The sequence below is a fragment of the Lepisosteus platostomus genome, chromosome 3 (assembly GCF_059453375.1).
Source record: "Lepisosteus platostomus isolate fLepPlt1 chromosome 3, fLepPlt1.hap1, whole genome shotgun sequence".
Taxonomy (NCBI): domain Eukaryota; kingdom Metazoa; phylum Chordata; class Actinopteri; order Semionotiformes; family Lepisosteidae; genus Lepisosteus; species Lepisosteus platostomus.
Window position 1 is genome coordinate 69,981,691 of NC_142613.1, and position 144,179 is coordinate 70,125,869.

Sequence of the window (144,179 nt, forward strand, 5' to 3'; positions counted from 1 at the left end):
GTTTATTTCGTATTTCTGCATATGCCAGTTTCAATTAATTAGGGGGATAATACTACTTTTGCTCCGTCTGACGTGCATGTCTTACGGTTTTGATTTGAGGCACGCAACACTAATTGTGCTTTCATTAGGATAGATCAATGTTTTCGAATGTATTAATATAAGGAAAAAGGGAACGCTACACGTAGACTATGTCGTATCCCATGTATGTGTGCTTATGTGCGTATGTGCGATTGCAAGAAAATTCTGTGCGTGCATAAACAAGTAAACCATATCGAAATACGGCTCTTCTGAGCTCAACTGCTGTCGGTACCAATAAGGATTTTCATGTGAATGGAAAGAACAGTCGGCTTCACGCACAATTGAAATCTCCTTCAGCCCATTCCATTTTCGATTTATTTTCAAATTATTCAAACACACACATTATAAATATCTCTCTTTCTCTATATATATATCAATTTCCAGCCAATAAACCTAATTTTAAAAAGAGGAGAGGGATATCAGTGGTCTCATGGCTCTCATCCAGTAAACCCTGGGCAACGATACCATTATGAGAGGCGCCGAGAACTGTAAGGCATCATTAACTGGGGAAGGCTTGGGTAGACTGCATTAAAAAGAATAGAACACCGTCACCCACAAAAGAAGGAAACCGATTCCACCATTTTTATTTCTGTTTTATAAATCGTTTTTTTTTTTGGTACCGTTTCCACTTGGTTTTCTTTAAAAAGCGTGTTACCATCCTCACAGTCATCAAATAACACTACAACTTATCATATTTACAATACATATGCTAGAAACGTGCCATTGTATGTAACAAATAATACACTGTATGTATGTATTATGGTTAAGACATTCTATATTCTTCGAATCTCTTATGTTCGTTTTCCCTTAAATCAAAGACCGCTTAACCCTCAGTAAATCAAAGACATATTTGCGCATGCTTTGAGGTGGAGGTCAGCGGGTTATTGGTTAATAAAGGAACATATTTTGCTTTGTTACGCTTTTATTTAGCATATTTACACATGGTTTTATAAAAAATATATAATTCAAGCTTTCGCAAATCATCTTACATTTACAATCCGATATACAACATTTAATGATCTTGTTCACATCCTTTGAAACTTGTATTTGTTTTTTTGGCTTTGCAAAAGCCAGATTTTAACGATTACAGATGGTCTTAAAAATCGACAAATACCGACACGGTTTTCTGTCCCAAAAACATAAAAGGTAGGGCGTGCGCAAATTTAAAAGGGTTCGTCAATTTTTTTATTTATTTAAATAAGATAATATATCAGATAACGGGATGTCATAGTCTGTAATGTTATTTTTTTGCAGACGTGAAAAAAAGGATAAAACTCCCAAGCACCAACACCGTTTGAAAAAGGCACGGTAAACTTAAATTTACGTTTCATTTTATCATTTTACATTCTTCTGCTTTTCTGAGAAACAATTTCTAAGAAGGCTACTTTGGAATCATATTTGCACGCCCTATCTTGAGTTAACACTTTGACTGGCAATTTATAAATATAGTACTTTTTTACTTACTGTTTGAATTCTTGAAATGCGCTTTAAATATATATGCTTCAGTTGCATATGCGCTACATTTTGGGTCCTTGATTTGTGTGGACTTTGTTTTTCAAAGTTAAGGAGATGAGGTAGGAAGACTGAGTCCATGTACGCCGTTCAAGGCTTCATGCTGTTGCTTGATTAAAGAACTGGGGGGTTTTCTATCACCTGTGGAATAAAAACAAAATCAGTATTTTAATAACAAACCATTAAGCTCTTCTGTAGAAAAACTCAATGATCCAAAAACCATTGAATATCTCTAAAATGCTTGATTCAGTTCCGCCCCTAAGACATGGCTTATTCACTCAGGACACCGATAAAGCAACAACAATTTGAGTTCTATGTTCATATTTCTACATGATGCGCACATACACCCTGCGCACTTCACTTCAAAACCTTATTTTCTACAAAAATGTATATAGAAAATTCTTTCTAGATTCGCAGTTTTTTTTTCACATGACGTAAATAGCCTTTTTTTCAACAATCATATATTATCTTGTTTAGTAAAGGGTAGAAAATGTGGTGTAACTGAGGAAATTAAGAATTGTATAAAACACAAACAATTGTATTTTCAGATGAGGTAATATATGTAAATATTAAAGTTTAAGTTATTTTTATATCAGGCCTGTATGTATTTCACCATTGAAGTAATTTTCTTTTTCATGCTCAACAAAATCGAGTTGATTCCAACTTGGTTTACCAAGGATTTCACGTTTGAGATGTATTTTTCATTTCTTCCTGTCCTTTTGCATTTGTTTTAAAAAGATCGTGTTTAACTTTTGAAATAAAAATTCCTCTAAGTTATAAGAACAGGAATCTCTTCATTTTACCTTTGACCAAACCGCGGCTTGGGGTTCTCCTTATTTTAATTCAACTGAAAACATTCGTTAATTCTTACTTTATCCTTGATAATCATAGAATTGTTTTCATGGAAGATAGGTTCTTCACTTAGCCTTAGGGTTTCATATTTCTCCATTGTGCTTTCGCGGGTCTTTTCGTTTTCGATATTTATTTTTGTCTTTGCGGCTAGGTACACGTATTAAAAACATGAGTCATGCAATCTACATTCCTACTGTAGATATAGCAAGGGACAAAATGGCCTGAAGTACTGTATAATGTGAATCCGTACGTTTCAGAGTTAAACATAGATCTTGTACAACAACTTGTATCATTATGTTACTGGAACCTTGGATGTGAGTAAAGTTTATTTATATTAATTTTAAAGGAACAATGAACATATTTATTTTGGAATATCTGACTTTAAATTACATTCAGTTAATGACTTTACGGTGTAGTTTTGCCACATATATTGGTTGTTTGTGATAACACCTCAGCTGGAAGACGTTTTATATTATTCTCTGTGTGTTGCTACACTTTGGGAGGTGCTGCCCTTATTCGCGCTATGGGGAGACGTCAATTGAACTTGACTCCAGTTAATATCTATCATAAAATTATTTTATTTATTTTATTTTTCTTCGATGGTTAACGGGAAATGTAATCTTTTTTACACTCTTCTGTAGAAAAGTATATACCGCATTTAGCTTGTAATAACAGACAATGCTATTAAAAAATCTCTGTCAGGGAATATACAGTAGGGAAACTATAATGAAAATCTCAGGCGTTAATTAAAAGTTTTCCTTTAATTGGAATTCAGTCATCCATAATACATTTGGTTGAATGCTTTTATACAAATAGATTGTATGCCCAGTTATACAGCACAGCATTTTACTGATGCACTTTAAGTGAAGTACCTTGCCCTTGAGTTTTATTTTTTGGTTAAAGTTTAACGGGAAGCAGTGAAGTGAAAAAATAAAAATCGAAAATCGGATGTAGTAGCACACTTAAACGGGCCCTTCTTGCATTTCACATTTTTTTAGAAGCAGATAAAGTCCTCGCGCTTCATCGGCTACGACCTGTCACGCTGACAATCGCGGAAATGCTTGCGGTTCGAACATTTCGCTGTATTTGTCATCTGGAAGAATAAGGCTCATTAAAAAATCACCAGTGCTTGCTTCGCGCCGCCTTCGTAGGCGGGTCCTTTCATCACTGAACACAGAGCCGACAACCACACAGTTCAGCCTTTCTGCACTGAAATGGCAGACCTCGTTTCATTATCCAGTGTTTTTACCGAATTAGTCTTAACATCTCCAAACAGCGCAGACACCCTTGGGTTTTATACAGATTCTCTGTCACACGGAGCCACGCTAGAGCAATAGATGTTTATCCCCGCCATTTTAAATTGGGGTATAGGGTTATATGTTAAGTCCTAGAGTTACATGACAGTTGGAATTGATTTGCATTTGTGTTTCACGTCTAATGAATCTATTGCGAGTTAGTAAACTGGACCCACAAATACAGTTATGTAAAACACAGAGGACATAAACTACAGATTTAAATAACATCGTATTAATTATTAATATAATTTGCAGCAGTGCGCAGAAATTGTACAATTCACTTAGTGCTCTGTGTACTTCTACAACCATATTGACTTGCTACATGGCACATTTTGAAAATAATTATGCGGGAACATTGCAGGAAAACTGTTCGGTTCAGAGCAGCTAAGCACATGACATTACACTGTGTGGCGAAGGTGTGTGGTACTGTTGACTGTTCCTGGCACAGAACCAGTATCAGGTTATCCGGATCTATGGTTTCACTAGATACTTAGAAAGGTAGAGAGGTAATAAATACCATATCTTCAACTTCTGTCTTTGCAAAGTCGCAAAGGCTAATTCCAGGACACCTGAATCGCACCGAGACACTCCAGAGATGTATTTAATTGTAAATGTTTTAGCATGATGTCCAAGTTTTATTTAGATCTCACATAAGCAGCTTCCTCGTTTGCATTAAAAATTGTTTAGAATCTGGAACAGTAGATATTTACACAGAATGTTTACTTACTGTAAATTGACAAAATGACGATTACATTGAGAACACAAAAAACAATTATTTTTAAAATTTGGCTTGGCCGTATCAAATAGAGCCCAAATCTACCACTGGTCCAGTATTACAACAGAACTTCTGTTCCTTAGCAACTCATTGATTTCATCTAGTTGAAAGCAAGGTGAAGCACTGAAACATTTGATCACTTTTTTTTAATTTAAAGAACTTTTGCATTACACCAAAGTGAAATGATTACTGATTTCCAGAACCACCAAAGAGATTATTTCATTTGCAATGTGTTAGCTTCAATTTGAGCCATAAACCAGCCTTCTACTGTAAAAGCTTTCAGATATTACAAATTGTTTGAGGGAACATCATAACAGGCCAAAATTGACTTTTTCCCAGTGGCAACAAACATAAATGGGGAAAATAGCCGGATTTACATCACAGAAATGTATTCTATTGAGGAGTTACATAAACCTATGGTAGGCCAATAATACAGCCATTTTAACATGAATTGCATATTACAAATACTAGTCCAAGAAAATGTAATGCAGACGTGAATCATCTGAGAAATTAAGTACTTCTGAAAGTACTTAATATAATTTTTGAATAAACTTTAGTGTAGGCCTCTTATTGAGAAATAGTAGTGTCCAATTTTCAATTGATATAATGTATAATGGTTCTTATAAATTACAGTAAACCCTCAATTTAACGGACTTAAAGGGGAGAAGGACTTAAAGGGGGGTCTCCATTATTACCAAATGTCCGTTAAATCACAAATTATGTTTTTTTTAGCCCCAAACCCACCATGACTGTAAAGTATATGAGAATAAAATGTATATACTGTACATGCTTCCTGGATCTTTGACTTCTTTTTTAAACAATTACATTCAACACAAAAATTGTTCCTGCGCCTTTTTATCATAAATATACAAGCTCTCTATTTAACGTGTCCTAAATATATTGTATAACATTCGCTAAGGCAAATGAAACGCACCCATCATAAACCATTGCATTATCCCTATATAAACAACCACTGATACTCCTGAGTTTTCGAACCTGTGCCGTATTTAGGGGACGTACTACTTGAAAGCAGAAAATAGATCGTTAGATTTTATTATTAGTGCATTCCCCTGTTATTGAGGGGAAGGTCAGGTATTTGGGATTTCACGTAATCCCCCTTTACAGATTCCATCCGTTAAATCCGAAACCCGTCAGAGCGAGATCCGTTAAACCGGGTTTTTACTGTATTTAAATAAGCCAATGTGTTTTTCTACCGCAATATCATAATGATGGAAGGACCGTTGGGTGTATTCCTGTAGCTGTAAAACAGTATGCGGCCTACCGTCTCTTGATGGATGTTTGAAGGACAGTGGGGGGTGGATTTCTCCTCCGTGCATCGTCATCCCGCTCGCTGGGTGGGACAGAGCCGTGCCCTGGGACTGCCAGTGGTGACCCGGGGTCACGTAACTACCTGCAGGCCCGCTGTAGACCCCGTACTGATTGGATGGGGAATAGGCACAAGCTGGAACATAACTGGACAGCGTGGAAGAAGGCTGCAAAACATGATTATTATGTATTTATTTATTTTTACATTTTAGCAAACACGAACAGGCGAAATAATACAATCGCTCTAGTTTTAATTTCATTCGCGTCCGCCGCATTAATATTTCAAGTAAACCGATCGTTATGTATACATCTGGAAGAATATAGCGAGAACAGAGAGAGACAGGTGATACCGAGAAAAGCAGTTATCTGACTTATCTTTGATTTTATTTATTCATAACTAAGTTCACGATATAGGATCGACATACGTTGCATAAGAATATTTAGAAATAAGGAGAATCCGTACGGGGGTTAAAATCGAACATACAGAAAATCCTCTTTCTGTCAGATATTGCAAAATATCTGTAATAACCTATTCGTTCCAGGATAGATATACATATTCTACAGAATATCTCTTTGTAGGCTCCTTGTGAAGTTGTTTCAAGAAAAATCTCTACAATCTCTCCCTTTACGCACATGACTTGACTTTCGAGATCCATTTTGAACGTTTAGTTTATGAAAACATTTTATCACTATCTGATTTCAAACAGCACCTGACAACATGTTGTAAAGCTCCGAAAGACATGTTTCGGAGAATTTTGTATTATTATTATTCTAGGGTATTTCATGCGTTATTCGTCTGTTGTGCTTACCTGTGGATATTTAATGTCATTGTCTATGGCTGATTTGTCAAGGCCATTGACGCCGTGAGCTGTAGGAAAAGTAGTTCTGTTAACACTACCCCAGTCCTCCATTTTCGGTGGGTATCCCTCGGTACCAGCGATGGCTGCTGAAACAACCATGAAGTGTTAATTATCCAATACTACTAATACTACGACAAACGATCTCGAGTACTCCAACAGTATTTAGTGTCACCCAGATTCATATCCATTCCAAATTCAAGGCTTTGTTTTAGAACAAATTCTGTGAAGGCCTTAATGTTTTGTACGGGTTTATGGGATTTATAGTAAACTTTAAAAAAAATAGGAATATGTTCAATCATATCTAAATATGGTAATTCGTCGGATGCATTTTGTAGAAGTAGTCATTGGAAATGCTTGAGTTGCATTTAAACATTTCCTTCATCTGGATATATTGTTAAGGCAGTTTAAATAATATTTCTGAAATTGGATTTTGGAACGTCTATTAACAAAGGGAAAGATAATTTTAAAAAGCAGGTTGTGACCGTTGAATGTACTGTTTAGATTTTTAGATAACGGCTCCATGTTCAAATTCATCTAAGGTCATTTACTTCAAGCATACGTTTGAAAACTGCAAGCAAGTTGTAAAAATCTTGAGATCAATATTATTTTATATTGTTTATTTAATAAATTATGGCTTTTAACATAAAATCATTGGAATAATCAATATACTTTTCCAAACAATATACGATTACACGTCTAACAAATGCCTGACATCCAAGCTTTTTTATTGCATTCTGGGTCTAGACTGGTGACGTTATAATCACAATGTTGTGTAAAAGGCCTTTAAAATCCCTTTTCAACTGTAACCCGTGTAAAAGTTCACGTTAAAGCAGATATGACGATTTTTATCTGTTTATGGAACACGAGTGTTTGCTTTTCAGTGGATCAAGATGATTTTTTTTTTATTTTTCTATCGCAATACACCCACTTCTTAAATAGAAACAAACAAACCAGCAACAAATCTAGGATAAAACACCCGTATGAAGCAGATGCAGCCTTATAATTATTTGCAGAAGGAGTTAATAGTTCGTAGTTGTAACCTTGGTTTTGGAAAAATTAAAGTTGTTTACCTGGGACTCTGAGTTCAAGTTTTTAAAAAAAAAAAAGATTTACAAGTCACCCTGTGCTATTGCATTACTGTAACCCGATGTGCTAAGTGAAAAGATACAACGAAAACAAGAACGTATGCAGGTTGATTGAGGTACCAACCTGCTGGATCCATGAACGCTCGAATCCCCAAGATGTTGGTGACAGTGTGAGCAGAAGGCCAGGCCCTCGGAATACTCATATGGCCCGCGGTGACAGGCACGCCGGGAGCATTACTCATTTTGGTCCCGGTGGGCGACATGGCGTTCGGGTAAGAATATGGATAAATGTGGTTGTAAGAAAGCGCCGACTGGGGAGGGGGTTGCTTGCTGTTTTCATACTGGTTAGGCTGGGAGAGGTTTCCGATCTTGTTCCTTAAAATCCTGCTGATCGAGCTCACCGAGGGCACATTGTATTTATCGCACACTCCATCTGCGAGCAGCCTGTCGCGAATCTCCCAGGCGAAGATGCCGGGGTCACCTTGTTTGTATTCCCTTATGTTTTTCACTACATTGGGGGTCGTAACCCTGGGTTTACTGCCTCCGATGGCACCGGGTAAGATGGACCCGGTCTCGTTGTACCTGGCTAGGATTTTGCTCACACAGCCGTGGGAGACGCGCAGTTGCCTGCTGATGTCGCAAGGTCTGATTCCAAGTTGGGCCAGCTCCACGATTCTCAGTCGGATAGCGTTAGGTAAAGGTCTTCCATTGACAAATACGCCGCCCAACTGATTTACCTCTCCATAGGTTTGCTCTGCAAGAAGGAAAGAAATAATTATGATAAATGTCAACATTTAAGAAAATAAGAAATGAATAAAAACAGCTGTCAAAACACTAACGCTTCCCATGAGTGCCCTAACTTATATCATGGAAAAACGGCGTTCCAAAATAAATAGCTTGTGCATAATAATAGATGTATTACAATATTAATATTTCACTTTTGCACGTTGTTTATTCGTCTTCCTTCATGCCATTGCTTTTTAGGGCGCAAAACACGAATAATACCCCCGATATCGCTTTTTTAATAAATAATAATTATGCATTTGAGAAACCTGTAAGTTAGAAATATATTAACGTTGCTATTAACTTCTATCGAAAGCTAGTAAATTAAAGCCATACATTACAATATATGTTTAAACCGGGAGAAGAGATACTGCACCAAATCTTTTTAACTACAGCCGAAGTTCAACTTTATGCTTAGCTCTCACGTTATGCAGGCGTGCAAAACAAGTTCTGCTTCTATCATCTTTCTGCCACTGAACCATGCAGAACCATGCAGAACTGAGCGAAGGCTTACCCATTTGCCCGGCTGCTCAAGATGCTTTCTTTTGAATTATTTGCCCTTCGATGGCTGAAAAAGCGCAGCTTCTCCGGTTTGCTGAAGGAAGCGAAGGACGGGAGACGAAGCCTGGAGGAGAAGTACTTCTTCCGATGCTTTACTCCCACTTTTAAAGAACTACTTTAAAAGGTATGGCTCTGGACAAAAGCACCAAGGTGATCTTCATCCGATAAAGGCTAATTTGTCTATCCTGCAGGCTGAAGTTTGCTCCGATTAATTTGACGCGTCTTCCACGTCAATCCAGCTGGTTACGCTGGAAGCTGGTGTTTGATTTCATTGGTCCGCTGCACTCTCAAAAGGCTGCTCCTCACAAGCACGGTCTATTCCGGTATGTACAGTTTAACCTTATTGAGCAGTTCTCACTGGGGAAGTGACATAAACTCACCAAAATTAACTCTTACAAACCGTTTAGGTGTCATGTCTTGATTCTAGTACCCTAGAACTTGTTTACCCATCTAGAGCCAATTTAATTTATTAGAAGCCAAGGCATTTGTTGCCTCGTTAGTTGTTTTTTTTGGTATTGCGCTTGTTAATACAAGTTTAGAACGAGCTGTGAAAAGCAGATTGAAGAGTTTTTAAGTGTGCACCACATTGTAAAAAATACAACATTTGGTTAAAAAAATATTTACAATATTCAGGTACATTCGAATTATTTCTGAAGTTAAATCACCTTTATCTCAGACGCAACTATCATTACAAAATACTTTGAAGACATTTTAACTATTGCGATACCCAGCAAACATGATAATCAAGAAGAAGATCAGGAACAAGAATAATAACTAATGTAATGGGAACCTCCTTAAACAGTCTCACATTCGATATCTCGAATCAGAAAGGGCAGCAGTAACACGAGAGGTATAGGTGTACCAAACTGTAGAGCTAATAAACATTTAGGGAAAATCGGTCCATTTCGTTAGCAGCAGCAGGTCTGAAAATAAAGATCTAAATAGAAATATTAAAATCATTTATGATTTGGAAAACATTTTTACGTTTTTTCCCCCTAAGTCAAACAATAGACAATAACAATAACAATTTCCTCTGAAGAACTGTTTCCCGTTGAAGAGTTTGTGTCGAGAGCAGTTCAAGACGCGTATTCTTAAAACAGAAACGCACTACAGCTGATTGAAGATTGGTGATCCTCAGCATTAAAACACAAAAATGCTTCACAATATTACTATTTCACATTTGCTAATCATCTATATCATTAATTGGAATAGCAATGTCTGAGTAACATGAACTGAAAAATGTTTCTTGGCGCATCGCGACGGTGCCTTGAACAAACAAAAATAAAGCTAAACGCAAAAGCCACATACACAACGGGACTGTAAAACTTAGAAATAGGCCGTAATTGTTTAAGGTTCATTGATTAGTACAACAGTAGACGAAGTGTATGACTAGAGAAAAAGCCTTTTGTTGATCTGTTTATTTTTTTAATACTGATTTAATTGCGACAGAGTTCAAACAGATATTCTTAATCGATACCCTTGTTAATTTGTATACACGTGGGCTATATACGTGTTGTATACATTCCAAAGCAGGGAATTATCACAGCATGTAATCGGTGCTTCCTGTGTATTTAAAGAAGGTATCATTTATTAGCCTGCAAAATGTCACTTGTAAAATTTAACAGCAGACCCAACGGTAACAAGATGCAGTGTCACTATCATTTCTGGTGTAACTAGTTCGCACCAAATCTTGTGAAACACACATGGAAAACATCAGCTCGGGTCAAGACAGTAACCTTTTCTGGAAAGAAAAAGGAATGTGGTGGGTAACAGAAATAGATGAGCACGTTTACACGTACGTTCAAACAAGCGATTTTGGAAAAGCCAACTTTCCGGTGAAAAAGGGATGCTTTGTTTCAGGCCGTTTCAGGCCACATCAATTTAAACAGGCCTTGCTCAACCTCCCCCCGCAAAACTATTAAACGGACTACATCTACAAGAAGCTGTTTTTTCCACTACGAGAATGGAAATACTGACAAGGCAGTTGAGCGCTTGCTTGAGTGTTGTTTCAGATACACACATTCTGTTTGTAGTGTGCAGCCGCCTTCTCTGAACTGGGTGAACTTCATAACTTGGGCGAAAGTTTTCTTAAGAGCTGCTGGGAAAGCCCAGATGTCTGCACCTCAAGCTGAAAGGTAGAACACCAACGATTTCGCAGCAATACTGGAGGTCAACCAACAACCAGCAACAGGGTCTCCCCCTACTGGATGTTCGGCAAATAACAAGGAATAGCTCAGTCTTCTGAAAACAAGGCAAAGGCGCAACATGTCGCGTCCTAGAACTTTGAATGATAAAGGTTACAAACCTCAGAAAATACTTGTAAATTTAACGAGACAGGGACACCATTACGCGTTCTTCGCTGTGTTACGACCCTATTCTCTACAAAAGCGGATGCGCTCACAGACTTCGTAATTCAGGCAAGTACAACGGACTGCAATGACAAATATATTTTATTTTAAAATTCAATTCGTTCCTTCTAACAGTTGAAAGGAGTAGCATCTTTTATATCGCAGGCGCTTTTCTTCGGAAAGAGAGTCGGAGGTACAGTACATGTCAGATTTCATAGACGAAGACTGCAAAGCGCGATTGCAAAAATAGAAAAGATCAGATGAGATTGTCTGAAGTCGGGACAGTCAAGAAGAGTATTCACAAGAAAGCTGGGATTTCTTTGTAAAAGAATAGTCTGATTACTACAGTGTTCTATTTTTATAAAGCGAATACTGGTTGTCGTGATTTAAATTAATTCATCTGTAAACGGAGTAACTAATTTGACAAATTGATTCCGGATTGCAGATAAAAAATAATAGACTAAACACAGCATACGTGGGCGCAAAGTTTATATTATAATATATCAAACGTTTATGTTTAAGAAAAATAGATGGAGTGCAATTCATAAATTTTTATGCAAATAATTTCTATTCATAAACACATTTAGAATTATTAGCTTACTACTTGTTCTTCCAGACTACTAATGTAATATATTGATTTTTCTTATGATTTATATTGAAATGTAGAGAAAAACATTCATTTTTATCTAAGAAAGCTATATGTAAGCTTATTTAGCTCAGCGTATAGAAAAGCTATACTGTATATTCTAAAAATCAAGTCGTGTATATAGTTACAAGAAAATAAACCATCTGCGATATACAGTATATTGTTAAAAAATTGCATCTTAAGAGGAAGAACTCTCGTACGCTCCAGAAAAAATATTTTAAAATCACTAGTTCATTTGCTATTAACTGCTAAAATACTTGACCATGTTTTCGGTAAGGTCGTTTTATTATTTTCGAGAACGTCAGAGTTAATGTCTCTCTCAGAATACGGATGTGGTTTTGGTGATTCGTGTTTAAACGTCTTTAAATTTCATTTTCATAAGGTTTAAGATAAAGTCCCAAATTAAGGATGGATATTCATCCACGTTAATTTTCAGTTGCAGAGGTCTGGTTGATCGAGAGAGTTTTTCTTTTTAACACTTGAACATCAAGTGATAATTCATGGTAATATTCTTTTTGTGTGGCTTGATGGTAAAATAAACATAAATCTAATCGTCAGTTTTTAGCTTTCTTCCTCTCATAAAGTAGATCTATCTGGGATTTATGTTCACACATTTTTCGAATATATTTATATTTTTAATTATTCAGCAACCCAATTATAATCATTTTAAAGTATTTGGTATTACAGTAATGTAATATTTATGCACATTATTTAGGAATTGGTTGGTGACGTAAATTCGATTTAGATCTGATATTTATGTATGCATTTGCATTTTATTGTCAATATGATAGGAATTAGGGGCAAATATTTTTGTCAATTGGTTGATTGAGAAGAAAATGCATTTTTTTATTTTTTCATGTGTAGGAGCTATAAGAAATTTCCGTTTTTAGCGCACGTGTAATTTATCTGGTATAATGTATTACCAGTCTAAGGATTTTTTTATGACGTCTGATTTTTTTTTCCGTCTCTTAAAACGCGGTATTTTCACCACCTAAGATTTGTAAGAACTTTATCTCCACTTTCATTTTGTACTGAAGATAGTAAACATGAAGAACAACAACAATAATGATATTAACAAGAATATCAGTGAAATAAATAGTTAATAATTTCTTTAATAAACCCTTTATTTATACTTTATCATTAGCAACTGTGTATGTCAGGTACTTATGACGTATTACTATTATTACTAGAAAATGAAGAACAAATCGCCTAGTTGCTTAGTTCCCTGTCCAGACCGAGTTTTGTTTAATTTGTTTTCTAAGTCTTTGCAAACACTGTTTCAATAACAATGCTTCAGAACAATGTATGCAAATATGTCTGGACTCCTTAAAATGGTGCTTAGTAATACTTTCTTATTTTGAGAAAAGTCATTTAAGGATGAGAAGGGAATTAATATTTTGTCAGTACTCAGATATACAGTACAACTCATTTGCTTATATCTTCATATGAAAAACAGAAAATAATTAGATTAAAACCTTATCATCCTTATCATTGTAATGTAAATAATAATTGTGAGCAGTTTGAACATCATGCCTAGGATTTTGCAAGGTTAATACAACATAAATTGTTTTACTCTGCACCTGCAAATGTATTTCTGCTGTATTCTTGGTACACATTATGCGTTGGAAAAATATGACTAAACATTTGGATAAACTCTGAAATGTCCGTACTGTTGTACATTCTAGTTCTGTTCTTTAGTGCATGCATCTCTCAAATGTTCAGTAGCAGCAAAGGTAACAGGTTAGGATTTACTAACTGTAGGTGACAATGACCAGCAACAAGGGAAGCAAATTGAATTCAAACTTTCCCATTTTGAACACTATTAACAGAACTGTTCCTGAGCTTACAATACAGTTCACATGTCTGTGCAGTGTCATTGAAAGTTCTTATTTTGTTCTTCTTTGTTGATAACATGAACAGGTTACTTCAGTACAGTATGTCACAACAGTGACACAAGATGACTTTTTTCAGTTTTGTGTGTGTCTTTTTCTGAATATAATGTCGTGTTGTACAGTGTACAGCTGGAAACATATGTCCTGTAAACCTTTCAGTTTTCAGTTTGTTAGACTTTGTTTTAATTTCTGATTTAATGTAGTTTCACATGACTCCAATCAGACAGTGATAGGAACACAATGGCTTTTAGAATGCAATGCTTCCACATTGCTTTTCAATAACCCTTTCAGATACATTTGCCTGATATATGAAAATGCCCTCCTGGAGTTACAGTACAGTATATCAAGGATAAATGCAAATGCAAAAGTACTTTTAAAATGGACCAAATCAATTTAAACCATATGATTACATTACAAATGTATCAAAATTACCAACTCAATTACCAAACCAAATTATTAGAAGCACTGCTTGTAGTTTCTACCCGGTTGTTAGCCTACAATAATAATAATAAGAAGAAGAAGAATATAATTGAAAGGAGTGTAATAAACTAAGGTTAAAATACATCCTGAGCTAAAGTATAATAAACAGACCATTGCTCATCCTTATTTATATAATAAGATCAAGGCTAGATTCTAAAAAAGTAAACTAGTGACATTCAAAAGTGATATTACATAGGACGATCTGCAAGCAAGTCACTGTAGAAGCTTTAAATTAAATTGAAAGAAAAAGATTAACATAGAACTCAAGACTGGGCAAACACCTGGAAGATGGCATTGAATATTGACAACTGCTTAGTTTTGCATGCAGGTAGCAAAAACACAAACTATGAACACAAGATATAAATGTGAAATACTGAGATTAAAGAAGGTATGTTGGAAAAAGACTTAGATGTTTTTATTTCTGGATACATTATTTTCAACCTACAGACAATGTATAAAAGGAAAAAGCAAAAAAAAGTTAGTATATAGTTAAAAGAGCAGAATTAAATAACATGGTTATATTGAAGTTACACAATGCACTACTTAGATCTTATTTAGAATTTTGGGATTAATTATAGTCACAGTGAAAAATGCAGATATAGCTGCTCTTTAATCAGTTCAGAAAAAAGTGGCCAGATATATTCCTGGACACAAAGGAATGGCCTACTCTGTCCAAATAAAATAATGTAATCTTAAAATGAGAAGACTGTATGGTAACCTGATTGATAAAGGTAATCCTAAGGACTTCTTCTGACTGACACAAACCAAAGTTCAAAAATAGAAGTTAAGGATTAAAAAAAAATTAGAACAACAAACACTCATTTACACAAAGGGTTGTGGGAGTCTGGAACAAACCATCCGGTAGTGTTGTCGATACCTTGGCTTCTTTCAAGAAAAACTTTGCTGGGATCTCTGGATCACTTAGCTATTAAACTAAACAAGCTGCTGTAAAAGGGCTGAAGCTAAATGAACCTCTTCTTCTTCGGAAACATTCTTCATTTCTTAATCCAAACTCTGACTTGGAGTAGCCAAAATTGGTGATTTGAATTAGCTTTTCAAAATACTGAAACACCAAATGGATATGACGGTAATTAACATGATAGTTTACAGTACCTGGACAACAGCTGTTTTCACGACTTGACTGTGTTACTAACACATTAGTAAAGATGAAGAACTCAGAAAAGGTCCTCAGAGTGTGAGGATTTAAACTGACATGTTTTTAAATTAAAAAATCTCCATATATATATAGATCTCCAAAATAAAAATAAATTGAAGTGCAAACCAAGAATCCATTTGATTAAATTCTCAAAGAGTGTCCATGTGTCTTGTTGATGGTCGGTTGAACACAAGTAAAGGGATTTAACTGACACAAAGCTATGACCATAAAAAGTGTCTTGGTTATGAAAGAGCACAGTTTGTAAGGCACAGTTTGAAAGGGTTAGGGTGGTTCGACTAGCCTCATTCTCCTGGCTAGATTCTGTTCTGCTTATCTCTGAAACAGAATTTCTGATCCAATACCCCAGGGACACAGTTTCTGTGCTTTAGATAGGTTGTTGAACACTCCTCTCATGAGACTACCTGGTTATTAAAAATCCCTTGGATTTATTTGTAAGAGTAGGGTTTTGTTAACCCCATATCCTGGTTTAATTCTAACACCCCCCTTAATTCTTTGCCGAAGCAATTTAACACGTCTTCCTGTGATCTGCTCTGGAGCTGCTGATATAAAATAAATGTTACATGTCACCCAGGTGGGGGCTTCATTTCAGTTGTGGGTGAAGTGGGTCCTCTCCTATACGGAAATCTGGGATCCTTGGAGTTGAAAAGCACGATATAATGGTATTTGCTTTCCGAAACTGGATTTGGTTTTCTGTCAGGATTGCCAGTGGTGTAGAGGCAGTATTGTCTCTTCTGCTTATTAAGGGCTTTAACTCCAGACCAACATTTGGAGGTTTGGTCAGCTATTGTTTTAGCAAAGGTCATCTAAATATCACAATATCTGCTCGGATATAGTAACATCAGATCTGACACAGCAGTTATGCCTGATTTTTAATTTCATATCAAAATAATTACAAAATGTGAGCACCAGAGGATGCACTATGTTTGTGCCAAATAGTGTGCAATTTGCAGTTCCATAAAATTCTTAAAATGCCGATGACAACGTACTGTTTTTAACATTTTTACATTGTGAATTGAGTTGGTAGGTTCCTACCGAGTTTTATCTCCAGCTGTGTTACTAAAAGCTTAATTGATATATATCTTTACTCTTTCGGTACAGTTTCACTGTTACCTCCTTTGAACAATGACAATTTACAGTCTTTACAGTGTTTAATATTTCCGATATTATAAATTAGGACCAATATTAAAATAAATATTCTAAAAAACAGCCTACATGTGCGGAGAATCTAATTATATAGCGCGATAGTAATGACAAATACTGCAGGTGTTTTCGACCGCTTGTCTTTTTCACGATTTTGATCACGCCTCACAATAAAGTCGTAGTTGAATGTTTTCAGCAATCATGCTTGCTATGCTAAACAATGTGCAAGAGAAAGAAACTACAATATGAAAGTACCTAAAATATGTTTCGGTTCTTTATACTTAATTGTATGTTATTCTATTCGATTTTGGAACACGATAATCACTGCGCTTTTCACGTTTATGATATGATACGAATCTAGAGTAGATTTAGCTTTAGATTTAGGTTTAGGTTAGTTTTAGGTTATTTACATTTAATTATGACACATTTTACTGTTTCTTTCATGATTTAATTATCGAAAGTGCTAATTTTTATCAACTTAAATATTACTTCCATAACAAAGATAGCCTTTACATACGTACATGAATTTACAACAGAACATATTGAGAGACGTGTAATTATTCTACTGTTGTCTTGCTCCCATATAATCAAATCTTAAACGCTTTTCTTTCAGGCACTATAACGCAATTCTCCTAAATCATTACGGACATACACATTACGGACCCCTTAGTGTATCGCACTGTGATCAGCCGGATCAGCTTCTCCGTTTTGATCATCGATACAGGCCTGTACTGTGGTTCTGCTTGGTGATGTGATGAGTAGTCCTACAAATAGTACCTTCACTGCACTTTTCGTGGATATTCAAGAGCACCGACAGATGTGCAGTCCATGAAACTATAGTTCAATGTGCAGTCCATGTATCCTACACCTTCATGTATCCTATGCACTGAGGTACTGTCCCTGGGTGCGATTCTCATGTGGTAACTTTTATATTTTTTATTACTCTAGCTCCCGGTGTCGGTATCCCGGTTGGCGCTGGGAGATATGCAGAACATACTGTCGGTATACAGTATCTGCTCTTTTCAACCGCCCGCAGTTCCCCCTTTCCAGTGTTATTTCTATGTCATTGGGCGACTGTCAACAATTATTAAGAAGTACCCATGTACTGTACGCTTGGCATTTTACAGAAACAACCTGACTGAAACCTTCTTCGGGTTGACAGAGGAATGCCTCATGCACTCTCCACAGAGATGTCGCCGACAGCCTTAGCATCACCTCATTACCTTGAAACATGCAATTTCTCTCTCATCCGGTGTTACACACAACGAAAAACATTGGGTACAAGTCAATGTACAGTAGCTCACATACAACTTCCGGTTAGAGTTCTGTGTATCATGTTTAACACAGCCGGTACATTTTAAACAAACATTTTTTATCGATTACCTATGCTTTTTTCATTGTACGCTTGAATACATTTTAAAACGAGTCCAATACCTACTCGCATTTAACCTCAAATTAATCATGTGGATTGGGCGTGATGTCTGGTAGCTTGTTCGTGAACTTGAAAGTTGTTGGATCTCGGCCCTGATTAAGAGGTATTTCAGGTTTTTCAGTCACAAAAGGTTAAATGAAAACTGCTGCGCACACTACTGAAATTTCCACTTGTGTAAGTTGTAATTACGTATGCACAAGCCTACTTGTGTATTGCTGTCAGTAAAGACTTCAGCCACTGTGTTAGCACTCTGAAAAATCTGGAGTCGATAACACGGGTAACGTGTGTTTGCTAAATGTTACAGAAAAAAACGTAACATATCTTAGAATCAGCTATGGAAGTACAGTAGTTTTGTACGTGTCTTATAATTGATTATTCTAAACTAGCATTGGCACTTTTGAGTATCTTAGTACAGATTGCTGCGGGACATGAGACTTGTAGGCTATAATTTATCGCATGCATCATCTGGTTTATTTTAAACGAGCAATTACAAACTTAATTGGAAATATATTTACAAGAGTTTTACATATTTGAAAGCCAGCTCCAGAGCGTAGGTAATTAAATAATATTTTATGGATATTTCAAGCAAAACATTTTTTTCTTATTTTAGCAGTATTGTAGGAGTTTGTTTCTGGTTATTCTCGTGTTGAATTCCAATTTAATACTTTTTTTGTGAGATATCGATGATAAGTTGTTTAACATTCCTTGAATTTAAACATAATGGTTAATTTCAGACCTGAGTCTAAAATATATTTTGTAAATTCATTATTTTTTAAAGAAATTAATCTTACCTTCTCATCAATTTATCTATTGTACAGTATGTACACCTTGAAATATTTAACATCAGACCACATTTTTATTCAAAAGCATAGTCATAATTAAATTTAAGTACTTAAATTGGGCATTTGGTTGACTAATTGTTAATGAACGTCAGATATTAGCACTAATGAGGAAGCAGTTGGATGTTTTGTACTTGTTAAAATTAGCCTGTTTTGTATTACTTCTAGTATAACTACAAACTCTTATCCATATTCCAATTATGAAAAATATGTTTCTTGCAACATCTCAGGAGAGACTGCCACTATTGGTGTTTCAGGTCACGATTTGGTATTAGCCAAAATATTGTGTATGGGACAACAGCCATCAATGAGCTTGCTTGAACTGGAGGGATAATTTAAGGATGCTTCGCCTTTGTTTTCACTTGAGCTCATCAGGTAGACAGGTTATGTTCCCCGTGTTTGGGCATAACATCTTCAAGCCTTTCAAAATCCCTTGATCCTCACAGCAAAACATACAGTTAATATTTCTTTATCAAATGGTCACCGGCAGGACTTGTTTTGCATGAATTTCATTGGGAAAAAAGCTCCCTCCTTGAATTGTGTCTCCCTAACAGTACTTTGAATTTACAGGCATAGTATTAAGCTGCTTGTATCTTTCTGAGTGGTTGTCTTCTCTCAGTGATGGAAACCTGAGCTGTGGGGATTCGGCAGGCTGTTATATGATGTCATGTGGACGTTTTCTTGCTGTCACCTTGCAGAACGTCGGTACGGTGCTTGTTTGTATTTATCATTTGAGATTGGTCTGATAATGACACACAATGAGAATACTTTCAGTCCAAACAACACGAAATCCCTGCTCAACATGTCTGTTTCTCAAAGAATAAATCCCTCCTGTACCATGGTATTTGAAAGTTTTAATAGTAGATGCCTATAAGATATTTTCTATCAGATATGGTTTCAATTTTCTTTTTTTCTTCTGAATGGGCCGTGGTGCTTTATTGAAGACCCGTTGTGCCTCCGGTTTTGATTTAGTGTTTGTGAGTTTTGTGATCTCATTGCCCAGTATGGAAAATATTAGACAAGGTCCAGATTGCGTGCATTTAGCAGGCTAGGATCAACATGGGGTGAGGAATATAAAACTGAGTGTACAGAAGTAAAGCTAAAATGTCATAATTTAACCGTCTGAGTTCCTGCCTGTCTTCTAACCTTGCTTAGCCTTAAAAAAAAAACTTCACATAAGCTAGCAAGAACATCCAGGTTATATTTATACGTCTGAATACCATCAACGAATTATAGCCAATTATTTGCACGTGTATATATCGTTGTAGATCATTTAATAAAACAACAATAATGAACCATTTTAAAAAGTAATATTTAGATGAAGAAAATTATAATAACTAAAAGGAGGGGGTCCATTCTTTGAATCTGATTCAAACATTATGAGGGAATGAAAAAGCTAAAATATTTTTTAACTCTGACTCAATTTAAAAATAGATATACATATCAAATATAATCTGGATAACAAATTATCCAGGTTTTATTGTTTTTTTTTTCTTAAAGTTGAATAAGTAATACCCTATGTCATTGCACCTGACATACGTAGTACATAATTTTATAAACATAAAAAATGAGTATACTGTATATAAGTTTCTGTGGTATAAAGTATTCATGCTAAAAACATACACAGAAATCTGGCAATCACAGAAAAATGGAAATATAAACGTCCTGTTATGATGTGGTCTGCACATTTACTCTGAGATGAATGCCTTGTATCCTAAACTTTGCTTAAATTCTGAAAATATTAATAAGAGCATTTTATGCTGGCATAAAAATGTTTCTTGAGGCAGCCTACTTCTGTAAACACATTATCACATTTGTTCCTAACTGAATAAGAAAGTTATCTTACATTTATTTATGGTTACATTTGTGCAGGACTGCAGAAGTGTTCATATGTCGGCAAAAATTAATCATTTTAACACAGTCTGGTCCATTCCTGGTTTCTCTTTGAGGTTAATGATTCCACATAGTTTGATTGGAGTTACTCCACATTTTATCAGCCTTGCTGGTAACCTTAATAAATCTGTCCTGTGTGTTGGTATGGTCATTGTTAGGCTGAGCCTTGTTTACCACATACAAAATATGCAGCAATTGTAATACCATTATGTGTTTGCAACTATCCGAGAAATATTTAATTATTGCTATTACTTCAGTTTAAAACATGTTTTATAAGGGACTAAACCAGAGTTTGGACAGGCAGTTTTCTTTTTCACAATAAACAGCTGCAAAATGAGCTAAGCTGATTGAGTAGCTTTATAGAAAAAAACAGACTGTTAAACTTACCCTAAACACTGAAACCTTAGTAGTCAAAACAACAAATTATTTTGACTTACATCATGCAGAACTGAATTTACCAGATATGTCACATTCTTTGCCATATACAAGATGACAGGGTGATTAATGTGCTCTTTATCAATGACATGTCTTTTTCAACATACAAAGATAACACAAACATTGGAGGTCAAAGTTGCAGGGATACCAAGGAGATTGTTTTGAAGTACAAATAAAAATGAACTAGCACATCCTGCTAATTTTTGTGGAAATGATCAATCTTCTCAGATATAAATGCATCACAGAATTTGTGTTTTGCTGCTATTTTAAAGCAAGTTCATTTAATCCTTAATATCCTCTTTTGGAAAAAAATATGCATGGTTTGGTGATGACTTACTTATCTCCGTTAATCTTTTCAAGATGTAACTCTCCTCACCATACTGGCTTCTAAAAAAAAACGTCTTTGCAGTTTAATAAACATAGTGAGATTCAATGTGGGTTTGAAATCAATAGTAAGTTGCATGCAAAGGAGAAAATTATTAGCCTTAAGGTTATAACAAACGTTTGATTTCTTGTCTCCTAATAGGTATATTTTTGCTAGCATTTGTGTAATTTATTATGAATCATTTTATTGTAGTTTGCCTTCATTTATGGTTTGATATCATTTTTTTCCTCACATTCTCCCTAAAGAATAAGACTAGACACAAGACTAGAGGATCAAGATCATGTTTCATCTTGGTCCTCAAAGCAATAGCAATTTATATATACTGTGTATGAATATTATAATGTGAGGGTCTGGGGTATATCACAAGGTAAATTTGTAAATATAACCTATTGGTTCTTTCTGGGTGAAAAAAAAAACAATTATTTTTCCATGATAATCCTAAACAGAAAGTAAGATTCAAACTAAATTACTTTAAAGTAGAAAGAACAACAAAAAAAGTTTTGTAATTGGTGCATTGCTCACACCTGTTACCTGACTCAATTAGCCTCGCTGAAATGTTCATGGTCAACTTGAACAGTGACAGAAAATGTGAACTGTAACTGTTGTAAATATGTTCTCTTAAATCATTAACCCAGACTGTAACATAACAGGTGGTGATATACAGGGATGTCATTTAGACATTAAACACAAACCAGGCCATTTTCGTCTTAGTCGTTGTCATTTTAGTCTTCGAGACCTTTTTTTATATTGTCTTGAAGAATCACCTCATATCAGGAGAGAAGCATAATTGGTCTGGCCTTCTCATTAATCATATCATGATGCCACATCTGTAGCTCAATTACAAAGCACTTAAATAGTGGTTTTTAAAATACACCATCATCTTTTTGTTTTTAATTTTTTAGATCATGGGTGAATTGTTTGAATGGTAGTACTGTACAGTATGTGTGCTGAAGAGTATAGCAGGGTTTAATTTTGTCCCTTGTGTTAATATCTAGTAAGGTTATAAAGATGGACATCTGCACAATGTATGAAAGATTTGATCAAAAAAACTCTCTGTGTTACACCTGCTGACAATATGTATGTCATCAGTCAAATCATTATGATGTGTTCTGAATGTGGATAGTTTACTTATGCTTGATGGGCCATAGTTGTAGCAATGACTTACTGACTAACACTATTGGACTTCATAACCTTTTATTTAATTTTAGACAAAAAGAACTATATTCACAGTCATTTTCCATCATATAGTGTCTTGGCACAACGTCAAAATAACACATCAGCAACTTTTTTTGATAAACTATTAGGTTTAAAAGCCACAGATGAAGTCAGTTTTAGCAACAGTGATAACAAACCTGATGCCTACATTCATTTGAAATCCCTCCCATTTATTTTGGTGTTGTTATACAGTACGTACTTGTAAATTGGTTATTAGGCATAAGGGAACACAGAATGAATTAATTTGTGCGATTCTATAAAATTAAATATTGTTGAGGCTCTTTTAGGGGGGAACTGTACAAGATGGCGTGAGAGGGGTTGCTTTGAAATGAAGGCACTGTCTCAAGTGTTGAGAGTTTGGCATCAGCACCCATCAGAAAGGCCTCCTCGTGTCATTATCTGCATCCCCCTCAGGGAGGTCTATGCATAGGGGTGACCCTTATGCAGGCTGGCTGTTGTAGTAGACGTCTCACCGGGGAGCACTAATATACTTATAATAATATGCGGGCTTCTCTCCAACTCTCACTGCTAGCTAAACACCCGAACATCTTTAGAGCCCCCTGAAACAAGCTGTGCCATCCCAATATCAATCCATTGCAACATGCGGTGAGTAAGACGTTTGGCACCAGAGTAAGTTCTGGTTAGAACAAACATCAGTAAATATCAGAATATTGGGACAAGGAGGCTGGGGGCTTGAACCCCACGCAGTTTACAGAGACACTAATCTACAGGACGATCTAATGGATATCCAGGAGATCCCAATGCTGATGCCAGGCAGCTGTTCAGCCCCGTGCTGGAAATCCCACTCACAGGACCTCGCACAGCAATCTGTAAGAGGTTAGGCGTCCATTGTCTTCAATTGCTCACAGCCATCTGCCAAGCACAGGGCGTGTCGGCTTTATTTCCCCATAGCGGTGGTGGATAACCCGAAGTATTAATATATAGCGATTCCGTTACAAACGAACACGGGGAAGTTCAGATGTTTGTGAGCACTGCTGTTGTATATCTTCAGAAAGCAGCATGACTACAGATAATGAGCCAAGTGTGGGTTTCGTTTCTTTCAGGGGGGAACCCAAACGTGCGATACAGTAGCAACAGTAGAGAAGGAATGAGTAAATTGTCAACCTGCTGCACAGCCTTTGCAGCTAAAGTATAGCCATGCACTGTACATACTGTATATATGAAGCTGGTTTTCATTTTTTTTTCTGAAACCAATGGGCCCTGTTGCATTTTCCCCTCTTAATTCCTCCTTCTCCTCTGCAGCAACCTCGGCGACTGATATAGAGACATCAGTCTCCAGGGTTTGAGTAGTGGAAACACTGTGACAAGTGTGGCTCGGTCCCTGGATTCCCTCCCAGCCTCTCTTAGACAGTTCCAGCTTCACAGCCACACGGCACCACACCTCAAACCGGGAAGAATGCCGCTATGCCCTGGGACGTGGCCTCGTACCGCGTTATCCATCTTCCAGACGGAGATGTCACCTTCTGGAGTGCTTCAGGCAGCTCTGGAGTGAGGACGTGATGACAGGAGGTGGCCTTTCCGTTTTCATATTGTTCCTCCGGAGTCTGCTCCCAAAGGACCCGGGTTTTTCTTTCCCTTCTGAGACAACTTAGGATTGTCCGTGTTAATAAACATTCCAAAAACATATCGATGGTCCGTATGATATTTTTGTGCAATTATTTTTGTTTTCCAAAAGACCGCTCCCCAGATCATGAAACAATTTGGAAATTGCGACTTTTTAATACATCCCAATTTTTAATCGGCACACACTGGCCTACTGTATATTGATGCCACGAGCCATTAAAATCCTCTATCCATTATGTTTTTTTAGAAACGTACAAATTTGCAGTGTGATTAACTGACAATGCGATACATTTCATTATGATTATATCTTTTGAATATGAACAAAACATAAGAGTATTAACCAGAATGTATAATGTGGAGCATTAAAATACAATAAAAAGGTTAAATACTTGAAATGCAAATAAAACTCAAGAACCCCAGTAACCAAAGAATGCAGCAGGGAATCCAGTTTATAGCAACCAGCTTTAGGCATTCACAGAGCTTTGCTTAAAAAAATCTTGGCTAAGTATTTTCTGTAACCAATGGAATTCTAATAAAAAGGGAAACCATATGATAATAAAGGGCTTTATTTGCAAGGACAAGTGTGCAACAGATACATGTAGTATCTCTTATTCTGTAAACTCTGTTCTTTATAGATTCACAAACCATGAGACACATTAAAATTGCTCAATTAGATTTGTTTTGATGTATTATGGTCAGGAGCATCTGGTCTTTTTTACTCATTAAAAGTTCTGGGATACAGCAACAGTTATCTTCCTGCAAGATTACTCAGATACAGCTATGATTCCATTGTATCACCAGGCTATAGAAAAACTGATTATATTGTCCACCACAGTCTGAAGTATGGTGAGCATTTGCCCCCTTTGCCAGCCAGATCCTCTCTTGGTTACAAATGAGGACACACAGAGCCAAATCAGTCTCATGTTACTTGATAGGTACTTAATCTTTAGGTTTGTTAATCACAAAAGGGCTCACAGGGCTCTCTGATAAGGGTTATTTCAGGAAATCATTACTGCTACATATTATATTTTCATCAGTGAGTATTACATGAAAATACAGACAAAAAAGACAATACCATATCACTAGAATTAATAACGCTTTGGTATAGCTAACAATGTTTACTAATATCTTAGCACCCAAATACAGCTCACGGCAGATACATAAACCAAAAACTACAGTATAACACGTATCATATACTGTATAAAGATTTAAATATAATGTTGAACCAATTAATCTGGGTGTTGGATTCTGTGCTACATACTGTATGGAAGCATGTTTAAAATAATAAACATTGTTTTTTAGTGTCAACATATGTGTTTGTATTACATATTTAAATGTTGTATAATATATCTTAATACTAGAAAATGATGTTTATTTAAAATATGTGCAAATTATTAGGGTGATTTAGTTTTACCTCATTTTAAGTTAATGAGTATGTTTATTAACCCATATTATAATAAGAAAAGGTAATGAAGAAATTTGACTACTTCTTTCATCATACCATTTACTAATTTCTGCACATTATATACACCAGTAAGAATACCAGTGGTAAACTGCTCACAAATTAATCTCATGTTTTATTTTTTCCTAAAGTATGTCATCTCCAGGCCTCCATAAGTTTCTAATCAAATTTAAAAAAATATTTACCAGCATAAAATGCAGATCACTTTCTGTGTGTTTCCATGGTACATTGGCGACAGAATGAAATCGAAAATCCTGTTGACAGCTCTGAGTTGGGCTTTCTAAATTTCCAGCTTCATGTGTTTTCTGATTTTCTTCTGTCTTTTGCTTCCACTCAAAGAAGAACGTCTTTGCTCTGGGTAACTTTGGACCCACCAGCAGTGTTCAATGTGGTGATCATGGTGATGCAACCTGTATCCATCAGGAAGATCGGTTGCAAGAGGATTGTCACTCATTTTCTCACATCTGAGAATTATAAAGGAGTTAAACACCACCATGGAGTTTGCAGTCTGGCAATCTGGTATATTGTCGGATTTTTAAATTTTGCTTGGCTTGGATGGGATTAAGGACCCGGGTCTTGTGTGGCTGCGGTTTGCTCACAGCCATGCAGTGCCCTTGTGGCCAGCAGCTAGTCCTGATATCTGGACTATCTGTTAGGTCGCACCTTAGTGATGGCGCAGGCAGCGGTTTGTCTCCGTAAGGTGAACCCATGCGCTGGGCGAGACCGCTGAGAGAACTAAGGAAACAGTGCACATGTGGGGACCCTGATCAGGCAGCGGTGTGGTGCTGTAGCAGGCTGGGGGAACAGGCAGAGCATGGGGCAGGCAAACACAGTGCAGAGTTTGTGGTCAGAATCTACCAAGGGTCAAAGCTGGGAAACACTGTAGCGAACGCCAAGGGAAGCCGAGGTCAAGAACAAGGCGAAGGTCGAACATACAAGACACAGCGCAAGATCGGAAACCTTAGGAACTCGAGACTAGAAATACAGGGAGACTCAAAGCAGACCTCAAGCAGACCAGATCCCTGAGCCATGTCAGAGCAGTCCTTGAATCTTCTGCAGCACCTGATACGGGCGTGGGTGGAAATCGCTCACAGGTGATGCAGACTTCCTGTCGGAATGCATTTCCGTGGTAACCAGAACTGAGTGACTGGTGAGAGGCCGGCTACCCTGGCAGATACTGCGCTCACTCTGTGACATTGCCGCAGGGGCAAAGCCTGACACTAGCATCACGATCATTCACTAGAAGGGAAAGCAGTGTCATTTTCACTATGTTGTAATCGGGCCTCTAAGTGACCGATGAGGGACTCTGAGTCATTCAGCTGTGTAGTTGCATGCCCTTGGGGTCTCCTTCTGTCTGGGAGCATTCATTCTAACAATTCTCAGTACTTCAATTTCACTAACATGACAGCTGCAGTCAGTGACTCAATACTTGTGCTAGTCACATTTGGTTCACTCAAGCATATCCTTTTTTTAAAAAGTGTTAATCGTTTTTGAGGTTGGCAAAGCAAAAACAAACATGCTGAACAAAAATACAGAAAAAGGGTATATTATACTATATAGCATACTGTATGAAAGTGTTTGATACATTACCTTGTAAAACTTTTCTCCCACTTCCAATTTCGTGTCCCATTTTGTTGAATACAAGTGATTTACACATTAAATTTCTGAAAAAACCTGCAAGTAGAAGTGAAAAAATGTAAATTGATTGCACAAGTGTTCATAGCCTTTGCTATAGCAAATGTTAACTGATTCAGGTGCACAAGAGTACTTTGACAACTCACATGATTAGTTGAATAGCATCTGTCTGTGTGAAAATCAGTCGATTTCAGAACATGGACACCTGTTTCTCCAAAGCCCTTTAGTCAGGTAGAGAATTGCAAGCACAGATGAAACCATGAAGACCGAGAGAAAGACTGAGCTTTTACAACAACTCAGGGATAAAGTTCAAGAAAGGCAGACACAGATCATTAGAAGGGCTTTAAAAAAATGAAAGACGCTGAATATCTCTGAGTGTGGTAAAGGCATTATTCATTAAGAATTGGAAGGTGTATTGTACCACCCAGAGACTGCCTGGATCAGGCTATATCTCCAAACCGAGCAGCCAGAGAAGGAGGAAAGTAATTAAGGAATGAGGCCAGTAACAACTTTGAAAGAGCTATAAAGCTCAGTGACTGAAATGAGAGAAAAAGTTGAAAATGAGACAAGAATATCTTATTCACTCCACAAAACAAAATTGCTGTCCATCAACAATCCCCAACCAACTTGTTGAAGAAGAATGGGCAAAAATTGCACAGCCCTTTTTTGCCAAGTTGGTAAAAACAAATTCATAAAGACTGGGAGCTGTAATTTCTGGCAATGGTGTTTTCAGCAAGAATTCACTTAGGTAGGTACTGTAAATACTTATTTTATTTTTCAACTTGTCTCTGTGGTGTTTGTTAACATTTAACTCGTGCAACTGTTCAGTCTGAGCATTCAGCTTTTGTTAAAATGAGATGATTTTTATTTAATATCTTTTCTTCTCTAAGTATTCTATTCTCTATGGGCACACTGTATGCACCAATAGACATAAATCTGGAAAAAATGGGGAGAGAGGGAAAGAGAATTCTTAATTGTTTGATCAATGTATACTGAGAGCCATTGAATAGTCATTTGAAAGGTAAACGTATTTAGAATTTGTTGTAAATATTACTTTTAGCTAAGTAGTTTTGGCAAAGTTTAACAGGGCTCATGTCCTCTGCTTAGTACATGTCTAGACCACAGTAACTATTCATGCTTATCACTAACAGACTACAAGGATACTATTCTCATTGACTTCCTATAGCTGGAAAACAGGGAATCACCCGTGAAGTGGGCACTCCAATTGCAGGTCATAAAGGGTTAAGAAAGGCTGTAGTGAGACAAAACATTTTCTCTGGACTTCATTTTTTTCTAGCTTACACTATTAATTCCCTTATCCATAACATAAATATGGTGAGGAAAATTAAGATCCTACCAATTAAGATGGGCCAGGTCTGTAGCCAGAAATTTCAAGTGCCAGAGTACTTGCAGAAGTTCAGAATGGCACCTGTCTGCTACCTGTCTGCTACGCTTAGTTGTGCTTAGTTGTGCTTTTGGAAGACACGGTAAAATGTGCATTCTACACAGGCTATGTTTTAATGACTGAATGGTTTGTATCTTTGCAAGATGTTGCACAAAACTAAAACAGCGTTTCTTTTTTACTGCAACATAAAATGGCTGTATCCAGCAACTCGCTCAGATCTTAAGTAAGGTTTTAATCCTAACGCTCTGCTTTAAGGAACTTGGTTATAAAAAAATCTGTGAGGCGAAGGAAAGTCTCTGATTATACTGCAACAAAAAAACAAAAACAGGCCAATAATTAATTAAAAATATGCATTGCAGCAGCACTGTCGTATAATGGTTAATGCTGCTGCCTCAGAGTTCTTGGATCCTCCACTTGATTCTAGTCTGGGGCACCTCTGTGGGGAGTCTGCATGTTCTGCCCAAGGACGTTTGGAAATCTTCTAGGTGCTCTCATTTCCTCCCTCAATCCAAAGACGCGCTGTGTAGGTAAACAGGCAACTCTCAACTGTCACCCATATACAGTATGTTTGAGTGTATGTGTGTGTGCTTTAGATTGCACTGGAGTCCTGTTCAGGGTGTATCCTCCCCTCAACCCATAACCATCTATGGGACTTAGTAGCAATTGAAGCTGGATGGGTGATCTATGTGGAAAGAACTGAATTTACCAAGTGAACTACATAGGTAAATGGCATGTCGTGGGCTAGGTCATATAAGTATATTTTTAAATGTACATCTATTTTAAGATTTATTGAGGAGATTCTGTACTAGTCAACCTGCTGCATTTAATTTGTTTTTAATGAATTTTGGATGATTCATCAGAATGCCACTTGCTCCTGGTCAGTTGGTGACAACCAAGACTATGAAAGCAGAAGGTGCAAGAAGACAAGACTGCATTCTGGGTGACGTATCAGTGCATCACAGGACAAGCTTACATGTAAACTTTACAGGCATCATGTAACCAAGCCAGTCAGAAGGTCTGCGGAAAATGCACACAAACACAGAGGGCACCTCTTACTGGACCCAAGACTGGGATCCAGGAGCTGAGAGACTGTTGTACTAACCATCATGTCACCTTCACCCACATTTTATATTATCAATTGAAATAAATGAAATATGATGTAAAAAAATGTTATTTTGTTAATTACTGTATTACAGAATGTCATTACATCATCTAATTTCACACATATAAATTCAATCAACACTTCAGGGCTTCAGAGAAAGACACTAATTCTTACCAATTTCCTCACCACGTCTCTCTCCCTTCAGTATGTAACCCTCTCTCACTCACCAGCCCACGCTCACTATCGAGAAGCCTCCCGTAGAGTTTTTCCAGAGACCTTCTCGCCTGATTTCCCAGTTCCTGATCTAAACTCCTGGGAACCATTTCTCTGGTAACTGGACTCATTGCTTCTCCTACCGACCTAGCCTCTGGATTACGTGTCTCGGATATATTCCCAGTGCTACTCTGCACTCTGCAGGGTTCACGGCAACTCAGAGGATCCTCCTATTCAACCTGTTGGTTCCTGACAGTTTTAAGGGCTACATCCAAAACGTTCTTAAAAATGCCCAGGGACTCAACAGAGAAAACCCACTAAACTATGTGCAAAAACATGTTTCCTATTCCCTTTCATTATAATTTCCAGATTGTTAATTTCCTTGTTCTTTGTTGATGTGACTTTTTTCCAAACTGAAGTATTGCTTAGATTAGCTTTTTTTGGTACTTGTCAGAATTTTCGTATCAAATCCCCTTATAATTTCCTCTGTTCGAGACTGAAGATATGTCAACCTAGCTCTGTATGCCAAACCTCTTCCACTAGGAATTATTCTCCTTGCTCTTTGTCCTTTTTGTAACATGGTAATAAAATTGTACTCAATAATTTTTCATGAAGTCTGGCAAGTGTTATGTACAGTCTAGCATAAATTCTACTATTAAAATTCCATACATTGCTATATACTTTTAGCCTTCTTATTACTCACCTAAATCCCTTTCATAGGCTGCTTTGTTAAAATGTGTACCATCTACCCTGCATTTATATTATGATTCCTGCTTGCATGAATTATTTAATTTTTTCCACATTGAATTTGACAGGCCAGGTATCTGCACAGTGTTCCAAACAATATCCTATGCCCAGTTTCCACAGATCTTCACTTTGTGGGGTTTCCACTGTTCGGCTTTGAGGTGCGTCTCAACTAGACGGTTGGGGTTAGGATCTGCTCTGCTGAGATACACCCGAATGTGTGCCAAGCAGGTCTGACGTGGTACAGTTTCATATATCACATCTGATGAGCCCCAACTAGTCCAGTTGTAAGTATCAGCACACAATGTGCAGTAACACCCTTTCTGTGTTTTTGATCATGTTTACCAGAACAGTTAGAGAAAACAAAGTGAGATTTCAAACACAAAATGTGCTTACCTTAATTGTGCCTACTAAGAAGAACAAGTAATAAGTAGTTCTATTAGGTAGCTGCGTCACACCTGAAGAAGGCTCCACAACCGAAATGTTGTGTTTCCTTTCTTTAACTTGTTCCAATCAAAGCTCTTTACAGGTAATGGGGACTCTCTCTACTACCAGTGTGCAGCCCCACCTGGATAATGCAATGGCAGCCATAGTGCGCCAGTACACTCCCCACACACCAGCTTTCAGTGAGGAGGAGAACAAAGTGATGAAGCCAGTTCATAGATGGGGATTATCTGGAGGCAAAACTTTGTGATGAAGAGACTGAAAGTTACATAGATGAGCAATTACTAGGTGCTGTTCCACTTGTATGAATATTAAGGGTAGGGGTAGTACTACTGCTACTGACAATAATAATGCAAAATTACTTTTTAAATGAACCAAATCATTTGTGTGTAATGATTATTTCAAAACAATTGACATCATATGATCTCAAAATTGTGTCAAAATTACCAACTCACTTACTAAGCCAATGTATCTGAAGCACTGCTTGTAGTTTGTTACCCATGTTGTTACCCTACAATAGTAATAATAATAAGTAGTTCAGGTGGGTAGCTGCGTCAGCATGCGTAGGCTGCAAAGGAACAAGTAATAGGTTTACTCCATGCTGAAAAGAGAAGATAGAAAACACAATGTTTCGGCTGTGGAGCCTTCTTCTGCTTCTTACACTGCTTACAACTGAAGAAGGCTCCACAGCTGAAACGTTGTGTTTTCTTTCTTCTTTTCTCAGCATGGAATAAACCTATTACTTGTTCCTTTGCATAATAATAATAATAATAATAATAATAATAATAATAATAATAATAATAATAATAATAGTAATAATAATAGTGCTTTCAAGGACAATGGAACTAAAATGATTTATGTATAGAAAAGAAACCACTTTTTCGAGCACTGGAGTGTTGTGCCTCCTGGAGAAGAATCTCTCAGAATTTCTCCCATCCATTCCTGATCTGCTGTAAATTGGGGCTGCAATTGCACCCAGGTGCTCCACAGCAGGTCAGGTACAGAACTGAGAAACCTATTCACATTAACTGGGAACAAGAAAAGGGTATCGTCAGCATGCATGTGAGGGCACAGTAGTTTATTTACATTTTTGCTCACGTTTTTGTTTTTTTCAACTCATTTATGTTTCTGGCATCGTCTGCTATTTTGTTTTAGTCATCCAGTATTTTTCGCAAAGTTACTTAAACCCACAAACAGGAATTTATATATTCAAATACATTTTATTATGCATACTTTGCACAGACATTATGAACCGTTCGAGTATGTATTTTATTGTTGAAGTAAATGTACACATCAATTAAGCACGGAATACAAAACAATTAGAGACAATGCAACCCGTTTTGTAGACAAGAAGGAACACTAACTGTGCAGCACAAGTCACAAGGTAGTGCTTTTTGTGAGAGTGCTTGAGTAGCAGGAGACCCCAGCACAAGGTAATTTGAGGAATGCTATCTTAGTGTGATATCGTGTTCTGCTGAACCAAAAATCAAGGACTAGGACGGGCCTTTTTTATGTCAGGCATGTGGGTAATGTATGTTTTTGACAGTTGTTCCTTTTAAGATTAATGGGTTTATGAAAACCTTGTGCTGTGCTCTGTAGGCCAAACTTAAGATCCGTCAGTATTACCAGCATAATAGTGCAATTCTGACATCGGAATCCACAAGACAGAGCGAGTATTGATGTCATAACAGAATAGTGTCTTTATAATCATCTCTATGAGTTATGTTTTACCAGCCATCTTGGATTACTTATTGTCGGGTTGTGTGAAAAGTTTGAAATTTGGCTTCTTCTCACAGGTTGAACAGAGTACAGTGTTAGCTATTTGAAACCATGTAAAATGTATACGAAGGGTGGTGATACTGTTGGGAAATTTGTTTCTATACTGAATAGCACAGAACTCAAAATACCAGTAGAAGAAATACAATGCTTAGTTTGGTAAAAAGGCAAGAGCCATAACTTTTATTTTATAGTAAACTCAAGGATTCTCTACAAGGATTGAAATATGATCTACTGAACATGTCACTATTTAGTGCAAAGTATTTCTTGTTTATTGTGTTTATGGTGTGTTTCAGTTTGTCCCTTCCAACTGTAATAGCTTTTGGGATTAAAAATACTAAACACAAATGATTCCCTTCATATCCTTAAAATACTTACAGCGATATATAGTAATACTTAAGCATGGGCATTGTATTAATGCTTCAGTAAGTGCTGTTTAAACACCTAGGTTATGTGATAGGTACAGGACACATCAGCAGTGCTAAGGTGTGGTTATGACTTTGGGTTCAGAACTGCACAATTGTGGGATCAAATTGCACATGGCACACTGCTGTTGTATCCTTGAGCCAGTTACTTTACTCGGATTGCTCTAGCAAAATGCTCTTTTGTATTTAATGATGCTATTTAGTCACTTTGAATAAAAGTATTAGCTGTATATATCAATAATAATGTCACTAGCCTTAAATGTGAACCTTCGAAAAGGCCAGTGCTTTTTAGATTTTCCTTCTATAGATCGATTGATCTTCTTGCCCATCTCTAAAAGTGAGCTGTAAAATAAGATTTTTTTTCCAGTTTTAAAATTTACCCTACTTTGACAGATAAGGTCTTTTAAAGTGAAGCTATTTGTAAGACTACATTTGCCAGAGTCAAAAACATAATTTAACCTCAGAGAGGCTCACACATGTCATAAAGCATTATGCTTGTTAAAACTGTGGGTGTTAGATGGTTCCTTACTGAATCCAGTTTCCTTTAATAAAATAAATGAATCATGCTCCATAAAATTTGTTCACAAGGAAAAGGCGCTTTTTATAGACCTATGCATTGTTGGGGAAAGATTTGAATGGCTTTGACTGATGGGCTCTTATTTCAGCCTTGTCACTCTCCTTGTATATGGGGTACGACTTCTACAAGTTTTCAATCTCCGGTCAGCTAATACGTTTCATATCTTTAACGACCCAATGAATCGGTGTTAAAGACTTTCCCTTTATTTAGTTCAGTACCTATGTGTGAATTCCAGATGGACCTGGCAGTATGTCTGTTTCTTAAATTATTACTTCAAGTGATATGTATGCACCCACAAATATTTAAGTGTTTTTTAATCTAAAATCTAATGCTGTAGATAGTGCTGTCTGAATAAGGTTATGATTGCCTTCACTTCGTTACAGGAAAGATATTGTGGACCTGGAATCGGTCCAGAGAAGAGCAACTGTATTCACTCGCAAGCTTAAAGGAATGTCCTACGCTCACAGGCTGAAAGCACTAAATCTCTTTAGTCTTGAACGGGGGACTACAAGGAGATCTGGTCCAAGTATTCAAAATACTTGTCAAGATAAAGAGCACTGATAAAGTCAGCCTGTCAGAATAAATAGTAAAACACAATCCAGAGGACACAAGTAGATACGGAGCAGAAATGCAGAGAAGTGGGGGCACTTCTTTACAGAAATGCATGTAGGAGTGTGGAACAAGACAATGCCATGGCTTCTTTCAAAACACAGCTGATTGAGAGCCTTGGATCAGTTCACTCCTAACTGCCAAACTGGCCAGACGGGCAAAATGGCCTCCTCTCGTTTGTAGCCTTTCTGAGGCAAAAATAGACTTGATTTTCCAAAAATGCTGATGCTTAGTGTCTAGGGTGGACTGGCTCATGGTCCGGGATGTACAGTCCCCTGCCTTGTACCAGCTGCTTGCCAGCAGAAGATCTGGCTCTCCATGACCGAGGACTGGAAGAAGCGGTGAGATAATGGGTGGACGTACTGAAGGGCAATGAACCAGAAGAGAACACACTGCACGTTGTAATAACACAAGACTTAGACAAATGAAATAACAATAATCACGGTTCACTCTGAATATATATTTATTCAAAAGTAGGAACGTTCTCAAATCGTATTCCAAATATTATATGGAAAAGTTCCGAATTGTTTTTACTCGACATTTAAACTTTTTTTTTTTTACAATGCATTCAATAAAACCCTTGGATATGTGACACATATGAGGGGTCTGAAAAATTCACAGTATTTTGTTGCTATGGTGAACTGAATACAGTTTCACCAGCCAGCACTCCAACTGGTGTCCAGGGCCTTCAGTTGAGCAACTGCATGCCTACAATGTCAAAACGTATCGCCAGAAAGAGGAGTTTCCAGACCAAAAATCAAAAACCTACTATGGGTTATGGGAATGGAAATGAAGGATCATTAAAAAATTGCCTCAGAATGTTAGCGGTTGGTGCCGAATTAGACATATTTTGGCTTTTTCAAGGAGACAGTTCCTTCTGAAATGTCTTCCACGATAGTCTATTTTCTGCTGTATCAGCAAGACCTGAAGCAGATTTTTAGGTTTCCCATCCGTTGAAAAAATGTCTTGTGCATTTTTCTGTGGGATACTGTGTAAAGGTGCTATTGAAGTTTGTTTCTGTCTACTTGTCCACCAACAGTGGAGAATAATGGATACAAGTATAAAGAAAGTGAATTATCTTTGGTATCATTCATTTTTTGAAGCTATATGTGGGTGTTCTGTGCAGTACTAGTGAATAGTATTAAATATTTCATTAATAAATAAAACGTGTGCAGGACATAAACTATATTTAACACATAGAGCATAAACATAGCATATTGCCCATATTTGTACACATGGCTGCCAATTTATCCCTTTTAAGTAATGCTAAGTAATGATTTCTTCAATGAAATGTAAATTAAAACCACAATAAATCATTTTTGGCGCAGCCAGCTGAATGAAAACAAAAGTAGAAAAAATGAGTTATAAAATTTGGTTGCGTTTGAATGAAATTGGTGTTGGGACAGACAGGACCACACCCACGCATGAAGGGCAGAGGAAGCTATATAAATAACCCTCCACACCATCGTTTGGCGTGACACATGTCTTTGTACTGGCAGCTTTCCACTGTGTAAAATTTACAGAAAGAACAATTATCATTTTGAGGAAGGTGGGTGGCCAGCGATGAGGAACATCACAGAATCCTGGTAACCAGATTATAGTCTGTGCTAAAATATATAATCAAGGACAAATGTAGAAGCACTGTGAATAAAACACAGCAAGATTGCCAGAACATTGCCTTTTCATTAAAATTCATACATGCAGCACTAATTTCACATCAACTTGTCTGTCACAATTTACTTTCCTCTCCGCCTTTGAACAGCAGTGGTTTGCCACTGTCTTCCTATACAACCCTAATATTGTAAGTTTGGACACTAAGTAATCTTGTTTCCGTATGAAGTGAATCGTTAGACGCTTGTTTTAATTAAAACTGGCTGTGCTGTTACCGGGGGGGCGTAAGGGGGATTTCACATTCTGTTGCCTTTGGAAATGACATGTAAAAGTTAATGACCACAGAAAAAAGGGAATAAAACCAGCAGGGAGATCTTGCAGATTACTGTAATTAATGTGTTAAGCCCCGGACACCCTAAAAAACAGGATGTTCAGAAAAAATCGTTTGTTTTTTTTTCATTCATTATGGGAAAGCTACAGTTATCAAATTGCATATTTTCTATACCAGTGCTATACAACTCCAGTCCTGGAGGGCCTCAGTGTCTGCAGGTTTTTAGTCTACCTCTGCTTTTAATGACATAATTGAGCTAATCATTGGCTTAATTAGACCACGTTAACACTTTTCAAAGGTCTTCAGCTGTTGACGATTTACAGAGACCTTGAGAAGCTGCAGGATTCTTTACCCTAAGGCCTATACTGTAGGTGTGCACCTATGAAGACAGTTGGTCTTCAGCCCTAGTTTTGGAGTACCCTTCCATCTTCTGGGGTTCAACCCAACTAGGCTTTTAGTAACCGCTTCAAGTGAACTTCCTGCTTGTGGTTCTAAAACCATTTCACTTCTTAAATAGTAGAACAAAGTTAGAACTGAGCACAAAACCAGATGCTGGGTTTCAGCTCTCCTCTCATTCAGTCTTACTGTTTCATTGACCTGGCTAAAGCTAGTCAATGAGCCCCATGCAGCAGTGAGAACACTCACTATGAGATTCTTGACAGTGACATTCAGCCTGTGTCTGCCCATCATTAATTGATAAATAGTAAGAGTTGTAGTCATTTTAAATCTTGTTCGAAGAGCTGCCTGATCAGTGTTTTGGCTGGAAATGATGTTAAGGAAACTAGGTAATCAGTGGAGGAAAAAAGTTCAAATTGAATTTTAAATAACATTGATCGATTAAGTGCTTAGCGGGAATGAAAAAGAGATCACAGGTGAGCCCTGGGAAACACTGATCCCGATAAAGATTTCCGCAGATAGTGGCCAATTTTGAATACAGTAAACCCTTGGGTTAAAGGACTTTGTTTTAACTGACTTTATTTTTTAAGAACCACAATTTGCAAAAGAGTAATTGTGAGTGTAAAATCCGAAATACTAAACTTTTCCCGCAAGAACAGACAAAGTATAGGGCAATTGGCATAGGAGTAGGCAAAATAACCGTTGCTGCTAGTTACTACATTACTAGTGTTTGTGTTGTGCTGTGTTTGCTTTAGTGTTTGTGTTTGGTTTGCTTTAGTGAAATTGAAAAAAAATCATTCTAAAAAATACACTCAAATATTAACAACATGTCAAAAAAGTCTGAAAAAAGCACAAATACTAAAAACAAGCTTTACACAGGTTTAAAATTAGGGAAAGATAATGGTGCCCTACAGGGGTAGGTCAGCTTTTTATAATGGGTGTTGCTTGTGTTTCGTATGCTTTAGCAAATTTTAACACAATAAAGACCTTGCATACTGTATACTGTATTATGCACAGTGACAGTTCTCATAAACTGTGTTGATTGCATCATTTATTAAAACAATAAGGCAAAAGATCCTGATTGCATATATATAATATATATTTCTCATAAAAGTATTTCCAGGGTCAGGAAAACATTATTTATGATATAATGGACATTTGACAATTAAGCCCTTCCCCCTATTAGTCGTTTAAACCAAGGGTTTGCTATATTTCTATTGATATTAAAACTGCAATAAATCAGTATCACTTTTATACTAGAAACAAAAGAATAAGAAATCTCTGAAATATTTTTGTTGTAAAAACAGTATCAGTGGTGAGTTTGTTTCAGCCCTGGCTTTTGATCCCAAGGATTGTAAAATGTTCTTCTTTGAAAAAGCTAGATACAGGGGGTCAGTTAAAAAAGCAAGGAATTTTAATCCAACCAATGGTCTGTCAACCTGAAAGGAAATAAGAAGGTTTTGCTTTTCTTAAACATTTTAGGAGTGTAGAATCATCAGAGATTTTCCCCATATCTATGTGACTGAGGTGTCTTTTCTCAGTAGAGGAAGCAAACATTGGTATTGGTGATCTACCCTTCAGAAATTACATTATTCAAAGATGTAAGGCCTGATTCTTTAGGTGGAAAAATAATGGGATATTTGTCCACCTGGGCTCAAGAATTGGATGTATTTGCAATCAGAAAATGTACTAATGACGTACTGTACTGATGACGTACTGTCTGATGCAGAACTGTCTACTACACTGTATCTCAATACTACATGGAAACAGTCAGTCTCATCCAAACAAAAGCCATGTCATTTTATTCCCATTTGATCACCAGTGTCCCATCGCGATTTTGAGGAAAAGAGCTATTCACACAATTTGTAGCTGTTAGAGTTATTCAAGTATAAGTTTTGGATAAATTGTCTAATGATGTTTATGAATGCCATAACCTTTTGTGACAGACAACATTTTAATTTTCATGCGTGGTGTACTGGTGAATGTGCTGGGATAATTTAAAGCAAACGATTGATTCTCTCAGTGAGAAAGTCAGTAGGATCAAGTTTGTTTAGCACAAAGGGGTTGCTGGAGTATGAGACCCAGCTTCCATGTTTTTGGCTGGTCACTTACCTGGGTTTTTTTTAAAGAAATGGCTGGTTGAGATCCTCCCGTCAATTATCGACTAACCACCAGACTAAATGTGCAGAAAGAGATTATCACATTTGTCACCTTTCTGATGTTCTTGTGTAAAAACGGCCCTAACATGGGTGCCGAATGTGCACTTCTGAGTATCCAGTTGTACACTCCATTCTCTTGGCCCTCTCAGTGATAACACTGCAGTCTAATTGTGAAGAGATCTGAAGACAACAGGAATCAGTGATAAACTCCTCTGTTTATGGGGCAGTGGAGACATGTGAGAACAAGGAATGGACATTCCCAAAGCAGGTGCTCTAAATTCAAAAATATTCCAAAAAGAGACTTTAAGTAAAGGAATACCTCAAAGTGTGGCAAAACAGGGGTTCTGGCAGTATAAAGGTTGTGATGATCATTTGTACTAAAATCTCTGTGTGAATCAAATTCTCATCATCTACAAGAAACACTTTTATTTGTTTTTGTTCTCAAAGTATTTGCTAGCTCTGATTATCATGAACTAATCAATTCAGGTTATCTTTCAGTTTCTATGATTATTTTTATCAGAGGACTCAGTATGTAATAGGTTTCTGTTCTTACGCTGAAATCAACAGGACAATAACAAGAAAACCTTCTTTTGGGACTTACATTCTTCTATAACTTCTATTTCAGTAAGAGTAATAATAAACATCATTTTATCATTTGTATAGCATCTTTAAGAGGAATCATCTCAAAGCACTCTACAATACATAAACAGTACATTATAATAGTACACTTAGAATTAATTTCATGATATAACAAAACAGATCAAAACAGATCAGAGTTTAAGGTAATATGTATGAATTGTGCCTGTAACATTTTGATAGTTAAAAGTGCTATATCTAAAATAACATTTATTATTAAGGTATAATCTATTCTGATCCCTAAATAAAAATACTGTTTGAAGCAAAGATATACAGCACTTTTGTAACTAAGGATTATACATTGTTACCAGACAGTAAACAAATTTATGTTAGTAAATCATACCTGTGCTGTTCCTGTAGTTCAGAAAACTAAAGAATAATCTCTGAAGTGCATTTAAAAATGATAAATGAAGCTATGCATTTTCTGTATATTCTAAACAGGAACTGGAGTAGTATAACTATCAAACAGATATAAAATATGATGTGAGCGTGAATCCAAATGGGTTTTTAAAATGTAGACGTATCTACAGTATATCCTATAAAAATGGCATATTTAAGCACAAATGCATCAAAAGCATGATGTGTCCAAGCTTGCAAAAATATCAGATTTTTTGCATTGTGAAATAAAATACCAGTGTTTGAAATGGTATGAAAAAGGGGTATTAGCTGTTGTACATTGTAATAATGTTCACAGTGCTTGTAACAAGAATGCTGGACTCTCTGTCCCCCAAAACAGACCACATTCTCTTACCACATGTGCTCCCTTGTGATGAATAGACAGAGCAACATTGGACTGTCAGTAGAGAGTTGAAAGGTCTTCAAAGCTCACACACAAAGCCCCCTGTACCATTTAAAACATAAAGGGCCCTTATGACAATTATTTTTACACACTGTTGTGCTGACATCTCATTGCACTGAAAAGTACTCATAAATCAAACTGCTCGACAAGCTGGACACCACTTTACTAGGAGTTAATGCACCTTCCAAGTCAACTTCGAATATCTCACCATATCTTAAGAGACAAAATTGCATAAATAATGTAAAAAAGACAGTAAAATGGGACCACGTCTATCCTCTAACGACTCACATTTTAATGTTTTTTTTTTACGTACAAACCTACATTGAATTATTCTACCATATACTATGGTATGTCTCATCTAGTCTTTAAGCTTATATTGTTCAATTCTGCAGTACTTTATATAGTATTTTAGGTCTGCTAGTGTGCTTGTTCTACTAGTGTAGTTTTATGTTTAATCTAAATTTGCATTTTATACAGAATAATTTGGGAAATGTTCGTAAGTCAAGATTTTAAATGGGTTTGCCCATCACTCTGTGCAAGAGCAACACAAATTTTCATCCTGAGAATGAGGTATTCAGTTTGTGACTCCAAGGGTGTAAGTTGTTCTGGATTTGGAAACTGTATAGTTGAGGGTGAGTACTGTAGGTGTACTCACTTTCAGAAGAGATTGGGACAGACGTCATCTGGTTAGTATGAATCTCGTAAAGGATGAGCTCATAGACGTTTCTTGTTGTCTTTGTCTCACTGTCTAGGGATTACTTGAGTCAGACAAACCGAGTTTGCCATCCTTGAAAGCAGGTCTTGTGGGAGATTCTGAACATTTTCGTAACCCCTTGAAAGACCTAGTTTCAGAATGGTGAAGCTCTGAGAACTTTGAGCATCTAAAGCTATCTGGGTGGTTTTGCCAGTGACACTCATGCTGTATATAGTAGATCATACTTCTTCTCTGTAGTAAAGTGGATAATCCTTCTGTCTAAATTCATAACAGAAAGTCGACATCTTTTTTTTGTATTCGGCAAAGCATTGATGCTAATTACTAAAAGACAGAGAGAAAAAATGTATAATTTATTGAAGCGGCACTAGAGAAAAGCTGGAAATAATCAAAACACTGATGAGTGTTCACAAAAAGTAAACGCAGAGGAAGTCTGGTTGTTTGCTGCTCATTATTGCCATCTTGAAAACTAAGTCCAAGGCATTGGTGCAAAGACATGATTGATGATGGCATTACGCGCCATCAGGATGTTTCGTGTCAGACAATAACCCATCATGGCACAAGTTACAAAGGCGAGGTAGCTCTCTAGTTGTGAAGTATTAGGTTTTTAAAATTCTAAGCTGCCAAAACAGGAGACATTACCAAATGCCTCACTGTGGTGTTACAAGTGACATCCATCAGATTTTTTTCTTATGAAACCAGTTGTTGCACAATCTTTCAGAATAATGGATTAAGATGGGGAAACAAAGGCAAACAAAGGCAACAAGTAAGGCTAATGTTGTTATGAAGAGTCACGCTGGGATTATCTTCATCCAATATAATTAAAAGCTATTCACACCTTTTGCTGAAATTTACAGCATGTCTGTATTATTTTACATCCACTCAGTCTTTGTTACCCTATAATTAGTCATCTTAATTAAATACAATCTGGAACAATCAGATGTTATTTTGTGTCTTGCTTGGTGTAGCACGCTAGTGTGAAATAGGTTAGCATTCCTTAACTATTATAAAACTACACACAACATACTTTAGAATGTATATATTGAACACCTCATTAATAGTTCATCCAAATCAATAGAATATGAGTAAATTGTTAAACAGATATTCCTAAAACAAATATTGATTTTCTGTTTAAGCTGTATTGTCTCATTTGGGAAATTTGTGTTACAGCACACTCCCCACATAACAACACAATGACAGACAAAATTTACCATCAAGTCACTGCAATCGTCTTACAGCCAGATAAGAGAGAAGATAGTCACTATGCATGTTTTGAAAGAGCTATTGCAACAGGGATGAAAAATTCTCTGTGTCTATTAGTATTTTGCTTTTAAAGTTCTGTTTGAGCTTTAGGCATTTTAACATATTGAGGCATTTGTTTTGCTGAAACAGTATGGTTATGTGTGATAATATGAATCACAGTTTTCTGCACACAGGAGCTTCCTTTTTAAGTGTATCCTATTTGCTATTTTTCCAACAAATGTTTAGAGTAGAGAGTAGAACAGTTTATTGCCATATGTACTGTACATGTACAGTGGAATTCTTATTCACACTGATCTCTTGGGACATAAACGGTACAACAGACAACACCACGCAATGTAGACAGTGCATTACAAACATAATCAATAATAACAACCAGGAACAACACTGCTAGAAATAACCCACTATGCAATTTACCTCTCTGTCCAAGAAACGATCCTTAAAAAAAGTTTGATTTCAGTCTTCTACAGTCAATTGTGTCACTTGAAGGGCAGTTAAAAAGTCAAGGATTTAGAACATGAAATGATACCATTTTAAAAACAACTTTCAGAGCAGGTGTAGCCACACAGATGTAGTAGAAATGTCTTGACTAGATGACCAGGATTTCTGAACCTCGGGGACTTCTTCTGGCACACCCCCAGAAAGCAACAGCCTGTCAAAAGAAGCTCTGGAGAATGCTATGCGTTGTACCTACTGCAGAGACTAAATGAGACTGTATTTATTATATATTAGTAAAGTAGCAAGGACATGTCAATAATTCTAAATTGCGCATTGGATCGATTTCTCTCCTTGTAACCCACAGGGTATTCACATCACATTAAATAGCCACCTTAAAACTGACTGTATCCTTATGTCTTCTCAAGCATATGTTTGACTAGCAGTTTTTTAAAGATACATTTAGTAATTCTACTCTTAATCTGAAGAAATGTAATAGTTGGATTCGGACATAATAGCCATGCAAACTTTGTAAGATTTATAAGGCTTCATGATGTGGTCACAAATGTACAGTTTTCTGTTCTAAATGAATGTGATTTTCATGTTGTATTTGTGTACTGTTACTCAAAAGCAATGTAGTCCAAGTTAATAAGCAAATGGTTTGAGGTTCAACAACATTCTTTAATTTATTTGAATATTATTAACTGCAGAAAAGCCATTTTGCAGAGCATAGCCAGGCATTATTGTATTATTCCTGCCCTCTCTTTTAGCATTGGCAGCACATAAGCAAATCAGACATAACTTCCTGGTGCCTGTGATCTTACACTCAAAATATATTTACTTAACATGGAACAAAGTGTAACAGAATGACAGATTATAGAGATATGTGTGTAAGCTGGAAATAAAATTGATTTTGTTGAACAAAAACTGAACACAAAATTGAACAAAACTGACAAACCATGAATATACTAAAAGCTGTGAGTGCAAACTGAATCAAATAAGCACGAACCAATACAACAGTGAAATAAGAAATATGTCATGTTAATGTCAGGTGATGCATCGCAACTTAGACAAGATGGTGGAGTAGCAGTTGGAGCTCTTGACTCGTAATCAGAAGGCTGGAGGGTGGAGTCAATTCTGGTACTGTACAATATATCCTTGAGACAGTTGCTTGGCTTACATTGCTCTGATATTCACCCTGCTTTCTAAAGCTCTGTAATGGACACCTCTCCTGCTCATCATTGCAAATAAGATTTTTGTTAAATTAAAGGGTTTGTCATCTTCAACAGCACTTGAAGATTTTGTAACTGTAAAGTCTACAGTATATGTCTTAGGAAACATTAAAGCAAACTATTTAGCTGGTATATTGCAGAGCTGTGGAAAACACCATTTTGTTTGGCGTTAGAAAAAGGTGATTGACAACAGTGAAAACTGCAGAAGCCAGTTTACAGTTAGCTCTGTCAGTAGCCTTTTTCAAACAACAAATAACAAAAGGGAATATATCGTTTTAAGGAGAAAGGGGGAGAACTGCCAAAATGACTTGAAATTTTGCCAGACCCAAATAGACCACCAATTCTCAATGGAGATAGGCCCATAACCTCAAAATACAGCCAGGGCCAAATGTACTTATTCTTTGTATATATTGCAGATTCAAGTTATTCTTCCAGAATTCCTTCCCACCATGTGTACAGATTGCTGCAGAGGATCATAAAGATAATATCTGGTAATTAACAAACCAAACAAAAATAGTATTTCAGTCTCCTGCAAGTTTAGGCTACCCTACTAGAAGACAGGCCTGTCCTCACTTAATTTTTCATACTTCTGCTCACTGTCCTTTTTTATTATTTGGGATAAAACTACAAATACAATTCATAAAACCTTCATTTAGGAATTCTCAAATGTCTTTTAAATGCAATTGTTATAATGTACAGGACGGAAGCATATTCTAAAAGTCTAAGAACAATCTGCAAGTTAGTTTGTTTTAATGATAATGAGAGAAATCTGAGACCATGAGTGACAAGTAAGACATAGAGAGTATTTGACAAATATATTTTTCTCAGACAAGCCTGCACAAGGAAAAGAAGAGTGAATCATGGTTGTTATCCTGACGTACTGAAAAGGACTTCTCAAATGGTCATGATATTCCACAACTTGTATTGTTAGTGTGCAGAGAACAAGACTTTTTTGGGAGGAGGGTCTGTGACCACTATTCTTTTGAAAGGAGAGATAGCATTTGAGTGGGCAGACACTGGTCTCTTGAGAGAGAAGTCACAGATCACATGATTTAACTACTTTAGGAAAGAATAAAGTAATAAATTACAGTAGTTGTGTTTTTTTTAACAGCCGTGCTTTGCTTTTCACCATTCTGGTTTTCATAAAAGTAAAGGCAAAGACTGCATTCAAAACCTGTAGAACAGGTTGAAAGCCATTCGCAAGCTCTTTCAGTGCCCTGTAACTAAATCAAGCATGGCATTTTTAGCATTCTGGCTGCAATATGTCTGAGTAAAACTATAAATGTATTTGTCACTGTCTTTGTTTCTTTGGATGATTCATTTTGCCAGCAGCAAAAAGAAATATTTTCTTTTTTCTTTATTTCTTTAAACTAAAACAAGCAGAAGCAAGCCCTGAAGGAAATATTTGATTGCTTTTTCTTAATCATTTTATTTTCTCGGCATTTATGGCACAGAGTGGTACAATGTTTTTTTTTCTAGTGCAACATTTGGATAGTTCAAGCAGCAGTCTGAATATGTAATCAAGAGAAAGAGAAAATGTAGGTATGAAAATGAAAAATAGAATTAACATAGATGTGACATCTTAGCTGGATCTAGCTTAAGCAATATTTGCCAAAGTCATTTTTACTTTTTAAAAATACAGTAACATTTTGAAAAATCTTCATGTGATAAAGACAAACTGACAGATGGATTGCTATAGGTATTATTTGATCATAATAGCCATGGTTTATATTTTATGTGCTTATTTGTGTTATGCAACACCTCTTTAGGTAACACACTGTTTAATATCTTTGTCCCACATTGTAACTATATTGTGAGACACAGAAATCAATCAATTAATTAGGAGACTCATGTCACCTCAATATTTTAGTATTACAACACTCCAAGCTGAGGTAGACACAGTCTGACTGAATCCTCTTCTTATGACTTCAAGCTTCTGTACTTTGGCAGTTGAACAGGATTTCTCAGTGCTCTGGGTCAGAATGAGTTCATTGAGAGAATTAAGGAAGATGAGATCTTTTGATAAGGTGCTGTAAGTGAAGACACGATTGCAAAATCAACCTCTAACAATGTGCTGAGCATGGGTGAATTAGAATTTGTCTCTCAGAAAGGTCATCTCACCATTGCTGTACTCCCAATGTCAATGTGACAAAGCAGGGTTTTGCTTTCACTTTGAATTTCTAAGCGGCCTGTCAGTTCATGCACAGTAACAACTAACATCTCAAAAGCTGTACAGAAGCTTTGAAGACCTGAATTACTTTACATTGCACTAGTTACAGCACATTAAACATGGAAAATGCAGGTTTGATGGAAAAAGCATATTATTGTGTTGAACGTAACATGTTTTTCCATTTGTTTTTTCTGTAGGCCCCCAAAATAAATTCATTCTGATCTTAGGAGTGTATAGTCTATTGATATCCTGTCGTGGGTATTTTATTTTTTCTCTCCTTATTACTGAAAGGAACACTGATACTCCAAAATGCTCTTAATCGCTTCAGGAATTAAGCAATTAAGAGCACATGCTGTAAGACATAATAATAAGAAGTGCTTGAGAACGTGGGGAGTATTGCTCTACAGCAGTAGTTCTCAAACCTTTTTGACCAAGTACCATCCCTGATCAAACCAAAGCATCCAAGTACCACCTACAAGTCATCTTCTCATAGGAACCCCAGAAATTCTCAATGACCAACATGAGTGCGCGTGCATGCACACACTCACATACACATATAATAAATATCATAATAAACTTTATTTGATATAGCGCCTTTAAAGGTGGCTTCTCAAAGCGCTTTACAGAATGACAAAAGGAACAACAGCAACAATTAAAAATAAACAACAAAAAAGCACCATTTCAGTGAGAGGTGTGAGCCTGTTAAGGTCGAGCAAAGCAGATGTGAATTCATTGGTCGAGCCTTGATACAATTCACAACAGAGTCTAACAGATTTTAAATCCTCAGGCATTTTCTTGACGGCCAAGGCCTCGCGGTGGATGCTGCAGTTCATATCTGGAGCAACCTCTCTAATTCGTGCAACTACACCGCTGTTTCGGCTTGTCATCGCTCTGGCACTGTCTGTACAAACTCCTACGCATTTTATCCAGTTGATGCCATTCTCTTTGATAAATTCATTCAGAAGCTGAAATATGTGCTCTCCTGTAGTTCCTGTTGGTAGCGGCTTACAGAACAGAAAGTCCTCATGGGATGTGCCCTCAAACTCGTATCGAATGTAAACGAGCAAATTGGCCAAATCAACAGCATTTATAGACTCATCTAATTGCAGTGAAAAGCATCTGCTTATTTTAACGCGCTCCATCAGTGTACTTTTGACATCATCTGCCATATCAATAATTCTATGGATGACATTGTCTTTCGGAGGGGGCAGCAGGTCGAGCTGATCAGCAGCTTTTTCTCCACACATAATACGTGTCAGCTCTTTGGCAATGGTAAACAAAGTTCTTCACAAGTAGTGTGGGGCTTGCCTGCTTTAGCAATCCGCAAGCTTGCATTTTTTCCTGTTTCCATTTCAGGAGTTTGTCTCAGAAGTTAAAAGAAGTTTTTATTTCATGGGCATGGGAGCGAAACACAGAGACGCTCTGTGTATTTTTCTCAAATTAACCTAGAACAGTTCTTAAATATTTTTCTGTTATCTATCATGCTTTCCTGTGCTCACAAGATTGTCAGCGTTTGTAGTACGTATTTCTATGCTTTCCTGTGCTTACAACATTGGCATTGTTCTAAAATCACGCACATTCTCCTACCTCCCTATTTTCTGGACTTAACGTAACTTTTTTTAAATACAATTGGTCACTTGCGTTCGTAGCACGCATTCCTATAGAATGGTATAGAATTACGTTGTAGCTCTTGTGTCTACTCAAGTATTAGCGCGCGCTGTATCGTAGTTCATAGGCTGCGCATTCGACACAAACTAATTTTATTAAGATACTGTAGAAAATGTGAAAACCCGTCCCAATTTTTCAGTGCACACAACAAAGTTCCTGGGTCATTTGGCATACCGCCTGGTGGCGCGCCGTGTACCGTAACTGGTACGCGTACCACAGTTTGAGAACCTCTGCTCTACAGTATCTTGGCTTCGAGTGAGGGATAAACCAGAGTCAGGGACAATTGGAAGCTGTTCTGCTTTGCCATGGATTACAATTGTTCTTTTGCTAACATCTTATTTGGCGGGTTATCGCTGGGTCCCATTAATAAGAATCAGATTTTGATTTTTTTTTATAAACTCGAAAAAACGACTACAAACTAAAAGAAACTGAAAAAAAGAGTCGTTGGACTTGCATATTGCATGTCAAACTAAGGTAGTTGTTACTTTGTGTTTGATGTAGTCTGAAATTTGCTTTCTTTAAAAATAAACCATGCTCAATGCATAAGACTAAGGCAGTGAACTGTCCTATTTGCTTTAATTGTATCACTGTGTGTGTTTTTCTAGACTGTCACTGTCTCAGGTAGTAAAATATCCTATGAGGTAAATGCAAAGTAATTAACTAATAATGATTATTGTTGAGTCTGCATGAGAAGCTTAAAAACCCTGTTTTTAAAAGCACAGTGTTGTGATGCAACATAAATTATCCCAACTCCTATTACCAATACCAGTTTTATTTTTTGTCATGTTTATATTAATTTGCTGTAATTACATCCCCACCAAAAGCCTCCGATCTCTCTCATGGAGGCGTTGAGTGTGTTGTCTTTTATCAGAACATTCCAGATCTCTTACTGCTTCATACAAACAAAGGAAAGGTGCGTGATGAACATCCCTACACTGTGCTGGCCCTGCTGTGTTCAGTGTTTTTTTTTCTTTCACAGTTTACATAAAAACATGCTTATATACTGGTGAAATGGGGGTCAGTAAGTATAAATAAAAATACCACATGAAGCAGTGAAAAAAGAGGAATTTTCTTGCAGTTATTCTAATATAAAATGTAATTGCAGCTGTGCTAAATAAAAGATCATTTAAAATTTTGAAAGTCACCTTATTCATTTTATCTCTTGCCTTCCAAGTAGTGAAGGTTTTGCCAACTTCCTGTGCTGCTGTAAACACAAATGGGATAATGCCCTTTCAGTTTCCTTGAAAAGATCCTGCAGTTTACAACGCCTCCTAATTCAGTAAGCTGAAGACTCCTAATTGTGTTTGAGCACGTGCTGAAAATAAATGTGCAGGGTCAGGAAATGTGTGTGTCAGGGATGAGGGGGGCGATAATGGAAAATTAACTCTGTAGAGTTAATTTAACATGTATGAACACATACGACTATCAATAAACTACATTTATATAGCACTGTCATTACAAGGACTCCAAAGCATCAGAAGTCCAACTGCCCAGCATATCACTGGGGAAAAGTGAGAAAGTTCACAAGTTGATTTTAGGGTGAATTTTAGCTAGATCACATTGCCAGGGCATCAGGTTTACGACCCTTCCTCTTGTGAATGGTGTAGTGGCATATTTAATGGCTTAAGTGATACTTACTAGGCCACCAGCTCCACTTACAAAAAAGCAACCTGTTTTGTTTTTCTCTGAGGTCTTCCTTCCCTATACTGACCAGGTCCAACCCTGCTTTGCAGCTGCAGACCACATGAGAAGGAGGTAGTGACAATAAGGCAGGTGTAACCGGCTGTAAATGTGTAACACATTCATTAATTCCCCAGTCCTTTTAAGGTTTGTTCATTTTGTGTCTGCCCGTGAGGTTGCTTTCCAACAGCTGTCTCCTTTTTTACTGGAGCAGTGTTTTTCAAGCCAGAACAAAACTGCCACCTTGTGAGGAGAGTAGGGAACTGCAAGGGCAGATGGCAGCTCAGTTCCGACTTCAGTACTATCAACGCTGTCACAGGTTAGCCAATGAACAAAATTATGCCTGCAGCAGCAGCAGCTACTCCTGCAGATACTGCTTACATTCAGCACACAACAACCTGCTGGTATATCATAGTCTGGAACTTTCTAAAGCATAGCATTGATTATAGCTTCAAATGATTTATGGCATTTGCCGTAAGATACAGTTTGGGAGAACAAACAGTAAGTTAGTATGTCTTTGGAAGGACACACACCTCTATCAACGTGCAAAGATTAAGCTACTTTTTAAAGCAAAGCTACAATGCGCTACATCGATTTAAGGTTCTGTAGATTTTACTAATTTATATTCCATGGGTCTCCTATTACCCTGTTTCCACAAAATAAAAAAAGTAATTATTTTAATTTTCTCCAAACAAAAAATAAAAGGCTGATGTTGACTGTTTTGGGAGATGGTCACTGCAATGGTCACTGTGTGTTTCAGCTTAAACCTGGCTTTGGAGATATAACTGAAGCTGGAAAAGTGGAGAAACCTTTGCTAACAAAATCAGCGAAGGTCGCCCTTGTACATGAGGTCACAAGAGGTCCGTTTCTTTCAAATGTCCTTCCTGTCATTGTCGCCCAACACCAGTCCCTTGGGGGCGCTGTCGTCCAGCAGGTTTTATAGATGTCTTCAAATCTCCCATAAAATTAATTAAATTCCATTCAATTCAATTTACTTTTATTTAGCGCCTTTCACAACAAGGTTGCCCCAAGGCGCTTAACAGAGCAAGTGACCATACATGTTGTGAATACAGAACAGAAAAGACCAGAAGACAATGGAGGAGAGGAACCAAAAACTCCTTAGAAAGGAAAAAAAAAACTCTAGTTGTCCAAGGTCAACTGATTGCCCAACCCCTTTGGGCATGCTAACATTATACAATTAAAAAAAAATGAATAAGGGTATTAATCCATCCATCATGTCTTCTGTGTGTTAGTACTCCATGCTGATCTTTGTAGACCAGTAAAATCCTCCTAAACAATAGCTATAAACACGATGTCCCTCTTGGATCCATGGCAGTGATGCAGCATCCAACCAGTCCAGGCACCATCCGGACATGTGGGGAGGAGAATAGGATAGTTAAGCAATTAAGCAAAAAAAAATTCAAATAGGTAATTAAGGGCTGAGGTGAAAAGAAAACCAGAAGCTTTCAGTCTCTCCAGGACAGAGTGGAGAGTGCGTTAAAAATTATATAATAATTATAAATTATAGTTGTGCACCCCTGATTGACTGCCTACATTCACACTAGCATAGAAGAAGGAACCTCCAGTTCAGTGCACTGTTTTGTGATTTGTAAAATGACCACTACCACACAGGAAAAACTCTCCCTTCCAGATTCCCATCCACATGTGCTACTGAGTACTGTTAAAACTGCAGACATGGATAAGTGCTTTCCCTCGCTTCTTCAGCAAAGTTCAGGTTGTTTCAAGCTCGGTTTTCAAATTCTGCTCTTCAGGGTCTGGAACCTAGCAGGTTTTCAGCAGCTATATCACCCTGAGCTCACAAGTGATAAGCAGGTGAGAGCCTGGCCAGGACTGGATGGGAGACCTCCTGGGAAAGCTAAGGTTGCTGCTAGAAAAGGTGTTAGTGGAGCCAGCAGGGGGGGCTCACCCTGTGGTCTGTGTGGGTCCTAATACCCCAGTATAGTGACAGTATAGTGAAGTCCTGACTCAGAGTAGTCAATAAAAATCCCAGGGAGTTTCTAAAAAATAATAGGGGTACTAACCCCAATGTCCTGCTCAGATTTCCACCTGGTGTTTACCACTCATGGCCTCTTAATAATCCTCATCTATGAACTGGCTTCATCAATCTGTTATCCTCTCCACAGATAGCTTGTGTGTGGTGAGCATACTGGTGCACTCTGGCTGCTGTCACATCATCCAGGTGGGACTATACATTGGAGGTGGAGGGGAGTCCCCATTACTTGTTAAGAGCTTTGAGTGGAACTTCCAGAAAATTATATATAAGCATAAGGGTTATTATTCTTATTTTCAGTTCCTCATAAATTGTTTATGGTTTCTGGTTGTGGGGAAGGGAAGAATCCTGTTGAACAAAACCTGGAGAAACTAAACATTTCTTCCTTATGAAGATCTATATGTATGTAAGGAGTTAGAACAGTAGCCTAGACCCCAAAATCAGAATTAGGAACCCCCTGTTGCAGAGATTAATTACATACTGTAGCCCCACAAAGAGTAAAACACTCTGCAGTCAAATACCTTCTTTTGGCTTTTCAGCATGTACTGTATTTAACCTCTACTTGCTCCTTTCCACTCTGATTCTAGAATACAGCAAGATTTTCTAACTTGGATCCTGAAGGGCTGAATTCCTGCAGGTTTTATGCCTTTACATCAGTAGAACTTAGATAACAGGCAGTCTGTTACACTGCTTCAGTTAAGCCTATAATTAGCTCAGTTGATCATTAAGGATACTGCAGGTCTCCAGAACAGGGTATGGAAATCTCTGATCTAAAGCATTAGAGCTAATCAGTGCTAAGAATCCTGGATATTGTTAGTGCTTGCTTTAGGCTAGCTTCTAGCTTCTCAGGATAGCCAGCAGTCATATCACTAAGCAGGTGTGAGCCTGGTCAGTACCTGGATGGGAGACCTCCTGGAAGGTTGCTGCTGGAAGAGGTGTAAGTGGGGCCAGCAGGGGGCGCTCACCTTGCGGTCCATGTGGGTCCTAATGCCCCAGTATAGTGATGGGGACACTATACTGTAAACATCCTTCGGATGAGAGGTAAAACCGAGGTCCTGACTCTCTGTGGTCATTAAAAATCTCAGAATATTTCTCAAAAAGAGTAGGGGCCAAATTTCCCATTGGCCCTTACAAATCTTGGCCTCCTAATAATCCCCATCTATGAATTGGCTTCATTACTCTGCTCTCCTCCCCACTGATAGCTGGTGTGTGGTAAGCGTTCTGGCGCACTATGGCTGCCGTCGCTGCACATTGGTGGTGGTGGTGGAGTGGAGTCCCTAGTACCTGTAAAGCGCTTTGAGTGGAGTGTCCAGAAAAGCGCTCTGTAAGTGTTAGCAATTATTATTATTATTATTATTATTATTATTATTATTATTATTATTATTATTATTATATTATTATTATCTGCTTGCAGCAGTGTTGCTAAACGCCCAGTAGACGGCACAGTTTAGTAAAGGTCAATTAGACATGGTGTATTTTATAATGATTAAAAGACAGGAGTAAAAGATGCACGATAATATAATCAAAAATATCCTTTTTTACAAAACCTTGACTAGCTCTAAGTTCGGAGAGATGACGAGGAACTTCATTTTAATGATTCCGTAAATCTGTAACTCCAGTTAAACACTATTTGCATGAACACAACATTTGCATTATGAAACTACTTGTGTATAAAGTGTGTATATGTATAATGTATAAAATTTATATAATGTATAAAATAGCAAAAACGTACTCATTTTGATAAAAAAAAACGTTCTCCAAGGAAATGACTTCCATAATTAAAATTCAGTACAACGCTCTTTGTCTGAATTATGATTAAAAATCGGCATCAAGTATTGTTTCATTCAATGTTAAAGTCGTTCTGATCGGAAAAAATACATTCTGTTGAGGTATGAGAAAACAACAGGCACCGGCAAACAGAACTGCAGACAACTAGTACTTAGTACCTGCATGAGAAAGGAGAAAAACATGTATTGTTTGAAAGCATATGCACCAACAGTATATACAGTAACAAGAAGGTCCAACCGCATTGCAACAGCTGAAGACTCTCAACATCTGATACCCGTCCCTCCACGAAGGACGACCACCAATCCCAAATACAGACGTACAGTTCAGCACTGTACATCATCTGGGGTCAGCCGAACTAAAAAGGCACGGAAAACAGATGATGTGACAGAGAAGGACCACCTGAAAAGTGAGAGAAAAAGACGAACTACAAAGCAGAAGCTCCGTGATTTTTAACGCCTGACTTTTTAATGGTTCGTGAGTCCCAGAAGTGAACGATGTTACGTACTGTACAAGTTAAATTCAGTGCAAAACAACCGAAAGGGAAAAGGGCCCGTCGTCACCAAGACAGAGCAGCAGAAGATGGCCATCAAAGCACTGACTGCTGTGAATGACCCCTTACAGTTTTTTTTTGTATCATAGTGTGAGAAATCCTCATTCCAAAAATGAATGGAAAACAAGTGTTTTTTTTTCTCAAGAATTATAGAGGAAAATGTGGTCAAAGCACGACAGAAAGCTTCGTATTAATTTTAGAGCGGTAACAAGCAACACAGTCTTCCAGAAGATGGCAGCATTTAGTTAAATTTCATCAAGTATGCCACAGCAGGCTGAGTTGAGCCTGTACTGCCGCGGAGTGTTTCAGAAATTGAGAGAAATAAAAATTAGGAAACGGATTTCATTTCTGGATGATTTTTTCCATCAAAGTTTAATAACAAATGTTTGATAAATGTCATTTTTCAACCAGTCTCTCCTTAATATTGCTGCATTTGTGTTATTTCTTCTTCAGCAACAGTAAAACCCAACAGTACTGTGAGCCAGTGGTGTGTTTCCGAAATCTAAGTGCCTTTTTTATCTTGCTTGAACACACACGACCTTAATTTCCACACTGGGAGTATTTGATTTAATTGTGTTAAAACTATGAAGGCTGTTTATGAATTATGTGGCACTCGAGACTCTTAAACGTATTTAGTTTTTCATTGAAAAAACACTGTGCTGAGAAAGCTAAATCATGTTACAGTCTACATGCACAGCTAGAATCAGTCCTAGCACATTTTGAAGAATCCTCTAAATGAACTCAATTATAAATCGATTAAAGGAAGTTTCAATTTTAAAAAGCTGTAGAATCCTCAAGTTGGAGGCAGTCTATTAATAAAGCAACAGAACAAAGGAATCCTCTCTACAAATATCCACAGTTTGTTTCAAATTATTATTTCCAGTGCTTGGAAATGTTGTAAGCTTCAATACAAATACTGGAAATGGATTTAAGATTAAAAATATTCTGCTTTTCTAAAGGTCTGAACTCACTGGTATCAAATTTCTTAAAGCCTACGGGATAAATTTCACTTTGGTTCTGAGTCTCTCTTGTGACTGGTTTTCACCATTTCTTCTTCATGTTATGAAGTTGAGCAAATATTATGATATGGATCCTAACCTACTCCTGGACTAATTTCAACTCTGCAGTCGAAGTTATCACTGGGATCTTGACAGACAATTGTATTTACTATTTTCTTTCACAAGCTAATAAAAGAGAAGCAGTTATTGCATCAGATTATATGAAAAACTATTTAATGATTCCAATTTATAACTCTACACTGAATAATGATACATTTAAGAGCTGACAGCTGATGATAAATGGGGGCTCATATAAAACATATTCACCGTGAAGAATGGCTGTAGATGAATTGCACACTGATACAATCCAATGATAAAGCACAATAAGAGCCACTAGAAGACTTAATAATGTGCTATTCATTTTGAAGTGATTATTGCTGGTTAATAAAAGAGCACAAATTAAAAATATATATATTGCACGAAGATGTTAGAACGGTGATTTTTTTCCCCCGATGAAAGCCAAAGACATTAAGACACTTTCTTTACAAATGATAAACAACAGGGTTTAGTGCTGATGTCTTTGTGCCTGATGATTTAGAGAGATTTCTATTTTCACCAAGAATCTATCGTTGCTCATCTTCAGTAATGCTTTTTCCCGACCCAATGGCATTATTCATTTAGCAACTGCTTTTGTTTTGCAGATGTATCATGAAGACATGCACAGCACTGACACACTGTCCACAAGTGAGCCCCAAACATATTATGAGGCTGAATGAAAGTAATTTTGCCACATCAACAAAAAACACAAGAATTCTTAACACTACAATACTGAAACAACTATCCTATATACAAAGTGGAATCCATTTTCGCACAAACACACACAGTATGTTTGTTTTTAAATGGCATGTTTTTACAATCTTAATATTCGGATAAATTGAGGGACAATTATTGCTAAATACACACCTTTTTAATGTGAAACAAGGAAAGCTCCTTTGAAAACTCCAAATCCACCACAATAATGATTATTAAATATCAGATTATATTGGACAATGTTAACATGTTTTTTTTAAAATGGCATGCAATGATTTAAAATTGTAAAGTAAATGGGGTTTATGACGAAAGTTCAAGAGGGATGAAAACAACCAAGTTTAATCAGACTCATCTGTCAGTAATTAGCAATCATTCCTGATGTCACTTCCTCTCCTAAAACACTATAAATACCGCACGTGATCCCCTTCTCTCCCTCATGTCTTCTTGCACCCCTCCTCTGCCCCCTCTCCCCCTCTGCAGCTGCCCCTTGGTCACCCCTCACTTTGCAGGGGGGTCCCAGCCTCCCCGTCCCCTGGCCAGGGGGTCAGCCCTCAGCCAAGCGGGTTAAGACACATTTTGACTAAACACTCTATACTCCTTTCTGTGCCCTTATTTCCTGGGTGTTGTTATTCCTAGTGAAATCAGATTTGAAACAGTTTTACATCCGGCCAGACAATAAACATTGTATTTTCACAAGATCAATTATTCAAAACCTTTCATCAGATCAAGAGTTTGAAGTGGTCCATTTTCACTGGCTCAAGTTCCTTTTTTTAAGAGGAAATTTACGAAACGAAGAGTTTAAAGAAAAGCGAAAAACGCCATAAACACGATTCCTATTACATCACAGATCAAGATAAGATATCACAGTGAGATCCATTCCATCAATCCATCCATTTTCTAAGCGATTCATCAAATTCAGGACTGCGGGGGAGCCACAGCCTATCCCAGCAAGCATCAGGCACAAGACAGGATACATACTGGTCTGGACATCAGTCCATCGCAAGGCACACTCAGACGCTCACACATGGCCATTTTCCCAGAAGCCAATTAACTAACCAGTTCTGGATGTCTTTTTGGTCTGGGGAGGAAACCCATATGAACATGGAGAGAACACACCAACTCCACACAAACAGAAATGAACCCAGGGCCCCAGCACAGCAAGGCAGCAATGCCACCCACTGTGCCACCTGGTTCGCCATTAATGGATGGCATCATTCCCACCTGGCCTTGGAAAGTGAAGATAAATGCATGGTGTGAGACTGCACTGGGTGAAGGTTTGTTTCGTCAGCGAGCTGTGTCTCCTCTTGCTCAGCTGTGGATTAATTTGTCAGATAGTCCTCTGTCTGGCACATCTGCTCAGCTCTACTCACCCTGTCTGAATGGGTGTGGAGTGTTGATGGGCACCAGGAAGCCTGCTGAATAATTTTCCGCTTTTCTTTTTCTTTTCTGATTTGTTTGGAAAGCAAAAAAGCATCCACCTGCAGCCCCTGAAAGTAGTTTCAGAAAGCGCTCCTGAACATCACGAATGTCAAAGTCACGTCATTTCTAAACTTGGGGGGCACAAAAGGATTTTACAACACAAAGGTGAGAAGATTTCCTAAATTTTCCAGAAATACTCCACGTAGAATTAATTTACATTAAGTTTAAACCAATACTGCCATTCAAAAGTATCCCCACCTACTGCTTGACATTTTATTAGAATCTAATCCAAGCTAATAAAGCTAAAAACGCTGAAACTATGTAAATAAATTAGATATTCCAAAGAAAATCAGAAGAATCTGAAATGGGTAAGTATTCAACCCCTTTGTTACAGCAAACCTTAATCTGTACCAGTGCAAGAGAAAGGTTTGAGAGTTTGCAAAAGAAGCGTAATGGTATCAGTGTGTATGCAGTGCAGTTTAATTTTTACTTCAGAATATGTTTATCTTTCTAATTAAGTTCCCCCAGGTGGATATTGAATTTCAAGCCACAAGACGCATGGTGATATAGAAAATGAGCCATGAAGATCAGGGAGCATTAAAAAAATATTGGGATTTTTTTTCCTGACAAGTAGTAGAGAGGCACTGATCAGGAGATGTTGATTGTCCCTTTGAGTACAGTGAAGTCTGTCATTAAGAAAATGCATGATACCACCTACACACTGCTGTGATAAAGCCACTCTTCCAAACTGAGCACCCGGGCAAGCAGGAAACTTTTACAGGATGTCTTTGTGTAACCTACAGTGCATTATTATTGTCTGAGATGGGAGACATTGCTCATACAGTACATGAGCACTATCCCAGTCCCTAACAAAGGGTTGAGGGGGCAAAAAAGAAGTCTCTGCTGAAAATGGCTCATAATAAGTCTTGTATGAAAGTATCTCCAGCGCCAGGGGTTGAGGGGCTTGTTAGGACTGAGGGAAAATGGATGTTCAAGGTACAGGCGAACCCCAGCTGAAACCCCGCGTGAGTCACCCACAAACCAAGAATCAAGAACAGAAGTGCACCTTCATCCATACAATGACCTGCAACAGGTCAAACCCAGCCCTGAGTGATCTGACAAAATGAAAAGTAATTATAATAATCCTTACACATGTATAGCGCTTTTCTGAACACCCCACTCAACACGCCATGATTGGTAAAGGCCAGGGAGAGATTTGGCCAGGATGCGGGGGTTACACCCTTACTCTTTTCGAGAAACGCCCTGGGATTTTCAATGACCACAGAGAGTCAGGACCTCGGTTTTACGTCTCATGGCGCCTATTAAAAGTGAACGTCTTTCAGTGGCCCAGAAAAAAAGTCCACCAGACCACACCAAAACTGGTAGAGACCTTTCAAAAAATAAGAAAGAATGTTGCAAGAGGAGCTTCCACCAAGTACTGACTTAATGAGCTGAATACGTAGTGAATTTTATAACTGTCAGAACATGAGCTCTGAAAGCCCGGGTAACTTTTCTGCATAATTTTGGTCCATAACCACTGAACCTGAGTTAATTTTACTACTACAGAGAGAAATGTTTAGCTTTTTCATCTTGACTCTCACATTTCAGTTTTCCCAATTAATTCCTAAAATACATATGCAGTAAAACATTATTTGTTGACAGGAACTCACTCCCACCTCAACAGAGAAATAGCCAAATAAAGTCCTTCAGTCTTCAAGTCTGTCATTTTCATTTATTTTGCTTCAGATTTTTGTACGGATTTACTAGGGTTAGAACAGTTATGACACAGACATAAAAGAAGAACTACATGCTCAGTACATTGTAAAAGTATTGGGCTGTTGAATTTTCAGATGTTTGAAAGCTCAGCTTGTCCCAAACCCAAAGAAACATTAATTATGTTGTTTTTTCAATGTCATGGTTAGCAAGTGTTGGCAGCCATTGTGTTCATACACTGAATTTATATTCGCTACCTGGGATGGATGTTTGTGAATTTGGCATTAAGTGAACTCAGAGTACAGATAACAAATGACTCATTCAGTCTCTGATCTCTGGAGTTTCATCAGCTGTCCTTGATGAGTAGGAGATAAAATAATGAGAACTGCTGAAGGTGAGTTTGGTGTACAAATGAGTAAATAAATGAAGTATCAAAAACTGTAATACTTGAGAGTCTTGGAAACGCTAAATATTTTTAGTAATATCCAATAAATGTTTTCCTGAACACTGTCTATGTTTTTATTAAGAATGATGACTTTTAAAGTGTGAATGGAATTAATTCACAATGTTGTTCATATCTGTTCAAGCACACACCGTTTACTTTCCAAAATAGAAAATTGTAACAACACCAATTTCAGTTAGAACCGATAAGGAATGTTATAAAATTCACAGCATGACAAAAAAAATGCACTTTAACTTGGAGACATACAGTACTGCTGGCTTTTCTGAGTTTGATTTTTTTTTTAAGTGCTACTGAGAAATATGTAACATGGGTATATTTCATACCAGTCCGAGCCTTTAAATAAAGAAGTCTAATCTTTTCTTTGTGCCTCAAGGCTGTTCGGGGTCTTTGTGGTTAATAATATTTCTGTAGATACCTCAAATATAGAGGCATAGTGAAATAGTAAGTGAAATATAACAGTACAGGCCTTAAGTGAGACCTTACTCTACAATGAACCTGAACTTGAATCTCCTGATTAAGTCAAACGGATGCCGCAGCTAAGGCCAAACACCCATCTGATACATTGACTTGCTATTCTTCTGGGATTTTCAAGCTTCTGTTCTCTAACTTTGAGTTGGAATGCGATGAAGCAAATGTCCAATGCAATTCATCAAGTTTCTTTTCCAAATTTACAGCTGGTGTGATTTTCTACAGTGTTGTCAAATGCACCAGTTGTAACAACATGTATTTGTCTGTTTGGGAGAAAAAAGCGGCACTTCCCCTCCAATCTTTTAAAAGGAAAGGGCAGCTCTCTGAGATAGGGCTTTCTGATACAAGCACTGGGGTGGTGAAGAGAAATCTTTCAGCTCCATCCATCCATCAACTTTCTAACCTCTTTATCCAGCACAGGACAGCAGGGGGGGTTGGCCTATCGTGGCAAGCAACAGGCGCAAGGCCAGTCCATCGCAGGGCAATAGTTCAGGTGTTTGTTGGGGGGTGAAGAGGGTTTGTGTTGGCAGTAAAAAAGAACCACAGACCATAGTAAAGAAATGCTACTTTACTACTTTACTGCGATTCCAACAATTTTGTGCAGCAAATGGCGGAGGTACAGTGTGCTTTTCAACCTCAAAATTGACAGCAGGCACTCTGGCCTACCTTTCACACAACAAGCTTCCAGGGCCCTGTAGGGAAACCAAAAACAACAACAGAGTGCCATCTTATCTTATGATTTTTTCCCGTTTATTTTGATGCATCAGTAGGGGCTGCACTCGGTCACACCATCGCTACTTTCAGGAAAATATCCACCTCTGTCACTCTCTCATCAACAAAGAAGTGAAAATAATGAAATTGACATTTTCCGACAGTATTATGAAAAACAACAAGCACTGCCAAGCAGTTTTAATAAGTCTCCAGGTCATGTCAAGGCAATGCCTAAAACCCCACTGGTAAGCCCTTGCTATACTGCCAGGGTTGTATGCAAGTCAAATGACTTTCTCTCGTTTGTAACCTTCTTATGTCTGCTTGATGTTGTTTGAGAAGAGAAATGTTTAACATTATTTTTTCAATATGTACTCTCCATATACTGTATACATACAGTACACCCTTTTTTTTTAGTAGTGCTGTGATGTAAAGGTTCTACTTCTGAAGTGGGAGTCTTATACCGTTGTTCTTGCCTCAGAATTGTTTTTGATAATCATTTCATGAAGTGTCAGCTGTTTTCAAGACTGGGACAACCCCTATCAAAAGAACGTCTGGCTTTGTTGTATCCTGGAAGGCTTTAGCTCTCTTGAACTATTCTGAGATGTCATAACCTCTGACCCCTGACACCTTTTGGTGTTCCCTTCCCTGAACAAAATCCTCTCCACAGTTCTTTGTGGAAATCCAAGGTCAAACCTGGAGAAAATGTTCTGACCAGGATCTGACCAGGCCGCTAAACAGCAGAGGGCTCTATCTATACACACAGTTTTCAATCACACTAGTCTGTTTCTGCAACACACCCACATTTACTCTACGCTCATTGTTAAAACTGCTCGTACCAGGCAAATGACAGGTTAGAGAAAGAGCTTGTGTGGCATACTTAAACTTCAATTCCAACAGCAACAAAAGTCAGGCACGTATTTAGAAAATTGCCTTAAGCTTTATTTATAAATTATTTGTTGCATTTTCACTGTTTATATCTATTTTGAAATTTGAAAGAACACAGAAGGAAACTGGTCTTTGAACATGCAGTTAACTAAAACAGTTGTTTATATAAGTAAAGAGCACTTGAAAACTGTCTGATGGTAACAGCTCTCTAATGGCACATGGGCAAGTGACTTAGCTACGCATTTGCTTAGTGCTGTAATCAAAAGCATAAAAACAATTTTCATGAACTTTGACTACCAACAAAAAGGATAAAGAATTTACTTGCTATAAATGCTTATATGTATGCAGTAACCAGGTACATTATTTTATCAAGAGCTTCTCCTCTCCTATCCAATTCAACAATGACTTCCTGAACAGGCCTGTTGGTAATGTTTAGATAGGGGTATGCCTAATTATCTTTTTGTTTGCTTTAATAAAGAGACATCCGAGTGGTCCTGCAACATATGCACACAAAACGCTAAGAATAATATCACCCCAGTAATGCTGTGCAATTAAAACATTAATAATTAATTGCCTTAACTAACATAACTGGTATGCAAATTGCTGATTTAGTGAGTTGCAGAATACAAGTATTCTCCAACGAGGCCATTTTAAGTTAACCTTTGAAAATGTTATTTTGAATGCAATGTGATGGTGCTGTTTCATTTGAAGAGGTACTTATCTCAAAGTCAACATCTTACTTCTGTTTTCCTGATGCATGCACTGTTACCTTTATTAGTTTGTAGCCTGGCAACCACAAGAGCAAAGCATTGGTAAATGGGCATATTTGTAATAAAACAAGCCCAACGTGGTCCTCTATCAATGGCCTTTTAAACCTTCTTTCTATGAAGGTGTCAGTGATAAATGTTACCTTGTCTCAGCAGGTGTGCTGGTATTGAGAGCTCTGTAACACTAAGGGGTCACCATCCCACTGATGTTACCCCATTTACTTAAATAACAGGCTATTAGGAGGGTAGGTATCGAATGAAAAAGTACCAGTTTGTGGCTCCAATATGAAAGGAGTAATTGCCTAAAAGGAGGTCTGGAGCCACTCTTCCTCTGCTCCATATCAAAACCCAACATACAAAACACCACTAGAGGGAGACAAAGGAAATGACACCAGAGATTCAAGTCATGGGGGTTTCGATAAAAACTGCAAATGCTGTCATAACTGTAGCCTTTGTACTTACAGACAAATCTGTTGTAGGCACTCAGATGCCATTTAATGAAACTGCGTTTTTTTTCCACAGTATATTACCCACATTTTTAAAAAAGGCTTCAGTTTATTGATATTGGTTCAAGTCCTTAATGAGCCTAAGTGGCTTATAGGAGTTGAGCTAATTCTGTTTCCTGTAGCATTAGGAGTTCAGGACTCCCTCTGGATGGGCACGGACTCGCTGGTTTAAATAATGCTTTCTATGGGATTTCCATTACATAAGCTCTAACGTCAGTTATTAAATGACTCAGGGTTATGTAATTTTGATATTTATGTTTCAATACTTGTAAAGGCTTGTAAAGTTTAAATTAAAAAAGGGGAATGCTTCATCAACAAAAATATAAGAAAGGTGATGACTAGGAAGCATACCGATAAAGAACCTTATTTAGAGAAATTTAAATGTATTCTAAAGAGTCCCTTGAAATAACACACAATGAGACAAAACACAACTAGCTACCTAGCCAGGTGATACACATGATTTTCTTTAAAGGAGAGTATCAGCAATTTTTTAAAAATTTCTTCAGAAAATATCCATAGTCAGGCTTGACGATCATCGACTTTACACAGCACAAAAGAAGCTGCCTCTCCTGCAGTTACAGATGGAGTTTTTAGAAAATAAAAAAGTGGCCTTTCAGCCCATGTACTGTATTTCATTTGCCTGCTGGGAGCGAATTGATTCTAGGATCTCGACTAGATGTTTCTTGAAAGAAGACAGGTACAACATGGTCAGATATTATATTCCCGACTCCCACAACACTTTGTGTAAAGAAGAGCTTCCTCTTGTCAGATTTAAAAGCACTTCGGCATGGTTTCTACTTGTGCCCTCTAGTTCGTGTTGTAAAGTTGACCCCACAGCCTTGTCATTGCGTTTGAGGTCTGTGAATGCTTGGGTCAGGTCCCCTTGTAGCCTTTCCTTTTAAGATTAAAAACCTTCAGCTCTTTCAGTCTGTCAGCATCAGAATTTTTTTAACCTTTTGCAGATGCTCCAAAAACCCATTTAGTTTCATATACAGTCTGCTGTTGTTTATTGTATACTATTTTCTAATTCTGTCTGAAGCCTTATATATTCCTACCCACTTCCTATGAGAAAAAAACATTTATTCTATGATGCAATTCCAATTCTATCCTGGAACCACAGGACAACAGGTCCACACCCTGTGCAGAGGGCCACTTCATCACAGGATGGATACACACACACAGGGACAGTTTTGAAACACAAAATAGCCTAGTCAACATATTTCTGGGAGACAGGAGGAAACCCGGAGAAATCCAACACATATCAATAAACAAGGAGAATATCCAAACTCCATGCGGAAAGCCCCCCAGGCAAAAGTGAGCCCAGGACCTCAGACCTGTGAGTCAGGAGATCTTTAGGAGCCTATTAAGTATTACTAAAAAGAAATAAAAACGTTTTATTCAGTGCTATTTCCACATTTGTATCCTGAATAAAAATTATGTTAATTTTACTAGGGTTTGAATATTTCACTTTAATTAAACAGGAGCAAATAGACACTTGATGAGTACAGTGACATACTAAAATAATGTAAAGACTGTCCAACCACACATTACATATACACTGTATATGTAATGTGTGACACACCTGACACACCTGAAGAAGGCTCCACGGCCGAAACGTTGTGTTCTCTTTCTTCTTTTTTTCAGCATGGAATAAACCTATTACTTGTTCCTTTACATATACACTGTCTCACAATCAATAAACAAGGGAATGGTTCCCACCAAAACTCTCCCGTGCGTTACTTAGCTCAGTTTCCTGAATCTTCATGCTGACAATGACGTTCTAATTAACGGATAACTTACCTGGTCGTCCTTTTGGAAAAACAATGAAGCTTGGCTTCAGGAGGAAAGAAGAAATGTGACATAATAATGGAGAGACGATTGTTAGCGTTTCTATAGGCCCCAGAAGCACTTCAATTAAGCCCCCTCCACAGAGAAGTATTGGTCAAGTTTAAGTAGTTTCTGAGCTCATTTCAGCCAATGTAGCTGCCCTTAACTGGAATGATTGATATGTTCTTCTGCTTGAAGTACTCTGATGTTTAGTGATATGTGCATTAAACAATCCAGCTAAAATGTGTAGTATCACTGTTTATTAAATGACCCTACTTAACCTGAAACATTTATGTTGTGATGATTACAACAGAGATCAAATGAGTCAAGACAGTTGTTCCAGAGCCTTGTGTGGGAATTTTCTGAATGGCACTGTTATGCAAATTTCTTACACAAATTGCATTGTTCTGCTCTTTTCGTTGTTTCATTGTTTTCCCCTCTTCATGAAGAAACATAATGCTGTCACGATCCTCTGCTGAAATATTAGCCTTCTTGTTTAAAGCCAGCAGTTACTCCTCCTGAGAGTACAGCGGCTAGCTCTGTAAGTGAACAAGATGCCAAGGAACAAGCAGAGGTTATTTCCCTGCTGGAAAGTAAGAACAGGGAAGAAAAAACAACATTTCCATCGTGGAGCCTGCTTCATGGGTTTGGTTTTCTGATTTTTACATTCATTGATGAATTAACCTCTATGTGTCCCATTGCTTACACCGATAGATCTGTACGGGCGGAGCGGTGGCTCTGTGGCTGAGGATCTGCGCCCGTGACTGGAAGGTTGCCGGTTCAAATCCTGTGGCCCGCAGAGGAATCCTACTCCGTCGGGCCCCTGAGCAAGGCCCTTAACCCCAACTGCTCCAGGGGCGCTGTACAATGGCTGACCCTGCGCTCTGACCCCAAGCTTCTCTCCCTGTCTATGTGTCTCATGGAGAGCAAGCTGGGGTATGTGAAAAGATAATTCCTAATGCAAGAAATTGTAAAGGGTTGATAAAGTGATGTTGTTGTTGTTGTTGTTGTATGTTGATGAGTAGGGAGCAATTTGTGTTAATGATAAGGGAAACCTGATGAGGAGACATTACGTTTGACTGGTAAATGTGATGTATTAGCTATTACAATACTTCATAGTTTATGCTTGTGGATAGTGTTGCTGTAATCATGACTGTGAAGAAACTCCTCAATGTGCAGAAAATCTTGGCTTCTTCACACCCACACCGAGCTGTACTCGTCACTGTAAGAGCAGCTGGATGATTAGTTAAAAGTATGGAGGCTTTGAATGAAGCCTGAAGGTAAAGTCCATAACATACATGAATGAATGTATACAACAGTATACATGTATACATACAGTTGTGTATACAACAGTACATATAAAAGCATCTAAAGTAGGCGTGCTTAATTATGAAGTGCGAAAGGCATCACGTTGAACACATGAAATAAGAGGAACAGAAGTGGGACAACACTGTGAGGTTTCCAAAGCAACAAGGACAGCCATCTCCATGTGCATTCCAAAAACAAAGTCAGCTGAAGTTTAGAAAAACCCCATTGAACATATAATAAAATTAATTCCTCAATATAGCCCACTTTGTGGCATCTATTTGAAATATTACTATCTGAATAGATAATAATAATAATAAACTTTATTTTATATAGCGCCTTTAAAGGTGGCTTCTCAAAGCGCTTGAGAAATTATCATCCCTCTCCCTTGTTACATAAGATTTCTGTTTCATAACACAAGTTTTTCTTAAGTCGAAGCAACCCTTTCTTAGCTGTTGCATGAACATGTACTGTGTGGAGAATTACCGTTCATGGTGAGTGAGGAAAGAGGGACAAGAGAGCAGAGCTGTAGGCTCACCAGGGCTAAGTGTCTTTTATTGGTCAACAGGCCTGTGTGTGTTGATTACAAAGGCAAGTAAAGAGCAAGAGAGTGAAAGTAGCAGAGTCTGGGATCCCATCCTGGGAGTATCCCACCTTGTGCCTGGTGCTTGCTGGGATAGGCTCCAGCTCCCCATGAACCTGTATTGGATAAAACGGTTTGAAAATGGATTGACGGATATAGTATACACTTTAAAACATCCTTTACATCAAATTAAACATTGAAGAAAGGGAAAATTACCATTAAAAATGTTCTATATAATATTTGATTACGCCGAAGGTTATTGTCCAGTGATTAAACACAAAATAAAATAGCATGATTGCAGTATGTTACCTACAATTCTCAGTGCAAATGCACAGCTTGCCACAGGTGTGCGAAAGCAAAGGGAGACGGAAGTGTCAATCAGAGTCCTGGTGGACGCTGGTGGTGGCCTGATTCGCATTATGCTCACTCCACACTGTTCAGCGGAAGGAACTTTCTGCGCTACATGTTCTTTACATATATAATGTCAACTTTTATAACTCAACAATGGGACCCATGGTTTTCGCATAAAGTCGGATTTGCGTAAGTCGGGTTTTACATGACCTGGGGAGAAGACTGCATATTATGTGTGCCTATGTGGAGACAAAACCAAGAGTGCAGATTCGCTTACAAGTATGATAGTGCCACCTGGTGGCAAGTTGGTTTATGATACCTTACTGATCTCACATAAACTGATCACCTGCGAAGCATCACTCATAACTGCAACTAAAAAACTGCCACTAGAAAAATTGACAATATCTTTTTCATAATGGGTGCACCGACTTGTTATGGAGCAGGCACGATAAAAGTAAATTCATGACATTGACTCTAAAAGGGAAGTTTGGGTGGGATGACAGAAACCGAGGCCTCTTTCGCCTCAGGAATTAAGGTCTTGACAAATTGCAAATAAAATTTGGAACTGCCATAAGTTTTATAGATTTCTTTAAAGATAATACTAACAGAAAAATGCAAGCTTACCTTAAAAATCCATGTATTTTTGTTTTTCAGGCGTCAGTGTGTGAGTGTGCAGTAATATTGATTTTAATAAGAAGCTCTGGGTCTCTTTCAGGCTGCCGAATTGGCATGGGTTTCCTCCAGCTGCTCCAGTTTCCTCCCAAAGTACATAGACATACTGGGAGGTTAATGGCTTCCGGGAAAATTGTCCCTGGCGTGACTGTGTCTGTGTGTGCCCTGTGATGGAGGAGGTGTATCCTGCCTTGTGCCTGTTGCTTGCAATGACAGGCTCAAGCTCCCCCGCTACCCTGTATTGGTTGAAGCATTTAAAAAATGGGTAGGTAAAAAGAAAGAAAAATGAACATTTCTCTAACATTAGACGCTCTTAGTGACATGGACCAGAAGATACAATGCCAAATTACAGAGGACTAGAGTCATTCCAACCTTGACATCACAAAGTGCATCATTAAGCCATAGTATCATTACTGATTCCTGAAATGAGTCAGGAGTTTTATATACAATGACGTTTTGTGGATCACACTGACTGTATACCAGGGCTTCTCAGTTCCAATCTTCCTGTGGCTTGTGTGCCAATTGGGGTGAGCTTGGTGTGAAAGGCGCTATATAAAAATAAATTGAATTGAATTGGGTTATCAATTCCTTAATTAAAAAACTTAAATTAATAAATAAATAAATTCTCTTTTCTCCATTTTGGTTATTTTAAGTTACCTATAAATTGCCCTTGATCCCTGCAACTATTTAGGTGCTATCATTTGAACAAAGTTCTTGTGGAGCACAAATGTTTACTCTGAGTAAGGGATTAATTAACTGATTGAAAGCTGAGCTGGAGTGAAGAATAGCTGATCATCTAAGGAAGCCCTGGGATCAGGGATGGGGAATTCTGGAGAGTCAGTGTGTGCGCACAGAGTTTCCACTCCAGTTCAGGTCTTAACCACATAATCCACCTCATCATTGACTTAATGAGACCAAATTTACAACTTCTCCCAGGTCATCAGGTGCTAGAGCTTTATAGAGACTTGGAAAACCTGCAGATATACTGGTCCTCCTGCACAATCCCTGCCTGTAAATAAACTCATTTTTTGCTTACTTTCAAATAATATAGGCATTTTTAAAACTAAGCTGCAAATGTCAGCATGAATGTTCCGGAACACATAACCTGCATTGGTCTTCTGTTAAAATATACTGCTTGGCTCAAGAGTGAGAAAAAAACAATCATTTTTTTCTTAACTTCCAAATAATAGTCATTATAAGAAGATCCTATCAGGGCCAGTTCCTGTAGAGCCGAAAGCACCTAGTTACTGATAGAATTTAGCATACTATCCTAGAAAAATGAGCAGCAGCTGACCTTTCAATGCTTTAAGGAAGTATCATATAAACATAGGTCTACAGTATATTTTAAATTGTGACTGAATCCTGGGCAGACCAACCTGGATAAGTGTGTCAGCTAACAAAAATTATTGACAAAACAGAGTCTGTATACCTTGCCTGTTACAACCAAAATTAAGCTGAAGAAATAAGTGAAAATTCTAAAATATACTAGGAATGAAAAACATAATTGCCTTTTCTGGAAATATAAAGCATTCAGGCAATATCCATAATGTATGTTACATACAGATGCTTTTGTTCATACACATGTCCTGAATACTGGCAAATGAGTGCATTATTTCCAGTAGAGCTGGGAAAGAAATTCTTTTGCTAACATTTCTGAAAGCAAATGCCCTGGCTAATAAGTTACAGGGGTCTCTCTGGACATGTAATAGAGATTACAAATACATAACAGAAATGAATTGGGTAGCAGTTTTAGAAGTATAAAGAGCAGCTTCCCATGCACACGTGCCTGTGTCTGTACATCATGGGGAGAATTAAGTAAGATCATAATCAAGAGGAGTATGTTTCCTGAAAAAATTATCTTATACTAAGCGCTTGTTTAAAATATTGACTCTTCAATAGTATGCACAGAGAGCTCGGATTGCATTCACCAGGTGCCACTCTATCAACTTTTGATTTTCAGATTAGACCCCTGGGGGTCTAAAATTTTGTTACTGACAAAATGTCAACAAGAAAAATGATTTACCTATGTCATCCCAGTTCAATGAAATATCAGTGCACCTGCTACAAAATTCATTCTTCCTGATAATTACTTTGTTGTCCCTGTTTATTCTGATGCTCAGTATATATTGAAAGACTTCTGGAAAGCTAAATATGTTATATTGTACAGTATATGCCTGTTGTATCTGTTTTAGATCTTGCTCATGCAAAGTATATGTGGAATTATTTGAACATGAACTGGCTTTTCTTAAATCCATGGTCACTATCCCCCAGAATACAATCAATTTTCTAGTTTAATGCAACTTAATGTTTCATGGGCTTGCTTGAAATCAATGTAGCTTATAAGCTTCTACTCATCTGTAGTTTCTTGTCTTTTTGTGAACTGATATTATATTTGCATTCTTCTGAGTGGGTGCAGCCTCCCTTGAGTGTCTGTTGAAATAATCCTACTTTACAGTGTAAAATGTCATTTCTCAATTCTCTCTGTTAAAATACCACTCTTCACCCCTGTAACACTTTAGCACCTACTTTATTGAGATTATTCATTATTCCGTAGGAGTGTTTCTTAACATGAAGCACTTCATTTGTTCCTTCCTCAGTGAGCACGTTTGTAAAATATTTATTTGATACTTATGACATGTCTTTATTGTATTATACATTTGATCCGTTGCACATCTCTTACTATCTCTCAGACCTATTAGTTTTTTTTTTCTTTATTGTTGTTTTGGTACAATAGCATAGAAAGAAATCACATTTGTATGTGTTTTTCTCCATTGGAATATTTTTTGTCTACTCTGTCTTTTCCTTTCTAATTTCTCTTTTGACTTGTATTTACAACAAAGTAGGGTACACAATTGTTTTGGATGGGTCCTGTCGTACATCTACCCCAAAGTGTTCTTTCTTCCTGAATTCTGATACAGAAATATTATTGATTGTAATTGCCCATGCTCATTGGATTCCATATCTGTTAATGTCCAGTGCATGTTTTCTTTAATCTCTTTTATTTTAATAATGTCATTTATTTGTGGTCATCTTAATTGAAATAGCAGTCCATAATTATATACTGTACTTTACCTGCAGACATTAAAATGTATTTAAAAAGTTCCATGTTGTGGTCATGTGATTATTCTGTGTTGTGGTTCTTCAGTGATTCTCTCACAAGTGTTTTTCTTCCTCTGTCAGAATTGTTGGAAGAAACTACAGCAGATCAACACAAGCACTTTTTCTAGTGGGTACAGTATATTGGCCAATTCAGTCAGAGCAAGTTCCTGATGCTGGTCCAAGAGGCCCAAACACCTGCTGTTTTGGTTCATGCCCAGCTCTCACTCACAAAGTTGAACCTTTATTTGACTTAATAATAGGTTCTTTTTAAACTGGTTGACCTTTTTCAGCTTATTGGACGTTGTCTTCTAAGTATTTCATTTTGTAAGCTGCATAAAATTCGAAACAACTGAATACAAAAAAACTTGCAAATGCTCTACTCAAGCAACATGTTTATGTACAGTTATGGCTTTCATTAAGTCACTAACCTTGGCTGAAATGAACACCAACAGGTGTATGGACCTGGATACCCCCGGGATATGGCACAGTCATTTGAGTTTCAGCTTCCACATTTCCAGTTGGTCCTTCTCAGTCTATATGAAAGGAGCGGAAATTCCCCATTGTTAGAACTTGTTGCATGCAGAAGTGCTCTTATTGAAATGTGAATATCAAAGTGTATTCCATATTTCTGTTATTAAGCATTCTTTTAATATCGTGTGGGTGGGAAACATCAGTGTTAGAAGGCCACATCATTCTCTGGTTTTCATTTATTCTCACCTTAATTATATAAATCAATTAAGTATTTGGACAAATAACTATTGTATGGATCAAATCGACTGTTTATGTTGGGCCTAATCAATGGAAAATTTGGACGGACACAAAACCTGTAGGAATCTGGCTCCCATGGACTGGAGTTGTTACCCCTTTAGCTAACTGTGCAACTGAACTATTGTCATTTCTTTTAGCATTGCAATATTCAGCTCTTTTCAGGTTTTATTGCCAAAGATAACTTCTGAAAAGGTTTGTGCAGAGCTCAAATTACACCTCTGTGCAATTAGTTTCTAATGGTGTTTTAAAAGCTTACATTTTAGGTAATTACGAAAGCAGATACTTTTAAGATTGCTAGATAAAATGAGGCATGTTATGCCTAATAGGCTACACAAGAAAGGAAATAAACATCCTAAAATTGCAGATGTAAATTACTCCTTTAAAAACAATAGACTGTATGTGTTATACACCTCTCTCAAACTTTTTGTCTTTTTTTCTTTGTTCCTGAAAAAATGAAGTGTTTAATAAATGGATGGGTGGATGTTAACAGAAGTAATATGGCCATACATGTTGAAAAGATGTCCATGATACATACAGAGATACCAGCCTGTAATAATTACAGTAATAGTTTTATACTTTTAGAATATGATAATCTCATATTAAAAACATTAAGGTTGGCACAGAGGTGCCGTGATTAGCATTGCTACCTCACAGTGCTGACACCCTGGATTCAATTCCTGGGTGCTGTCTGATTGGGGTTTGTATGTTCTCCTCATGTTCATGTGGGTTTCCTCCAGGTAATCTGGTTTCCTCCCACAGATTGATGACATACTGATAAAATGAATTGGCTTCTGGGAAAATTGGCCTTGGAGTGAGTGTGGAAATGCTTGTGCCTGTCTGTGCTTTGCAGTGGACAGGCATCCCATCCAGGGTTGCATACTGCCTTGTGCCTGTTGCTTGCCGTGACAGGCCTCAGCCACCATGTATTGGATAAGACAGTTAGAAAATGGATGGATGATAAACATCTTTTAATAATGTTAATTATTTCAACACAAAAAAAACTTTAGCTTGACATCCCCTGAAACCACAACCACACATTCAGTTTAAAATCGACTTTTTTTACCCTAAAGTCAGAGGAGGCAATCATGTTTGCTATAAATTGAATCAGGACACATAAAGATTCAATTGGAAATTTCAGACCATGTATTAATATCACTTAGTCTTCAACGGCAAGGGACAATTGAGACAATAGTTGACAGACTTTGACATAGCTTGGGCATGTGTTTCCAAATGGAAATGGTAGCACGTGGCTTGTGCATTCAGTCTGCGATATGCTTCTACTTCTTTGTCTCCTGTTTTGTTTTTGTCAAACAGCAGAATTTCAGAGAGCATACATATTTCAGAAGAATCCTCTATAATGCTTCTTATTTTGTAAAAATGAGGAGAGTTTTATGTTCTTCTCAACTCTTAGACCCACACGGAAATGCCAGGGGGAGATTTCTTGCCCTTTAGAAAGTGGTAAAACCCATTTTGTGAGGGTTCCTATAATGGTGTTTCCCTGCAAGGAGATATCTCTGTGATGTCAACAGTTAGACATGTTTTCATTCTGGATCCACCATCAGTGTACACATTGAGAAGCACTTTTCCAAAACAACAACAGCTCAGGTAAGTATTTTCTGCAACCTAGAACTGAATTCATAATGTTTAGAACAGATTCTTCAGTTTCTGTGGAAACATCATGATTAGTCAGTCTCTTTTGATGTGTTTCCTTATTTTAGTACACTAATATTGCATTGGCAACTGCATTTTAGAAGGTGTAGTTGTGTGATTTGAATCTGCTCTTGACACTGCTTTGTAAACACCATTAAATATCATACTGAACCTTCAGAATCCTCTATTTGAGAAAGTCCCACCACACCTAATCATATTGCACAGTGGAAGATATGTATATCAGTTTCTATGCTTAAGTATTGAAAGGGGAAAGAGATTTTTAAATCTTAACATCAATAAGCTTTTTTGTGTTATGATGAGTGTCTAATACATCCCTGTCACAGATGACTAAATTATGAGGCTAAAATGTTCTCTTTTAAATGAATAGCATACAGCAATTAAGCGAGGGGTAATTAAGAGGTTAGGCTTACGGTTTAAAAGCATGAAATTTGTAATGTTCTCATTATGTCCAACTTTACATTATGAAAAGCAATCAATGCTAGAAATACAACAGCAACAACAGAAAATAAATCTTAATATGAGTGCATGCTGTTAGCATTATGCTGTGCAGGAAATATTTATTTTGTTAATAATGCTCATAGACACTTTAAAAAATGAATAAACTAAACTCAATAAAAGGCTAGCCATGTACTGAATGCAACACTAAGGTTTTTTTTAATCTATGATGCTGTATTGATGATACACATTAGAAGTGATACCCAATTAAGGTTTTCCTAAATTACTTCTTCAGTGAGTTCTTGGTCATTAATTTGCACTTGGCATTTTTTTTTCTTCAATAGATATAACCTTATGAAAGCATGCTTTCAAAATCTAAAAATAGCAAACACCTTTGTTTACCTCTTTTAATGGTTTCCCATGCTACCATTATGAAAAGTTTTCACCTTTTTGCAGAACATATTAATTGCTATTAGAGGGTTTCATTTACAGAGAATATTTGCAACATAATTACCCCAATATTTTTAACCATCTTTAGAACCTACATTGAGACTTTAAATGGTGTTTTTCTGTGCTTTTATTTGGTAGATATCCACCATTGTTAATTAAAAAGCTGCAGAACTGTGCAGATGGAGAATGTGTGCTTTTTCAAAGAGCAATCTGGTTCAAGGCAAGAGCTGCATTGCCATTGCTCTGATTTATTCCTATTCTAATTGTGTCTTATCTTTCCCTGTAAAATAGGCTGTGTGTTTTATTAGAAATTTAAAGCTTGCTTGTCTTGAGAACCAAAGCGAATATTTTGTTCATCCTTTGAAATTATGTATATAAATTAAATACTTCATACATGCAAAATTAAAGCATTTTAAATACCCACTGCAAAAACTGAACGTTTCCAATAACTGTAAATAACTTTTGAGGAGACAAACTTTGATGTGACAGTGTATTATGTTAAGCATAAACTATTATTTTCTTAGAATTTGTTTTTATTGTTGGTGTTGATATTTGTGATTAGTCTTTTTCCTACAGATTGAAATATCTTCTTACTTCTTCTTGAGTAGTTTAAACATATTGTTATGATATATAATAGATTAGATATATGTTTTCTAAAATGTCTTGTTAAAAAGGTGCAATTGAGGTTTTGCTGTGGTATTTTCTTGTAAGACACCACACTATATTGTAACTTTCATGTGCTTGACCAGGACACTTTGGGTGGGATAGAAAACCAAGCCTAGAATATAGTATAGACTACATTTAGATTTAATTGTCCTGTTTTTATGATAAACTGTAAATCACATAGTCAGTAATGTTACCAAATCAAAATCAGGTAACAAACATCGAATAAAACAAGCCATAACAGGAGAGTAAAAGCACTGAATAGTGAAAAAACGATTGAAAGGAATTACAAAGCCAGGGCCAGTAAAAACAACTGCAGTATCAGGCCCAGTTTAAATTAAACACCTGACCCTCCAGCCTATTTGGAAATTTCAAATCTAACACCTTGATGGCTGCTCACTTCTGACAAAAGGAAGGATATTCGTGCTGGACAGAAAGGCTGCACAAAAGTAGGAATTTTAAATTCTGCACCTGGTGGGTGGGCTGACATTCTGTTTTAATCTAGACCATAGCCCCAAAGATTTTACCTTTGAATGAAGTTGAACACAGATGGTATTTTCAGATCCTTTTTTATCCCCTTCAAAGCCCTCTACAACTGTAAGTCTCTGTGTTACAGAAAAAGGGGGTTTCTTCACCAAATGAAAAAACCTTTTTTAAGCATTACACTTGTCTGTGAACACGACCAATTACTGCAGGTTTTCAGTAAAGAATGAATCATTTCAGGTTGGGTCACTCTAATGTAGGTACGGCAAGAAAATCAATCAGTCACATCTTGCGGACGGTGGTTTTTTCCTCCCCCCCTGCCTGAGCCTTCAAAGCCATCTGTCTTATCTGTCATATCCTTCTCATGCTGCAGATACGCCACTTTCACAAATATGTTACATCTGTGAAATACTGAGGAGACACGCCCAAAGATACAGTCTGTTTTTTTTCAAGTGCCCTGCAAATATACAAAGCAGGTGATCGTTCTGTGATGTTTTTAACACTCACCCATGGTAGCAGAAACAAAGTGTTCCAGTTCCACACACAATATTCCAGAGACTGCAAGTCATTTTTTAACACATACTGTATAGTTCCTTGTGATCCTTTTCAATATTCCTTTCTCCAGTGATGACTGCTACTTCATGATACTACATATGTGCTATTTTATATACAATTGCATAGTCAATGAATCAGACCATACTATACCGCATATACATGTTTTCTACATGGCTGTGAATATATTGGGGGTTAATTGTTAAAGACTCTAAAGTGATTTGAAACATCTATTATAACAAAGGGGCATATATCAAATTTCACATTCACAAATCCCAATTAGATGTTTCTGAAAGCTTCACATGTGTGTCAAGACACCTCTATCATTTAGAATATGCTCAATGTCGGCTAATGTATACAAATAATGATAGAAGAGAGGAGGTATGATATGCACACAGTGTTCACAGTACCCTTCGAGCCGTTAGACAAGTCTTGCTAGCTTCACTTGGGAAAAGGCTGCTGTGCAGTATCACTAATGTATCTGAGAACCCCTTGCCCACAGGAAGGGCACTGTTTTCAAGGAGAGAGGAAGAAGATAAATCCAGATCTCAAAGGACATGGATACCCGGAATTAGTATCATGGGGACACTATACTGTAAAAAGGCGCCGTCCTTCGGATACCTGGTGTCCTGGCCAAATTCCCCCCTGGCCTTTACCAATCATGGCCTCCTAATAATCCCCATCTCTGAACTGGCTTCATCACTCTGCTCTCCTCCCCACTGAGAGCTGGTGTGTGGTGAGCGTTCTGGCGCACTATGGCTGCCGTCGCATCATCCAGGTGGGGCTGCACATTGGTGGTGGTGGAGGGGATCCCCATTACCTGTAAAGCGCTTTGAGTGGAGTGTCCAGAAAAACGCTATATAAGTGTAAGCAATTATTATTATTACTTACTAATAATAGTAATAATAATTCATTATGCCAACACAACACCTCTTGGAATGTCAGAAGACAAAATTCCAACGACATGCAGACTGAGCAGATTACTGGCACTAACAGTGGACAACCACCTCATCCACCTGCAGGTGCGTGTGTTCTACTTCTCTAGTTTTGACTTCCTCTACCTGCATTTTTCCTGTGTGGACGCACAAGATGCTGACATCTTGTTTTATTCATTAATTGGACTTATGATAGCTCACTCACATAGGCCGTCCTCAAATTCCTCATATGTTCTCACCGTGTCACGTGCTTCGTCATTTATAGTGGTTCTTACCTATGTACAGTGTGATTACAGGTCTCAAGTTTTCGCCTTTCTGGTAGGGAAAGGCTTCTCATTAAACCTTGGCTTAGTCAAACTTGCATGTACTTGTGCTAATGATTTTCATAGCACGTGTCTACATTAGAGATGCTCACTTTTGTGATCACAAACTTTCTTGTGGTTATTAATGAGGTACTGTTGTATACATTTCATTTGGATATTTGCAAGTTTTTTTGCAATTGGAGTCTCGTGTATCCCTTGAGATTTCACTTCTGTCACGATTATAGTCCCCCCTCCTTAAGGGTGCTCCAGCCCTTTCACTTTAGACTTTATTCTGTGCACCTGCTCCCTATTCCCAGCCCACCTTAAAAGCCAGGCGCTGACGCTCATCCTGGCTCTGCATCTGGTTTCCGCACTGTGCGAGTCCGGGGCCTGGAAGCGTCTGGTCCCGTTAAGGTTTTAACCTCTGTTCCTAGTCCGCCGGTTCCGACCCGGTTCGTGTTTTTAATTCCCTTATTTGGATGGATCTCCTGGTTTTGGACTTACCCATTTGTTTTTGGATTCCCTCTATGGATTACTCTTCTGGATTGTTTGCCTCGGCCACACCTCCCCCGTGCACCAGCGCACTTTGGACACGCCCCCCTGTTTTCAGCCCCGTATCCCTGCATGACGTTTTCCTAGTGTTTCCCCACTTCTTCGGATTGTGTCGTCTGCATAGGGTCCGGAAAGAACTGTTCGTTGCAACTTCTCTATGTTGTTTTCTAATACTGTCTACATGTAGTCCTGTGGATGACGTAGTTCAAGTAGGTACTGTAGCTGCGTCAGCATGCGTAGGCTGCAAAGGAGCAAGTAAAGGTTTATTCCAAGCTGAAAAGAAACATGTAGTGGTGCATGTTCGGGTGACACCTGAAGAAGGCCCTGAAGACGAAACGCTATGTTTCTTTCAGAATGGAATAAACCTTTCCTTGTTCCTTTGCGTCCTATGGATGATGTTGCCTTTGTTTAAATGGTGCTGATTAGGTTAATATACTAGTGTTCTTTATATGAATTCCTTGGTTCTTTCAGAAGTCATCCAGATAGAGTTTGTGAAAACAGAGTCAAACCATTTCTTATAATCAATGAATTCTAATATCAAACATGTATCTCATACTCATTCTGAGTTTGAATTACTTGTCCTATACCTTGCAAATAGTGTTGGAATGAATCTACTTTCGAATCTTGTTTTTTTTTCTCTGGTTTTTGAGACCTTTTATGAAAAAATATTGACAATTATAGAGAATACTATAACTGGTTCATGCTTTTAGAGAATTTCTGCTTTTCTCATGCAGAATAGGTGTACATTTTGTGTATTATGCATATTAATTGGTTGTCCAGATTATGTCTATTGACAAGGTTTATGATCGGTTCAAGGGCAAATACAGACTGTATTACATTTTATGCATGAAGCAGTGTGTAGTGCTTACCATTGTACAGCGCTGAAGATTAAATCAATATGCTTACAAAGATTGTGTCAAGAAACAAAATTGAAGAACATGAAAATAAAGTCGTAACCTGTTTCTAGGGTTTGTGGGCTACCAACCCTTTGACATCCAGTCTGAATCATTTTTAGGATGCAAACAACCAATTTTTAATATAACTTGAATGACACAGTTCTGAAAAATTGTACTTTTGAAGACCTGTCATAACTTGGAGAAAGGGCGTTTGTAATGAATAATGTTAGGTTCTCCCTGTATCATGAGTATCTTTTCAACATTAAATTAAAAAAAAATCAAGTGTTGCTTGACGCATGATGTACGTTCAAGTACATGGCAGAGTGAAGGGGGAATTCTTTTTATAAAGATCAATTAAAAACTGTGATTCTTCACCTTCAAATATTTCTACATGACATGAACAAAACCAATTATTTTTACACATTCTGGATCTGAAGGCCATGTTGTATAGCATTTATCTCTTTAGAAGCTGACAGGTTGAATAAGATTTTCATCTTTTGTTCGAAACCGCAAAAATGTTCTCATATTAAATGGCCACAGATACAAAAAGGACTTAATAAATTAGATACTTTAAGTTAACCAACAATTTAGAAAGAAAAAAGAAAACTGCTTTTGAAAGAAGAACAGGAACTAAACGAGTCTGTGTAAAAGAAATCTTAGTGGGTCAGTTTGGAGCGATGAATGAAGGCCTTAATTAAACTAAGGCACAATATTTTTCACAAATCTCAAGTGACATTGAATCAGGGCTATTTCATTTAATAAGAAACGTACACACAATTTTAGCATAGCATTACCCATATATCTTAACAACTGTATTGTATTGTTAAATGTCAAAATGTGCCTCTTTTTATGATTCAATCCACCAAATAATTGAAACTTGTTAGACTCAGTTTTCTTAGTAAAAGCGAATAAAACCTGTGTGTTTTTATAAATGGTTCATGAGATGGAGGTCCAGAACCGGAAGCAACCTGCCAGCATAGAGTGGACCTGTGGTAGTAAAACAAAGTACCCGGACAAAACACAAAACCTACCTGAAGATACTGTAGGAGAGAACATGCACTCTCCAGCCCTGAAGACATCTCATCCTGGAATCCAACCTAGGGCTCTAGGTATAAGGAAGTGAAAATCTGAGTTTTTTTACAGAAACAGACAAAGAAATGGCTAAATCTGGTTTCTACAGAAAAGCTGTTTGAATGTATACTGATCAGTCAGAGAGCAACGGCGGCATTGACCTTTTCATTCTGCTGTTGCTTGATCTTTGTGCTGTAAAGGACAGTGCCATCCCAGACTTCAAGTCCTTGAAATTCTACATAGGCATCTGTTAGCAACAGTCTCAGTTCATTTCTTTGAATATCTGCAACTACATTCAACTATTGTGGAGTGCGACATTATTCCATTCTCCAGCCCTTCCTATCTGGACCTATTCTGCTTTTGGAAGCACTCACTAGGGGCTTGCTGTCTGGCTAGGTTGCACAAAACAAATATTTAGACTTTATTACGATCCCCAATTAAGGGTCCTGAATAATATTTTATTATGCTTGAGGACTTTCACATTCTAAAATTTGCTGGGTTCTGCAGGCAAATAAAAATGATGGCTCTCAAGCACATTTCATGTAAATTAACTTTAAAAGCAGTAATATTTTAAATGTGAGCTTTAATTACAAAGAAGAGATATGAATCTTCTGTATGTATATTAATTGCTTTCAATCGCTTTTAAATCACATACTGTAGTCTACATCAAACATATTACAGGAACTTAGTAGCTATGCTACTTTCTCATTGCTGATTGACTGATGCTGTGCAGCTGATTGGAACAGATACCTCTGTGATATTGATTCCAGTCCATGGCAAGCCCTGCGCAGAGACAGAAACTCTGTACCTTTCACTGCCAAACCGAGGAGCCCAACATCAGTGTGTAGAGATTACAGATGTTATACAGATTGTTACTGATAGTGGACATGAGGAAGCCCAACTACAGATTGGGAGTTCAAACATCAGTATAAGACTCCAAGTCTTTAAAAAAACAATATTTCAATATTTTGACAATATTTTGAAAGACACTGATAGCCTGGAATGTAAACTCGCTACACTTGTACTGTGCCGTTTTGGCATTTGGAAGAACTAGATGCTTCAAAAAATTACAGGGATTTTTCTACCTACCAGATTCAGAACAAATTCCCTTCTCAATGAGAAGTCTCAAGGTTATCTCAATATCTGCTAAGACTATTGAACTACCATGGTTGTCCATGTCAGATGGATATTTACTCTTTGAATCCCATAGTCATTCCAGGGAATATCCAAAATATATCTTAGAGTCATGGAACTGGTCAAGGGATTTTATACAGAGGCCTTCTTCTTAAAAAAAAGTAATTATTTTTCTCAACCTTCTCATTCACTTTATTTTCACCCCACTTTCAAGGGTATCATGTAAACAAAACTGGCATTTCAAGCCTCTTCAGTGATATGGAACCTGGAAGCCAAAAAGGATGAAAATTATAGATCTACAGTATTCAGGTTTTCTCAAAAACTTTAAAGTACAAGTCAGTCACGTTTCACACGGTGGTCCAAATGTTCTTTTCCCTTGCTGGATCTGTCATAAACAAAAGAAACAAAAGAATAGATTCCTGTTCTCATCTGTCCACATTCTGAGGTTGCAGGAGGTTCAATCATTTCACCTTCCCAGTAATAGCATGTGAGCTCAAAATCTTTCCATTTGGTTCTTCCCGAGATACAATACCTGCACCCTTTCATACATGCAACTATCATACTGGCGATTCCCCGGCCGCTCGCAAAGTTCTTTCAGAAATGTGGCCCTAAAAGTCGTGGTTAGCACTGCACTGTAGCCTTGTACACTGTGGTACATCACCATCATGGCCAGAGTGTGGAGCTGATCTATTCTGGAGCCAGCGTATTGGGTTGTTCTTCTGGTTTGCACTAAAGGGAAACTTTTAAAACATCCAACCTTACTTAAAATAGAAAAAAAGGAACAAAGGTCAATTTACCAAGGGCAGGACAGTGGTGCAGTGGTAAGTGTTGCTGCCTCACAGCTTTGGTCCCTAGGGTTCAGGTCCAGACCTGGGGTGCTGTCTGCATAGAGGTTGTATGTTCTTCTCATGTTTATCGTGGATTTGCTCAGGGTGCTCCAGTTGCCTCCCACCGTCCCAAGGCATACTGGTAGGTTAATGGGCTTACATCCCATCCAGGGTGCATTCTGCCTTGCGCCCTATGCTTGCTGGGATAAGCTTCATCTTCCCCCCACACTGAATGAATGGATTAGAAAATGGATGGGTGAAAGTACACACAGAATAGCGCCACCATTCACCATCTTAACTCGAGACCTTGGAGATACATTAGGAGATACAGTATGTGACACTCCAGAATAATTACCTTCAGATTTGCATGACACTTTGTCAAAGGAGGACTTCAGGTTTCGTCAAAGTTTCAAAGGCACTGACATATGTAACCCTGTACACGTCTTCAGAATCAGCAGCAAAACAGAACTCAGGGGATGCAAGTTGAAACTATGAGAAGGTGCAGTTAAAACTGGGAACAGGAGGTACAGTACTCCTTACAAAAAAAAAAAACAAGTATGGAAGCTACCAACCCATATTGTTGACGTCAATAACCTAACTTCTATCAAGGAATGGCCAGATGAGATCCTTGAATCAATCAGCTACCAAAGCTACCAATTCAGCTCAATTCAACTTCAGTTAAACTCTACCAAACTACCAAATGGGCAATATGGCAAAACGACCACCTCTTGTAACCTTTCTTACATTCATAGTTAATACCACCTGTCACACCAGACAGAATCTCAACATCTCTCATTGATGGCAACTAATTAAGCCCCCATTTAAGTTTTTTGGCATTCATTCCTCTTTGGATATTTCTCACGAGGATAGCCTTTGTAAAAGCCATTGCTTTAACCAGTTGTCAGTGACGTGCAGGCACTTTATTTTCACTTTTCACATGAAGCATTAACACTGTCTGCTTGGCCGTAGACATGTTACGTTAGCATGAGTTGTGGGTATCTGCCTGTAAGGAGGAATGCATTGCTGCAGTCCGTTCCTTGCAGTGTTTTGCTTACCACTGAATATATCTTCAGTTGTCTACAGTTCGTTATTGCTCTTCACTATGAGCAGCGAGCATGCAAAAGGTGATTCCAGTGCTTCTGCAAATAAAAAGCAAAGAAAGGCTATTACATTAGAAGAGACACGTGAAATAATAAATGCATAGACAAAGGTGAATGAATATGTGGTATTGCCCACTCTTTGAATTTCAATGGCTCATCAATACATAGCTTTCAAGGTTAATAAGAGTGTCATTCTATTGATTATTCTTTGTTTTCAGATTAAACAATGAATGGTTTTAAGTTAGGCCAGCTTTGCTAATTATAACTTTTTAAGGAAACTTAATTTTCTATGGTGTCTTTATGCTAATAATAAACTAACACATACATACAAGCACACCAACAGGTTTGTACACATGCCGACACATACTGTACCTGAACATACCAGCAACAAAATAAAATTCATGAATGAAAATCAAGAAGGCAACCCTTGCCTTTTCCATTATTTTGAAAGGAAAATCATCATGTTGTAAAACATGTTTTCAGGAACACAACTATGGTGTTATGTGAGGAATTCATGTAGATATGTTTTCATTCCTAAACATCGTTCTCTATTTCAGCTCAAACCAGCAGATTGAACCACGAGAACAAATGACCTCTTAAAAATGGATGCCATGCTTTATCACAGTTTGGGGCGCTCAGACCTTTGGATGACTATAGATATGACACAATCTTAAAGTAAAACTGTTGTAGATAGTTATACTTAAGCAGGAATACTTTCACCAGAACAATCTCGCCAAAAGAGTCTTCACATCTCGAATCCTCACCATTGGTATCTGAAAGTCTTTATCATCAGGTCATGAAAAAAAAAAGAATTTCACCGGCTCCGTGGCCCCAGAATAAAGAAGAGGTGTCCGGGAGGTTGGCATCTCTTATCAAAATAGTGATTTTTTTGGGGGGGTATATGTAGAGTACGTAGTTGGAATCTGAATTCATAGTCAGTGACAAATCCCTGAGCATCTCATCCACATAGCTACTGTAGCACATACAGTACAAGCATCAAAAACACTTCCCCAAAGGGCTGTGAAGCGCTGCATTAAGTGCATTGGTAAGCTTTTAATAACTCAAAATACATTATGAGCACCCTCTAAATCCAATGGCAGCTTCGTAACTGTTAGGCATCAAAATCTAAGTCAAAGTGTGATGTGTTCACCTCCACTGAGTCCCTGCAGGCCTGGATCACTGTCACTCACAGGCCCAGAGTAACACAGTACCACTGCGTAGTCAGCAGCAAACTCTTCTACACTGAAAGGTTAGCTACATCTGCCAGAGAAGAGTCTGCACTTTCCAGCTTTGTAATATGTTACAAAAACCATCACCACTGCAAGCATATTAAGACCGCAGATTAAAGCAAATATCTCATGCATGCTTCCAAATACAGGTACTTGATCTACACTACCCAAACATGTTTGAAGAAGTGTGATGCACACTTCACCAGAAGACCAGACACTGGATGCAGGAATGTTTTTGACTCATAAGGGCAAGACATCATCAACAGAAGCTGCTTTTGCATTTGTAACCTTATTACATATATTTATATTGGACTGGTTATATTGAACTATTTATGGATAATAGCAATTGTTCCGACATCTAGGAACTATATGGTTACCATTACAACGTAGGATTCTTTATTATTTCATCCAGTGATTTAGGGGCTAAGGTAAATGTAAGGAGCATATGGAGATCACCTTTATACAAATGTGCATGTACACAGACTTACATATTTAATTATATGTACAGTACATGGACTTGCATTGTCTCGAATTAAACTTTCTAGTTGAATTTCTATTTGTATTTTTAAAAGTGATGCTTATAGATAAAATATGTTGTTCTTTTTGATCAATTATGTTTTGCAACAGCATGAGACAATACTAAACATTTTGTCCATTGCTTGTTGAATCTAAGAAATGTCATCTACTATAATATTGTCTGTCTGACACAAAACAATGTAAGCACATTTTTAAAAACAGAAATTTGCTTAATCTCTGATTCAATAAAGTATTAAGCAGAACTTTTTTAATATTTCTGAATGTTTCCAAAAAAATTTCTGATTAGTAAAGAAAGAATTCTGGCATTTCATGTTAATAACCACATCAGAATTCATACAGTATATAACATATTTATGTGAACAAATACTATTGAAAATGCCAGTATGCCGGCAGTGAATTTTATTTAATGGATAAATACTGAATTTTACATTATATTTACTTTTTCGTTAAAGTGAGAATGCTGTAAAAGAAGTTTAATGTATGATACAATCTCATGTATATGTTTCATATCCAAAGGACAATAACATTGTAGCCAAAATCATATTGGAATGAAGAAGGAATTCAGGGAATCACCACTTAAATGGCAGGAAGTCTGCATTAACATTCTCTTCATGTACTATGTGTTACAAGGGTTTTTTTTACAACCCTTATCCTGAAGAGGTACTAGTTTTTTGGCATCACTGCTTTATTCTTGAGGAAGAAAAATGGGATAAAAAACATAAAATATGTTTTCTTAGGAGTATAGCACCTTGAAAAAGCTGCCAAGCAACAAAGAAATACAGTAGTTATGCCATTAACTATTCAACTGCAGAAGGATTTAGTGAACTCTGGTCAGGTTTAGAAGCAGTTCTCATACAGCTTTTTTTCCATTGCCCCATAGATATTTTCCTATTTGTGCTTTAGAACCCCTATTTCCGCTGAGAAGTAAACCAAAGAGATGTGTCAAAGTGCAGGATATTAATACACACTGCCTATTCTTTGACAGGTTCTCCCATCAATGCACTATCTCCAAACAAGAAATGATAGTGTTCTGTGATCTTTTGAACTAGCACTTTTGTCTCCTGATGAGTGAAATTGGGCTCACTCTGTGTGCTTTCAGGAGGCAAAGACTCCTATTCATTGGTCTTGGCAGCAGAAGCAGTATCAATACAAGTTCCCTCTTAAAAGCATTTTTACTAAAAATTCAGTGTGCCTTTCAGACAACAGCAGAACTAATGCTGTAACTAAACAGTCTTTGCAGAACTAATGTGATGTATATTAACAACTTGTGAACCAGGAGTCCGTCCACTTTCCAAGGCTTATACAAAACACACAAGTGTGTACTTATGTTAATTAAACATTTTCTAAAAGAGCATCTTCCCTGAAAATATCCTTATTCTGATATTTGTATTTTTAAGAAGCTTGAATTACTGAGCAGAAGATATGTTCACTTGAACCAGTGGTTTTAGGAATGCAGACCCATTGGCATTTTCCTTGAGTTGAGTACTACATTTGGAGTGCAGCAGAGCTCTGGGCTTTGATTGATAATAGTTTAACTACTGGGTTTAAAAGCTCACTAACATTGCTATTATATATTCTTGTTGAGCAAATCTTGTAGTCTTGCTATTCTTTCGTCATAATGAGATTCACACCCAGCAAGGACACTGAAGAAAACTGAATGAGTTGATAAACTCAAGACAGTGTCTTTAAGTTTACATCAGATTCTAAAAGCACGATGAGACAATGTTATTTGAATGTATTTTCTGAATCTCAGCAATACTCTTAAACAAAATGATAGCACCAAAGCACAGTCACTATCTTTCATCATAAAAGTGGCTTTTAACACGCCTATCAGTACTGTATTACATATTGATTGATAGTATTGCTGCACTTGGTAACTATTATTATAGAGATTCCAAACTGCCCATAATAACATCAGGATGCTCTTGGTGATTTAAATTATTTTCTCCTGCTGTTGAAATCCTAAGACCTGATGTATATTTATCTAACAGGAACTCTGACATTGCTTGTTAAGCATTGGACGAGTACGTGAGTGTGTAAAATAAAAAATAAATAAACCTTGCAGCATTAATTATACTGTATACAATTGAATTGCGACATTGTATGATTAATTTCTCCGTATCAATGTGTTGAAAACAGATATTTTGCAAAGCAAATGTTATAATAGAATTAAGTACTAAATTAGGAAAGTGGAATAATATGTAGCACAAATCTTATTATTAAACAACTTTAACTTGTTTGCAAACTGTGTTTCTTGTACTGTACATGCTCTGTAGACATATGTCTGGAATATACAGTAAATTCAGGGACATGAATAAACCAATTTGTGTTAATAACATCTGTTCAAAAACTGAGCAAATATGGATGCTTTTGTCAAAGAAATGTATAAACTTTATGCAGATGTTGATTTTGCAACTAATGTAGACTGATTTTAGCCAGTGTATAAGACAGATGATTATTTCCATAAATGCAATGTGAAGGAACTTTCTTCAACTCCATATTTGTTTTTTAAATAAAAAAAATAGAATATTGTTCCAAGCTCCAGCCCTCAGGTAGACTACAATATCAGTGATTCATAATGAACTGTTACATACTGTATTAACAGAATGACAGAATGACCCATACAGGTCCCTTTTTAAGAATACAATGTACTTACTGTGCTCAAACAGACTATACTAAAATAAGTAGTTCAGGTGGGTAGCTGCGTCAGCATGCGTAGGCTGCAAAGGAACAAGTAATAGGTTTATTCCATGCTGAAAAAAAGAAGAAAGAGAACACAACTTTTTGGCCGTGGAGCCTTCTTCAGGTGTGAGCGGAAATATACTACTAAATATACTACTAAAATATACTACTAAATATACTACTAAATATATACTAAAATAATACAGATATCTATCTATCTGACACCCTACTCCCCACCTCGCAACCTTTGTTTGTCGGACTCCACTCTCCTGTACATCTCCCAAACTTGTTCACACTATAAGGGTAACTGGGCCTTCTCCTGCTGTGGCACAGAGCTCTGGAATTCTATATCTAATGATATAAAAGGGTCACCTTTCCTGAGCTCTTTCAAATCTAGACTCAAAACCATCTTCTTCAGAAGGGCTTTTACTTAATGGGATCTGTGTGTGCCCCTTGCATCTACTTCTGCATGCTAAACCCTTGTTTTTAATTGTGCAAATGTTGTTACCTCTTCTCCTTGTTAACTTTTTTTCTTACTGTAAAGCGCTTTGAGAAGTTACTTTTAAGGTACTATATAAAATGAAGTGTATTATTTATCATTATCTGTACATTCTTTCTCCACTTGAACTTGTAATCGTTCTCTTGGCCTTTCTGACAAAGATATAACTAGAAAATAAGTAAAAGTAGCCATACAAAACATTCAACATTATCTTCATGGGCAGAACCTGAACATCAGTTCTCATGTTTTTGACAAAGCAATACAAAAATGAGAGAGTGGCATTATTTAATATGGTGGTGATTTCAGATACTATCATACAATCTTGAATTTATTTCACACCTTTCACACTATAAAAGCTTCTGGCACAAGTGCACAATTTGTTCCACTTTTTCTATGCATACACTGCCTTGATGAAATACATACTGTATGTAGTGTATGTTGGTATTTTTCCTTTTGTGTTTCTTTAGGAACCTGCATCATCCCATAGTTACATTCAAGCCATTCATCTTTTACAGCTGCATTGTAACTCTGTTCTGTAGAGCAAGAATTACTTGCTTAGACTTCAAACCGCTGTTAATACAGTATTAATACAATATCCGTGGCTCTCCTCAGCCTACTGAAAAGGATTTTAATCATAGACTTCTTTCAGTATTTCAAGTCAAATCTATTTTATTGCAACATTTAATACATGTTCAAAACCTTAAGCATACCCATAGTCAGCTGTGTAATTTCTTATGTGTATCCTTTACCTTTTCAAATATGTAAGATTTAATATTATTCTGAAAACTAATATAAAAAAATATTGTACTTATTTACATGTGTGATATTCCTGCTTATGTACTGTAGTAGCATCCATTTTTGCTCTAAGTATAGGCTATGTCTAACATCACCTATAAAGTTCTTTCTCAACAAGAATGTCCCGTGGAAATCTAGTCTACGATTTCAGGTGTTGTATTGGAGTAATCTGTTTATAACGTGTTTATTTCAACCAAAAGCACATTGCCAAATACGTTATGCAAAAAAAATACAAAAGAATGACATGTGTCTGATATATAATTTGTGTGTTTTAAACTATAGATCGTTTGATGAAAATAGCAATTGAGGAATTTTAACGCTGGATCTTTCTGAAGTTTTTCATACGTAACAATCCAGTCCGGATCACGGACAAATAATGTAAATGGATTGACTGTTGGGCGCAGGTGATGGACAAGACCGCACACGTGCTAGGGTGCTAAATGCAACAGATTTGTTATTATATCCTGAAATATTACATTTCAGCAATGTATAGGACAATCAAAGATGACCTTTTTTTGGAAGATTTGAGAAGAGGGCAAATGGAAAACCATCAAAACCACGGTCAGATTTGCGAAGATAATGATGAAAACAATTAATGATTATGTGGACCTACTGTAGCAAGACATTGAATATAGATCACATTGGACTTTTTTTTCTCAACGGATACTCACCGATATTACAGAAGTTGCAGCGTTAACCACGCCAACCTACCCCGGAGGATGGACTGCGCGTAATCTTCTGTGCACACAAGCAAGGTCTGTAAGTAGGCTACGCTAAATCTCTAAAAGAAAAGGGTGCTACAGGCGGCACATGTCAATGTGACGCTGTGATTGTTCTTTTAAACGTAGTGTGACTAATAACACTAAAGGGAGTAAAAGGTAGTGATGTGGTCATTGTTATTGTTGGTGATGGTGTTCTGCAGTTTCACACTCCGTAATTGCTATGAAATGGAGCCAGGATTTAAGAAGCAAACTGGTACATTCAGTGGCTTTTGCATAGAATCAAATTACAGCATATTGAACTACGTAATTTAAAAGACCAACACAATATAAGCATATATATATATAAATGCATTTACAAATGTTTTAAATTATGCTGTTATTTTCCTCTGAGTTTACTTTCCCTCTTGAATATCCCCATGCACAATTAAAAGACCGAGAGCTTGGAAATTAACCCCCTTTAATGTGGGTAAAAAATGTCAATTCCCCATCGTCCACAAAATGAAAGCTACAACAATAAATAACTTGTGAGACTTAATCCCCTGAACCACAGCTATCTAATGCTACATCAGTGTATCTTATGTAAACGGGGATTTCTCGCATAAATAACATGCCACATCTGGCCCCTTTGCTTAGCTGCTTCTTAGTTACCAAACGATTTATTCGCGGCATCTTTCTGTAGGGCGAGCTGTGAACAATAATAATAGATAGAAAATAAAGAGCCGTTTCTTTTATACTTTAGCTGTTGCTGGTGGAGCTTTTGGTTTACTTTTTCGGCTGGTACTACAAACGAAACTAAAGCACACGTTGATAACGATATGAAAGAAGAAGAAAAAACAAATAGCCAACAGCAACGTGAATAAGAAAGTTAGGTTGAATCGGCTAAAAGCACCATCAAGGGGAGCCGTGTTTGCACTCATGACCAATTTATTGCCGATGAACATATGGCCAATATTTTGTCTAACGTCATAGTTGGGGAAAACAAACATCATGCAATGTTAGCGAGAGAGCAAGAGCAGTGCCACTTGGGCAGCTATGCAAACGCACTTGGACAATATCAGAAGAGGAGCACTTGCTTTCTGGGTATATAAAGCACATCACCCTTATCTCTGCACGCACTCCTGACTTCCATTTGGAGATATTTCATTAACTCCAAGCTGTCTGAACGCTGGCTACACCACTCTGCCCCCTTCGTCAGTCTCCAGGTGAGCACAATATATGTCTTTATTATGTTTAACCCTTTCATACGCCATTTTAAGCCATGAAGCGAAGCTTAACAACACTTGAGGTGCTCTTCTTTTCCATACAAAATTACCTGAAGTTTTTTTTTTCTGCCAGGAGATTTGAATACGTGTGTGTTTGTATCAGATATTAGTTTATCTTCTTCGGTGAGCTCTGTTTACATATTCTAAACAAGCAATGTGCTAACTTCATTGTTTTAAATGATAAATTCAAAATGAACCTAATCCGAAGGAACATCACTCCATTCATTACTTTACCCTTAAGATTTGCGTTCGTCTGTTGACAAACGTATCTCTAGCTAATTTTTTTAACATTTCATAAAGCGTGTGGAACAGAGAACAAAGCCATTGCTTCATTCGATTTTTTGAAAAAGCTTACCGACAGCTGTTTCAGATGCGTCATTTGTAGAATCAAATAAAATGAGTTTATGGCTCAGAGATACTACGTGAAAGTTAAAGTTTTACCAAATGGAGCAAAGATGCACCACGTTACCACGTCACAGGTATTCCCTTAATATTTCAAGAGATAAGCCACCGGGGTCAGTTTCCATTCAGCAGTCCTTAAATATAAATATTTCATATTGAATTCAATGCCCATGACCACGTCAGGAATTACAGAAATCGTTAGCAATGTACAACGGAGTTTCAACTTTTCTCGGATTAAAATAAAAAACTGTCGAAGAGGCTGCGTAGGTGTCCCTTTCTGAGCACTCAACATACAGAAAACGTCTCACGGAGGGCGTGATTCTTTGGTGATCTCATAAATTCATTGCTCTCAGTTCATTGCTTTTTTAAGGATTGTTTTTGAAGAAAAATGTTGTGGACAATTAATCCTAGAAAAGTCCAAAACTGCTTGATGGTTCATGCCGATATACCATGTGAGATTCATTGATTGTAAAATGAGCCAATAGTAGTTTTTTTTTTCTCTGTGTCTTGGTAGTGTACAATGAATATCAGTGTGATGTATTACAACATTTGCCAGAATTATATATATAATTATAATACATACAGGCCTTTTCAGTTCAATCACGCCACACCAGGTTCCTGCTCGCCTGTTAATCTTTTTTTTGTGTTGTAAATCGATGAGCTTTTCTCGCGACGATTCATCGCTGTGTCAGTAGAGTTCGCTAGAGTATTGCAAATGTCTTAACAAAAGTCATTATGTTCCAGATGCATATATTTGTTTTTTTATATATTTATATTCATTAGACAGTATTTTAATAACAGTACAGACTTCTGCTTCGAAATGTATTTACATATTTAAATATATATATACATAGGGTATGTATGTATACCCACATACACTACTAACTTTTTGATGTTTTTATTAAATTTAAGCTATTATTTTGTAACAAAATCCCCTTTCCAGCTATTCTTGTTGAATGCATACATTGGCACAGGAGCCTCATTTATACAGTAATTAATTTCAAGCAAGTCACAACTACACTTACCAGTGATTCTTAACTCAGAGGTATTCCATTGGACACGATTTAAATAAGATATTCAGCAATTTGTTACAGAAAAGCTGATAAAAGGCTGTAACGGCAAGTTTAACACAGTGCTGCGCGAAATTCACCGTTACAAATAAACTGGTAGTTTAACAAATAAAGGCATTTCCTCGGGGCATAGGCACACGCTAATCTCATTGTGACATGTTTAATCATTAGAGAAAGGCAAGTGAATAAAAGCGGAACGTTTGCCTTCGAGCGAGAAAAGGGTTTAGATTTCCGGAATGAAAAATCTACAAATGATTTGTGCCGCAAGGTATCCCCAGAGCGATCAGTAAGTCCCATAAAATAAAACGAAATACTTTTACCTGCATATATATTTGAACTCTTAAAAAAGCTTTTAAATTTAAGCAGTTATCATCACCACCTCAAGGAAAATGAGGTTACCTCTATCAAAGACCTACTTGCTTGCCAAGGGCATCTCAACGCGCTGAAATCCAGCGATTAAAAAAAAAAAACATCAGCGTTATTATAAGTCATGCTCTGGCTTTCTCTCTTCCTTTTAAATGCATTCGAATAGGATTATTACCTTAGAGCATTCCCTGTTCATTTCAAGGCAATACGTCTTTGAAAATGCATACGGATTGCACTGTTGTTATGCTCGGTTTAGATTTTTTTTTTTCCATTTGAGATCAAATGAATTTTTGAAGTCGCATATTGTTAAATGAGCTTGACAGCATTTATCATATAAATACTGATTTATTTATGAGAGGTTAAAAAAACTCGAGACGCTGTGCAATAACACGTAACAAACATTGCAGTAGTAATTTGAAGCTGCATGATGATGATGATGATGATGATTATGTCAGTGTTACTAATATCGTTAAAGCAATACTAATAATAACCTATCCTTTATCTAGCCATAATGACAATGAGTGTCGATTCAGACCCTTGGCTTACTGCAATGAACAGAAGAACAGTAAATACTATCAGTAAATATATATGAAATATCCTATTCGCTAGGTTGTGCCGCCTTTTTCTCTAATGTGGACATTAGCTGCATGTCGCGCCTCATATAAGATCCCCTTTCCTCTTTTCTGCGTTCTGTGTTTTTCTTGTTCTTTTCGGGTGTTGATTGGTTTTCTTCTGTGAAAAAAATATGCTTGCTTTCGCTCTATACTTCGTGTGTTGGGGATTTTGATGGTTTAAATATATAAAAACTCTAGCACAGCGGTACCGTTGACCGAGGAACGAAAAGTATACAGTACCTAGCTTTTGCATAGTATCGATAGTCCGTTATGGTGCAATACGCTTTGTTTGTGTGGAATGAATGAAAACATCGTTTACGCATTTCAGTCATTCAAACAACTGTAATCCACTCGACGTTCTCGACTGTGATGTGTTGTTATATAGACACGCAGCCTTATTTGTGCGCATTCATACACAGCTTACTATATTTAAGGATTTAAATCGGAACCTCTACCAACGCTGTAGCCGTGCCCCTGCGTTGCAGTGTACATTAACGCTGGTCAAGAAAAACAAACGCAGCTTCGAACAACATCAAAAACCAACGTATTCTCTCTTGAGTTTTTTTTTTGTTCCAATGATAGATTAAGTTGCGTAATTGATTCATAAATGATTAAAGAAATTTGGGGATATACAAACCATGTCACTATCCTAAATGGTTATCCCCTGCATAGAGAATTCTCTCTGTGAGATTTAACAGAAACTATCAACATGCGGCAAAATGTTGCCAAAACGACATATTCAACCAAATTGTTTTCTAGCCATTAAGTTGGTACAAACTACGACAGCCAGAATATTTTAGAAAATGACGGTTTTCATTTAAACAAACTCGTTTTGATGGATCAATATACAGGAGTAGATAGATAGATACTTTATTGATCCCGTGAGGGAAATTGCAGTACATATCTCACATTTTTTTAAAAGAAGCTTGTCGCCACTTTGACCAAATGAAAACTGTTAATAAGCGTCTAAGTAGAAAATGCATCGAAGAATCGTTTTGGTACTGTCCTTTTCAAAACCTGACATAGTCGATTTGACAGACTGAACTTCAGCGTGTAAATCGAAAAGAATATTATTCTGTCGGTGGAGTTTATTTACCCTCGTCCCTTTACTCTTCTGCAAGATGCTGGCGATTTCAGAAACTCCACGAGTGAAAGTTGAGCAGTGCTGCTAAATTGTCACTAAAAAGAATGCCTTTCCCTAGTCTTGGTGAAACGGCAGATAGGCTGTGTTTGAGCTACCTGGGAAAGTAAACAGGTAAACACAAGTAGAGGGCTCTTCAAGTGAAGTACAGGCACTTAGCCTGTGCACATTTACCTCGTCTTTTCAATCCCCTTAGTTCAATTGTTCAAATACATCCCCAATAACCACACAAACAGCACGCAACGCGTCCGTTCACTTTATCATCGATACCACAAATAGGATTTGCTGGGGAAGAAGATTCGGAATTATAATGGCTGTTTAAACTATGTTGGCCATGAACATTTGACATTCTTTTCGGGGTTACATCTATATGTACCATAGCCAAGTCGTACATACACTGTGCTTCGGATAACGTGAGTATACCCCCGATCCTGTAAATCCAACAAAACGTATCTATTTTATTTTTGGGGGAGAAATGTCATTTTAGTTCTGAGTATCGAAGGTTTTACCTTAAGTGTCCTAAATGATGGTGTTAAGAAAAAAATACACAGTACTGAAGGTCAGGCGGTAAAGCAGCAAACGGCTTGTCACAGTCCAAGAGTGTTCACTCGCCGTGCAATTCAATGAACCCATTGTCATCCCAGTTTAGACTGCTGCATGATTAATTCTGCTGCAGAAACTCTCAGCCTAGCCTAGGAAAATATTTACCTATCAGGTGGCTCATAACAGTTGATGAAACTGATTCAGCAAAGCAACGCACATGCAGGCAATTTAATTTTTCATTACCGGCGCGTGGTAATGGCATCAGAATGCACTACGAACAGTGGGTGATATAAATGCATTATTATTATTATTATTATTATTATTATTATTATTATTATTATTATTATTATTATTATTATTATTATTATCAGTAGTGGTACTGGTGGTAAATAGGTACTGCTGATCCTAAAAGTGTGTTATGCTGTAATGTAACTACCTCAGTTTGTATTTTGGGTGCTAAGTGCTAAGGCAATGTAGGACGTTATTAGACGTGGGAAAGTTCATTACACTAAAGACTGTAAAATTGAACATATCGCAGCTCTAGAAATCTATAATAATACCTCCTGGAAACTGCAACACAGCTAACGTCAGTTAAATTTTAATGGAGTCGTATTTCATTAAATCCTTCACAGAAGACGTGGCAGTAGTTGGATTTGAGCAAAGTTGTGCATGTTTGTGACCAAAGTAAATTGCTTTATTTCGGCTAAGGATAAGATGTTTTGACACAATTCTTATCTCTGGTAGGAGAGAGGCAGAGAGACAGAGGCGGGGTGTGTGGAGATGAAGGAGTTTCCTTAATATTGTGGTAAGGTTCAGAAATGAATGAAGAGATAGTCCATTGAGAGCAGTTGAATGCCATGACAACTAGGAACAACCTCAGATTTATTCCAAACAGTTAGAACACATTGTACAGGGGCGTCAATCATCTATTATTTCGCCCCTGAAATAAATGCAAAAACTGAGCTTGGACAAAAGCTTCCAACAGGAGCCGGACATTTGTCTACATTTCGCCCATTGTCCGCAGCTTAGCAATCGGTTTGTATTTGTGTTTGCCCGGGTCCGACCACCCAGGATGCGCTGAGGACTTGCTAAAAAACCTGAAACATTGTCACCCACATCACATACTAGATAGGAGGCAGAGAAGCAAAGAAAAAGAGAGAGTGGGAGAGAGAGTGAAGGAGAGAGAGAACAAGAAAGAGAACTAAATAGATCAACAATGACAAATTGCTTTCTTACAAGACAGGGGATATATCTAAAATACCGAATCGAGGCAAATACTTTGCAACGGTATTTATAAATATCGACTGAGATACTTTTGCACAATTTCGAGAAAATAAATATGGAACAAAAATCACCCTATCTTACATTATTGATTTCCTTTAAGTGGCCGATTACGATAATGACAAAGTAGTGGGAGTTATTTTTTTTCCTTTACTAAATAACTTATCTTCTTGATAAATTTGGCCGTACCTGCGAACAAATGTGGTGACTTGCACATTTTTTATTCCGCCCGCTGTCGTAAATAAAGAAGACCAAATATTGTGACATTACTCTATAAACCTGACTTGATCTAGGAAACGAAAGAAGTTTACAATATTGTCAAAACTTAACAAATACGTATCAGCAGTAAACGTTTCAATATTGACTGGTTGAAGGTATTGATCAGAACTACATAATGTAACGTCTAATACTTTTTTCTGAAAACGGACTTTTTCATGAACATTAAGCGTTTTGGGTGGAAGAGGGGAAGTAAGTGCAAGATTTGTTAATTTGCGGTATTTAGTCTAGAATATAATTTAGTGTGGTCAACTGAATTAAACTATTTGGGTAAAAGTACTTGAATCTTTGAGATTACAGTTCGCAAAAGGCTTTGGAACAAAGGTTTTAAAAGCATTTCTTGGTAAGGCACTTTGGTTTCTTTTGAAACAAACAAGAGTCGATGACATAATGTTTAATTTATGCCCCTTGTCCTTAAGCCTAAACCAAAATATTGACCTAAAAGGTTTACATAAATTGGTCTCTTGCCATTTTTAACAATAGCATTTCGTTTAGACGAGCAACGATGATTGAAATAAATAGAGTTTAAAACGGGCTTTTAGACCACAGTTTACCCCGACCTGCCAACAAGCAATTTTCCAGCTTATTGCTTTAATATTTTTACATATGTGGAGAGTATTAACGCAAACGCTTTTCAGGAGCAATTTGTTAAAACGCGCTTTCAAGTATGCAGAGTATAAAGCTACTTGGAGGTCCTTTGTATGTAAATAGGGTGTAAAAAAGGCCCTCCCCGTCTTTGTAATTAATTGACACGTTATACCACTCATCATGTTCTGAAGCACCAATGGTAGAAGCTCGGATCTCCCCAAAACCCACAATTTCACATCTGCAAACACTGTCTTCATCCACTTGACTCCCAAGACCCGCCCACACGTGGCCAACCTTTTGCGTTTTTAATGCTTTTTCACTGCAGGTTCATGTGTTGAGACCAACCTTATATGGACTGATCAGTCCAGTAATGGCTTATTCCCTCCTAGCTCCCAGCAGTAGCACAGTATCCATGAGCCAGATATAGTACTTGAGGCACTTTGGCACTCTTCCTGGACTTACAGAACTGATTCCACTACTTTATAAGCCAATGGTTATCAGCTGTACTTCATGACTTGCTTCAGCTGTAGTTAAATCTCAAACAGCACTAACCGATCCCCTTTTTTCCTGCCTTGATTCCGTTTTGTGTGTTTTGAAACAGCGGATTGCCAAACTGGTGCTGCAACTTTCCTGCATAAATTGCCACAGAATATGTCGTTGACCAACACAAAGACGGGCTTTTCTGTAAAGGACATCTTGGACCTCCCCGATACGAATGATGAAGAAGGATCTATTGCAGAAGGACCGGAGGAAGATACAGAGGGATCAGAAGCGACAAAAACGTCTGGAGTTTTGGGGCAAAGCCCCTTAGAAAACGTGCAAAACCTGCCTTTAAAGAACCCATTTTATGATAATAGTGATAATCCTTACACAAGATGGCTTGCCACTACGGACGGCATTCAATATTCATGTAAGTACCTTTTTAAGAAACAAAAGTTAATTTCTTATTCATCATCGGAGGGCTAGTTCTTTCATTGGATGCAGTTAAACGCAATTGTATTATTATAAGAACGTTCGATATTACAAACGTTTTTGTTATTGCGGTAAGATTAGTAAGTAGCCTTGTAAGGCAGATGTGGAGATGTGAGTTAACTCGTTGTATCCATCGCTAAGCTTGTGAACGCGTAATACATTTTGTATTTTATTTTCCTGCGTGACAGCGGTGCATTAGACCGCTAGTTACCTATCTTCTAAGAATGATGTTTTTTCCTGTTTCGATAGGATTGTTTTATATCGCGATTTGGTGTTCCTGGTTAATTCGTACACGTTGAAAAGTAACAGCCTTCGATATAAAACAAGTATGGAAAAGATCTGGATTATCTTCCCGGTTGTATATAATATGTGAAAAACTATGCGGTTTAAATCGACGAAATTAGCTTTCTGCTTCGGATAGGGTTGCGCACCGAGATTGTGCATTTCTTTTTGTTTTGAGGCGAGATATTAAAGTCAAACCCTGACCGGGCCATTGGGTTTCTAGATAAATCCACATATTTTCATTGTAATCTTTATTTTAATGAAATTACATTTCTTAAAATGCCGTATCTTTGAAGTCGTCGTGAAGGAATCTGATTTCAACTTCATGTGGAGATGCAATTAAATGTTCCCTTTATGTTTTTTCGCGTGCGTGTAGTAATTTGGAGTTATTTTTCCCACGCAGTGCACGGTCTGTCAGCAAACTCCCAACAACAGGACTCATCTGCCAAATCCCCGGAACCTTCCGCCGACGAGTCGCAAGACAATGACAAGGAAACTTCAAGCAACGGCAGTGACTCTGGTAAGAAGAGAAAAAGGAGAGTGTTGTTTTCCAAGGCGCAGACTTACGAACTTGAACGGCGTTTCAGGCAACAGAGGTACCTTTCAGCGCCCGAAAGAGAGCACCTTGCTAGCTTGATCCGTCTCACACCCACGCAAGTGAAAATCTGGTTCCAGAACCACCGGTACAAAATGAAGCGGGCTCGGGCAGAGAAAGGGATGGAAGTGAGCCATCTCCCCTCTCCACGACGGGTGGCAGTGCCTGTCTTAGTCAGAGATGGCAAGCCATGCCATACTCTTAAAGCTCAGGACCTGGCAGCCACGTTTCAGGCTGGGATACCTTTCTCCGCGTATAGCGCCCAGTCGCTTCAGCATATGCAATATAACGCCCAGTACAGTTCGACCACCACTCCACAGTTCCCCACAGCGCACCACTTGGTGCAAACGCAACAGTGGACTTGGTGAACTATTGCAGACTGGTGTTAGCTACCTTTTCAGGATGCGAGAGAGGGGAAAAGAAAAAGAAAAAGAGAGACTTTTGCATTTTGCAGCTTGACCCATATTGACCATTTTATTTCGGGAGATGTTATGTGCGCCATGTTTACAAAGTTTTCGCCATGAAAACCGGGTCCGGGCTCTCCCTAGGTTTAAATGCTCTTGTGATTTTTTGTAAAGTATGTTTGTGTGTTGTAGAGAATTTTTTTTTGTCACTCGTGTATAAAGCACGTGCAGAAACCACTTTAAAATTATAGAGATTTTTATTTCCGGCTCCTTTTATATGGAACTTAAAATATTTATGGCCACGAATAAAATCCTGGCAACTTTTAGCTTATTTTATTATTTTGTTCTTGTTCTTTGTAAATATTTTGTGGTAATTGTTGCCTTGCAGACCACCTTTCAGGGCGATCTAGTTGGATGCAAATATTTCCCAAATAAAAAAAAAAATAACTGGAAAAGAAGTGTCAAGGAAATTGATATAAATTCCATCTATATCTATGTGCATAACAGCTAAAAGTGCGCGTTGATGGGGATCACCGATTTTTATAAGAGTTTTAATAAAAATGCTGTGTTTCAGAAATTACGCTTTGCTTGCGTCTCTTAACTTGCATCATGTGATGGGGGGAAAGTGGTCAGCGCCCATAAAGGAGCATTAACATTATTCAGTGGATTTCAGGTATACTTTTGCAATTCATATTCCATTGCTCCGTGTGTTTTATTTTCTATAGACATGAGTGTTGCGCTCTGCAGCCTGTATAGAAATGCAGACTGAGAAGCCAAAGACGGGCCTTTTTTTTTTGACGACGCATGGGTTGTGCACTTCAGCTTGAAGTGAATCGAGTTACATTTTCCTATATTCTCTGTTTGGCTACTTAAGGGCTAAGCGGGATAAAGTCACTTGTGAAATGAAAAAATAAACCCCACTCACTTAATTTAAGAGGACTTCTTCAGCGGCGAAGCTTGTGATTCCAGTGCTGTTTCAAAGGCGTTTCTTTTGATGAGCTCGAGTTTCTTTACAATTCCGGGTTTTTTTTTTACTCGCCCGTTTTTAAACATTTGATTTTTTTTAAGCTGAAAATCTGGTCTTCTGCCGTTTGACATGAAGGGCTGATGTTTAAAAACGAAGAGGAGAAATGCAAAGCCTGTTGTCTTATAACGGCTCCGTTAGATAACAACAACAACAACAACAACAACAACAACAAAAAAGCTTGACTACAGAAACATGCTCTTACTTTTCATGTAACTGAAATGCAAAAACACCTATTCATTTTTTTAAAAAGAATATACGTTGGTTACAGATGCATATCAACGTGGTCGGCGTTGAAATTATTTATTCTCCACCTTTTTTCCATGTGGAATTATTTTAATTAGCGTGGTCATTAAAAACAATTATCAGTGCAAATACAAAAAAAAATGAATCCCCCATGAATTTCAAGTAAACCTATTGCTGATTATCAGATTTAATTCAATATGTTAAACAAATATGATTCTCCTCAGCGAAGATCTTCCAATGCTTTGGGTTCGCCCCAACAGAGAAATCTTGGGTAAAACAGATGTTAGCTGCCATTCTCGCTATCACTGAGCAAACTGGTAAACTGACAAGCATCGCTAATTATTTACAGAATTCTATCTCTAGGGGCTGAATTTTTGGTTCACTGCAGACCAGCAATTCATTTTCAACGCATCAGGCATTTATAGGATACCTAGAAAGTTGTTTTTTTTAACGCAACGTTTTATTTCGGAATAATTTTAGCAACATACAGTAAATCTTCAGCATATTATATGATAGTGCACAGTCCTTAAAAGGTCTGATTGAATTTAGGAAGCTTTTTAAATTACTCGTTCGCAATTACATTACAATACATTGGAAACACAATAATGAACATACACAAAGCGTATGGGAACTGGAAACGCAATGTATGGATACATATAAAAAGTAAGATTTGTGTGACAACTACATTTTGTATCTAATACAACGTATTGGCCCTGACCCTGACTGTGCTATGATCTTGATGTTCCATAACTCAGTGTTGTGGGTTTAAAATGTGCATTTTCATTGGTATTTTAAAGAGGCTTTAACCCGGGCATCTCGCTCGGCTTATTTTATGATGGTGTACACATTGCAAATGCTTTAGTTGTGTCAGTGAACTATCTGATATATATATAGTTTCTTTTAAAAAAAAAGTTAGTGGACCGCCGATTTCCTGTGATTTTTGAGAGGGGGTATTTTACTTCGCAGCCCAGAGACACCGCTGCAGGGAGACCTTTCAGATTCTCCTTAAGTCAATAAAACGTGTTGATTCTTGTGTGGCCCTAACCTTCGTGGCCTTATATCTCACACTTTGACGGAACAGTTTTGTGCAGTCTATTTTTGCACAATATACAGTAGGCGACACAAAACCCGCACAAAGGGAGGAGGACGGGAGCTGAAGATGTTAGAGGCGTGCATATTAACGAGACGTAGAGTGAGGGCAGACAGGGAGAGAGACTGGAGTTTCTTGGTGCTATTCAGTCCCTTTATTTCGGGCAGTGCATCCCAGAGTCAGGGAGAAGTATCCTTGGGTTTTGTTGTGCCTGTCAGTTGGTGCCATTGTGATCCGTCTTGTAAACGTTGTATTCCATATGGACAGCTGGGCTCGGGGAGGAAGAAAGAGATCCTTCACAAAACCCAAATTGTGTCCAGCTTTCAAATAAAGCATTGTTGTCTCTCAAAGAAAAACGAATTAAAAATTCGTGCTATATCTATTCTGGTGGGGAAAGCATTCACAGATAACAGGGACTCCTTCTTCCGTGGTATATCTATGCTAACAACAGTGCTCTCTTTGCGTTCCCACTCTCTCACTTTTCCTCTTCCAGTCGACAGAATTATTATTGTCTCCTTCCAAAAAATCCGTTGTGCTAAGAACTATTTCAGAACTGTTAATTTCAGGCTGATTTATTTCCTGTTTGTCTCTCTGTACTAGATCGACGCCATATTTTTTTCTGCGGTGCGTTCTATATACAGTATATCACAGAAACTCAAGTTAAAATCTATATCTGAACATTTTCGCCTTAGTTATCGAGAATTGTTATTCTTCACGAAAAAAAAAGTCACAGCTGGCCTGAGGACGTACAGTGAGATCTTCAGAATATTTGCTTGTAATTTTAGCTGAACTATTGCAAGTGTGAGGGGGGAAAAACACTTATTTTGCGTATGCGGAAAGCAGCGGCAACAGTTGTGCAGAAATTGAATGCGCTCTACAATATTAATGTACGCTGTGTAGTTTGTGTAGCTTGTACTTTTCATAATTTGCTTTGTCGGTGAGATAATAGACTTCGTATGAAGGCTACGTGTATAATTATACACTAAGTGCCCAGTTCGAAATATAAATTTAGTACATATCATCTGCGACGAAATGCTATCCGCCTTTTGGGAAACTAGCTATTTTTTTTTTGTTTTTATTTCATTCATTTCTAATAGGCACTTTCATTCTTAGAGTCCTATAAAGATGCGATTAAATACCCGTGCGAAGTTCTTTAAAGCTGTGTATTTCAGTAGAATATCTCTAAAGAACAAAAGACAAATCGTGTATTAATTAATACAGTTACATATTTGGGCGACGTTTGAGGCTCCAGTAAGAGGACTGGATTTTCTTTTTTGATCGATCTGCATTTTTGTTCAGCAACATAACGTAGTAAGAATATATTTAGAATTACTTTCGCAATTTTCAACGAACTTTTGAAAAACGTCGAGATTAAAATAAACGTCATTTTAGACCCGTAGTTGTTTTAAAACAGCACCAAAGCATTTTTTAAAATTGTACAGTTTTGTAGACGCCTGTAGTGGGATACGTATTTACCAAACCGATGAATTATTCGCAAAAGTATTTTGTTCCTAGATGACATTTGAGATTAATGCAATTAGGCAACACTAATGAAATATTTCTATCCAACTATTTAAGGTCTGTCGATTTGTTTATATTGTTAAGCTTGTTGGTTTTGTTCATCTATCCAGAAAGCTACTGAACAACAATGATGAACCAGAAAATACCCTACCGAATGTCATAACGAATCCAACAGCAATTCGATTTAGAATTTATGTCCGTCTTTTGTTGTAAAGCTTGTTTGGTAAAGGAAATAAACATCTTAAAGTGTATTCTTAAGCTTTTAAGTGGAGAGCCGTATTACATGCCGTGAAGTAGAATATTTCAGGAAATATGCACTTGTGACTTTCTAGAGCTTGGCGATAGTGACCCCCTGAACCTCTACATAAATCACTCTTTATCATGTACATCTCCCAATAAACGATGATCTCTAAACTATAATAAGCGCGCCTTTCATTTAAAGGAAGCAATCTAGTTTTATTACCTTCTATAAGATCCAGATTAGATTCACCCACCGCTTTGGCACAGATATTAAATACAGAGTGCCAGGCTTAAGTGTGAAATCAAGTGAGCGTGTCATTGCGAGTTTAAGCCACAAGGTGGAGGCAGAGCTCTTTTATTAGAATACTTTCCCGCTGAGTGTCTTCAAGATGAATGATTCAATTTCCTAAGGAAGGGGTTTCGGCGAAGGTCGTGGCTCTGTGAGTGTGCTGGCTTTGTGTATGCTTTTTTTACAGCAGGTGAGAGGTGCAGAAAGAATAAATAAACAGGATCAGAAAATAACGGATTAAACACAGCGGTTGATACAGATTTCACACCAAAACTGCATTTTGTTTTCCTTCCGTTAGCTTCTTTTAGATAAGTCACTTTGCACACCGGGGCAGCTGTTTTTAAACGGTTAACCATCCCAACTAGTTTTTCTCTTTTTCACTCTTTTATCGTTTTCGTATTTATAACGTCAGGGGATAATAGGTTGCAATAATATTAGTATTTTCCTAAATATCTTGTCTAATACAACAACAGCTAGCAACGACAACAAAATTTAACAACTAAAAGTGAAATCTTAACAAATGTTGTCGATTGGTTTTACTTGTAGTGAATATCCGGGTTATAAATTGAAAATAAATTGTGTTTTAGCCTTATGTTTACAGATGAACAAATTAAAAGTACAAAAAACGAATTTCATGGTGCAATATTCATGTCCAGGTGACGCAATTATTTTTTTTAAAAAGATTTTATTCATATGGTTGAGATAAAGTAAGCTTTTAAAAGAAATCAACGAAGGCGAACTATCCGGCGAAAGATTTGTTATATTTTGTGTGAAGGATTAGTCCGCAGAGTGGCGCACTTGTCTAACACAAAAAGGCCGAACAACTGCTATCATTGTGTCTATATGTACGGGTCGAGATAGCGTGAGGGTTTTATAGATTTACGGATTGAATGCGGTTTCACCTGACAACATGTATATAAAGTGAATATGTTTCGTTACTTTGAGATACGTTATATATACTAAGAACTATTAAAACAATGCTACCGATTCCAGACAGTGCTCTGGCGTTGCTGTTTAATGTCTTTGTATAGTAAGGTTTTTAATGAATACATCTTTTTTCCCCAATAAGTAAATTCATTCATAAATTACCTTATTATTATGATGAGGATGAGGATGTCAACATCGATTAGATATCTAGCATGTTGTTGCAAGCAACATTTACATTACAAATGGCATGTATCAGGAAGAACAGCTCATTGGACCTTTGCTAGATTATTAAATCACACCCGCCAGTTTTTGGTACTCAGATAACGTCTACACATCGTAAACATAGTTTATTCTAAGGACATTGTGAATACGTCTTTTTTACTACTATCGGAATTACCGTTGTAACTACGACTTAAGTATCAATTATGCCATTTTCTTTTCCGTTCAAATAATATTAGACATTTAAAGATAATTTACTCACACATCTCGCTTTTGCCCCCCGCTTACATTTTGTAACTTTTGTGTAAATTCAATCTTCAACTAAGTTTGGAAATGAAATACAACTATTCAAATTTCTAATTTCGTAAGCACGTTACTGCGACGTGACAAATACGTATGTATTTAACAACAATAACAGCAGTGGTAAAAATAGAAACCTCTTAAAAGTTAGAAACCCAACCGTAAAGAGAGATGGCGCCCTGGTACCACAGAAAAGGACCGCTTTGATAAACGTGCCGTTTGTGGATGCAGATATTCGGATACGCATCTCTGTCGTGGCACGATTACATCTCAGAATTTTCCATTATTTTCACTTTTTCGTGGTGACTGACTATATCACGTCTGATTTAGATAAAGCCATTTACATGCCCCCCGAGTATTCCCGTAACATTACACGGCGAAGTTGGCAGCGGGCATCAGCTGCTCTTTTAGGATCGATTTTATTTTTTATTTTTTCGCATAAAAAAAGAGGTCAGAGTTACATGCGATGATAGCAAGACGTTTTTATGAAGAGAAAGAATGAAGATCTGGACTATTTTATAAGGAACGGGTTTATGCGTGCGCATAACCAGAGATTATGCGACCTTTAATGTTCATTACTGTGTTTTAAGAAACTTGCATTGTATACACTGCATCAGATGCCTTTTTTTTTGCAGGAAGAAACGGGTTTGTTGATTTAAAATTGCTTCGCATTTAACATGCCAATTATTTCACCATTCAAGCCATTATAAAGTCAACTGAGGCACAGCTGCTTTTGGTTAGACCTTAGGTGCAGGCCTACCGACAGATTTTCAAGTATTAAGATTATATTCACTTCGCTTTACCTGCATAGATTTCTGTTCCTACGTCATAATGACTCGATTTCACAGCAGAACTGATTGGTTTTCAATGAACCTTGTGCGCCTCTGTGTACTGGGAGTACTAGTCATAACGATTCTTCTTGTCTAGTGCTTCTCGTCGTATTTATTTCCTAAGGGTTGTAGAAACGTACTAATATATCGCACGAGAGAAGTTGTTTGTAGTTACCTTCCGTCGATTGAGGGAATTATTACCCAGCAAATCTTAGTTCATATTGTCTCATTTTTAACGGGAATTATATCCGAGTTTCTGGGTTAAGTTTTAAAAAAAAATCAGTTAAGGCGTGTGACGCCATCTAATGATAATAAGGGCAGCACATCACCGGACCACTAACAACGGTTTGAGAGATTAAAAATGGTGGGTTCAACTAGTCTAATGGCAAGTTGGGGAGTATTCTGTAGAATCCAGTCATATTGCACTCAAGTTTCAGCTCCGTCCAATATATATTCATTCGGTTCCCCTATGACAAACTGGACAAGAGTCACTGTGGTGATGTTTGTCTTCTGTACAGGTTCAGACATCATGTTGGCATGTAAGTCGCAAAGTGGGAATATGCGAGGACATTACTCAGGCCTGTAAAATGACACCAGACTGACGTCTGATTCGCCAAACAACTTTAAATATAACGCGTCTAAACCATTGGGTGAAAATTTTGCAAATGACAACTTCTGCTTCCTAAATTGGATTTTCTTTCATTTCGGTATTTCATTATTTTATCCATGAAGGCGCAGTTGCAAAGTCTTTCGTAGTCTTTCCTTAAAAGGTTACCTTTTTGTACTTTTAACACATCATTCATGTTTGGAGAGGGACGTAGAGGCACAATTTACAATACAATAATACTTAATTGTCTGATTTCTCAGAAATTGGTCGTGCATCAAAGCAGGTATGTTTTACTGTACAAGTGCTGTAAACTACATTACAAATAAAGATTACATAACAAGACATCTACCCGAATATAAACATTTGAACCCGGTTCTGCAGGAATCCACATAACTACGCCAGAAAGACATTTGAAACCAACGTTTTAAAATCAGTGGTGTTTTCTTGGAAAGCAAATGCGAAAAATACACAGCATGATGAAAATGCAGGTAAAAACAAAAACGAAAGCAGTTGTGAAGGTGATCATATGAAGTATTCACTCACTGTAATACATTCCGTACATGATAGCCTATTCTTATCTCTGTGGCCTCGTCATGATTCCAGCTGATCACTCATGATCTAAAATGGAAAAGACATGGGATTTATGGTGCTGGGAAGCACTGTAATTTGGGAGCATTTGCATTGCAGCCGGTCCCACAAGAGTGGTTATGTCAAAGTTTCTTAAGTCTTCTGGTTTTAGGAAAAGAGCAAGAGGCTGAAACCCAGTTTCTGGAGGACCTTGTACAGTATCTTCTGTTTTTACTTCCAATATTTATAGCCAATTAAAGGACTAACCTGATGTTTGTCTTAACACGTGTGGGCTTTTCCTTAAGGTCTTCGAGGGCTGAGTTCTCAAAGCTTTCTCTTAATTAAAGGTACAGTTACCTATGAAGCACCTTTGGGTGCTACGGCTTCATGACGCCCTTCTATCAGTTACATTGCTCTCACTGGAAGAGTGTGGTCCTTACAATCTCTCCTGCTGGCAGCGCGTCATTCCAGACTTTCCAGTTCGCCTGGCTGGCATCCTGAGAGTCGTCTTTCATATTGACAAAAGCAAAATAAAAAAAAAAAACAGTTATTTCTTTGTCGGTGTTAATCTTTTACTCTTATCATGTACGAACTGTGCATTTATGGAAATGTATGTACATTTAGATGCACGTCCGATTATTCCATTTTCCCACTTCATTCCCGAGAACACTGTTTTGCATGACAAAGTACTATTTCTTTTCAAAGAACCGATATGGAAAAAGTGTAGCTTAAAATATCTATATTGTTAGACTGACTTCTGTTTCTGCATTTTACTTTTGCCAATTAATATTTGGCTTTTCAATGGTGAATAATAAAGAACTCATTTTCAGAAAGTGAAAAAAGAATTCTATAAAATGCACAGCTGATCAAACTCCTGGCAGATGATGTTTAATGTAGACAAGTGCAGCATTTTGCCAACATGTAGTCGAGATTTTAAATCTAGAGATGTTTTGTGAAATTGTATACAGCACAAGTAAGGCCTCAGCTAGAATATTGATTTCCGTTTTGGTCACCATGTTAAAGAAAAGACAGGTCTGCCCCTGAAATCTGTCCAGAGACGAGCAGCCAAGGGAATATCCTGCAAGGCTGAAGTAACAGGACCAGACGTCGTGTGTGGACAGAGGAGACAATGAGGGGACCTGATACAAGCTTTCAAAATCCTCAAAGGTATCAGGAAAGCCAATACAGTGGATTTCTTCAGAATAAACAGTGAAACGTACCAAGGAGCACCCGGATGTACATTTCAAATGGTGAACAGGAGGCACGTCTTTACTCAAAGGCTTATGGGAGTATGGAACAAGCTACTTGCCCATGTAGTTGATGATGATACTCCAGTTTCTGGATGAGATCCTGAGATCAATGAACTACTATGTACCAAATAGGTTAGATGGACCAAATGGACTCTTTCATTTGTAACCTTTCTTTTGTTATTAATCTGCTTCTTGTTCAATCAGTTAAGAAGAGGTGGGCTTTAACATTTTCATAGGGACTACTTAAAGCCAAGCCCTGACTAACTCTGTTGGTAGAGCATGCGCCTCATGATCTCAGGGTAGTGGGTTCGTGTCCCCTCGTCGGGCGCCGGGTCCTCTGTGTTGGAGTTTGGGCACAAGGGACGCTCTGTGGAAAGCGAAGGGCATGCCAAGGCACAGAAAGGTGTCACAGCCAGCCACCGCAACCAAGGAAGTCTCCAGTCGTGATGACTCCTCGTACCGCTGGACCCGGGCCTCTGAGGTCGAGAGAGTGGGCCTGCCCCAGGGCAACGGCTTCCCCTCTTTAAAGAGCTCTCCTGCACAGGGTTCTTCACTCAGCTCATCTTCCCAACAGACGAACTGCACAAAGTACAACTGTCACCGTTGGACATGGTGGACAACCATCATCATCAGAGCTACTCAAACAATTTTGTCTATGAATATCCTGCCACAGATTGAGTGAAGTTAAATTATTGTACAGAGTGTATTGTAAGTGTGTACGTTCTGCCAGCGGTTGTACCTCGGGAAAAACATGTTGGACTTTCACATTTTCTGCTCATCGTTTTTTTAGTATTCTCTGTACTGGATTTTAATGCCCTTGCTTTAATGTGAATTCCCCATTCAAATATCGTCACCTAGGTAAAATCCGCTCTGTTAGAAGTGATTATTAGAGTGTGTCTATGTCCAGTAATACTACGATCCATTTGGACTTTTTACTCAGTCTACCTCATCTGCAGTACATACTGAATCCCAAGGGAGCAGGGCTCTGTGCAGCCTGTTATGAGTCTTGCTCTGGACTCATCAGGCGCTTGCTCAGTAGAGGTCACTGTGTTGCTGTGATATGAGTCAATTTTAATCACTTTTCCCTGCCAGCAATCGGCTGCCCAGAGGTTAATACAGCGGTGCCCTGCAATGATTGCTAACCCTTTTACACTGACCTCCTGATCATATGGCCCACCTTGCATACCAAGTAATCTGCCATTTTAACCAGAAGAGGAAAAGAAGGCCCAAGGATTCTTACATTTCTCCAGGAAAAAAAAAAAGTGGAATTGGTAAACCATATATAATCTGTTACACTTGATTGTGTTTGGTCTATCTCTCTTTTTATGTGGGATATCCTCCAGTTATATGCAGAGCCTTATAGAGCACAGGTTGAGCAGAAGGCACCTTCTGACACAGGATTTGCTCACACAATGCTGCAATAACCAAGCTGATGTGTGAACCATACAGCATATAATTACCCGCATTAGTTTTTTCACATTCCAAAGCTCAGTTTCTGAGAAGTATTTGACAAAAAACATCTACAGTCTGCACTCTACAGAACGCATCTTTATATTGAAGAGAAACTGGGTGTATTCACTTGGCACATGGATCTGAGTTCGGCTTCTATACAGAATGAAAAGCCACAGCTGCAGACTGAGAGATTTAAATGTTTGCACTGTTTTAATAATAATAATAATAATTGCTTACACTTATATAGCGCTTTTCTGGACACTCCACTCAAAGCGCTTTACAGGTAATGGGGACTCCCCTCCACCACCACCAATGTGCAGCATCCACCTGGATGATGCGACGGCAGCCATAGTGCGCCAGAACGCTCACCACACATCAGCTCTCAGTGGGGAGGAGAGCAGAGTGATGAAGCCAGATCATAGAGGGGGATTATTAGGAGGCCATGATTAGTAAGGGCCAATTGGAAATTTGGCCAGGACGCCGGGGTTACACCCCTACTCTTTTCGAGAAGCGCCCTGGGATTTTTAATGACCACAGAGAGTCAGGACCTCGGTTTTACGTCTCATCCGAAGGACGGCACAGTGTCCCCGTCACTATACTGGGGCATTAGGACCCACATGGACCGCAGGGTGAGCGCCCCCCGCTGGCCCCACTAACACCTCTTCCAGCAGCAACCTTAGTTTTTTCCCAGGAGGTCTCACATCCAGGTACTGACCAGGCTCACACCTGCTGAGCTTCAGTGGGCTGCCAGTTGTGAGTTGCAGGGTGATGTGGCTGCTGACAACTGAGAGCAGGCACGTGAAAAAGCAAACAACCGAGCGGTGGTCGCAAGACCTTTAAACTGGTGACTTCTTGCTTTATAAGTAATTTCACCTTTCAGCTGCTTTCCTCAAATATGGTTGGGAGTCACTATTCTTCAGTTATTAAGTAAAAAGTCAGTTATTAGAATGCCCACATTAAAGATCTTTATTCATAAGTGTGGGAATGATGGACATCCTCCACAGTCAAAGTGCAAATTATATTGAAAGAATTCTCTTTGTGTTACTTTCTGTGGTGCTTACATCTTGTAAAGAAATTGAGTAATGTGAAAACTGTTTCCACGTTCACAGTGAAAGGTCTAGATACTAATTTTCTGTATGATGCTGTATGATGCTACACTCTTATTAGCAAACGCAGTGAATAAAACTTGTTTTTCAAATTATCAATGTGTATATTGATCTTACGGTTATGGTTCTTACTAGAAAATTGCATATTATGACACAAAAATATTCTAGATTACAATCTTCCCTTATTCTTACATTCTTATAAGACCCATGCTTGACCCAAGGATTAATATTATACATCCAAGCATTGTCTAACCACCTCTTCAAATTCAGGGTCAAAGGGGAGGCTGAGCCTCTCCTGGCAAGCACTAGGAGCAAGGCACGATACACCCTGGACAGGACGCCAGTCCATCGCAGGGCAGATGGACACAGACGTAGATATGTACATGCTCATTTTTTCCCAGAAGCCACTTGACCTGCCAGTATGTTTTTGGACTGTGGGAGGAAACCGGAGCACCTGCAGGAAACCCATGCAACCACATAGAGAACATACAAACTCCATGTACTGTAGATAGCACCACAGGTCGAGAATTGGACCCCAGCTCTAAACACTAAACCGCCATACTACATTATAATTATTTGTCCTCATTACCCTTTCTAATGATTTTAGAGTCCTAAAATCATATGGTCATGCTATAAGATTTTAACATAAGTTAATATGAGTGCAACTGTTATCTTTTTCTGTTTGTGCTGCTCTCCTGATAAATACTGTACATAACATGTTTCCAGGTTAACTTGGTGTTGTTTCTTTCTGCAACTTCACAACTGATGTCTACCCCTGATGCAAATGAGAGGACTGCAACACAAGATTAATCAGTTTGTAGTTTTAATGAAATTCATGTCAAACAAGTCAAACAAATGTTACTCCTGGTTGTTACAGTCTTCCTACTTTCCATTTGATGCGTCTTGTGTTTTATAAAAATGCAGCACACATTTAGCATTTCTCAATAAGTCCAGAAAACAGAAATAAAGGCAATTCATATCAATTATAATATATTATAATTAGAATCCATGAGACTAACCAGTTGTTTGAAAAACAGACTTCTATTGCTGCAGTATATTGTAAGTGACTTGAACAGCCTTAATAACAGACTAAATCATATGTACAGTATTTACAAAGCCCTGCAGTCAGTTACTACCACTGTGTGATTTTCTATTCCTTTATTTTACCATGCAAATTAATTAACTCCCATTTACAATGACAACTTGGAGACCCATTCATAGAGCTGGGCTTTTACTGAGTGAGCTCCCTTGCACAAAGGAGCAATAGCAGTGTCTCAGCACCAGAGATGTGGGCCCACAGCTCTCCAGTCCAGAGGTCCAGAGCCCCTAACTACTGCTCCACACTGCTGTCTAACAGCCATTAAAAATTCACAGAATACACATGGGTTCATGGGCATGTTGAAGAAAAAAGGCATTTACAGTACCATCAGGTGGCACTGTACTATTAGTTTGTGGTTTTGCGCTGTGTAAGGAATGTGATTGCATATCACTTGTCCAGTGATTTTATTACCAAGCAGGACAAAAGGCTGCTCGGGTGCAAAGTGAATTGTGAAGGCAAAGAAAGTCTTGCAGGAGTCATAGGAACATTAGAAATGTTCCAAACCAGTCTGATAGTCTGTAGCTTGTCGACCCAAAGATATCACCTCATCGTTTCTTGAAGAAAGCCATAGTATTGACTTCAGCCACATGGCCGGATGGCTTGTTCCAGCCATACTTTGGGTAAAGAAGTGCCTCCTCTTCTTGGTTTAAAATGCACTTCCACGTTATTTTTACCTTTGCCCTCTGGTTTATATTTTCCTGTTTGATTTGAATACAGGTAGAGTCTCCACATTTGTGCAGATAAAGTGTTTAAAACCTTAAGGAAAGTTGAAATGCGTCAAAACTTTGGAGGACCATTTGGAGCTCTCTAGTAATTGCCATGAGATGAAACACTTACAACATACTGCTCCTTTATCTGGCAGACAAGCATAGGAAACAGGAAAGCCAGGCTGGTCCCTCCACCTGAGTCGGTTTCATGGGTTTCCCTGGACTGGCCACCCGGGGTAAAGTGAGCTTTGAGGAATGGTGCAAGGAGCCTGTTCCCGAGGCGGCCGAGGGTTGTAGAGGACATTTTAATTATTGAATTAATTATTATTTTAAGAATAAGAATAACAATTCCAATTCCTTACACTAACAATAACAATTCCTTACACTCAAATAGCACTCTTCTGGACTGGTTGTTACTTATATATTATTTTTGTTTTTTTCCAAACACAAATTTGTAAAAATTGATCACAAAGATACATACTGTGGATGGAACTGGTAAACCACGACAAGCAGGGTCCCCTTAGCTCGACGTTAACCTTTCACACACACTCTTCCTTAATGTGCTGTGGACTTGACAAAGCATGCACCATCCATGGAGTGAAACCACCCAAAGCCCTTGGACCAGGGAATCCAGTTCAACGTCCTGCCTTGTTTTTACCTTCAGTGGAGTATAGTATTGCAGCATCCTGCAGGAGTGCCCCGTTTTCAATCATTTGCAGATGTGCATGCTCACAGGTGAGTTGCTTGATAACCTTCTGGTATGAGCTGGGAACCTCCAATTGCTGTAAGGTGACAACCTTGGTGAGATGGCTCTGATCCAGGACACTTAGCCTCTCCACACTGCCCTGTGAAGAGCCTGAACACATTTGACCAAGAGCGCATCGTCACATTGTGGACCTCTGGTTGTGGGGACACATGACGCATCTGGTGTATTACAACCTTATCACAGCTCTGCACACAGTCAAAGCCTGTCAGTAATGTGAAATCTCCTACAGTATCTTGGAAGATTTCTCAGAATCAATGCTGCATACCATGTGGCTATGGTAGGTTGCACTGATGTTCTTCATGACCCTTAATGTGTACGGTGTGATTTACAACTTAATTTATATTCCCAGTTACAGAGATGTTCAGAGGACTTTATAACAGCTTTTTAATACCTAATAATGTAATAGTTGGTAGGTTAGAAAGCATGTATACTTGAAATATTGTACCATTGTGTACTATGTTTGACATAAGATGAAACAATTTGTCTTACAAATAAATACAGAAACATAACATCTTGCTCAAATTCCATGGTTCTTGACAAAACGCCTTGATCTCAGTAGCTAAAAGAAAAGATGTCATTGTTTAAAAAAATGGTGTGTGTGTCTCTGAGAGCTCATTAATGACACAAAATAACATTTCAATTACTCCCACTTCAGAAAAGAAAAGTTGCTGAGATAGGGTTTTTATATATTTTTCCCATACAGAACAATAATACACTTTAGCAAAAATGGTATCAACTGGCTGTTGAGAAGGAAGACAAAGGGTTATGAATGTGAGAAGACCTCTGTGTCCATGATCGATCTTTATCTGGTTGCTTGCAGCCTCTTGATATAATGACCTCTATCTAGTCAGTCCTTCAACCATGCTGTGAATTACAAGCTATTACATGACTTGGCTAAAGCATTATACACATCTACCACACAGAGAGTAAATAATTCCCTTCCATGGATACTTTATAGGTAGCAGTGTGGAGTAGTGTTTAGTGTTATAGACAGGAAGGTTAGTGGTTCAAATTCCAGTTAGGAATGTATCCATGCTTCACTCGGATTGCTTTGTTAAAATGGCAAGCTCTATAAATTGTGAACAATGAAAGACATTGGACATTAATAATAATAGTAATAGTATGTCACACCTCTACAGAAGATGAGTTCTTTCAGCAAGACTGTGTTTCAGAGTTGCCTATCTTGATGCTATTTATACGTTGCCAGTGAAAAAAGCCATTTGTGGCACAGTTGTATTCAGTATTGTACACTTAATTGAACAATAACCTATTCCATTCCTGTCCTTGTTATTTTTATTTCTTACACATGGTTTGATAAGAAACATTGAAAACATACTGAAACGTTCTCATCATAGTTCATAATGATGTTTGGTGTTTTGGTTTGGGTAATTTGCATATTCTTTTTGTCTTTTTGTGAGTAATGGCTCGTATTTCTTTAAATGAACCTTGTTTTATTGGCCAGCACTTAATTTTAGGCTTTTCCTCCAATGCCATACCTAAACTAAAATGAAATTGTTTCCCCGCCGTTTCCTGTAAAGTTTAATGCTGCTGTGAATGTCTGAAATGTTTGTAAACATGTTCAGGTGTCGTAATAATTCATCTCTAATGCTTACCCTTTCAAACCTTCTTTACTTTTAGATTGGAAGAACTGGTCCATCTTCTTTTGCAGAAACCACAAAAACACTTACATTTACCTGTATAGAAAGATACAAACCATGATGCATAACATTAGCAAGTTCAAGTCAAACAATGTTTGTTCTTTATTGATGTTGATTTCTTATTTTAGCATCCATTGTTCTTAAACCTGAGGATTTTTTCAAATTTGCAATCAAATTATTTTCAATTTTTATGTCCACAACCCATTAGGTAATAGCAGTGCTTTCCTGAGACGCACAGTGACCACAACTGTCCTGACGCAGGCAGTTCAGGGAAGTTCAGACAAGGCCCTCTGGCCCACCACCATGCCAATTCCATCCATTTTCTAACTGTTTTATCGAATACAGGGACAGGGGAAGCCAGAGCCTATCCTGGCCAGCAATGGGCATGATACCACCTGGATGGGGTGCCAGTCCTTCGCAGGGCACACACAGACACAAACAAGCACACTCTCACGTCAGGGCCAAAGTTCCCAGAAGTCAATTAACCTACCAGCATGTTATTGGACTGTGGGAGGAAACTGGAGCACCCAGTGGAAACCCACGTGAACAGGGGGAGATCATACAAACTCCACGCAGACAGCACCCCAGGCCCAGAATGGCACTCTGGGCCCCAGCTGCAAGGCAGCAATGCTAATCACTGGGCTACTGGGCAGGACCCCATCAATTCCCCTAAATCTACAAGTTCCACAGCATCATGGATGATGTTCGGTATCGACTGGAGGAGAGACGTGTTCCTCACTTACATGACTGCAGGCACTCAGGAAGCCGCAGGGGTGAGTTGCAAGACCTCTGGTCCACAGATCTCTGCTCTGGCCCGGTGAGGTCAACTGTGGCACTACAGCGTGAGGAGTCCTGGTCACCATCGACTCAGGCTCAAACTCTGGACAACTGCATCCTAGAGCTTGGCTGCTCAGGGAGCCCCAGCTGTGAACCCGGGAGGACTGTCATTTGTTCTTTAGAGTGTAATGGGTTCAGGTACCCAGATAAAGAATGTACTGTATTAAATGACCGTATATTTAGCACTTCTTCATAAAGTATTTACAAGTTAATATTTCATCACTGTGGGTGAAAAGCCTAAGTTGTAGTTGGAGTTTTTTCAAATACAGTGTTTATAAAATTACACGAAATCTGTGGAATTGTGGTGTTAAATACCACAATAAATGGAAGACCGGTGTTTCCTGCATGAACCATGGGATATTCTGTTCTTTTTATTTGGTCAGTCTTAATAAATTGACAAGATCATTAGAAACTGTTGCTTAAAAACAGCATTTCCTGTTTTTATTTAGCAGGTGGTGATTCAGAAAGATTTGTAAATAAATGTTGGCCCGTCATGTCCCCAGACCAGGGTTGCCCACACCTTTTGTAACAGCGCATTTCTTTGTAATTTTTCTGCTCTTAGGAATTCTTTACAGCTTTTACTTTGAAATCCGACCTCTGTCCTCCCACATAAGATGAACACTTTCGATTTGTAGAGCTATAACTAAACTGTGCAATGCCATAGAGGATCTAAAGCTTCAAGGGAATAAATAAAATGTGTGACTGACCAAGGAAATGTGGAGCTCAAGAAAATACCAAAGAAAAGTCAAGGGTGAAAATGTTTTCTTAGATATGGTCAAGGTGATCCAAACCTGTTAGTTTGTGTTAGTATGAATCTGACCATCTGACTTTCAAATGATCGGAGTACCTTTCAGACATTAAAAGATGTATTAAGAGAATTCCATCTTTTAATTCAATCACATTTGCTTTTATTCATAGAGTTTCACTACAAAAACATGATCAATATGTGTAGCTTATTTTAGTTTAAAAATTATTCTGCACATTCCGTTTGATGTTTGGGTATCTATTGTTTTAACTGTATAAGCATTGCTTTACAAATTAACCCCCACCCCCCCAAAAAAAAATAACTAAAAAACACTATGGTCTATTTTTTACAATGCAACCTGGGGTTTGAATCTTATCACTTTTAACAATGTGTTTATAACAGCTAAGCATTTAAATCATTATTTTAATACTCCAAGTTTCTGTGCGATCATAATAGTTAAGGTAAAAACTGAGTTACTCACAGTATTAGTATTACATCTCCACTGAAGTTTTTACTACAGTGACGAACATCACAGTCGCTAGATAGCTGAGATCTTCTGTTATTATATTGGTCTGACAGTTAAGTTCATAATCCAACAATTCTTGTTAAATCAAGTAGGAAAGGTTTAAGTCATCTGAGTGAAGTCAGTAATGTAAGGTGAAGTGGAAAGACTATTTTAAAAGGTAACTAGTGTGCCTCCTCTGGCAATCTTTCTGATAATCAGACATTACTTTTTTGCAGTACACTGATGTTTTATTTTTTCAATCTTTCAATCTGTCCTCTTTGAGTTTGTCTTGCAATTACACCTTTTCTTTTCGCCAAAGTTGTCTGATATGATGAAGGTAATTTTCTCAAGCATGCCTCTACAGAAGAGATAGTGGTTTAAGATGAGAACTCTATCTCTAGACCCGAACAGTTAGGTTTACATGGTTTCCTAAATGAATTGTTGTACTGTATGTGATTCAAACATGAAACAGAAAAATCACTGTGTTGTAGTTTCAGAAACGCCTGGTTTCAAACGTACAAATCTGGAAAATAATAACTGTAAATATGGAAACAGGAGAGAGTGGATATGCCTTAACAGTTCATGTGTACTTTTAAAATACACAGTTACTTCATATTTTTTTTCTTTCCAAAAACAAAATGCAGAAATATAGTGGGAAACCGTTCCAGTATAATTAGCAGTGTGTGTCTATAAAACAGCACTGTGTAACAGGATAAAGTGCAGAGCTGTCTAACATAGGCCCTTATCCCTTTGATTCAGACCAAGTTAATTTTAGAAAAGCAAACCTTTTTCTGCCAGAAGCAAAAACATTGTTATCGGCATAACATAGTGTTATCTACAGTTTCTGTAAAAACATGCATTTTAAATATAACATCTTTGGCTTGCGCTCATTCAACTTTCAGCACACCAGTCTGTACTTCATTTTCATGAGCAATGGTTTGCTTGCAGCAGCTCTACCAAAACATTTGTTAGCACCCAATTTCCTCCGAGTTGTGGATGTGGGTCCCCACAAGCTTGGTGTCGTAGTTTTGTGTTGACAAAGTCCGCCCAGCACATTTCTTCAGAATGAGCAGTCACACGCAAACCGAAGGGCACAAGTGGGCACTACTGTACGTGGAAGTGCTTTTGAGTTCAGGTTATTTGTCGTGTGCACAAGGGCACTGAAATGCTTATTCGCAAGTATGCTCTACTACTACTAAAGAGGCTAGATGAGTTGAATGGCCCCTTCTTGTTTAGTATGTTTGACGCTCTGTATGTAATCTTCGACTTTGGTTTTGTATCAAGTATTTCAATGTTTGTTTTGCTTTGAGGTCCATATTTACGGTCTGCCTTTCCTAATTGTGGCAGAATTTTACTAAAGATTAGTTACCATTGGCCTAAATAGGATACCTATAAATAATAGGATATATATTTCTCATATAGTACCTCTTGGGTGAAAAATCCAAGTTGTATTTAGCATATACTATTCAAACTCACATCTTTCAGAGGTTCAGGATAAAACTACGGTTTACCATACTTGTGCATGGGTGGTTTAGTTAGAGTTTTTTCTAATGGCTCGCCAATGATTTTGGAGCTGAGGTTTACAACATTTTGAAGGCGGTTTTTGTCTTTATGACTGAGTGAAGTGAACCTCTTTGCAATGCTGGTATTGTGAACTGGTGTGAACGTTTGTGTATCAGCAGCACTGCATGTGTCAACGTTTCCCAGTTTTTTTACATCAGCAAAATATTGTTCCCTCTTAAAAGCAGAGTGCTTTGGGGATTCTTGTGTTCCAGAATTCTTGTGTCCCAAAGCAAATTCTTCTGGGATTACTGCAGGTTTCATTAATTATTTGGCTCTTGCAATAGTCACGGTGTACAGTGCTTTCATTCATATTCTGCCGTCCAAAAGCCTGTGCAATCTCCATCCAGAGACATAAGACAGGCCATTTAAAATAGGACCACTCACTGGTATAGCTCATCAAACTGCCAACGCCCTACAGCTGTGGCTTCTTAAATGCATTCCAGCTGACAACCTGTCACAAGCAGAAAGAAGTTCAATATAAGCAAAATCTATAAAGAAAAATAAAAAACCTGAAAGACGTTGACTGCATGAGTACGCGCGAATTAACTAAATCGTTCGCTCGTTTTCTTTAATTCGTGCGCACGAAATTACTTTTTCCTTCGTTTTGTGTCACGGTAGTTGCACGCACATAGAAAGTTTCTAAAATGCCAGCATTATCCCCAGCTCCGAGCAAACGCTATCAAACGCTAGTTACCACGTCACCGCGCCTTTATATTAATGTATGACACTGCTGTAGATTAGGATTATGGATAGAGATGAATTGATTAACTTTTATTTTGGTTTGGGGATGAATTATGAGGGTACTGTAGGTACTGTACTCTTGAACTACAGAGCATCACTGTCAGCAAGCGGGCAACTGAACAGGATTCTCAGGTTTAATGGGCTCTACCGACGGCGACATGCAGACATAGAAGAAGTGATTGGCTTTATTGTCGACCAATTACGAAGGTAAGAGTTAGAAAACATGATTTAGTGCGCACGAATTAAAGAAAACGAGGGAAACGATTTAGCTATTTCCTGCGCACGAGTTGTAAATCGTTCCCTCGATATAACTTTTTTTCCCTATTGATGGGCGCCGTAGAAAATCACTCTGACAAGTTGCACAATTACATGAATGGCCACTGTTCGTGTGCAGGTACAGTGGTTCACAAGATGGTGAATGCACAATAGTTATGGTCAAGTCCACAAAGCTGGCTGAGTGGAAAACCCATTTCAAATCCCACAGGCAGTGTGCACACAACATTTAAGAGACACTGCAAGTATGTGGTTAAAAGTTCGGTGGCCCAATGAGACAGAGCTGGAATGCTGTGGTCTAATAATAATAATAAACTTTATTTTATATAGCGCCTTTAAAGGTGGCTTCTCAAAGCGCTTTACAGGATGACAATAACAATAAATAAGAAGACTACAACAATAAATAAGAAAATTTCACAAGACAGGACACAATTATAATTACAACAATACAACAATAACAATAGAGGAGACCATGGAAGATGGTATTAAGAAGAGCAGAGGGGTGAAGAATGGAACCAGTTAAGTAAAGGCTTTTCTGAAGAAGGTTTTGAGTCTGGATTTGAAGGAGTTTAGTGAAGGTGACTCTCTAATATCCTTGGGCAAAGAGTTCCAGAGCTTGGGGGCATAGCAGGAGAAGGCCCTGTCGCCCATACAATGTAGACGGGCTTGGGGGACAGTAAGGAGGGCAGAATTAGAAGAGCGGAGGTTGCGAGGTGGGGAGTAGGGCGATAAAAGTTCAGACAGGTATTGAGGTGCCAAGCCATGTAAAGCCTTGTAGGTGAGCATGAGGATTTTAAAGTCTACGCGGAATTTGACCGGAAGCCAGTGCAAGGACTCCAGGATAGGAGTAATGTGAACACTTGCACTAGACCTGGTCAGGATTCTGGCTGCTGAATTTTGGACATACTGCAGCTTGTTCAGAGTAGATTTAGATACCCCAGGGAGCAGAGCATTGCAGTAGTCAATTCGAGAGAATACAAATATGTTGATCAGCTTTTCAGCCACAGTTAATGATAGCATAGGGCGTAGTCTTGCGATATTTCTAAGGTGAAAAAAAGATGTTTTGACAGTATGCTGTACATGTGGGTTGAATGTTAAGCCAGAATCGAATATAACCCCAAGGTTTTTCAATTTTGATTGGAGCTCAAGTACAGAGCCATCTACAGACAGGGTTACAGGACTGGCTTTACGAAGTTGATGGGGGGTACCAATAAGCATGACTTCAGTCTTGTCACAGTTAACTGAAAAACATGACGATGGTGCAAACCCAACACAGTGCCTCAGCTAGTCAGCATTATCCCTGCTGTCAAACTTGGTGGTGGCGGTTTTGAGTTAGGGATCTGCTTCTCATCAGCAGGGACCGGAAAGTTCAAGTTCAAAGTTTATTTCCCATTTGGTTACATGGACATGTGGATTCTTATTGTGCTTGTTCTCTCACTGTACAGACAGGTGAAGACAACAATAAATAAAAATGGTAAGCGAGCAGCGCAAAAAGACGGTATCATCCAGCATACAATATGACACAACATACCGCATAGAAAACAATACACAATTTACAAAATACAATAGCAGATAATAGTGTGTGGTATGCACTGCAAAAAATACAATGTTCAACAGTCAGTAGTAATAGACAGCACTCAGTCAGTTTGCATTTAGCTATTAGTTATCCAAGACATATACCACTTCAGGACCCCGGGTGCGGTCTGTGTGGAGTTTGTGTGTTCTCACCATGTTTGTGTGGGTTTCAGGTGCTTTTGGTTTTCTCCCATAGTCCAGAAACATACTGGTAGGCTATTTAGCTTCTGGGAGTGTGTACGTCTGTGTTTATTTTCTGTGTGCCCTGTGATACGCTGGTATCCTGTCCAGGGTGAATCCTGCCTTGTGCCCATTGCTTTCTGGGATAGGCTCCAGCTCCCAAGAGACCCTGAATTGGATGAATAGGTTAGATAATGGATGGATGAAGGTCAGTTAACTAGACTTGCACTGCAATTCTAGTCGACACATCTAAAGCAAAGTAGTATAGTCGGAATAGATGCAAGAAACCAAGACCACAGTCTTGATCTTACTGCAGGCTTAAGGCTATGACGTTTAATTAGGCCTGCAACTAGACAATATACAACAGAAAGATTCATTGTGCAGGATTTCTCATTGGATTGTTTTGCAATGTGCCACAGAAACGTTTATTCAAAAAAGCAGACTGATGTTTAAAATGCTTTAAATTCAAGGTAATTATTCTGTATATTATTTTTAAACAGTGTGATGGACTGGAGTGGGGAAGCTGGAGAAAAAGACATAATAACAATTAACTGGTGACTGGAGGGTGAAGGAGAGAGCCACAACCTGTTTTGTAACTAGCTCATTTGTTACATGTTAACTGTTTGGAATGCAGGATTGTGCACATAGGTTTGTATATAATGGTGTGCATGAACTTGTGGGACTGGTAGCACCTCCACTGGGCTTGTGACTTAAATCACAGACTCTATCAGATCTGAACACTTACACCTTTTGAAAGGACCGAACCACATCAAGGTAAAAAACGTGGTCTTGATACGACAGTCCATTTAGTGGGTCAAGCAAAAAAATAGAGACAGAAAAAAAATCTTTATTACACTCCAACTGGATCTGTGTACAGACTGGTACTTTGTAATTGTCACTTATGTTCTGAGAAAGTATATTTTTTAAAACAGCTGTATAATCAGATACTGTATTTACAGTAGGTGTATCATCACTAGAGATCACAAGGTCAAGTTCTATGACTTAGATCGAGCTTTTCAGGAAGAGAAAACGTTTTACCTCTTAAATGACAGGAACATAATGATGTTATCAAACAGAAGATCAGGTGGAGGTCCTATTCTAATCTCACAATCCCACTTACCTGTGCATAAAAGCTCATCAGCCGAACTGCGCACAACTTTTCAGCACTCTGCGGCTTGTTTTGTCACAGATGAATATGTCTCACATACCGCGTTGCTGGGACCCTACCATCAGTGCGTTCGTGAAGGACAGGAGTCACTCTCATCTCTTCAGCTTTCACGCTCCGCCGAAAACAAGTGGCTCTGTGCCCACAATATCATCTGATTTTTGTTTTCTGTTAGGTCTCCTGATGTCAGCAAGCCTCCTGGAAACTCCGAGAAACTGCGGTAGCTTTCCCCACGGCAGCTGTGTCCCCCTTCCACTTCTCTCTCTGTCTTCCCAATCTCTCCCGCTCAGTTCTCCTGCCCTCCCCCCTTCTCACTCCGTTTCTAGTTGAACGTCCAACTCACTGCACCTATGGCCCCAGCCTTTATTGTCTCTCACTTCTCCCCAGTCCTTCCTTTCGCAGTCCACCACCAGGGGCCCCCGGTCGATGACGCCCAGTCTGCCCTACGGGTACGAACGCACAGCGCCAGTCTGCACTGGATCCAGGCTTCCTCGTTCTCCCCCACACTGTCCCTAGCGTTCGAGCCAAGGCTACAGCAATGAGTTCCCTCCTCTATCTGACCCCCCCTTTTGGTTGGCATCCAACCGGTCGGTGTCGGCCTTCGACTCTTCCCCTTCCCCAATACTTAACTGGCATTCCTTCTTTTTATTTTTTGGGGGGGGTTCAGCTCTAAATGTCGTCTAGCTCCATTAAGCAAACGGCAGGTCTCTTCAGTTTCCCACGTCAGGCTGCTCTTCTGAGCCCAAGCAGTGTCTTCTGTTGCCCACCACAGAGTTCAAACCTCAAACTAGGTAGTACGATTGCCTGCTAACCGGTAGCTCTCTTCTTGCTTCCACGTCAAACTACTCTTCTGACTGCTACCGCGCAGTTCCAACCCAAGCTAGCTGGTCCTGCTTGCTGCTGCTGGCCGCTGGTGCCGTCACTTGTTCGTTGACTGGCTTTCTGTCGCCCACAGCATACGCACTTCTCGTGCAGCACCGCCGAATCTGCTAGATCAACCAAACGCATTTCTGCATCATAGACATTTTTAACTCATTTACAAGCACGTTTTGCTCGGTTCTGGTGAAACCACAACTGAACCAGCCTGCTATTAGCTCAGTGTTCGAAATGTGCATCAGCGGTTTGGGGTTTCTTCTGGGGGGATGTGACTTCGCTAATCTCTGACCGCTGAATGTGTGACTATGGGATGCAACACTCGCCCCGCCTAGCCCAGCGAAGCTCGTCTTGTTCCTGGTTTCCAGTTCCCCCGGGCTCCGGCTGAGAGCTCTGCCCGTGGCCGTGATTTTCGGACGATTCCGGTGGCAGAGAGAAGACCGGAGGTGGGAACCAAACTTCCCTACCAGCTCGATCCAGGCACCGCTTGGGAAAACGGTTGTGTTCTCTGCCAGGCGTTTCCCCCAGAGGACTGCATTCCACGAGACTGCGCTGACAGCGCGCCCCCAGCTTGGTCTTGACCTGGCTGGCTCCTGGCACCCTCCAGTCGGACCAGGTAACAGGTGAATGGTGAAAAAGGTGGGTACTTGTGTTTTTTCTGAACTTCTATCAACTCCTTTTCTGATTCACTCATAAGAACACCAAACAGGAAAGGTAGGATTTTTTTTAAACTGCCTGGTACAATCACTCTTACTGTGATTTTGAATTTGCCTCTTCCTGAACAGAGTTTTTCCTGCTTTTTTTGGCTTCATCTGACTTATAATTCTTTTTCTCTGTGTGTATTTTCAAAGCCTGAATATTGCATCCATCTATTATCAGAAAGCCCTTGTCCTAGCCTAGGGTGTTATTATGGGAAGACTCTGTCTGATCAAATCCGGCTGTGCACAGACAGGGGAATTTGTCCAGTGATTGTGGTAATTTATTTGTAGTAAACTATTATAGCTTCCATTTCAGGGGCCTTAAAATAGAGCTGTAAAATCTGCCATGTCTGCACAGAGTGCAGCGCCGTCATGCTTTTATTATGAAATCACGACAACTCATTCTACAACAGGATGACAAAATAAATATGAAACTCCCAGCAGTATTCTCAAAGTAATTTGTCCTTTATGTTCTGCACTATGATTGTATAATGTAAAATGTATATTTGATGAGTTTCCCAAGTAATTTCAGATGATACATCATCCTAGAATGAAGGCCTGCATTAAGCGTAAGATTGCCAAAGTTAGATTCATGAAAACCAAATTGCACATTTTGTATGATTGCATTATGAAATCTTTAACATTGAAATGATTAATAGAAATGTGTTGCATTATAACAGTACAGGGCTCGTGAGTTCACAACTCTCTTACGTTATGGAATGTTTTCAGGGATAAATTTAGAATATTTTCACTTTTTTGCATTTTATTTTTTTCCTATGCCTCTTATTTCAGGTTGACTGTGATTTTATTTCCTCCTACACACAAAACCTTCCTTCCAGTACGTTTCCTGCTGAGAGGAGGCACTGTGGCACAATGCTTTGAGTTCCATTAGCTAGGCATTTGAGACAGTGAAATACCTCTCCTGCTCATTTCCAGCCATTCAGCTTTGAACTGTCACTGAAGAAGATACTTTCATTTAGTCTTGTGGGTGGTGCTCACTTCTTTTGGAAGGAGGAGGAGCCATTATCCCGAATCAGCTTTTACACACAAGTCTGGGATGTCTTCACTGCATGCCTACTTTTCATAGGCTATTTGCACTTGTTATTTCTGATTTTTTTGTGATAAACAGTCGGTGATGTGCAAATAATTAAAAGTTCTGAATCACTTTGCAAGCCAGGATACCTTCAGGGCTATCCCTGAACATTATCATTCTGCTTCCAGTGGACTTATCACAGTGGTTATTCATCCTAATAGTCATGGATGTATTGGTATCTAGAACTCTTTGAAACTATTGAAGAGGACCCTTGATGTCACATACGGTAGGCAGCATTTGCTTTGTCCAACAGAGAGAAAACAATGCAAGCTCTGGCCTGATGTAAAAACTACTTGAATTGACTACTGCAATGCTCTACTCCCTGGGGTATCTAAATCTACTCTGAACAAGCTGCAGTATGTCCAAAATTCAGCAGCCAGAATCCTGACCAGGTCTAGTGCAAGTGTTCACATTACTCCTATCCTGGAGTCCTTGCACTGGCTTCCGGTCATATTCCGCGTAGACTTTCAAATCCTCATGCTCACCTGTAAGGCTTTACATGGCTTGGCACCTCAGTACCTGTCTGAACTATTATCGCCCGACTCCCCACCTCGCAACCTTCGCTCTTCTAATTCTGTTCTCCCTACTGTCCCCCAAGCCCGTCTACATTGTATGGGCGACAGGGCCTTCTCCTGCTATGCCCCCAAGCTCTGGAACTCTTTGCCCAAGGATATTAGAGAGTCACCTTCTCTAAACTCCTTCGAATCCAGACTCAAAACCTTCTTCTTCAGAAAAGCCTTTACTTAACTGGTTCCATTCTTCACCCCTCTGCTCTTCTTAATACCACCTTCCACGGTCTCCTCTATTGTTATTGTTGTATTGTTGTAATTATAATTGTGTCCTATCTTGTGAAATCGTCTTATTTATTGTTGTAGTCTTCTTATTTATTCTTATTGTCATCCTGTAAAGCGCTTTGAGAAGCCACCTTTAAAGGCGCTATATAAAATACAGTTTTTTATTATTATTATTATACTACTCTCGGCACAGCCATAAGGAGGCACTCAAACTCATCCATAAGGCAACTGAATAAAACATGAGTCCACAGCTCACGGTAAGTCTACCTCCTCCAGGTTATCTTAAGAGCTTGCTGCATGATTTACAGTCCAGTTCTCCATCTGAGGTATGCTAATTCAGCCCTTCCTCCTCTGCTGAAGACCAGGCTACACTCACAATAGGGAATAAATCCCTCTCTTGTGCAACACCATGTCTGTGGAAGACACTGTAATGTTTTTAAAACTCAATGTCTTCAATAGCAATATTTTCACTACAGCTTTTAATTAACTATAATTTAAATTTATTTTTATAATTTATTATTGTTTTTTCCTTTCATCTGTTATATGAATTCCATGCAAATTACAGCACTATGAATTTATTGAAAGGTGCTGAAAACAAAACCATGTTTATTACATTTGCTAGATTAAAGCATTATGTGCAAATATTGAGCAAAGACCTCCACACTATTTTCTAAAAAGAACATGTTACAGAATCTTTAGGAGGCAATGTGTTTCAGGACCTATTTGGAAAGTAAACATGGCTGTCAAGAATTTCAAGGATCTTATTTCCAAACTGTACACTGAAGCTGACCAAGTCCATTCCTCGGTGAAGACAGCATTTCAGATAACAAGTATCTCTTGCCAATCAAGTCAGTGAACTGAATGTTTAAATGTCATTAAGTTGTCATTTGTTTTAAGACTGGGAAGGACAGAGCTTGTTACTGATTCAACTCTTGCCAAACGTATTTTCTTTCAGAATTCACGATATTCTTTTTTTATTTCACTTTTTTTTTTCTCCCTCATATTTTTTTATTTATTTAGGGAAGTGTTGTCCAGTCGGCTTGCTTGACGATGCTGAAAGCCCTGGATAATTTGTCAGATGCCTCGTTTTACGCTGAACACTGGAACGGGAGCAACTGGTTTCAATGCAAATTGCAATGTACCCCTGCGAAGGCAAAGTACCCCTGCTTTAGGCCCTAACTCAATTTGTGGATTTGTAGGCTAAATCAAAACAGCCACTCCTAATGTTCATCTCCCATCATTTTGTGAATCAAAGCATAGAAAAGAAATGCGTTCTATGGTATTACGTCATACATTCTCTCTGCCTCCGTAGGCACAGATCTTTAATTCTTCTGCCATCTGTTGTCCTCAAGGAATCAAATTATTAGACATTTCTGGAGAAAATGGATGGATGGAAATTGAATGCATTTAACTCATTTTCAAAAATTGTATACATTCTTCATCCATCCATTTTCTAATGGCTTCTTCCAATTGAGGTTTGCAGTTATCACAGAGGCTGTCTTGCTAAGCAATGGGGCCAAGGCAGCATACACCAAGGACGGGGCACTAGACCATTGCACAATGTAGACAGACACAATAACAGACACACACTCACAACAAGGACAATTTTCACAGAAGCCAATTAACCCACCAGCGTGTTTTTAGACTGTGAATACAGGGAGAACATACTGTAGATAGCACCTCAGGAGCTGAACCCAGAGCCCCAACACTGTGAGACAGCAATAATAACCACTTCGCCACCATGCTGCCCACACTTGGTGTCATTTAGATTCACTTCTTGTCATGACTGAATATGATCCACTCCAGTGGTTTGGACATGAGACCACATCATTAACTAGAGATATCCATCATCAGAGAGCTGAATCTGGACAAGTTATTAGATGACATAACCTGTTGAACGTCCAACCAGGTGAAACATCAAGCAGGAAAACACTGAAAAGACCATATGTATAGACCAATCAACAGAAACCTCCAACGGTGATGGTTTGGACAGGAGTATCCGCATGACACAGAATTCCACTTGGAGTGATGGATAGCAACTTGCCTGGGATCACAGATGCTGGGGTTCTTCGAAAAAATGCCAGCAGGACAATTATTTTATAATTTAAAATATAGTTTACTGGCACGTTTATCCAGAGCACATTACATTTTGTACTCTTTTCTGCAGGTGGGCATTTCACCAAGGATGTACCTTCCTCAAGGGGTACTTCAGCCATACCTTTCCCTGGATGTGAACCCATAACCTTCCAGTTAGGAACCTAGAGGCGCCAGTTACCCCTCCACCCTGCTGCCCTCATGAGCATGAGGTCCATGCATGATCTCATGTGCTTTGTGTAACAGCAGCTTCCTTGAGAAATGAGAGAGTAACAGTTATGAAGTGGATGCCCTACTAATTAGCCTTTATCATTTGTGGGGTGAACTAGGATGATGTGCAACATTAAGGCTTAGACCGGGGAACTGGCACACATTTGTACAAGCTCTACAAGAGAACAGGACACAATCTCACAAGACAGCATGTGCAAACTGGAGCAAATTGGGCGTCTCAGATGTTTGCTTCCAGCAGTGGCCATGCTACTAGACTTTGACTTTCACAGTGCTGCCTCTTATAATCAATCCTGTTGTTGACAAATATTACTAAATATAATGAGTAGAGTAGAGAGTAGAGTAGTTTATTGCCATATGTATATATACATTGGAATTCTTAATCGTGCTGATCTCTCGGAACATTCACAGTACAACAGACAGCACTACACAATGTAGACAACGGGAACAATAAATATATTGTGGATAAAATGAGACATGACACATAAATTAACAACATAAACGAGAGAGTTACATGCGAGACATCGCCATTGATCGGTGCCATCATCCAAATTTAACTGTCTCGTGTCCGGTCAATAAAATATCTGTGTACTGTACCTGTTACATCAAAGACAGCAATTTTCCTGATAATAACTGTGAATTTGTTTCAGGTATAAGTGATTTCTGTAGGAAATTGTAAAGGTGTGATTTTACAGTTTCTGTCCCGCTTGCTGCCAATCAGGTAACAATAATAATAATAGTAATAGAAAATTAGGAAAGGATTTATTTCCATTTTTAATTTCTCAACACACCTTTTACTTAGGATAATAAGACAAATGAAAGAAAATTACTTTCATAAAGGGCACAAAGTGGACAGCAAGGTGGTGCAGCAATGAGCGCTGGGTTCAGTTCTGGACGTGGAATGCTATCTGGGTGGAGTATGTCTGTTCTCCCTGTGTTTGCACAGGTTTCCTCCCACAGTCTGAAGACATACTGGTATATTCATTGGCTTCTGCTAGTGTGTGTGTCTGCCCTGCAGTGGACTGTCATCCTGTCCAGGACGTTTCCTGCTTTGCGCCTGTTGCGTGCTGGGATAGGCTCTGTCTCCCCAGCGACCCCGAATTGGATTAAGTGGTTTGAAAATGGATGGAAGAATGAAAGTGCACAAAGGTTCACCAGCCTGATTTCCTCCATTCTGACTGGCTTTCCATGTGCCCTTTTGGAATTATCAGTCTTGAAAGAAATCGTGTGGCACATTTCCATTTAAGAAACTGTTATAGAACTTCAGGTATGAGAAATAAAACCAATGGAAGACACAAAACAGATGAACCCTTCATATGAATAGCCATGTTTAGTTCAAGGTGCAAACAATTGTTTTAGGGGGGTTCTTCAAGGCTGTTTATCTCCTGGCGTAGTTGTGAAAACTGCAAACTGCAAGACCACATCTGTGAGCACCGCTATACATCTCTTTGTTGTCGCTTTCACAATGTTTCAAAAGGAAGCCAAGGAGCTTGTAGCTTTCAGCAAGGGTGTATTTTCCCACTTTATTTACACATTTTGTTGTACATCCTTGAGCTGTCCATGAGCTGTTCCAGTTTTGGACTTTTTAGACTGTTACAGTTTAAGTGCACCATGAAGCTTTTCAGAAGAAATCACTGTTAAGACTCAGAATAAAGACAGTTGATGAGTTTTCGTGTTGCTATTGTACATTTTAATCATATTATCACTATAGAAATGACAATCATGGAACAGGATAGCAAAAATAAATTGTTGAAGGCAGCTGTTCAAGGTAAATGTATCAGAAAGGTACAAATATATAATGAATTTTCACCTTCAGTTTCTGACCTTTTTTAAATAGTAACCAAATATTGATGTGGGACCCAGAATTGCAGTTGGTGCACTTGTAAATATTCATGATTTTCCCTTAAGTACCTCTTTAATTATCTGTGCATTGTACATTTAAATTAATTTCCATTGAAGGCATTCATTTTAAGGAAGTTTGTTGATAATGCCTAATTTACTTTGCAATAAACCTAAGTGCAGATTTTCTAACAAGTACTTGGCAACATCCTTTCTTTATTAATATGTATATTTTAAATGTTAATCTGAGATGGCATTTGCATGACAATGAAAAATGAGTTTGCACCATGATGTCTTAACAAATGTAACAATTAGTTTATTTGTATTTGAGTTTAAATTGCCTTCTCTGTTTGACAAGATACGGGGTCGTGTTTTCTGTGAAAGGCTGATTTAGGAAAATTATTTCTATTCTTCGGCTAGGTCCAGCATAAACAAAAATGTCAGTTGTTAGTGTTATGAGTGTTTCTGTTGGTAAGAATGTGATATTGTTTTGACTCTCTCCGAAGACGTTAGAAGTAAATGAGGAAGATGAGAATAAAATGTGTTTCAAATTAGAGTGCTATCGGTTCGTCCAGCACTTTCAGATGACTTATAAATGGAAGTTATTAACTGACGTCTGGGAAAGATAACAACAAGTCAATCCCAATCATAATCATTTTGGAAATTAGCGACATGTCAAACACAAACATCCCCTTCGTATTTGTCTCAAGCATCCCTCCTCCACCCCATCTTTACCTTGCGTCTGCCCCTTGGTCGCTCAGTCTGAATGGGGTTCAAGCCTCCTGGCCCAGCAGGCTGCCCATTATCAAGCGTCAGAGTCACCACGCATCCACCCACTCGCCGCCGCCTTCCAACGCGCACTGTTCACGGCAACTCATCAATTATCCAACCCCCTTTCCCCTTTCTCCCTGCTTAATCCTCTCTGCCGCACTCTTCCATGCTCACTATTGGGTTTCATTCACCCGAGCTGCTCCTTTCGGCTGTTTGTCTAGCAACACTGTGGATGATGGATTCTGCCTCACCACCGACCATGGACCTGCTTCACGATTTGGATTTGGGAATCTCTCCTGACTCTTGGTTTACTGCTTTTGCCTCCTCCATCGTCTACGCACCTGCCTTACGGATCGGATTCGATTTTACGGATCTCTGCCCTCCTTCTTGACCACGGTACTGCCCTACGATTTGGACCTCACACTCTCTCCCTCTCTACCTGTCACTCCAGCCCCGCACACGGTCCAAATCAGCCCTACTGGTATTTGACACCGAGCTGGTCAAGCCAAACCTATCCCACTAAATCAATCCAGACATTCACACAGCATTCAATTCTTGGATGTTCTTGTCCCAGTACCTCTGGGATTTTTTTGAATATGCAGGACTGAAAGGAAATTTTGTAAATTCACTTTCTGTTATGAGTGGAGTTTACACTGTAATGTTATTTTTTATAAATATATACCATTTTATACAATAGGTCAAAATGGTAGCCATATTAGCCAACTTTGTAAAATAGACTAAACTTATATCTTCTTTTCATGGGAAAAAAATTCTTCCAGGATCCTGAACAGCTTGTGTGTTGATTCTTTTCTGTCTGTGCCTTTCTCTGTATTGATTAAATAAAAAAATGTATCATCATCAAGGCCTGGAATCCACTGATCCCTAAAACTAAAATTAGATTTAGACATCAGCATCGGATATGTCACAGTAAAACTTTAAAATATACATTGTGTGTGACTTTTAGTACTGTCCAGATTTACACATTTTAGTATAGCAAAGCCATTTCCCAAACATTGTGTGGTGAAGATACAGTACACTCAAACTCATTCAGATTAGAAAAAAAATGTAGTGTATAGCTGTCAAATTAGACAGCCCCAGAACATCACTAACCTACAACCAGACAAATTAGAGAAGTAGAAAAGTAATAAAGTTACTTTTGGTTATTGGCACACTTTACCAATAGAATCTGTGCTTTGAATTGAGGTCTTCATTTCAGTCTGTTTTATTGCTGTCTAGATTTCCTCATCTACCATGATTTGAAAATGCACTGTTGATCATCTATCCCACTAACCATAAAGATTCTCTCGTCCACTGAATTGTGCATCCGTTTCTTTATTTTTGAATGTCAGGATTACTTTGATGCATATTTATTGCATGTGAAGGTTGTATTGTGTTACATTTTATATTATGCAGAATCAAATGGTGTTATGATTATTCTATTTACTTATTAAATTGGATATTATGCAGAGTGAAATACATGGCAAGGCATTACTCTAGGGCTGCATTTGAGCAGCACAAAATATGTTTTTCATCCTTTTCACTGAGATTGAAATCAGCATGTTTAATGGCAATGGTATTCTGCTTTGTGCATATGCTATCCTGCAAGTGGTCCAAAATAACTGCATCATTGCTATGTTAATGTCCATGGATGAATTCAGCAGAACCATATAGCACATTTCATTTACAAACAAGTTGAAGTGTAATATTTATGCATTAGGGATATATTATAAAATGTCTGCACACATCTAGCTAGCAATGGACTTTAACCCTTAATTTTGCAAATGATTATTTTTATGCCTGTGCTATTGTGGATTAAATTTCTTTCCCTGCCTGAAATAAAGCACATCGCCGAATGCCAATGTGTGCTTTCAGAAGGTTATCCTTTACAAAATACTTCTTGCTTTTTTTGTTTCCATGCTCAAACTACTCCTGACATATGACTGAGAAGATACAACATATAGAGTTTGAGTTCATGGAAAATTTCTTGGAAAGCATTGACTGTGTTCAATGTGCTGCAATTGAATTGTCAGTATTTTTTACACAATAGGGATGATTTGTTTTCAGGACCAAAGAGCCTATGAAAAGGTCTTACTCCTTGGGTTTCAGGAATTCTTTAAAGCTCCTTGCATTTCTGTGATGAACCGTTCATACATTACTCTTCAAGCATCGGTTCAACAACACATCAGCAGAAAAAATATTTTAAAATGCACAGCTTGACTGCTTGAAACTTGAGACTTGATTTGTAATAGAAATAAAACTTTAAATTGTAAACCTTCATTCTGAGGGATTGGTACGTTTTTTTTTTCTTTTAGTAATGTGTAAAAAAGTCAGTGTCCTTTTAAGCGCACACCATATTAAGGCTAAAAAATTTTTTAGAAGAAAAATAATAAGAGGCAGTCCTTAGGAATGTGGAAAAAGTTAAAGACGTTTGCATTTAAGCATTTATTTCAATTGATTACAGGTCAATTATCTGTTTTCTTTATTTTTAATTTTTGAAAACATTAGACTTTGCTAAATAGAGTGTATATACAGTATATATAATTCCTAATACCAGAGCCTCTAAAAAGTAAATAATCTCCAACATTTAAATATAGAAAAGAATAAGAAGTAGCTGTTACAAGGTGAGACAAGATGTAAAAAATACAAACTTTGGTTTGACGTTTAGTTTAAGTTAAGAAATTGCTAATATGTTTAAAAATAAAGGAATAATTTGTATCTGCAGTGTAAGTTTAATGTTTAAATTGTACATACAATTTAAGAGTTACAGCAAATAGACATAAATGTGCAATTATATAACAATTTAGATTTTATTTATATCAAATAATGTACGTCGCACACACAGTTAAAGAATCTGTTTATGATTCAAATGAAAAGTGAAAGTGTAGTTTCTGTCTTATTTATATATGAATTCATTAGTATAAAGATACTGTATATTTTCTATACTGTATATTTTTGCCTTTCACCACATCCACAAAAAAATCAATCTGATTCTCCTTGGCTTTGGGTACACTCTGTCATTTCACAAAATTATCAGTCATAATATACAGTATATCTACTTAGTCTATAAATAGATTGCAAAGCCATGTTATAAATAAAAATATTGTCAAAGTATGACCGAGTATGCAACACTTTGTATCTGCTACCAAGATGCATTTTGTTTATTAAACATAGTTTATTAATCATGAAAAATAAACATTTTCATTTTCTTGTGGTCTCTAAAAGCTGTACATGGCTTACAATATTGACACGAAAACTCACAGAGTTTAAATATAATGCCACTGTCTGAATGAAAAATGTAAGATGTAAAATGTTTGCTCAATGTTAAGATAAAAGCATATTAATGGTTAATATTGCTCATCTTAGAATCAGGATTTAAAGAAACTATACAGTCCCCTAAATCCAATACAGCTGATTTAGAAAGCCACTCACAATTCAATTCTGTGTTGACTTTTTTTTTATTGTTTTCTCCCAAACATAGTCAACTCATGATTTCAAACTTTTAAACAATGTTCCACTTAAATATAATTACATTCAATTTGAAATGTCACTGAAGAGCATGAGAACAGGTGTGACAGACAATTAACTATCTGAATATCTTTATAACTATCAGTATCTGAATGCAGATAAAGTACAACCTGATAAATGGTGAAGCTTTTTAAAAATTTTCATTGGTGTTTTGAGATCATTTTGGCATATCTGCAAGAATCAAGTACTTCTGTTTCCGGGATCCCAGCTCTCCTGGTAACTACTGTAGTAACATTTTTATTTCCTTGACTTATAAAGAATCTTAGCTCCAAGTTTTACTTTTCTAACATGTTAGGTATGATTACAAGAAAAATGTTACATTAATCATTTCAGGTATCGTATCTTAAGGAGACTAAAGAAAATATATTGTAATTTATAAAACTGAACCAGACTGTTGTTATTTCTTGTGCATTATCTAGCACATTATCAACCAAAAAAAATTACATCTTAATATTAGGTTATGATACTGCAAAATAATCCCACTTCATATTCTTTCAAAAAAAGTATAATGCACATTTGTGCCTTACATTTTGTTTAATAGAGGTTGAAAGGTCATGGTGTTAATTTTTTTATCGTGTTGTATAATTAAATGCTTTAACCTTTGATTCATCCAAATAAACTGTTGGCAATTTATATAGCAAGCTACATACAGCTGGAAACATATACCCTATATATAAGTGCAAACACCTCATTTATATTCTACATTCGTTCAACTACATTTCACTCTTTGGAGTCAATTTAAAGTTGTTACTTTGCTGCTGCATGACACAATGTATGCACCATGAGCTGGAAGTACTGTGAATCTCTTGAAAGGCTTTTCTTCTATGAACTGTTTTATGAAAACAAGCAGAACTGGGTTCTCTGTAGCACTGAAGCCATTTTCTATTAAGTTTTTAAACATCATTTGGAAAACATTTTGAAATGGAATATTGAAGTCACATACATGCGCAGCCCGCAACACTAACTGTGTGAGTTTGCTTCTGAAATCAGGCTAGTGTAACCCGAGGCTGTAAATTGCTGTTGAGAACTCTGAACATGCCTTGCATTACAAAAGACTGAGTCTGAAAACCTTGACTACATCTATGCTGGTTTCACAAAATCAGCACTACGAAGTCATACAAGTACCTTTGTCTGACACTTTTTTTTTTAGAACTGTTTTAGAAAATTCCTCATCACAGTGAGATAAAATGCTATGCAAATACATGCATTCAAATACTTTTAATGTAACAGCATGACACTAATTATATTTTAATTTGCCAGTCTTTAACTGCATGTTAACTGTCGCACTGACATCTATTTTATCTCATTTCCCCCCATGCTATTCACAGAAATGTTGTAGATTGTTCTTTATTCATACCTTCCATTGCCTCACACTGTATGTCCCACTTCTCAGGCACATTGTGTTCTGTAATAAAAGGTTTCAATCATTTCAGTACTAACAACACGTTTTCCAAAAGCAAAGGTAATGATCAATAAATCACAGTTTATTTTAGAGCCGCTTATGCCTAATTCCTTATTCATTAATCTGTAGGTTTACAGCTTTCACAAAAAACAAAGCTGCAAGCAGATTTGCAGAAAACAATTTAGGAATGGAGCCTGCTATGAACTAGTTAGCACTAGTCTTTGGATCCTTTGTATTAAGTCAAAGAGTTGAGCAATCACACATATGAAAGACTGACTATGACAAATGTTTGAAAATTTGAGAATGATACACATCATTTGCATACATGTGAGCTGAAAATTCATTATGGGTGCATTGTTCTCTTGATTGGAAGTTGTGCTCCTGTATAATTACAAAGCGGAACAGGTGTGTTAGTCCAGCAGACATCACAAATCAAAGCCAATATCTTGTCTGTAGGTTGTGTCAAATTAATTTTCATATAGATTACTGCATTGCCATATCAGTTTATAAGGGAATTAGCATTTTTATCTAAATGCTATGAGTTCAAATATGAGGGGTGTGAAAAGGGTTCAGTGGGGTTTAGGTTAGTGGCCTATAGTGTCTGTGTCAGAGGTGAGAACAGTCAATAGAAACTCAAGCAGTCAGTCTGAAGCAGTGCTGTCTGTTTGGCTTTGTGTATCTTCACATTTTTGAGCATCCTCAAGAACAGGTCTTGTGTTTGAGAGATCATGTTCTTACAGCATTCACTGAGATCTTTTTAAGACGCTTATAAACTGTGCACCTCTCAGTGGAAGTTCAAAGAGAAAAGCTTTCTGCCATAATACCACACTTTAAAAAAACAACTACATTTAGTGATGTATCTACAGCTTTGAAATGTAGACATTTCATTTAAAAAATACTTGAATATATACAGTACATAATATTTTTTCAGTGTTTCTATAGCAAGGTTTGCAGTAAGGAAGATTTTATTGTAGGAAAAATGACTGAACAGCAATATAAGCAAATCTGTATATGAAGTCATTGTGAATTTTTTAATCCAAAATCCAAGACAACGAATTATAAATTAACTGGTGCTAGTTTTGTTTTGTAATACTGCATATTTTGCTCTGCTTTTTCAATCCCTATACAATACATCCACAAACATTTCCAAATTAAAATCCGGCTAATACAACAATGATACAACAAACCATTTCTGCCTTCGAAACCTACTGAGTCTCCTGACAGAAAACACATTGACGTTAAGCTCTTTCATTTCAAGGCAATCTGGGGTGAGTTTTTTATCTGAAGAAAAATAAACCCTTGAATATTTCCCCCAGAAAAAGGCCTTCTTACTTGATTTCTGTTCCTGGTGCCGCCTTTCTTTAATAAACTATATCCCTGTGGCTGATGCCTTCTGTGTGAGAATGTGTGGAGATCTAAAGGCTGTTGAAATCCAACTGAGTGGAAAATACGCTGAATCTTCATTCAGCCAGCTGCCAGATGCTTATGGAGCAATTGCACATTAAGTGACTGTCAGAAGGAAGCTGTTCTCCTCCAGAGTCAATCAAACTCGCTCTCACAACAGAGTGATTGACGTTTGTGTAATCTATACTAAATATGACGGTAATTACTAATTTGGGTGAAGTTTGCAATTGTTGTCAGAGGTGCTCTTTTAAGTTTTGTATTCAAAATCCTGCTAATCAAAGACACAGTTCTGAGCTGTTTCCTAGATATGTACAACTTTTGCAAAAAAGCTGGGTCCTGAAATTAGAAGTGGAAAGCAAACATCCAGACCTACTTTGTATATTATTCAGTATATAGTATATTTATATGTAACTAGCACATTACATATTCTTCAAAAATAGCTTACTTTTAATAAAAAATAACTAAACATTTTTATCACCATTATTTACTGTAGAGTTTTTAATTCCAACTGTTTACATTTTATCTCAGATGCTCAGGTAGTGGTGCCTTCATCCACTTGCAGAATAATCAGAAAGCCACTTATTCCTGATAAGAGTCACAGCAGCTTGAGTGCCAGTCAGAAACAGGGCACACCCAGATACGAGCACACAGGTACAGTTTTGACACTCCAATAAACCCGTCCTGTTTTTAAAGGCTGGCAGAAACCAAAGCACCCATGCAAACACTGGGGGACCCTCTACCCAGAAGGTCAGTGTTTCTGTAATCTGCCTAGTTAACTACGTACAACCCGCACAGACCTGACCCACCCAGTTTCAAGAGAAAACCCAGTGTGGGTCACAGTGTGAGTCAAACTGTAACTGTTTCATGTGCAACAAGTACCTTTTCAAGCCTAAAACGGATGTTAGAATTCAGTTATTATGTACATTACATGCTGTTTAGAAAAAGCTTAGGAAAAACAGAAAACTGTATTCAGCAGTTTGTAGCTTTGGAGCTTTTGTGGACCAGCCACACTCTCATTGTAATACGAATAATCCAAACCCTATTCCTGGACCAATATGGCACGTTGATGCTTTTAACTTTGCATGTGTATTATGGGACAACTTCTGAGGCTATCAATGTGACCCTTATACCTGTACCTGTCTCTGTTCCAGGCTCATTTCGAAATGAGTCAGAGCCGAAATGATCTCCGATCTGAATTCACTCCCACTCCCCAGTTCAGTTGGTTCCCCACAGTGGACGGCAGCAATAAGTGTTTTGTTTGTTATGAACAACACAGGATGTTTTGTAGTCCTTTACACAGAACACAACATAGAAATAACCCTGCGTGCCTTTGCAGTAGTAGGATGTTCTTTTGACCACCCCAAAAGTGAAAATGACCAGAACAAAAGGAAAGATGATACTGATTTATACATTTGTGTCACACAGTATATTGAAATTCCCGAATACAGAACTGCAACAAAAAAACAACCTTGAAAGAATTTTCCTCTCAGAACTCTGTACTCATGTTTTCTTGTGTAAAGGCAGACATATGTGGGGAATGTTTATTATTAATTAAATATGATGCATTTCTACATGTTGCTTAGCTTGACAAAGCAATTAAGATGAAGATACGGAAATTCAAAAAATGCTCCAGAGTGGCAGATTGGTTGATGGTTTCTAAATCTGAGAAAACATGGTACCTGAAATTTCTGGGCCTCCTAATTTGTTGTGAAATACAGCATAGAACGGACAAGACATTTATGTAAAGGTATTACCTGTGCTATAGGTCTACTGTTATTGTGGCTGTTGTTTGATTGGTAATAACATAATAATCCATTACTTCTCTTGATATTTTGGCAAGAGCAAATTTGTATTTATTATAATAACCTGACCAAGAGTCCTAATGGGTCCTAAAGCCCCAGTTTAGTGACGGGGACATCCTTTGGATGAGATGTAAAACTGAGGTCATGTCTCTCCATAAAGTTATTATGATAGGTAGGTGTCTTCTAAATTAAAGATCTGAAAAACAAGTTAAAAGGGAACATGAAATGAAAATTGTTTCTCCTCTTAGCCATAGATTGTAACTTATACTATCAGGGGTGAGTTTCCCGAAAACGATTAATCTTAGAGACTAACGAGCAACTTTACGATGTACGTACGTAACTCTTAATCGGTCATTTAACGAGCGAGTATAAAGTACTTCTTTGTAAACCCCGCCCCTGAAGTCACTTAGCAAAAAGCATCACAAGTCGATTGAAAAACAATCGATTGACAAAACTTTCATTATATGGTGTCGGTTTTTGTTCCTTCAGTGGGATGAAATAAAGTTGTGAACAGGAATATGAAGTAAATAATTGACATCATAATTTAACATCCATTTCAGCGAAATGGGACACTTATTGTTTCTAAGAGAAAAGAAAATAAATGACTGACATGCCGTAAAAGAAAACCAAGTTTAACTGCGTAGACAGTGTATGCATCCTGTACAACGTCTTTGATTTAAAGCACTATATTTTGTCACGCTGCCATCGTTTAGAATCACAGTGTTTCATGAGAAAATACTGTTGTTATTTAAAGTTATTGGGTGTGTTGGAACTCCATTTTAATTGGTCTTATTAACATGACATCTGGAAAAATTAACTACTAAGCTTGGCACGTGTCACTCAACAAATACAGGACCTATTATCAAATTTAAAAACAAGTAGGTCTAAGCTTTACCGTCATCAATCAAGACAGAACATAAAACGGCATTCGAACTTTAAATATTGTATCGACCGCGGGTTTCGATACGGAATGGAGCAGGCGTGGGACTCAGGGAATGGGGTTGAACAACACATTTAATAACTCGAATCGGGAAACAGGGGTTACAGCGCTGCACCTACACTAACACACACACACACGAAGGGAAGAGACTGTATCTCAGCCTCCGTCCCACTATATACAGTCCGGTAGTCCCCAGGTGCTGTTCTCAGCCCGCCCTGCGTGGCGCTACATTGTAATACATGTTACATGTTTCACCTTCTTTATGGAATTTAAATACAATTTAAATCCCATACCAAAAGTACTAAAAGAGGGAGTATAATTAAAACATTTGACTTATGAATATGAAATTTTACCCATGATGACTAATAAATTCATTACTGTATAAATAAATGTTCTTTTTTCGAATTTCCTCTTACATAGTACAACAAAATATCAGAATCCTTGATATAAACTCTTAGTATTCTATATTTCCAGAGAATTCCCATGACGTGAATTGAATGTGCTCTGTCTGGAGATCTCTGTCGCTAAGGTTGGCGCAAGAGGTAGCCAGTTTAAGAAGCACTTAGTGATGAACGAGTGGGTCGAGGAGCACGTAGATTACGAAGGGTTTAACGTTCTACTTTAGTTACGATAAGTTTTGGGAAACACTCGTAAATTAACGATCGATCTTAAGAGCGAGTTTACGATGTTCTTAGCGCTACGATGCTGTCGGGAAACTCACCCCAGATTTGTAAGTTAAATTACAATCAAACCAGATTCCTAGATAATTAAAAATCATGATGATCTATTCAAATTATTTTTATTGAATATATTATTCTGAATTTAACTTTATCAAAATATAGCAAGAAGGACATCTCTTCTAAAGACTGATTCATTTTATAAAAAATATTTTTAATTAAAATATTGTCCTTTGGAACCTTAATAATAGAACAAACTTAAGATGTTTTCAGAAGACTGAGAACATGATGCTATTTAACCAGTCAATGTCCTTACTTCTGTGCTTTTATACTCAAGCAGGTACAGTTGACTCTGAACTCCAAAGACGTTCGTGTCATGAAAGAGTCATGAAACAGCAATGCATTTCTAATCCTACAAAGCATTCACATTAAAAGGCTTTTTAACAAGTCATTTTTCATCTACATCTAACACTGTAACAGACAACTGCAAACATGTTACTTTTTGAAATATACAGATCTAATGACTGAATTTCTAAAGAACTGTTAAATGCTCACAAATGCCCCTGATGTGTTTATGGATCATTCATAAGGTTGATTCAAAATGCAATTCTTCATGAGAAATTGACGAGCCAGTCTGGGATTCCATCGTTAGTTTCTTTGTACGTCCACAATCTCCTAAAGCCTATGTACTGTTTTCATTCCTGCTCATGTATACCAAGTGAAACAATTCCAAGCCATATTCCTGGAAAATATTATTTTGCCCAATACCCCTTTACCTTCATTTCAACAGTTCAGTCAAATTCTAATTTAAGTGACGGTTTGATGAAACTTAAAGGGATATTGTACTTCATATGTATGTGTTCTGCGTTCACTCTCCCAGCTGAAGAAATACAGTGACAGCCTGGATAGAAGGAGGCTGACAAACCCCCCCCCCCCTCACTTGTGAGGACTGAACCAGGGAGGGGCAGAAAAAGCTGAAGAAGGGGTGGAGAGGGGATAAAAAAGTTGCTCAACCTGCAAGACATTTCTGTGCAGAAATACTGCACAGCAGACGTGCCAATCTTGAGTGGAAGTGTGAGATTACAATTTGAACTCCCCCCAAACTTCTGTTTACAATCTTCACCTGCTGCACAAAAGCCCTTAATGCTTAAACTTTCGATTAAATGATCCATTTTAACTCTTACATAGGTTTTTCAGTCCCCTGATGAGAATTTCAAGGCACCGTCTTTTAAAGAGCTTATTTGAAGGTAATGGCAGGCTACGTGACTCTAATCAACATGTCAAGCTTTGTAGTTGTGCTAAAACCTTAAATTATTATTTTTTTACAATCACTAAAAAAATCACTGGTTCTAGTAATTTACAGTACCACGTTAAAATCCATTTATTTTCACAGCAGTGGTATGGGTGGAATACAGAATTTCTAAGTTACACCTGCTCCCCAGGTTACATAAGGAATGGGTTCCTCAAAAAAACTGATCCCTGGTGGAGACCACATTAATTACATTCACTCCACACTGCTCATCTGCAGAGGGAACCTGCCGTCTCTCTTACTTTTTACACATGTAACTCAAACACTCCCTACCTACAAAATCTCACAGCTGCTTTTTACATAATGTCGAATTTGCCAAAGTTAACAGGGGAAGATGGTGGATAGTACTGTTCAAATCAGATCGATATTAGGGCTATGCATTTTGAAAATAAAGGCATAGGTGCTGTTGTAGTATTATGTTAAGGTTGTTTTATTAATGTTATGACTTTATTATTATTGATATTATGAAAATTTATATTGAAATATAATTGAGGAAATAAGCAGCATCTGAGTACCACTGTGGAGGCCTAACAAAAGTACAGACTCACCCGTCTCCTTGATTCACACGTACTGTAGTACTAGCAAAACCAGTTCTGCCAATGCTGCTTCAGTGCCTTTTTATGCAAGAGGACTCAGTATGTCATTTAGCAACGTGTGACAGAGAAAACTAAATTTGAGAGTCCCGGGAATAGGGGATTACAGGGACACTTTTGAGAATAGCTCTCACGGGGTGCTCAAAGACATTCAGGCAGACGATCTCCCAGGCAATGACAGAGGTGAAAGAGTCTCATGCCCAGTGACGGGCCAATCCGGGGCAGAGCTGAGGTGTCCTGACGTTCTTTTAAATTTGTTTAGCAGGGATGTCATCGCCCAGAGAAATGCTTCCCGGAAAGGACCATCAGCAACAGAGAAGCAGAAGACTCTATTGAGAAGTCGCGGTTCCTTCGCATACCATTTAGTAACACACATCACATCCCAGGGGGCAACACAAAGGATCTCCATGAGCCTCCATCCTGTACAGAGGATACAGTAGAAACTCCTGTGCTGCTGTGCCACAACCATAAGCAACTACTGTCAGAGATCTATGAAAACCGAAATGGATCTGAAGAAAATGACAGCCTTCCACATGTCAGGGGGTGTAGCAGAACCCAATGTCATGTACAGTCTGTGAACAAGAAAGCATTTGATGCTCCAAACCATATGCAGGGAATTGTAAATGTTTGCTTTTCCACAGTTTGCAGAAGGAAGCATCTGTTGTTTTAGCTTTAAACACCCTAAATACTCCCTCTTTTCCCAGTTGGGCAACAGCACTTCATCAAGCTCTTTGGTGGTTTTCATCTTGCCAGCTGTAGACATCTCTTTAAACATGGCATCTTTTCAAATCCTCACAGTTCTCACGTTCCTCCTGTTTGAGGCATGGCTACCAACAAGACTGAGACCACGCTTGCCTGCATTTGTTCTTCCAGCAAGCAACTGTCTGCTAGCTTACAACAAGTCCATCTATTTAACAACATGGTAAACAGGGCAGAGGAAGGTGGATGGGATTTAACCCAAAAATATTTCGGTTCATTTCTTTCAATTTAAAAATGATATATTTCCAGTCCATCCTTCAAAATCCATCTTTTTGCATTTTTTTTTTCTGGCAGTTTCTTTACTCTGTTCACTCTTTCGGATTAGAGGTATTAGGGTGACAGAGTGCGTGATGTTAAAGGAGTTTTCTTGCCGTTATTGCTCGATTCCTCCCTGGTGCAGCACATATCTACTCCTGTCAGGGGCTTAAAGGGACAGGCCACTTAAGGGCCAAGAATGCCATTCCCTTCTTTCTCATCTTAATTTCCCTCTGTAAAGCAGCTCAGCTGTGTGGAATTGTGAGGTGGTTTAAAGGCATGGGATAATCTCCACTGTGGTCTAACCTGAAACCAAATCTCATTTTACTAAAGCGCAGCATAATACACTTCACCATTGGCGCAGACTTAAAAAAAAAGTGCGGCACTGCGAGACGAAAATCGATAAGGATATAAAATATAATTGCTTCTATGATGTAAAATCATACTACTCATATGCAAATACACTGAATGTATTTCCCTGAGGGAATGGAGGGTGGGGGTTTCTCTCTGGACCCTATACAAACTGCTGTACCTTCTACAGA

The 144,179-nt window shown here is 38.0% G+C and overlaps 2 protein-coding genes and 3 long non-coding RNA genes across 10 annotated transcripts; 3 read left to right on the forward strand and 2 right to left on the reverse strand.

Annotated features, from left to right (window-relative positions):
• Positions 1-982: 982 nt before the first annotated feature.
• Positions 983-9,221, reverse strand: LOC148675371 (paired box protein Pax-1-like). 2 transcript variants are annotated; one of them, XM_088626635.1, is made up of 5 exons: positions 9,081-9,221; positions 7,908-8,537; positions 6,648-6,781; positions 5,795-6,005; positions 983-1,731 (listed from the first exon to the last, which is right to left on the reverse strand). In XM_088626635.1, the coding sequence occupies exons 1-5, from the start codon at positions 9,082-9,084 to the stop codon at positions 1,640-1,642; spliced, it is 1,071 nt and encodes a 356-aa protein (XP_088482761.1). In that variant the 5' UTR covers positions 9,085-9,221; the 3' UTR covers positions 983-1,639. The 2 variants fall into 2 exon arrangements, with proteins under 2 accessions (XP_088482761.1, XP_088482760.1); XM_088626634.1 differs by having other exon boundaries at positions 6,648-6,784.
• Positions 9,122-68,477, forward strand: LOC148675372 (uncharacterized). The gene is made up of 2 exons (XR_015935508.1): positions 9,122-9,251; positions 65,705-68,477. It is a non-coding gene; the product is annotated as an uncharacterized LOC148675372 (long non-coding RNA).
• On the forward strand, positions 10,592-24,654 carry LOC148675373 (uncharacterized). The gene is made up of 2 exons (XR_015935503.1): positions 10,592-11,544; positions 24,273-24,654. It is a non-coding gene; the product is annotated as an uncharacterized LOC148675373 (long non-coding RNA).
• LOC148675374 (uncharacterized) lies at positions 66,864-105,039 on the reverse strand. Of its 4 annotated transcripts, XR_015935505.1 has the most exons (7): positions 104,918-104,970; positions 87,262-87,325; positions 82,795-82,878; positions 79,739-79,812; positions 71,429-71,533; positions 67,854-68,137; positions 66,921-66,994 (listed from the first exon to the last, which is right to left on the reverse strand). It is a non-coding gene; the product is annotated as an uncharacterized LOC148675374 (long non-coding RNA). The 4 variants fall into 4 exon arrangements; XR_015935504.1 differs by lacking the exon at positions 67,854-68,137 and having other exon boundaries at positions 66,864-66,994; XR_015935506.1 differs by lacking the exons at positions 67,854-68,137; positions 87,262-87,325 and having other exon boundaries at positions 66,864-66,994; positions 104,918-105,039.
• LOC148675375 (homeobox protein Nkx-2.2a) lies at positions 90,136-99,676 on the forward strand. Of its 2 annotated transcripts, XM_088626637.1 has the most exons (4): positions 90,136-90,505; positions 95,446-95,506; positions 97,448-97,756; positions 98,504-99,676. In XM_088626637.1, exons 3-4 carry the CDS (start codon positions 97,498-97,500, stop codon positions 99,061-99,063), a joined length of 819 nt encoding a protein of 272 aa, XP_088482763.1. In that variant the 5' UTR covers positions 90,136-90,505; positions 95,446-95,506; positions 97,448-97,497; the 3' UTR covers positions 99,064-99,676. The 2 variants fall into 2 exon arrangements, with proteins under 2 accessions (XP_088482763.1, XP_088482762.1); XM_088626636.1 differs by lacking the exon at positions 95,446-95,506 and having other exon boundaries at positions 90,139-90,505.
• Positions 105,040-144,179: the final 39,140 nt, after the last annotated feature.

Excerpts from the sequence above, each read along its gene's own strand:
- LOC148675371 (XM_088626634.1), bottom strand. Across the intron at positions 6,006-6,647 it reads ATGACATTAAATATCCACAG|CCTTCTTCCACGCTGTCCAG; the intron begins GTAAGCACAACA and ends CATGTTTTGCAG. Across the intron at positions 1,732-5,794 it reads CAAACATCCATCAAGAGACG|GTGATAGAAAACCCCCCAGT; the intron begins GTAGGCCGCATA and ends TTTATTCCACAG.
- LOC148675375 (XM_088626637.1), top strand. The coding sequence starts at position 97,498 with ATGTCGTTGACCAACACAAAGACGGGCTTTTCTGTAAAGGACATCTTG. Across the intron at positions 97,757-98,503 it reads GGACGGCATTCAATATTCAT|TGCACGGTCTGTCAGCAAAC; the intron begins GTAAGTACCTTT and ends TTTCCCACGCAG.